At 42.4% G+C, this 144179-nt stretch overlaps 1 protein-coding gene across 4 annotated transcripts; it reads left to right on the top strand.

Annotated features, from left to right (window-relative positions):
- Positions 1-28098: 28098 nt before the first annotated feature.
- Positions 28099-125253, top strand: BCL11B (BCL11 transcription factor B). 4 transcript variants are annotated; one of them, XM_066321873.1, is made up of 4 exons: positions 28099-28957; positions 42461-42826; positions 71040-71255; positions 117930-125253. In XM_066321873.1, exons 1-4 carry the CDS (start codon positions 28900-28902, stop codon positions 119939-119941), a joined length of 2652 nt encoding a protein of 883 aa, XP_066177970.1. In that variant the 5' UTR covers positions 28099-28899; the 3' UTR covers positions 119942-125253. The 4 variants fall into 4 exon arrangements, with proteins under 4 accessions (XP_066177970.1, XP_066177969.1, XP_066177972.1 ...); XM_066321872.1 differs by having other exon boundaries at positions 42458-42826; XM_066321875.1 differs by lacking the exon at positions 71040-71255.
- Positions 125254-144179: the final 18926 nt, after the last annotated feature.

The raw sequence follows: 144179 nt of genomic DNA, 5'->3' as shown, positions 1-144179 counted from the left end.
CTTATATTTTTTCTGTTTTGCAAATATTGTATTACAGAAAATAGAAATAAGATGATTTTCTATTTCCAAATAATGAGATGGGAAGAGGAATTGTTGTTTTCCCCTGCTTTTACAGTTGAATGTTTTTCTCACTCTGTGCTAATCTACATACCTCATCATTTTCTCACTGCCAGCAGTGGGATCTCTTCTCTCCAAAGATTTAATAGCGTTAATGTTGCAGTAATGACCTATATTACAAATTTTTCTCTACCTTGAGAAAATATATCATAGCACATTTAAAGTATGGCACAAAGGGTTAGCATAAATAATTAAACTAAATTACAGCAATCAAAAAAACAAGGCAGGCCAGATCCAAGCCGTCTCGGAAGAAATCTAGTGTAACTCCATTGCTGTCAGTGGGATTATTCCCAAATGGCATTGGCTTAAGGGATGCGGAATCTGGCATCCTAGCTTTTGTAGCACAGCCTCCTTGTCACTGTGTGTTCACTTATTCACTTAATTCATAAAATTCAATCAATCACAATGGGCCACCCAGCCACTGGAGTGAAGAAAAGAAAATCTATTGTATATGATATTTCTTTGATCAACTATGTCTGAAAGTGCATTTCCCCCTCCCGCCCCCAGCAAAAATGCATCAGAGACCAGGGCTGACACTGGGGTGCAGGGAGCTGATATTTCCCTCCAGCCTCATTTGTATTGCTTTATTGACATGTTAATGACAAAATACATCCTCAGGACCTATGAAGGACAGAACAAGTCAGAGAAATTAGAATAATACCTAGACCTAATTAGAAGCCAGGTATCTGCCTGACATGCTCTTGTTGTATTTAGCTTCAGATAGTTGTAGGTTGATTGATTGCCTGGTTGTTTGATTGATTGATAGAGAGGCTTCACTGAGCTCCTAGACACACACATGAAGGAAGCTTTTGATGTCAATATGAACAAAGGTAATGATAGACTTACAAACAATGCCAAATGCTGAGTCTATGTATTAGGCTTAATGCAAACAGAAAATGTGCCTACCAGTGTTCTAAGAGCAGTGAGACTAGAAGGAAGACGTGTTGTGTATGATTTGACCTCATAGCTACAGGCAAAATTGTACTGTCAGGAAGATTTGCAGGTGATGTTTGATTGCCTGAAGATCTCTGCACATAAGCAGGGCAACAGAAATTAATCCAAATCTTTCCTTTGCAGCATCACAAACACTGTTTAGAAGTGGGCTTCTAGAGCTGGTCTGCTCTGGCAGGCAAGGGTTTCTGGAAAGGAATAAGATTAATGTTCTGCTATGAAGATCACAAATGTACTTCTATGTGGGTGCTAAGGCATTAATTGACAAGGCTCAGTGTGCTACATGCAGAAATGATCAGTAGCACACAGAACTAGAGGGCTGCAGAGTTCTCTCTGCATCTCCCCCCTCATATGCCCTCAAATAAAAATATTTAACAACAAATAGAAACCAGAAAAACTTTAAGGGACACCTTGATCCTTGAATGCTGCTGAGCCCATCTTTCTCTGATGCCTTTGATCCGTACTCCCCTCCTCTGTTCTGCACAGTGACAAATGCACTGCACACAGGGCACAGAGTGCAGCACAGCAGGACAGATCCTTTTAGCTAGAGCTGTGCAGAATGTTCATAGCAGAGCCCCAAATCACAAGAAACTTGCCTGGCTTCAGGTTTCATTGCAAGCTTGGAACTCAGACCACGTTTGTCAAAAGGTTGCTGAGATTTGCTAGGCCTTTTAGAAATTTCTCTCTCTCTTTCCGTTGTGTGCTCCTTTTCTCTCTTTCTCTCTCTAATCTGCCTGAATTTCTAAAACTATTTCCACACTGTTCAGGAGCTAGGGGGACTCATAGGTTCGGACTAAAAAACCTGCCAAAAATACTCTGTCATGGTGTCAATTTTAAACCAGGTGAAAGTAGACAATTCTTTCACTCCCCACCCCCCCCCAAATAAACCCCAGAAGCTCCTAAAACAACCAAACAATAACAACAACAACAACAAAAATCCCAACAGCAAACACACATTCTCTCCCTTCTTGCAAATTTGTGAGCCAAAGATGTGGTTCATCAAAGAGTTTGAGCTTCTCTGGAGGTGTCTCAGTAATCCTACTGATTGCCAGTATTAGGGCCAACACTGGATTTTTTTGAATCCCAAAAGTCAAACCAAAACACAGTTATGTAATTACTTTGCAGACCAAATTGAAATGAATCTTTGTGAAATGAAATTAGGTTTTCACAAAAGTCTTTTTTTTCTTCAGTCTATTGTTTAGCCACGCCAGAGATTAATGAAAGTGTGTATCACCTGGCTCTTACATGATCCCTCACTCAAAGGTCTCACATCACTTTACAAAGATTATCTGAGCAATTAATTGACCTGTGGTCAAACAGAAAATCAGTGCTGAGGGTTGAACTCAGGTCTCCTTAGAGCCTTAAACTCAAGCTCATCTGCCTTGCTGGCAGAGTGCTGTCTAATTCAGTTTGTGCCAATGACATTTCATGATTCCGCTTGCATATTTAAAGAATAGGTGAGTGATCTCTCTCTGGACATACCTTATGTGCTCTGGTGCACATAATATCAAGTGGCATATGATTCAGTACAGTGATATGCACTTTTTCAGTGCTTTTTGCATGGTATCTGAAGTATCTACCCTTTCAGTACCTAACAAACAGGCTGGAATTTCTGCACAGACTTAATGAACATCTTCAGTTCAACACAGACTTTTAAGCAATGTGTGAAGTTATCACACAGTGGTAGAGGATGATTTGGGTTTGATTGGCCAAAACCCATGAATTTCAGAAAACCTAACACTTCCACAGATGCTCCACGGACAAGATCACTATGAAGTTAACAACTCTTGTGTCCTGATACAGATGTCAAGGTGGCTTTATGATCTTGGAAGGAGATTTAAAACAAAAGAAGAAAAATAGGCTAGTGCAGGTTCAGTTGAGTCATTATGCTTTAATGCCCAACCTTTGTTTGTTTTCTATTTCTCTTTGGAGATCTTTTGCCATGGAAGGTTAAAGATTACTGAGATAACTGACAATAAATGTGTCTGGCGTTGTGACTTTTGACCAATAATTATAACTTGGCTTGACTGAAACAAATCTGTATCCAATTTTTTTACATCCTATTGCAACAAAATTGACTAGGGTGTGAATTAAACCCTTAACCTTGGTGATTAACATAAAAATGGGGATGGACACTTCTCTGAGCTGTGATAACCTGAGCCCTAGTCTTTTATCTGCAGTGTGGACTGCAGCGTGCAATAATTGCTTAACTGCTCCTTTGCCCGTTAGGACTCAAATTGGCTTTGGAGTGGACTTGAGAAATGACTCAGAGTTTCAACAGACACACCCAGTTACTGGCTTTGTACTACACTAAACGCTTTCCAATAGAACATATTTTTTAAAAGAAAGGCTGTATATTGCTCTCTGTAGACCTGAGGGCATGTATTCAGCCACAACCTTGGTGCAGGTTGAATTATCTGTGCAAACTGCTGTCTCGCACCCTGCCAGCCTGCTTCAGTCCTACTCTGAAAGGGTGCCAGCTATGGGGAGAAGCCCTGTGCAAACCCCACATGACTGCTGCAGCTACCAGAGTTAGCAGCAGGGGCAGCCTACAGAGCAGGCAGTGCCCTCGTGCCCTGTGTAGGGCAGAGGCTGGAGCTGCAGGTGGCCATCAGCACATTTCCTGGTGCAGAGACCAAGGTCAGGTGAGATTTGCGTAGGTGGTCAGTCATTAACAGTTGTGGCTTTGATGAAAAGAAGCACCTGACAGCCGTTCCAGTTTGGGAGCTTTAGCTAAGCCAAGGCCAGTGTTGGTCATGGCCCGTGTGATGATTTTTGGAGAATTAATTCGTGTTTATAGAAGTATGGTATAAAATCATTTTGAATTCAAGAAATAAAGTCGATTGGGAATTTGCAGCCTTTGCCGGGAACAGGGGAAGCAGTGCATTTGCAATAGAAAGAAGGGTGTCTCCACCAGGAGATGGGTCCTCTCCGAAGATGGGATTGCCAACGACCCAGTGATCAACACCTGATGGAAATCTTATCTGCATCGGCCTGGTTGCATCCCAATGCAGAGTTCCCATAAGCAATCAGATGTCCAGCCCTGCCCAGAAAACTGGCAGAAATATGGAACAATGACTGAGTGGACAAAAGGATGAGCAACCTTCTCTCTGGCCGAAACCTGTATATAAACCGGGCTGCAAAGGGAACTTTGTGAACGGGGGAGATCCGGCACGACAGAGGCGGGATCTGAGGGTCCCCAGCACCGACCCCGGCTCGGGGCTGACCTTTGCTTGGGCTTTTCGAATTTCTATTTGGCAATGTTTCTCAATAAAATGGTTTATTGATGAAATTGGCTGATCACTTATTACAGCCGAGGTAGAAACTGGTTTGCTGAGAGCAGCTGTCACAGGTGGTGGTTACAAACCAGGGCTATGCTGGAATCAGGCACTGAAGCAAAAACCACCAGAAAATACACCACAGCATTCAATCTTCGCTATCTAGCCTAGGAACCAACACTCTGGTCCTGGTCAGAGGCATACTGCAAAATAAACATAAATTCTTCTATATATGCTTCTCCACTCACAAATATTGAAGCAATAAAACTTGACAAAAATAAATGAACTTTTTTCCCCAAGTTCTTCTTGCCCTTTTTGTTTTAATACAAATTAGGATATTCTTCCACTAGAAAAGGTCTAGAAGCTCTGTCTTCCACAATCAACATGTTTATTAAACAGATTATTATCTTTCTTGCTTTAAGTAGTTTCTAGCATTTTGGTGCCAGAGGAAGAACAGCAGCAGGTTTAGTTATTAATAATATGTTGTCATGACAATTTTTCTTGCAATGTTGGAAAAATACTCTCAATAACATTGTAGGTACAGCCAACTTTCAAAGTAGTTGCAAAGGCTGATTTTTTGGGAAATTGTGGTAAGGGGTAGGACTTGCCCTCTGTCAAAGTTTGAAAGATTTTTTAGGAGACAAACTCTGGTCTTCCTGCTTAAATTTGTAATTATCCACTCATGTAAGTAGTCATGCAAGAATTTGAAAGATTATCGGATAGGGGAGATCAAAGAATTCATGATACAGTGAATTTTCTATTTATTTTCAGGATCACAAATGCCAAGCAATTTCAGAATCATCTTTGAGTACTTTTATTTTTTTTTCAGTCTGACTCAAGAATTCAGTGAGACAAATTCTCAAATAAAACCCTTTAATTCCCCACGAAGAGGTTTGTGTCAGAAAAAAAGACATCACCTAAGCCAAGAGAGATAAGGAGGTGGTTTTGGGTTTTCATTGTCCTTAAGGTCCCTGTCATTTTTATGGAAAAAAAATTGATATTAGACACTGTGACTTCAGTTCCACCAAGGGAGTAAACCTTACATTAAAGGAAGTCCTTTTGGAGTTACATTTGAAACTATAAGATGCCCACTGTATTTGGGTTAAGAAGGCTGCTGAAGCCATAGAGGTATCTTTTTTACCCCATGGCAACCACACACATTTAAAATGGAAAGCAGAGCCACCCTTCAAACTCTTTGCTTGCTTGCTGCACATCATTTCAGCACAGTGCACTGCCCCCAGGTAATCAGATACTCTGGTTTTCCAGTTAGTCTACTTTATATGAAAATAAATATCCATTGAAGTGAAGGAGAGCACCCGCACATGGTGAGGGGGAGAGAGACTTACTCTGCTGCCAGCGATTAGCACACTAATGTGAAATAAGGAAGAGAGGTCCAAATCTCTGGGCAAATAAATATTTTAAATCTACAACAAGTGGAAGGGTTTCTGCAGGAGAAGTCGTGCTGGTGGAAACTGAGTACGGTGGATTGTGCCTCTTCTCAGGGGAAACCTGGCCTTGAGCTCAGGCAGGATGGTAGAGAGGAAAGCAAGCCTCCACTTCTATGTTGCATCTCTATCCAGGGGATATGGGAGGAGACTTTTTTTCTTTCTGCATAGTTTTTATGAGAGAATGATGACCTGCTTTAGGCTTCTAAAGCAGCCCCTAATTTCAAATGGAGATAGATCCTTATCTGCTTTTGTGAGGCAGGACTTAGATCTATTTTCTCTTCCTAGCAGAAGTGCCTCTGATTTCAGCAAAAATAACCCACCACATGATAAATCACTTCTGGCAACCAAGAGCTGGGTGTGGATGTGACAATAAACTGTGGGGAAACCCTCCTGCAGCAAAATTGACCCCAACAGTCAGCTTGTGTCCCCACTACCCAGAGAGGGAGATGCAGAAATAGGAGCAGGATGAAGAGACACTTTTTGTGCTTGCTCAGTCACACTCCCATGACAAAACATCTCAAGGCTTGCTTGTCCCATCTATCAGCCCATCCAGCCTTGCTAGGGATGTAACAACAATAAGGTACCACAACAGGACACCCTGGGCACACTGAGTTGTTTCGTTGTTGTCCAGATTGGTACTGAATTTATTTCTAAGTTGAGCTGGTAGGCTTAATCTGATCTAAATGAACAGCTGATATTAAATGTACATTTCATTATAAAGTGTGTGCCACCTCCTTACATCTGAGGACCTTGGAAGATCCCTTAGGTTTCTTAATTTCTCTGTTTGCAGGGGTGGGTACTCTCAGGAGGGACAGTACTGGGCTGCAGCTTCCCTTGAGCCTGGGGGGAAACACAGGATCTCTAAGTAGGGGAGAAATACAGGGACAAACAGCAGCAAAGAGGTAACTGATTACCTGCCCAGGGAGGTTTAGTATGGGTTAACAGAGGCCTCCACTACATAGGCATGACCTGCAAACATTGGCAGAAAGGGGCCCTTAGCTTCTGATAATATCAAAGATGAAGCAGGGAAAGTTCATAGTATGGGACTTTGAAAAATGTTCTTTTGGAGAGATGAAAATTTTTTCTATCTTCAGGATGCTTGTGAGGAGAAGAAAACAGTCTCAGTATGAGGGGGTTTTTGTATTTTACATCAGGCCCCTGTGTTTGTCCTTTCTAGGTACATGGGAAGGGGAGACAGAGGTTTTGCTTCTGTCCTTCATACCAGGAGAACAATGATCTACTGTCTTGGCAGAAGGGAAGACTCTTGTTAAATCTGTGAGGGTAGGGTTTATGAGTACTGATAAAGTAGCTGAATTTAACCTGAGTAGCCCCAAGGTGCTTTATGTTAACACTCTTTCAGTTTTAGCTCTGAGCTGTAAATTTGCAGATGGCCATGAACATTCCTGGCACATCAGGATACCAGGCTCATTGTGGCAGCACTGCCCAGATATGCAGAGATGGCTAGACTGGCTTACAAAGTCCTTGGACTGGCCCTGAATCATGTTTTACAGGAATTTGAGTACCTCAGCACCCAGCTGTAGTCACAACCCAAGGCAGTAACAGTATTCATACCAGAATTGCTATGATTGCTTTGGGAATAGAAGGTGATGGCCTTTTTCTGCCAAAAAATTCTAAGCTGTGAAAAAATTGTAGATCATAGTTGTAGTCCTGGCACATGCCAGAAGGAAGAATTGATAGAAACTTCTCTGGCAAACATTGACTGAAATGTCTTCAGAAGGGCTAGGTCTCTCCATCTAGGAAAACCTTGACAAAGATATGCATCCCATGTTTTTGCCTCTCAAGAGCACCTACAGAGAGGATGCCTTCACATGCAGCTGGCAGATGCCTGAGTAAGGAAGGGATGGCTGAGAGCACACCTGGTGGATGGGTGCCATAACACAATGAAATCAGATGTAAGAGGCAGGTAAGGTGTGTTGAAGAGTCCTGGTCTGTGTAGCACACTGTGGTTCAGTCACTACAACATGGGGCACTGCAGCAGGGATGTGGTTGCAGGTTCCAGTAGTATCTGGAAACCCAAAATGCCCATGGTGAATGCAGCCCAGGGAGTCCTTCACCTGATTTTTCTGCAGTGATGGTTTCAGGATGGTGGAGGTCCTGGCTGCAGTACTGGCAGGCGTTTCTGTGGGGAGGATCAGGTTGCAGCACTGCAGCAGCTGACGCACACAGAAGATGGTTGAGGTCAGCCTGTGCTCCCATAACATATGGGCCATGACGGATTGCAAACACCATCTCTACTGCACAGAGCAACTGGAGGCATTTAAGCCATTGCTAAGCTTTTATGGCAGTGTGCTTTGACTGTTCTCTTGAGCCACCAAGTATGTTTGGGAATTAAAGGATACCTTGGCTACTTGAACAGTATCCACTGTCTTGTGGCTAGGGAGTGGAGAAATGTCCAGGACATACGGTTAATGTTACTCACAAATAACACTTAAGGCTTTAACACATACCTGTGTGGTGGCTAAGCATGCATCAGGTGACATGACCTTTGTAAGGATGAATCATGTTTTCACTAGAAATGTAATAAACTTGTATAGAAATGGACAACTTCTCAGGCACACAACTGCTTCCTCCAGGCTGAAATGAGAGCAACAAACAATAAACAAATTGCTCAAATCCCATCATTTCCTCTAATGAAAGAGTTTAGCTCTCTCTCCACAGCTTTATGTTCTTATATGTTTATCAGGGATACAAAACTACAAAATCCAGACTGGTGGTGCCATGGTGTAATGGGACTGCCTTGCAAACACACCAGTAACCCCAAGCAGAGGTGTTGGTATGTCCTCAAACACACCACTCCTGGTGTCCTCGTGAGCAGAGCTTTCTCACAGAGGCTGTCCATCGCTGAAAGAGTTAAGAACATCCTGTCAAGGATATGCAGTTATCTGGGACTTTTGTTTATACAGAGAGGCAATAAAACATTCAGCGCCTTAGACCAGTGTAAGAAGGGTCAATACAAGCTCCAGCAGTTGTATATAAATTAACCTTTTAAGTATGGCCTAATCCATAATGATTCATTGACAGGAATTATTCCAGGAGGCTGAGCTGCAACAAATTGTAGCAGTTGTAGCTGACTACAGTATCTCACAGCTGCTGGGCTGCCTCTTAAGATGAGGTATCTAAGGGAACATTTTAAAAGGCTCTGACAATGTATTTCCACAATACTTGTTAGAACTAGGATGTCTCCAATGATCTTATGTTCCTAAAGTGGAACAAAAGTACGAGGAATCTGAATATATACATGAAGGATGTTTTGAAAGATTTTTGCTTTTGCTCTAGTGCTGACAGAATATGAAAAGGATGCTTCACTCCTACACACTGGAGTGGTCACCCAAGAGAGCTCATTTCTTCTCCTCAGTAGGATTTAGCCAGGATAGTGCACTGAGCGTATGAGCTGAGAAGCCTGCAGCGTATTTGCAATTGTCAGAATTAAAAGTGAAGGAAGACAAAACAACCTCTCCCTCCCACCCTCTGTCAAACATGCCTAATGAATAGCTCTACATGCACTGTATCAGAAACCCCAAACGTTGACGGCGATGCGAGGCACTAATTTGTTAGTTATCATATCTGACAAATTGTCATCATGGTTCCACTCCTTCAGAGGGTGTTGTGCGTGTGACCCGGGGAAGGGCTCTCAGGCTTGAGCTAATGGGTGTGCGACTTGGAACAGGAGATGATGTGCCAAGATGGGAACCACAGAGTGGGCTGCCAAAAAGAACAGTATAATTATCTGTGCATAATTCACGGCCGGAGAATAAGCTTTCCTCCAAAGTTGTCTGCAGTGGAGCTGTACCAGATTCATGGCTTTTTCAGTGAGTATTCACAAAGTAGTGACAATCTGTGCAGAAATGTTCACTTCTCCAAACTTTTTTTTTTTTTTAATTGGACTAAAATAGACATTTCCATAGCACTCTGCTCTCAGGACTGGTCTGTTAAGATAAGTGATGACTCACAGATGTATATTCTTACTTTCTTGGATAGTTATCTCTCCCCTCACCCCACCTAATCTCTTCACCAATAGGCTTTGAAGGAGAAAAACCACTTCAAGTGAAGGCACTATAAATACAAACTATTACAAGAGTATTGGCTCATTGAATCTTCAGAGTTGCTGCTGTACTGTGAGAACAGTGGCCCTAGTTCTCAGATTCTCAGGACAAATAGTTGGACAACATGAGCCAAAGAAAAAATTCCTTTAATGTTTAGCACTTTTAAGCAAGACGGTTTGCCAGTTCAGGTTCTGTTCAGCAGATGGCAAGATATGAATGCATTGGTAAGATGTACGTGTATAGCTCACTGCTCTTTCAGTATTATTTGACTGGATGAGGGTTATTGCTTTCTTTTACCCTAATCAGAGCAACCACCACTTCATCTATACCACAGAAGATGGATATTTTTTCTCACCAATAAGTAAAACTCATTTTACAAAAATATTTGTTTTCTAGAAGGAGATTCATCTTCCCAAAGAGAAAGCTTGGGAAGTTCCTTAGCTAGTTAAGTCTGCCTGGAGGAGACAAGGGTAAAGGAGTGAAAGCCTATAAAGTGAATTTTGAATGAGAGGGGGAAGGTTCTTAGAGAAAGGCAAAGGAGATGGAAAATGTTCCCGTAATGCTGGCAAGGAAGGTGCAGATTTTGCTTGGGCACATTTCTCTTTGAAAGCTGATCCTGTTTTGTAAGGGCAGACAGGGAAGCGTTGCCAGATTAGTAGGACAACGAAGTTTGGAAAGCGCTGGGCAAAATATGTGGAATTGGATTAAATTTGACAAAATGTCATATTGCTTTAAGGCTCCTCAGGGTGTCCTGAAACAGTTTTGCTCCACGTACTGCAGATTCCTGTAAAAGCTTTGGCACCACCACCTCCATCCTGAGCTGCTCAAAAATGTTGCTGTGGCCATGCTGAAGCTGCAGGGATTCCTATCTCACAGGAATTTCCCCAAGGAATAGGTGCTGATCTCCCCCTGGTCTATGTGTAGGAAACACCTCAAGGAAAGTTTTGGTGTTGCAGGGAGATTGTGGGCACGTGCATAGGAGCTGTGCCATCCAGGGGGGCTTGGGCAAAGCTGGAGGCCAAGGGGGACAGTCCTAAGTGGACAGAAAAGTTGGAATCTGGAAGTAACATAAAACACAAATTGTGCTTTCCAGGCCCAAGCTACCGGTCTCTGGGGCTGGTTGTATGGAATGATGCTTGTGCACTTTTGTTGCAGTCTACCCTGTGTCACTGCCTTGTCTTAATTTAGTTTGATAATTTATAATCACAAACGAGAAGTCAAAACAGAGGAGAAAGATGTCCTGGTTCTGACAGACTGCTTCAGTCACAAGGATAGTTCATAATTTTAAGCACATGCTTAATTGCTTTGCTGGATCAGGGTCCAATTTTCTTGGTAGATACTCGCAAGACTTTCTGGGAACACTCTTGGAAGGAAGAAACACAAACATTCCTCTATAATGTTTGTGGAAAATGAATTAAAAATGTGTGAGTATGCAATGAAATGATTTCCCAATTCTTTATAGAGAAACCCAATGCAGCAAAGAGGATATAAACTTACATGAACAGTGAGGAATGAGCTCTGCAGCCTATTAAGCTGAGTGAGAAAACTTGGGGTACAGACATGTCCTGCAGTTTGCACTCCTGGTAAGTATCTTTGTCAGACTGAGCAGCTGTCCAGAGGGCACCAGACTGGTGCTACCTGGGGATGTCTCTTCAAAACACCTCAGGAATGGATGGATGCCACACCAGAGTGTGCTCTTCCAATAACCAGATGACTTCAATTTCCAGAGACCTCAACCTGAGAGCTGTCATCAGCATTGCCTTCACAGAATTGAAATAAAATAAAAAAATAATAATAAAGCACTGGAAAATCAGGTGTATACATGTAACCAGCCCCAGCATTGATCTAACACAAATGATGGCACTTAGGCAGATAATCCAGCTTCTCATTGATCTTGGCAGTACTAGTAGGGGGCAACATTTACATTGGTTGTATTGTTCTTGGACAAATTTTCTCCACAATACTAAATACAAAGAAGCCTTCCATTAACACCAGGAGAGCAGGGGTTTTCATTCATCTATTTTTTTCCACCTATTTTTTTAAAAAATACATGTTTTGGTTCTCTATTCTGTTGCTGGTCTTATACTGGGATAACTGCACTGAGTAAAAGAAAGCAACTACATCAAAGAATCCTGACATTTGCTGCAAACACCAAAGTTTTCTCCTTTTTCTAAGTACAAAAGAACAAGGAATTATTATCCTTCTCAAAAAACAAATCAATATTCTTCCCTGAGTTATTTCTCTGAGCTTCCTTCTTTCTAAACACACTCACCTCATGTTTTCTCCAGTTTGGAGACAGTCTGCTCTTTTGACCAAAAACCCCAAAAAACCCAAACAAACAAAAAAAACCCAAACAAAAACAACAACAACAACAACAACAAAACGGAGGGAACAAGCATTTAAAGCCTTTTTTTTTTTTTTTTTTTTTGAGTAATGTTTGCATGCACTTTAGGCTAGGCTGAATTGTGCCATGTCTGTTTTGTTCCATGTGTGATAGAGCTCAAGGCCTCCATAGGTGTGTGTGGGAGTTCACGAGTCCTGCCCAATGCACATAGACCATCCCACTCTGTCTGTCCACTTGCATCCTGGTGGCTGCACACCTTACTGTCCTCAAGAAGAGAGCAAAAGAGCAAATGTGTTGCTGTTACTGCATGTCCCATCCCACCTGGCAGCAGCTCAGGGTGCTGTGATGGATGATGGCTGGACAATTCTTGCCTACCCCTTGGAACAGGACAGGCAGACAAGAATTGCAGGACAGAAGCGTTTATCAGCACCAGGAAGCCCGTGTCTGTGGCATATCTGCATAAACAAAGAAATTGTCTTAATAGAGAGCCACACCTAGAAGTACTACAGTCCTCTCATGGGATCACACAGCAGGTGGCACATGAACCCAGGTAGTCGACCCAGAGCAAGCAAGGAAAAGCAGGTTTATAGAGCACAGGCAGAAATAGAGCAAACAAGTGATGTGAAGGTAGACCAAAAAACCCCAACCCTGTACGGTAACAGGGAAGCCAGAACCAAGTCTGTATGCAGAGCTGACCATGAGAGATAAAGATGAGAAAATGAAGGTAAAGATTTTTACTGTCTCATTGGGAATTAAAGGACAAGAAGCAAGTGAGAGGCTGTTGCCAGGAATAATGCCTGAAACACTGGAATAGCTGATAAAGGTGTTTGATTAGAATCATGACCCTGCAGACAGAATGAGACTCTGGAGAAATATTGTATCTTTACCCCACCTCAAGAAGCAGGGGCTGAGATAGACACTTGCCTTACAGAGCTGCAAAATCTATAACTCTGGAGATGTTAAACACTCCCTAAATGGAAGCAAGATCATCTGTAGGACATGAGTTCCTCTTATAGAAATGTATGAAAAGAGGAGATCTAGCCCTAGAGAAACACCTCCAGATATCAAGGGAACAGCTAGCTATCCAGGGAAAGGTCAAACCAACACAGCAAAGGAAGGCAGCAAGCAGGAGAGAACAGTCTACCAATAACACAGACAGCGGGGGCCAGTGTGGGAGCTCTGCCGTGGAACAACAAGACAGGCTGGAAGGAAAATGCCTGGCAAGGGCAAAGATGCAAGAGAGGTAAAGAAACAAAACATTTGCTTCAATCCTGCAGCTCCCTAAGGAATTAAAAAGCAGAATGCCTTTTAGATACCCACAGCATGGCTTCAGCAGAAGGAGGGACTTTGGGGGTCCACACTGCTGACAGAGCTTGGGCACCAGATTCAGGCCCCACATCTGTCCTTACACCCACAGGCAGGCCAGAGACAGCTGGGCCATGAGCTGTGATGTCGTTGAGCGAAGCGATAAGCAGCAATTCATTGTAACCCGGAGATATGTGACCACAGCATGGTGATGTACAATAAAACCACCTTGAGGTCAAGGGGCAACACAGGCTGTTGATAATAAATCTGTGAAACAAGAGAGGTTATTGCTCAGAGTTTATAACAGTTGACATTCGAGATCACCACCCAGGGCAGAGCACGGGGCAGTGCACAGCTTTCCTCCAGGCACAGTACAAACCCTCCGTACCCTCTGCTTGTTCAAGGAGACAGACAGTCTCTGTGGGCCACGTCCAGGACTCAAAGAGGACTAAAGGGCATAGCTCTGTTCCCTGTGCCATGTCAGAAGAGATAACATCGCCCGGAGAAGCTGGCCCAGGCACAGTCTGCATTGTGATCAGAGACCTCCTGACTGCATGTTCCTGCACGTTGTGTGTAAAGGGTAAACGGTGGATAAAATATTTTACCCTGATCTGGTAGCTTTGGGCACTCATTTTTGGACATGCCTGAATGCCCAGGTACCGGATGGACACGGATCAGGTCCAAAGCCTCTAAGTTCCTGTTTCAGAAAGTGCATTATATACTTTACAATAGATCTTACACTGCTAATTATATAATCATCAAAAATTATTTCTTCAGCCTTTATTTTTAAGAGCTAGCTAAATTTGTGGTTTGCCTACTGTGCCAAGATCTGGCATGTGGCCACATGCTTTCACACATCTCCTTGCAGACTATGGGCTTGAAATCTAAAACCACTGGTGCCATCCTACAGCTGAAGTACTTCCATCCACAGGAGCTCAAGTGCAATCACTGTGGGACCGACTGCCTCTTTGTTTGGCATCAGGATGTATAAATATCTGACACTTCCTATGCAGGTATCTATATATTTCAAAGTAACTGACATGCTAGAATTATCAATAAAAGAAAGATAACTTACAGAATAATCATTACTTGCTGACAGCTGAAATTTCAGAGGAAATCAGCTGTGCCCATCTTTTAATGAAAATAAGTAATGAAATCTTACCTACGTGAAGCTTGTCTCTCACTATAACTCAGCTGACCTGTGCTAAAGACTGTGTGAGAATTTTTGGGGAATAACAAGAGAGGACTAGGAGGAGATTTTAAGCTTGACATTGTATCCAGTAGATAAGACAGCACCGATGACCTAGCTTTAAAATATAGTCTCACTGAACATCTGCATTTTATTCCAATATATAGTAGGTAAAGCACAAAACATATTTTTAAACATGTATTTTTATTGTAAATATAATTTTTGAAGTACAACTTGAGATAAGACATTTGTGCAGCAACCGTTGCCTTAATTTTCTTTGAAAAGTTATGCTTCACAATACTGTGCAATGGGGAACTGCAGATTATTTGTGCTGGTAAGGTACAAGCAAGATCCGAGAAGAGAATCCTGTGCAGAAAGTGCTTAGCACAAATAATTTTCTTGTGTGCTAGAGGCATTACTGCATTCTGATCTGAGTAATATTTGAGCTAGAATATAAGGGGAGAAAAAAAAGGTAAGTTTGTTAAAATGAATACTGACATCGATAGTGGTTGTTACTAAGTGCATCTGCCTCTCATGAGTCCCAGCCTCATGCTCTGGCCAGCAGGATTTTGAAAGGTGTATGTGTCTCTTAAAAATGTAATTAATACCTCAGAGAAGCCTTCAAAGCACACAAGTTCCTGGTTGATATCTGTTTCGATGAAAACAGAAAAATACTGGGTTTCTCTGGTTTGAAACAGAGTGGAGATGATAACCAAAGGAGAGGGAGGACAAGGGTAAATATAGTGAAACCAAGAGGATGGGAGAGAGCAGTGCTAAGGATGTGAGGGCTCTGCAGAGATGTGGCAATTCCTTTAGCCCGTGGCAGGAATATCTCTCATGATTAGAGCTAATTAGGGAGGACGAGGTTGAGCCTTTTTATCCTCCTCAGTAAACCTGCCTTTGATGCAGACTGGTTATAGTATAGCTCTGGTTCTGCAGTGGATTTTGAATGCCTTTTCTTCACTGGTCCATTTAAATAAATACAACAAGCTCTCTAGATTTCTTATGCACAATAAATCTATTTTGGTTCCTGATGACTTATTTCTTTGGCTCTGCAAGTGAGGTGAGAATGCCAGCTTTGTTTCTTTTTAGCACTGTAAAGGAAGTCTTGTGTAATTTTGTGAGAGCTGGGAAAGGCTTAGAAAAGAGGTAAGGAGGGGATTTGGATTCTGAATTCTGCACCTTTTACTGAGTCACCACAACTGATTTGTATGACAAAGTTCAGGAATTTCATGACCAGAAATTGGGAATGATCAGCATTGGGAAAAGGATTCAGTTCTCTGTCCTAGCACAGATCAGTGGGTTGCAAGATGAAAGTGGACAAATTCAGGTTGGCAGTAAGATGCATTGGTTTTTAATATGAGAAGCAATACCTCATTGAAACCATTCACTTCAGGTTGTTTCGGACTAGTCCTAAAGTCAAGATGGGGTGGCTTTCTACATTTCAAATGGGAGCTGTGGGTTTGGTTGCCGGAAAGCCTGGGTGAGGTTCTGGTGCCTGAATTATGCAAGTGGCCTCTAGCCTTCAAACCAACTAATCCAGACTCTGAAGGGCAATGGGCAGAGTTGAAAGGTTTGAATTGCACATGTCCCAGAGACATGCAATTTGAATACTAAATGTCCCAAATGGCCACAAAATGAGCCTCTTGGGGAATCCAATCATTTCAACATATGCATCATAAAAATTAAGACCTCAAGCAGAGAGGAATATGCCTGTGGTGATGTGTGGTTACATCCAAGAAGCAGTCAGCAGCACACAAGCACGTGTACTCTGTATCAGGGAGCAGCTGACATTTTGCACAGCACCAGGCAGTGCAAGTGGCCAGGGAAACCAAAGCAAGGTCCCTGTCAGGCTGGGCCAGGCCAGCCTTGGGCCTCCCACCTGGTTTCCTGCACTGAACCTCACCCACTGACCTCTCAAAGGTGAGAGAAGTACGGCTGAAGCTTTACCTCTCACACAACCCATAAGGCTTTTGCTGTGCTTGGAGCTGCTGTGCCCGAGAAGATGAGGTTTTGGCCAGCCAGAGACTCCCAGCTCTGCAGATCTATGCCTTGGTGGGTGCTGGCCAGCTGGGAATGATTTCAGGGTTCATGCTCTCAAAAGCAGATGAAGCCCAGACCGATAGAGAAGAGCAAGATGGTGACCACAGGCACTCTGGATTCATGAGGTAAGACTGAGTGCTCTGCTTGTGACTGAAGAAGCATTTGCTGATTTAGCTCCTTTCATTGTGTTTAGGAAAGTGTCCTATTTTTTTTCCTCTGGAATGCTGAGCCTTTTGGTTGGTGCAGTTTGTTGTTTTGGCACACTTAAATTGTCTGGTTGTTTTTTTGTTTTTTTTTTTTTTTTTCCCCACTGCAGTTAGGAAAAGCTCTTTTTTTTCAACGTGAACTTTTTATCACAAAAAAAAAATCCAAATCTTAATAAAATCTGAAGGTGGCAGCAATGAAACAGTAGCAAGGCTGTGACTACAATTCTAGGGCAAGTTGACACCACACAATGAAGAGATTCTCAGCCCACTGCCACGCTGAGTCTGTGAGGTCTCATGTCTCAGCAGTTTGGGTCAAGGAAGGGTGTGTGGCTGAGCTGGCAAACCCTGCATCTCTGGCAGGACTGTCCAGCCTCGAGATGGGAAGAGCAATGCTTGGCTCCCATGGCTGCCAGCAGGCAGAAGCTCCTATGCAGAGCCCACAGACATGTCCAGCCCTCCTCAGTGGGTTTCAAAGCCCTTCTGCAAACACCAGAAGGCTGGTGGCACGAGAGGATCTGCAGGTTTTGTCTGTAGAAATCTGATGTACACAGAGGCTCTTAGGTCCAAATGATTTTGCAGTGTTCATATCCTTATAATTTCATCAGACTATTATGCTGGAACTGTAAATTGATTTGCATGGGTTGGTCACCTCAGAACAATCTCCAGCCTGCAGCAACAGATATGCTGTACTTTGGTTCAGAGATAAGGCTTGGTTTGCCAGTGGTAAAAGTATTGTCACGGGTGCTGCTGGCCTGTACCTATGGTCCAGAGCACCCCATCTCCCTTCCTGCCAGTCCCATGGCTCCTCCTCTGACCTTCCCTGTAGTCAAAAGGGAAGTGTGGAAAAGTTCAGCAACACCCACCACCATTAGGCGCTGCCTGAACTACGTGGCTCTGATAGAGAATGATAAAGCAACAGCCATGGCCATGAATGTCCAGCTCAGTGCTGACCACAGTGAAACCAAGCCTGAAAAGTCAGTCTGTGAGCTTTCAGCCTGAAAAAGGCACGGAACAGTTCAATATCCCAGTGGGCTGCTGCAAAGGACAGGAGATAGTAGGTCTGAGTGCCTCATGGAGGCTGTTTTGAGATTCTGGGTTTGCCTGGTGGGGGCTTTGAGTGAACAGAACACCTGTCAGGTGCCTGCCACTTGTGTCTTCAAGTGTAGGGGGTCCAGAAGGTGCCCGGGTGTCCTGGCTGGGTGGCAGTGCCGACTCCCCCCAGGTAGTTGTGTGATGTCGGGTGGGGCAGGAGGCCGAGGGGGTGAGCAGATCTTCCTGGAGGGCACGGTGGGGATGATTAGGCAGGGGACTGGCAGCGTGCTCCTGCTGCTGCCTCTGCTCCCATGCGGTGCTTCATGGAGGGGCTGCAGAGGCGTAGCAGGCAAGCAGCAGGAGAGTAGGATGCCACATGGCGAGGAGGAGGAAAAGAAAGAGGTGGAGGAGTAGGCAGAAGGGAGATTCAGTTTAACATGGCATGCCAGGCCTCCACTGCTGCTTCCCTCCCTCAGGCCTGCTCATCATGAATTTAATTTGCGCATGGGGTGAGGGGGATTTTGTTGGCATAGTTTATTCTTATTCGATGTGCTCCTTTGCATGGCAAGCGCCGGTAGTGTGCTCATCTCTGTGCATACAGGCAAACATGGCCTTGGGTGTACTTTAGTCTAAGGCCCTGGTTCTGCAAACACATGAATAATCTGAAAAGCAAGAGGACTTACTAATATGCTTAAAATGACACCTGCTTTTATCTTCATCTCTTTTCTTTCCCCTATCCATATACTTCTGTTTCTGGATAGCTGGTTTGAGCTCAGCGTCTCAACTAAAATTTTAATACAGAGAAAAGAGTGATTTTTTAAAAATAATCTCAGTTTAGAGGCTGATCTCATCCATATATATTCAGTAAATAAATAAAATCCACCTGTGCCCTGTCCCAACTAAGATTCAATATATGACGCCTTGTCTTTCAGGAAGGGCTCAGGAGAGGCCATGCTTCGAATGGCAGTTGATATGCAAGGGCATTCCCATTTGGAAAGATTTGTCTTAACCTGACTCACAAGAATTTAGATATGTACTTCAGTAGGTGATTGTTTGCTTTGCTTATAGGCACTAACATGTTCTCTTAAAAATATTCCTTGGGAAATTATCTATTGAATTCTTCAGCAATTTAGTGGAAGGCAGAGCAATTATTTAGGGGGATCGGAAAAATTCATAAAAGATAGAATGAGCAGATGTATATATATATATGTGTATATATATATCTACATATATATATATGTTTAAAAAATAGATTTCAAAAAACATTCTCAGGCTTTGGTGTGAAGGCTCTGAGCAGCAGTAGAGCTCCCTCTTCTCAGTAGCTGCAACATCATTACACAAAGATACAGAGACACGGGAGCCACTATTCAAATGCAGCCCCTCAACTTTGTGACCACAAGTGGGTTCTATTTTGGTCCTTGCTTTTGAGGCTGCTTTGATGAAGGGATCAGAGTTTTTTCGCTCCCTGCCACTACACGTTGCTGTTGACCTCTACCTGCTTCTAGCTTTTAGAACTTTGTTTCCATCTCCATTTCTTTAGTGTGAAGGTTGGGGATGGGATCTGTATTTTTAAACCTTGGTACCAACTGCTGTGTGCTGTTGTACTGTGGCTGACTTTACTTCCCTTACATTTCCTCTTGTGTTTCTAGATCTAAGTTGTCCAAAGTATCTGCTGGAGTATGGCCTCTGGACCCACATCTCCTGGTGACCTGGGACATAAAGTGTCGTATGAAAAATCTTGACTTGATCAAATTGGCAATAGAGTCTCAAGAATTATTTAGGTACCAAATGATCACTGGTTTTAGTATCAGGCAAGTCTCAAATTGAGAATTTGTGCATTGGTTTTCTGTGGCTTGATGTATCCCTTCAAAATCAGAATATTTTCTAGACTTTTCTAGCCTTTTTGCTTCCTCTCCTCTGAGCAGACAGTAGTTTTGGTTACCCAGCACTGCTGTTGTAAGATCTCCAGGCAATATTTCCAGTGGGCTGTCATAAACCTTCAGTCCTCTTGCATTCCATGTTATCTTCAGGCAGCCTTCAGGCAGGGTTACAGCACAGGCCATGGCTAAGGAGCACTCACCCAGCAAATTCAAGGTGCAAACCTTGAGTACCATCTCTGTATGACATTAGGGGAATTTACTCAAGCTGCCCCTTGTACAGCTCAAGAGTAATCACATGACATTTTCATATTGCTGTTGTTTAAAAAGTGAAGTAGAGGTACTGTTGGGAGGTGGGTTTCAGCAGTTAAGGGAACCATTTTTCAGCCTAGTAATCTTGCATTTTTGTTTCAGTCCTGCAGCTTGGCTGGGTGACCTTTCAAGGTTATAGGAACACCTTTTATGCCTCCTTTTTCTTATTATTAAGACAAGCATTTCAACCATTACCCACCTTTGTAAACTACCTGGAGATGCATAGGAGACATAAATGCAAAACATTATTAACATTAATGGTATCGTATTATTATTTTCCCTAAACAATTCACTGTTTTCTACAAATCAGAGCACGTGATTTCTTGTTTATTGTGTAATAATAGCCCTGTGTTGTGATGGTAAGTAGGACACAGATACAGCTTTTCAGTGATGTACAGCACTCTTTCTTATCTTTAATTAAATGCTATTCCCTTGTATTGGAACGCATTCTGTGATTACACATGTTTACAATCTCTAAGTAACTTACCATCAAATACTCTAATGAAAATCAGTGCCCCAAAGCAACTTGTGCTTTTTTGTCCTGTACCATACCACACCTCTCTCTTTCTTTAAAATGTTTATTTTATTATTACTTCCAGTTTCCATTTTAAAAATTAAGGGGTTGAATTAAGCACTTTTTTATGAATTTCCTCCAACCATCTCTGCTTTTGATCTAGGGACATGTATCTGTCTAACTCTCTGCCCTTCCCCAGAACAGTAACCCCTGGGGATACCATAGAGCATAGAGATGATACAATTTAATAAAGTCACAATAAAACATCCAAGGCCTTTCATACTTTTTCACTTTCTTTAACTCAATTTATTTTTCATTTCATGGACAGAGATTTAGTCCTGGTATTAGTTTATGATTTTGCTGAAAGAATTACTGAACACATACAAAAAGGGAATATTATTTTTATTATTTATTTTGTGCCATGTATACCATAGGAAAAAAAAAGAGTTGAAATCACTTCAGTACCGCTGTGTTTTTCATTACAAAGTTATTACATATAGAAATTACTCCAAATTATCTGAAATGAATGGAAATTATGAGGTTTAAATTCCCCCAGGTTACTGCAAGCACAGCACTGGAAATTTATTTTGTCATCTTGCTGAACATAATTGCTACAACAAAATTTCTTCCATTTTACAACCACAGCATAACTTATTTATACCAGTGTTGTTGTAATTTTACATCAATAAGTTGCATGGGAAGGAGTACACAGGTGGTAATTGAAAACAATAATTTGTAGTGGGGTCCAGGTGGAACAGTTGGCTCAGAGAAGACTTCATTTGCTGCTCTGTGCATGCTCTGCTTCTCAGTGGCCTTTGACTAGGGGACTATCAAGCCTCTGGTCCACCCAGCACTGAGGTGGCCTGAGCATCCTATATTACTTTCCAAAACAGCAGTGAAGGGGAGAGAAAGAGCTGATCTGTCCTTGAGGCACTGACCTGCAGCTCATGCTCAGGGGCCAGAGGTGAGGAGTGTGGGGAGAAAATGAAATCACAACTGGGAGAGTGGGAAGCATGATCCTGGAGTCAGCAGCAGCAGCCTTGAAGGAGCTGAGCTGGAAGAGAACACACTCCAGGGCTGGAGCATGTGTGTGTGTGTACATGGGTGTGTTCTCAGTGTCTTAGGGCCAAGCCCAGCTGTGGCCCCTGCCTTTCCTGCTCAACTGTCCTCAGCAAGCCTGGCAAGACATTGTCATTTGTTTGTGGAAGGGAATACTGTTATTTGATAATTTTCAATTAAGATGTGAGTAGTTGCCTGAGACACGAGCAATGACGCTAACATTCATACTTTGCTCCACTCTTTATGAACAGGAATGTGTAATTTGGGTGCAATATACAAGCACTCCCTGGCCAGGCATCCACATTTCTGCCATCCGCAATTGTCAACAGGAATAATGAAACTGCAGAGGCTGATGCTGAACCTAGAAACTGATGAATTTCCCTGTTTGAGTTCTGTTGCACTAGTTAAAATAGTAAAAATATTAATAACAATGCTAATTTGTTACTATGGATATGCTCTCTTTAAATAAAATAAGGTAGGACGAAGGTAGAGTGAAAAAGAACAAGAATGAATGGGTTGCCGCTCTCTTCTGATGTTGAGATTCAGATTTTCATGATTCACAAGAGACAGGCTGGAATGTTTCTGTCATTAGTTCAAGCTGAAGATCTCATTGCAACACTCAGAGCTTAGAGGTCTTTGTTATTTTAAACAATCTAAAGATTTCAAATCCTCTTAAAATCATCTGAGAAAGGAAAGAGGAGAAATGGGTTGAAACTTGCACTTGAAAAAAGAGGAGAGCTGAACCAAATTTCAGCTTGTGTAAGTTCTGAGGAATACCTGTTGAAGGAAGAGGGGTTCTTTGTCCCCACCACATGCCAGCCAGCTTGTGCATGAACCTCTCATGGAAGACTGTTATGCATTTCCATAATGGACCAAGTTTTTTAAAAAGCACTTCTTCAGACAAAAATAGCCCTCAAGTTCAATTGTTTTCAGGGAGTTTTCAGGGTGGGATTTTTATTTTTTTTGGATGAATTTAGTGCTGGTTCACAAAACTTAGCTTACTGCACCAAGCAATGATGGCATTTGTTTTCCAAGGCACAAACAATCCTTGGATTGAAGTCGTTAGAAAAAATGTGCCAGTTTGTTTTTTTTTAAAAAAGCCTCCCCAGCAACAGCGGGTTTTGCCCATCTTCCTTCAAATTTTTTTTTTTGCCCTAAAGCGGGTGCTGTGTGGATGCACAAATGGCATTCTTAGTGGAATGGAGCACTTATAGCAGATGGAATGCTTGACTCCTTTTTGTGTCGGATGCTTGTAAAGCATGTTTCCCTCTATCTCTGCCTGTCAGCATATGCACACAGGTGAAGGGAGTCCTTTGCAGGATGAGAGAAGGTGCTGGAATGAACTATCTTTTAGAAAGTCCCAGAAGTCACTAATGTAGGGGCAGGTTTAGATCTCCCTGAAGTCCTGAAGTCCCTGAGGTCCTGCAAGTGATTTCATTGGGGACACAACTGGGTATCTACTGTCAGAAAATCTGAAGCTTAAAAGAAGAAAAACATGGACTGAGGTTGCATTTATGTTATTTAAAAAAGCCTCAAATTAAAACAGTGTTTTCTTTTTTTCTTTTGTTCTGGCTTCGGTTCCTTTTTTTTTTTTTTTTTTTTTTTTTTTTTTTTTTTTTGGTGTGTGTGTGTTTGTGTGCAGGTGTGTGTTTTTCTTTAGGGAAAATAGGTCTGGGGTCTGGGGGAAACCTCAGCCCCAGCATTGGGACTGTTATCTAGTACATTTGGCACTTGGAAAGAGTTAGAAAAATTAGGGAGTCTGTGTGAACTGAAAAAAAACTCCAAAAAACCCAGAAAAAAGAACTCACAGACTACTGACTGAGGAAGGGACTCCAAGGAAGGTTTAGAATGTAAATGCTGAGAAAAATCTAATTTTCTGAATTCACTCCAGAAACATCAGCGAGTCACAGCCACCAAAAGTGAGAGGACACCTAATGTCTTGAAAACACAGCAAAATCTTCATCCCTTTTGCCTCACTCCAAAAAGTCTTGGGAATGGGGCAGGGGATAATACATTATCCTTTTAAGTCTTCATTTCACTGCACTCTCGAATACACCAGTGTCATGGAAAAGAAAATCAAGTGAATAAATGTTGCAATTTATATATATTTGAATAGATAACAAGAACAATTTTACTGTTTGCCATAAATGAAAACCTCACCAAATCATTCCTCTAATTGAGGTTCTGAAGCTCTGTTTATGGCTGCAAAGTGATTTGATACAAAAAATTTACACATTTTGAGTTATTATATCACCCAGAAATTTGATGCCACTTAACTATGTAATTTTCAGAAATGATATAAAACCATTGCAGAAAAATATTCAGGGAAGCCCAAAAGACCTCTTTTTATCTGTTTTTATGGGTCTAAAATGAGAACTCGCAGAGATCCTTGCTCTGTATGTGAAGGCTGAACTGCCACCTCGGGAGCTTTATTAATATGTATGTAAATATGATCTGGTTAGATCCTGTGTTTCTGTGCCGTTTCACAAGGTGGAGCGGCTAACTAAGCTGAACAGATCAACGCCCTGTGTTTCTTTTCTTTTTTTTTTTCCTCCCAATCAGCAACATTTGAAGATTTAAAGAGAATGAGGACAGCAGCCTCATTTAGGTCAAGATTGTCTCAAACCTCCTTCCTTCCTTCCTTCCTTCCTTCCTTCCTTCCTTCCTTCCTTCCTTCCTTCCTTCCTTCCTTCCTTCCTTCCTTCCTTCCTTCCTTCCTTCCTTCCTTCCTTCCTTCCTTCCTTCCTTCCTTCCTTCCTTCCTTCCTTCCTTCCTTCCTTCCTTCCTCCCTTCCTTCCCTCCTTCCTCTCTTCTCTCCCTGCCTCCCTCTCTTCTCTCCCCCCACCTCAACTCGCAGACCTGTATCAAAAACAATTTATTTCTAACTTAGCATAAGCTTTCATATAAAAGACTGAGCAGAAACCAAAATCACATCACACAGAATCTGCAGCTACAATTTTTCTTCCACTGAAAAGTTACTTGACCAAATGGGGAATAAGTGGAAATGCATTCGAAATATGTCCAAGTGGCCCATCAAGATTATCCTCCATGAGGATATTGGGCCTTCCTCTTTACACTGAAGCTGATGTTATTTATTCATCTATATGCATGCCAAATTTTAGCTAAAAAAAATTGCACAATTAAAAAAAAAAGAAAAAAAAAAAGAAAAAAAGAAAATAAAAAGAAAATAAAAAGAAATAAGAGAGAGAAACCCAGAAGCTGAGCCTATGTGCTGAGAGTTCTCAACTCAGCATGCCTTGCTGTATATAGGATAAAATGGAATATCTGACATCTGATGAGCTTGTTTTTCTGTATAAGGATGGTGTTTCTGTATGATAACTCCTCCAATCCCTTACATATTATGAAGACAGAAAAGATTATTATCTTAATACAAGACATCTAGTGCAAAAGAATACTTTCTCCCTCCTAATTTAAAACAAGGGATCATGGTACTTTTAAAGCTATCGAAAAGCATGTTTTCTTGTTTTCTTCTTGCAGATTATACTCCCATTTTGCTTGGCCTTTTTTTTTTTTTTTTTTTTTTTTTTTCTTTCCCATGATGATATTTTTGTGGGAGTTTTTGGATGTTTTGTTGTTGTCGTGGGGAGATGCCGCCCCAAGTTTGCGGGCCGGCGGCGGAGGCCGGAGCTGAGCCGCATCCCCAGGACAGCGGAGTGCGGGCTAACGGGGGCTCAGCCCCCTTTGCCGGCGGCGAGCGCCCAGCGCGGCCGCGCAGCTCGGGACAAAGCGGGGCGATGCCGGGGCAGCCGGCGCCCGGGCAGCCCCCGGGGACCCTGGGCCCTCGCAAGGGGCTGCGGCGGGTGGGGAAGAGACAGAAGCGCGGGGCCAGCTGCAGATGGAGGCAGGTCGAGGGATAGGTCAAGGTTAGAAAGAGCCTGCTATTGATCTGGCTTTGAACGCGAGACAGGGAGAGCAGAGAGACTAAAGGGGGAGCTGTGAGACAAGACATTAACAGCTTTCAGTGCTAATGATCACAAGTGCCAGACAGGGGAGGAAAGAGAAGACTGAGAAATCACTTTGGAATTTTTTTTCCCTCTATTGGGATGTATTTTCGGAGGTGGGGGAGGAGGAGGAGGCAGGCTGAGGGTTCAACCCCCGAAGCCTTGCCCGCAGCGGGAGACACGGGAGGGGACTCGCGGCGGCCTCGCTGCCCCGGGCAGCCGGGGAGTCCGCCTGGTCAATCATTGCCGGCCCTTATCTCCCGCTCTCGGTGCCCACTGGAAGACACTGGTTAATCAACAGATGATGCCCAGTAACTTCCCGATAAGCCGCGCTCCCAAGGGGTGCAGCTTCCTGCAGCTCGCTGAGGAGCGGCGGCGGCCGCCGGCGGCCGGACTTTGCCCCCCACAACGGCCCCGTGGCCGCAGCCCCGCGGCGTGGCCTGGGGACGGGCCGCGCTGAGCGCAGCAGCACAGCCGCACAAAGCCTCTCGGCCCCGGCAGCCGCCAGCAGAGAGGCATCAAAGCGGGGAGAGCAGTACGGGCAACTCCGTCCCCGCTGATCGGTGCTGGCCCCTTCCCGCGGGGGCGGAGGTCAGGGAGGTGAGGGAGCCTCTTCTCCCCCTCAGCTCCCCCGCGATGGTGCCGCGTCCTTTACCCCGACTCGGACACGACAGCCCCTCAGGGCAGGAGTGGGGGCTCCCACTCGGGGCCCCGCGGCCATGGACCAGTCCCTCCCCGCCAGCGGCGGGGCCCCTGCCACCACCACGGTCATTTTCCTTTGCAGGAGCCCGCAGAACAAACACACAGGGCGAACTATCGCAGCAGTTTAAGCGCCGTTAATGGTCTTGGACGTGTTTGTGGAGCGTTAGTAGAGGCGGAGGGCCGAGCGCGGTCACGGAGGGCAGTGCCAGGCTGGCCCGGTGCCCACCGGCTGGGGCCGCGCTGCCCGCCGCCCTCGGCGCTGGCCGGGCCGGGCTGCGGGGTCTGGCAGCGCCGGAACACGAGCTGTGAGCGGGCGGGCGGGCGTGGGGAGGGAGAGGCAGATTTGCTGGAGGAGGCGAGAGCGATGCTGTTTAGCCAAATACTTCTCAAAGCTGATTAAGGGCACCGAGATGAGTTCTGGTCCCCTCAAGACTCTCATACGATTTAATACGAAAACTGCTAATTTAACGTGGAAAGTAAATGACAGGAGTGCAGCGCGGGTCTCCAGGCGTGCTCCGGGTACAGGCTGGTTCCACGGTTTTCTGCTCCATCTGCCTCCGAGCCCCAGGCCTCCCCTCTCCCCGTTCCCCACGCCCTGGCCAGACCTGGTGCTGAAAAGCTGTTTGCACCGAACTGTTTGCTTATCGAGGGAGGAGGAAGAGAGAGAAACAATCTCAAGAGATGGGTCGGGAGAGCGGAGGTAGAGGGGAAAAAGTTGTTTTCCAAGAATGTTCCAAGTTAGAAGCGCACGCAGTTGTGGCCATTTACCTGCGTGTGAAATAGGAGGACAAGTGCACTGGGATGCAGTTCCTGAGAGCTCGGCGTCTCTCCGTTCGTGGCTGAGACTTAATTTCTCCAAGGAAAAATAGTCTCTGCCAGGATTTTAAGAAAAGGGGGGTTGGGGGGTGGGAGAAGGTCGGAGCGTGTATGCGTTGTGCGGATCGGGTGTGCGCGCGTGTCCCGCTACCATCGCACTTCGGGTAGGGAGAGAGGAGGGGGAAAAAAAATCCCTCTCCCCAGCCCACACAGATACTTGTGTTGTTGTAAAACTGTTTGAAAGAAACGCAGGGGGAACGCGCTCGCCGCCGAGATGCTGCGGCGGCGCCCGGAGGGAAGGAAGAGCAGCCCGCGACCCCTGGGGAGCCTCCGCTCCTGGGCACGGACGGCGGGAGCACGACCCAGCGCCGAGCCCGGGCGGCGGAGAGCGGCGGCCGCGATGAGCAGCGGCGAGGCGGCGGCACGGGCGGGCAGCGCGGCACCGGCGGGCAGTGCCACCGCCTCCCCCCGCGCCCCCGGCAGCCTCCCCCGGCCGAGCCGCCCCCGCTGCGGCCGGCGCCGGGCTCGGGGAAGTTTGGCCGTGCGTGAGGATGCGGATTTATTCCTTCCCCCCGCTCTCTTTCCCTGGCCGCCGGCGCTCCGCGTCCTGAAAGCGGCACTGCACAAAGCCCGGAGCGGCGGCGAGCCCTGCGTGTGCCGGAGCTGGTGTGTGTGCGGTGTGTGTGCGTGTGCGGTGTGTGCGGTGTGTGCGAGTGGCGTTTCTTGTTCTCTTGCAGGGTACAATGTTAAAAAGCCACCGCTAGTCGCCCCCAGTGCTCCTACTCTCTGGGTCTTTTTGTCTCTAGTGCAGATTAAACGTCACGTCCGCACTTGAACTTGAATTTTATCCCATTGTACAGAGGCAGCCCCAGCCATAGAGAGACAGAGCGCTCCCAGAGAACCAGGACTCCGCCATCTTCACATTGCAATATATAATAGTAATAGCCAGCACCAGCCCAGCTGCACTGGGGGCTTCCTTCCTTCCAGTCCCAGTGCCAGGCGAGGGGGGAAGAGTGCAAAGTGGTGCAGGAGCACTGGCAATCCAAAAGCACCAGGGCAAAGCAGTGCCACTTGAACTGGGAAAGAGGAGACACAGTTTCGGCTACCCCTTTTCAAAAAAATTCTCTCTATATATTTACCCAGCAAGGGTCAATCTCTGAGAAACATTTTTTGGCGATTTTTTTTTTTTTTGTGTGTGGGGGCTATCCCAATTCTAGTACTTTTCTTCTTTTTTTCTACATTTTTTAATTTTTTTTTTTTTTTTTTTCCTCCTGGTGGAAAAGCGCACTTGCCAATTTGCCAAGCACTCTGGAAAGAGGGAAAGAGAGAAGTGTCACTGGCGGTGCATATCCTCCTAAGTTCAAGAAGAGATCTGGAAGTCCAAGTGGCAGAAGCAGTGGAGAAAAGACAGTGTGTGAAAGAGAAAAAGAGCGAGAAAGAGCTTTTCCTGATGATGATGATGATTTTTAATTGAGAGGGAATCCCATCCAGTGCACCACAGCAGCAACAAAAAGGAGGCTTTTTTTTTTTTTTCGTTTTTGATTTTTTTTTAAGAAGAACTCGATAAAGAAGAGGAAGAATAAAGAGGAAAAAAAAAAAAGAGGAGGAGGATCGACCCCCCAACACATCCCCCCAGACCAGTGCAGCTCTCCAGGCGATGCCAGTGTAAATGCCAGGGCAATGTCCCGTCGCAAGCAGGGAAACCCGCAGCACTTGTCACAAAGAGAGATTATCACACGTAAGTTTGAACTTGGAACCAAACCGAGCCGAAATCGAGAAGCAAAATTAGGGAAGGGGAGGAAGCGGTTGGGGGGGGGGGGGATGGGGGGGGAACTCCAGGAGCAACCAAAGCTGGTAAATGACTTCAGAGAGAGGGAGAGGAGAAGGGAATTAAAGAGGGGAGGGGGGTGTGTGGCTGGGGGGATGGGCTGGGGGTGGAGGGGGGGAGAAGCCCGAAGTTTTCTGTGCGTTTTTGCAGCGGTGCGGAGGTGAGGCGGGCAGGCAGGCGGGAGGGCAGGCGGCGTGGAGCGGGGAAGGAGCTGCCGGCGGGCAGAGCGCGGCGTGGGGCGGCGCGGGGCTCTCCCGGGGAGCGGCTGCGTGTGCGGGGGGCGGCGGAGCGGGGAGCGCTGCTCCAGGCCGGGCAGGGCCATCCCGGGCCCGGCAGGGCCACCTCGCCGGGGCTCTGCCGCTCGCCCGCGGCCCCGCGCCTCGTTCCTTGCTTCGGGGGCAGTACGGAGCGGTGGGAAAAGTTGGCCGAGAGCCTTGCCTCGGCGTGACAGCCGGGCCGCGGAGTGGGGGAGGAGGATCAAGGTGGGCAGCGAGGGAGGGAGACGCGGCACGGCCGGGGGGACTTAGCGGGAAGCACATGGAGACGGTGGGCCGGCGGCGGCGGGGCCGAGCCCCCCGGCGCTGGAGCGCAGGGCAGGTAGACGGCCAGCTGCGCTCTGCCCGCCCCAGGTGCATCGCCGGCGGGGGAAAAGAACTCTCCTCCGAAGCGCGGGGCAAGGCAGAACCAGCTCGGCTGGGGCTAGAGGCAGGGCAGGGGCTGCCGAGAGGCCGGGTGCGGGCGGGAGTGTCTGTCGGTGGCGGGGGGCGCCAGGAAAGCCGAGGCGGGGACGGGGGATGGAGTGCTCGAAATGCGGGCCGGGCAGCGGCACCGGCTCGCCTGCGGGGCAGGAGTGGAGGCTGCACTTTGTTGAAGCTCCCATTGTAAGTGAAAATACACACATATCCTCCCCCCATCCCCCCCCCCCCCAAAAAAAAAAAAAAAAAAAAAAAAGAAATAGGGAAGGAAAAAATAAAAGAGGGGGGGGGGGAGGGAAGGAGGCATCCCCCTCCCCCCAGCACCAGAGTCCCCCTCCTCCCCGTTCCCACCCCTAAAGCTGAGGAAGAGGGGCGAGTGCCTGCAGGCAGAGTGAGGGGCAGGTCCCCGAGCGGGCGCCCCACTCCGCCGCTCCCGTCCCCGGGGGCTGGTGCAGCGAGGCGGAGGGGAAATGTGGGGGCGCCTCCCGGGGCGTGTGGCCCTCCGCGCTCCGCGCTGCTCCGCCGCCCCCGGGGCACGGGGAAGGGGCAGTTCAGGAGGGTCCTCATTTCCCTCCTATAGCGTAGGACAAGTTTGGGGGGTGGTAAGAAAATGCCCGGCACGCACCCGCTCGGACCTCTGCGCCCCCCCCGCCCCGCAAGACGAGTCCGCAAGTTGTTGTGCTGCGGGGGGCGGCGGCTCGCACGGAGCCAGCCCGGGGCTGAGCCTGAGCCGCGGCGGATCCGAATATTTATGTTGAGATTTTAAAAAATTTAAATAAATAAATAAAATATTTCCCCGGCTTCTCTCCCCTCCCCTGAAAGCCAAGAATAGGAGCCATCTGCCAGGAGCATTTGGTGCTTGCGAGCTCCTCTCTTTCTTTGTTACCGGTGATAAATTTCTGTTTGTAAGATTTCCTTGGGAATCGAGATATATATGTGTATATAATTTTTTCACCTCCATTGGGATTTTCTTTTCATAGCGGATGGCTATTGGGAGACCGTTTGAGTTCTGAAATATAAATTTCTTTCGCTGTTTCTGTATTCCTTTCCCCCCTATATATATATATATATATATATATATGCATATTTTTTAAATGTGCGTCTTAATTTTTTAAAAAGTACCCCTCACCCCACCCCCAGCCCATCAGCTGGTGGAACATTGATGAAGATGCATCTGGTATTCAGCTTTTTCTAGGGGGTTTGTTTTTAATTCATTGTTATTTTGGAGTCAGATTTGCATCACCATAAAAGGTGGATTCCCCCCTTCCTCAACTCCCTCCCCGTCGTTAATTGCATTTTTGATTTTAACCATCCGGTTTGGAAAATGTCTTACCCTTTTTGTTGGTGGCTTCTTATCCCCCCCCTCTCCCCCCCACCCCTTTCTGTTTTTAAATTTTCTTTTTAAAAGAAAAAGAATGAACAGCCACCTATACCAGCGTAATTTCTCCCACTTGTTTTCTGTCTCACTTGCGAGGAGATGTGGGGTGTTGAAAGGGGGTGTGCGGAAAATCTGTTTGGTTGCGCACGTCTGAATTTGTTTCAATGGGTGAAACATTTCTTTTTTAGCTGCTGTTGCTGCTTGGGGTGGCGGGGGGGAAGGGGGGTGGAGAAGAGAGCCAGGTAGGTTTGTTATTCCAATTTGATCTCCTTTTCTGATCGCTGTACTTGAAGGTAAATAATGAGGCAGGAGAGTATTCAAAGGTGCCGAGGAGCTGCGTGTACAATGGGGTTTAGCGGGAAGGCTGGGGGAGGCATGGAGAGCAGAGCAGTACGAGCTTCCCTCCCTCCCCTCTTGTATTTATCTATCTCTCCATCCTGAGGAAGCTGGCGGAGAAATCAGGCTGCATACTGAACAGTGGCAGAAAAAAAATGAAGGTATCCAGGGGAGGAGGTGGTGGGAGGCGGGGGAGCGGGGGGGAGCTGCGTCGGGCTGGGGTTGGGGCTGGGGAGCAGGAGCGCAGGCATTGCAGCGCACAGGTCTGAGCCCCAGCTGCAGGCTTGCCGGGAGAGGGGGTCGCAGTCGCTGCACTCCTTGGGAAGTGTCATTCATGGGGGAAAAGCAGGCAGGCAGTGTCCTCTCTGAAGGGGAGTTTGGAAAGTAGTGGGCAAACAGAATAGGATACCAAAGCACTTGCAACAAAATAGAGTCAATTCCAAAGCAAGCCCCCAAAGCCAGGATGAATTGATACTGTTTTCAGAAATCTTGCTTTTATGTCGTGTTTAGCTTGGGCTTTTTTCCCCGTCTCCCTTTTTGGCATCTGTCAGGAGGGCTGCATTTCAGGATGGATTGGAGGTCTCTGCCAGGCAAGGGAAGAGATGGGGAGAGAGATGGGGTGAGAGACAGAGAGAGACAAGGGTTTTCTGACACTGTTCAGCTGGAGTTTATTTGGTTTCAAGCACTTGGTGTTTGGAGAAACGGTTAGATCCTGAGTGTAAGACAAACAAACTCAAAAAGGAGAGAAAGTGCAATGTAGTTCTGCTTCAGAGTTGCAGCATCTCTTTAGCACAGTGGTCTTTAAGACTGCAAAACGGAGTGGCCTGCCTGTCCTTGTCAGGCTCACTCAGGCAGCCTTGTAACGGTGTATAGTGCAGGACAAAAAAGAGGTGAAAGACACGGAGAGAAAGGAGCAACTCTGGACCTTTCTTCACTGATGGTGCACAGAGCAAACTTGGTAGCCAAGCTCATTTAAATGGGTGGACAATGCAAAAGAGCTGATTATGTATAGAAGAGGAGGCTGAAGTGTTGAGCTGCTCTGTGCAAAGAAATGTTATTTTGGTTTTGTTCAAATTGCTGATTTTCCAGCTTAAGATCTTCCATTTTTAACTTAAGAAATCTGTTTTGAAACTCGCCCTGCATTTTGCATTTGAAGGAAATGTGAAAGGCAAGAGCATGTGAAAAGCTCGCTGGTAGCAGTTTTGCAGAAGGCGGCAAAGCAAGAACACTTCTGTAGAGCAGCAGCAAAGATTGAAAGGGAAAGGTACAGGCAAATCATATAATTCGAGGCAAAGAACCAGGTTTCCCAAGGCAGGTCTTCAGTACCTGGTCAACAGGTTTCCTAGGAAGAGCAATAATTTCCTGTATCGCTTTGTTTTGTACGTAGTCATTAAAAATCATAACAAAAACCCCTATGATTTTTTGCATGTCAAAGTTTTGCAAATTGCTCCAAGGAGCTTCTCTTAAAATGCATTTAGATTTAGTGCAATTAACGCACTTTCCCTGCAGAACAAACCCCATACCAATGTAATCAACTTTAATATAAAGAGAATGTAAGCTGTGACTGAAGAATTAGAGAGGAAATTACTATTATTTTAAGGATGGATGACTTTTTCATAATACCTGCATGGCTGTGCACAGAAAAGCTTAACGTGCTTTTAAAAGGCACTACATATGTTTACTTTAAATAGAACAGGGGAAAAAAAGGTTGTATGCTGTCGACTTCCAGGTTGTCTTTAATTTGAATATATTTGTACTGGACTTACAAGATAAATAAAAAAATACTGGCACATTTTCATTGTTTCTGCTCTTTAAAAATATTTTTAGAACTGACGCAGAGTAACTAGGTTGTGGCTGTGGGTTGTTCTGACCTTTTTGGTTGATGTGTCTGGTGGCTTAAATAGATATACAGTGGGTGAGAAACCATTTTGCAGTTTTTTTCTGGCCGGCAGATGCAGAGCGTATTTTGTCAGGCTTATTTAAATACTGAGAAATAAAACTCTTCAAGATTTTTACAAACTGGCTGCCTTTAATAGGAATGGTGGGAGCCTTTGTTTTACACAAAATGCGTGTTTCGCTGCAGAACAAAGAGTTGTCTTGTGGTATATTTGGCAATAATTATGACCTAGAGAAGTGTGCGCTCGAAGAAGTAGTACAAATTTTTGATATCCTTTTTAGACTCTGGTTGACTTCAGCTACTCCTCCAAGGGCTGAGCTGGCTGCGAGCAAACCCCTCCGCTTCAAAAATGCCTCGCGCACGATGTTAGCTTGTCTCCCAGCATTTCCCACCTGGATGTCTTCGCTCTTTGTGTTGTTTGTTGACGGAAAATACTTCCCAAAATAAACTTCGGCGGCTGCCGGAGCCTGCCGTGTGCCCCGGCCGCCAGTGGCGGGGATTGGCGACTAGGGGGAGCTCCCATCCCGTGCGATGGCCGCGCCGGCCCCGCCGCGGGACGCGCGGGATGCGCCGCCGGAGCCCGCACCGCCGCGCCCGGCGCGCCCCGTGCTGCGAAATGTGCTCGCCGTAAAGTTGTAGTATTGATTTTCATGCGAAGATCTATATAGAGCTAGCCGGGAGAGGCTGACAGCGAGACAAATCTATTTTTAACTAAATCGCCGCTGATTAATTGACTCGGGAGGACAGGAGTTTTTAATTAAAATTAGTTTTAAACGGTGTTTTCTATCGTCAACAGACAATGTTTAAATTCTCAATTTGTTGTTGTCAGATAGTGATCGGGGTAATGATACCTGCACATGAGTGAGCTCCTGCGTGGCGGGAAGCAGGGGGAACCCACGGAGATCCATATGTTTGTTCCAGTGGATGTGAAAACACAGAGTGAAGAACCTGGAGCTGTAGGACAAGATGTGTGCAGCAACAAAGCAGACATACGTGTACAGAAATTTGCTTCGATTACATATCAGAAAGCGACATGTACTCCTGCTGAGAGGATCTGATGTGAGATGGTTTACTGTACTTTGATCCTCAGGTCCTTAGAGCAAACTATCTGTAGTGCCTGCAAATGAAAATAAGTATCCTCTTCCTTTTCTAGAGAAATAAACACAAAATCACATCTGTCATGTAGAAGTTGCTGCTGAGCAGCTCACAGGCTTCTCCAAGGGGCTTGTGCTGTTCTCTGCTGCAGTCGGCTTGCGTGTTGTGGACGGACTTTAGCAGGACGCTTTCCTCCCCAAACATATAATTTAGTGGTGTGCACATGGGGAGATTTGGATATCTGTTTCACCCACTCTGAGAAGTCCATCAAGTTACAGCACTATTAACATAGCAGAAGCTTCTTATTTTTAGGGTGCAATATGTGCATGGAGGTTATCCTGTGACAGGAAAGAGCGCTTTATTCTAACCTCCAAGAGAAGTAAATTAGGTCAGACAAAGGATCAGGGCTGTCATCAGCTGTACAAAAACCCTTCACTCTTGGGTGGAGAGGACCAGTAATTTATCTGATGATTTCTCTACTTCATTTAATGTTTGAATTGTGCTAGTTGGAAGCATATAGACAGCAGCCAGCTCATTTGACAGACTGGTAAGCTGAAGTGCACAGTGCCTGGGCCGTTGCTGATGCTAGTGTTGCACAGCCATGGGGAAAACCTTCCCTTCTGCCCTCCCAAAACCTCAGACTTCACTTACTGTGGCTTTCCTTCCATTGCATGGCTTTTAACTTTTATCAAGAGAAACAGCTATCCCTCTCTTCTCCTCCCCTTCCTCTGCCCACCAAGTGCACGAACAACCACACTCCCCTTCCTCTCACTCCCTCCTCTGCCTCCCACCCTTCCCACTCCCTCAGGTCAAAGCCTGGTGAAAAAACTTCTCTGCAGAGACCTGTTACCCCAAAATGGCTCTCAGCCTCCTTTCCAGAGCATTTCCTCCTCTTTGGCGGCAGGTCAGTTTTCTCTAGGGTTGCAGTGCAGTTGTTGGTTGAATTTAGTCTCCCTTCGGTACCGTCCAGAGAAAGCATGTGGAAAAATAAAGAGTGGCTGGGGTTTACCCACATGCTTTAAAGTTAGCAGTGCCAGTAAAGCACTTAGTGAAGCAGCAGCATCGTCTGTAGACGGCTTTATATGTATGTATCTTTTTAATGAGGGAGGGAAAAGGCATCAATAACTGCATGCATTGATAAATGCGTGATTCATACAGCTGCTCGTACTATAGCACCTTCCTCCTCAGTGTTTATTTACTTTTTTAAAGTGTATCTGGGCGGGCTGCACACCATTTCTCGGCACTCAGTTGCAGCCTCAGAGGCTCCTGAACATCAGTTAAATTTTCTCGCTGTCTGCCTTCCTTCTCAAAAAGCTGTTGCTTGCTCAGTACTCTAGACCGTTGCTGGAGCTTTAAGTAGCAGCTTATTTCTTTGCCTTTTTTTTCCCCCCCCCCCCTTTTTTTTTTTTTTTTTTTTTTTTTTTTAAGATATATAAAAAATGCCTAAAGCAGGCTATTTGAAAACAAATTAAAGTAGAGGGACACACTTCATGCATTGCAGGCACACGCCAGTAGAAGGGGGTTAGAAGAATATAATCATTTTACTGGCAAAAGTGACACCAGATCGGGGATTTGATTAATGGTGCAGCATTCACAGGGACTTAGTTCTGTATTTTTGACATATGCAAGTCTTTTGTGCAGTCGCCTCAGTGCAAGAAATTCCGTTTTGTTTTTTTCTTGGAGCAGCTGATAATTTGTGTGTGTGCTGGATATGCCCAAGGTACTTTCCAAAGACTAAGCACTAGACAGCACTGTACAAAAAAGGAATCCGAAGTTAAGGGAGAGGAAAAAACATACTGGTTTACTTAACTTTTTTATGACCCCTTTTACTAAGCCACTGGAAGAAGCCATAAATTCGCTGAATGTTATAATGAGTATGCTTCTATGAAAGTAAAAAAAAACAAACCCTCAAGAAAATCGTACATGAGCAACAGTGTGCCATAAACAATTGAAAAATGCAGACTCTTTTGAGTCTGATATTTAAGAAAAGAACAGAGCTGCTGTGTGTTTAATACATGCTCAGAACTAATCACTTAATTTTGATCATGCTTTTTAAATCCTTGGTAAGAATCTCTGCTTCCAGTATTCTTTTCTATGCCAGTTGAAAGCCTGTACCCAAATACCGCTCCTTCTCCTTTTGTGGCACCGAGCACTCCTTTCTCTCCTTGGTTGTCGTTTAGTTTTAAATAAAACAAATGTATTCACTGGGGAACAAAGAATGCTTTTATATCACATCATCACATCCCATTTTATCTGCAGAGATTTACAGCTTCTGCAGTCTATAGAAAAGACTATACATTTTCTGCTTTCAAAAGCAGTAAATATTTTTTTTATGAATGTATAGTTTACTTAAGAGACACACTACTCCCTTCCGTAACACTGTACATAGTTTCTGAAGAAATAACATCTGACAAGTGTTGGAGATTTGTGCGGGTTCTTGGATATTCTCGTCTTTTGTCCTGTTTGGAGCCGGCATGGTAATTGAGTCATTTTCCTTCTTCTTTTCCCTAAATCCTTCTGTGTTGACCGGCTCTTTGTGGCAGTGCTTGGGCTTGTTCCGTCTCAGGTGTGTACAGAGGGTTAAACTGCTTTCTGAGGGACTCGGTCTGCCGCAAAAGGCGTCTGAGGTACCAGCGCTGCAGCGCAGCCCTTCACCCCGCAGCCCTCCGCGGGCACCGGAGTTGGAGTGGCCGGGTCATTCCGCGCACCGTCTCCGCACGGTCCCGGTGTCCCTGCGGTGCCGCCGTGCGCGGCGGGGCCCGGCACCTGCCGCGCTGTGCCGCCGGCACGTGGCGGCGGGGGCCTGGACGGCGGCGGCTCTGCGGCCGCACCGGGGCACAGCCTCGCCCGCCGCTGCTCCGGCTGCTGCCTTTGTGCGCTTCGCACACGCCGGAGAGTGGCTGGGAAAGTGAGGCACAGTGCGGTCCCCTGTGTTTCGAGGGCTGCTCCATCAAGCTGCGCCTTTTGGCGAACTCAGCCTTACGTTTAGGAAAGGATTGAATACCACAAATAGTTGTTTTGCAGTCTTCAGAAAAATTAAGAACTGGTGGCAGATAAGCGGTGCCGAGCACCGCTGAGTGTGGTGCTGATGCAATATGTAGGCACAATCTCCACCCTGCACCTTGCGGCTGCAGGGAGCTGCTGGGATGCTCTGGAAGCAGGTTATTGATAAACTTCGACGGCAAGGAGCCGTGCTGCCCGCCTTGAGCAGCGTTAGTCTCTTTGTGCAGCAAGGATCCTGACACCGATCTCGGTGATAACCCAGCCAGAGAGCGTGTGATTTGAGCTATTTCCGTTAAGCATGTTGATGTTACAGTAAATGTGACATGTGGGTGTTGATTGAAGGGACATAATTTTCAGGCCTGCTTTGGGGCCAACACCCTGAAGAGCAAGTCAGTCCTTTGTGCTTGCTCCCCGACTAGGCTGAGCTCTCTCTGGCTGTGCCTTCAAGACAGCAGTGGCAGTGTAACAGGGCACTTGACATGCTGCAGCACATTTCTAGGCAGTATCCCGTACCTGGCCACCAGGAACTGTGTCCCCATTGTGGACTCTGGGCATCCCCAGCTTGTCCCAGAAAAGGGTGGCCCCTGGGGTAGCCTGTGCCTTGTCCCTCAGGTGGGCACAAGGGTGGGGCAGTGGCTGTGGCAGGGTGCTGGGGCAGGCAGGCGCCCAGCAGCACCTTTGCGGTGAGGGCACTGGCAGTGCTCCCTTCACCACCTCGCTATTGATTTCTGCAGAAACCAGCCACGGGGGGAAGGTTCACATGCAACACTTTGGCCCAACAACAAAACATTTCCTCTGAACTCTTTGCTTCATTTTGATACTGTAGAACAAGAAAATAAGGAAGAGAATAGGTTGGCAACTTCTAGATCCCTTCTAACCCTGGCAATAAAAAGACAAGAAAATAAATGATTGCTGTCTGGACCCAGCCTCACCCAAACTCTGTGAACAAGCATCCGTGGTTTTGTCCTTTAAAGTCTTGGAAATGTTTTTAGCAAAACAGTTCTTTTCCACTATTAATGGGTAAGATTTTGAGGCAACTGACAGGCAGAAAGTAGTTAGCATGTGCATCCACTTTTTTACTGGCCATGAGAGCATTGTTTGCATGGGGCACATATGCTGTAATGATGTCACCATGCTGGAGTAGGAGCGCTAGTGGCTTTGTGACAGTGTAGTTATGGAATTAAGGGGTTTGTCCACTATTTTGGTGTGGTAGGCAGCCAGAGACCTCAGAGATGCTGCTTAGAGTCCAGTCAGCAAGTGTAATGCTTTTTAAAATAAAGCAAATGATTTAGACTGTCCGGTTGCATTAATTTCACAAAGCCATCGTATAACAACAGTGTCACTCATGTCCCCAAAGATTGCCTGTCGCAAACTCACTGTGCTCCCTAGGCAGGCAATGCCAAGGCAATCCTCTGAGTAGGAATCTCTGGATGTAGAGAAAATACTGGGCACACCTTTACATGCCTGAAAGAACCAGGGCATGAGTCCTGGCTGGAAATAACTCATTCATTTTTTTTTTTTACTTTTCCCATGCAAGCGACATAAGATGTTTTTTCTTCTCCTATTTTGTGTGGCCTAATTTCTTCTTCTTAAAAAATATAAATTAATTTGATATAAATACTTGTGAAGAAACACCCTCCTACCTCTAAACTCATCTACCAACAACAGCAATAAAACCACAGAGTTAAATTCAAATAATGTGAAGCGACTCATTTTAAACCCACAGACACAAGCAGAGTCAGAACTTTAGATTGAGACTAGCCTAAATTACCCCACTGGTATTAAAGGGTTCCTTAAACACCCTAAGATCTTGGCTGTTGTATTAACCAGGCATGACCCGATGCGTTATGGGCTGGACTTGCAGGCTTTTTTCTCTTTCCCTTTGTGGGTTTTAAATCTCTCCTGTAATGTTACTTGAATGTAGGTTTTTAATGGCTTAATTGAGTTGTCAATAGGAAGCCTTTTCTTTCTTGTTTTTTTTTTTTAATTCCGAGTAAAAAAATAAATGCAAATTGACATGGATAAAAATGCATTTGAAGATCTATTCAGTATTTTGTTTTTCATTCTTTTATGTCTGTTTTCCATGTTGTGAATAAGGGGATGTAATATAGCTTCTGCATTGTTGGGTGAATAGCTGGTCTCATGACTGATGATTTATTAAGCTCAAATCAGAAATAGAATTGAGTAAAAAAAAAATCTTTTGATAGTTTGAAACCCAATTACTACTGATCACGAGGTCTTGGCGTACCAAGAAAACGAAAAGCTGATTTTTGGTGATGTGACGACTGCCAAAATATGAAGGAATACCAGATGTTATTTTAAAAAAGTGCCATTGCAGAGTCCTTGGAAAGAGAGAGTGAGCGAGTGCAAGCGAATAGGCATATGTGGATTTAACTAATATTCAAATGAAGTGTAGAATTGAAAAGAAAGAATTCGTAGCAGTTTAGCAGTTCAAACCTCCTTCATGTCTCCACAGACGCCTGGTCAGGACTCGTATCAATTGCAGCAATTTTGCTATGTTTTCTGAAGAGCACAATCTAAATCACAGGCAAAAAAACCCCTCAAGAACCTCACATCAGAAAGATAATAAAGTTGAGATTCGTGCTTTTCTTTTTATCTGTTACATGTATATAAATGCCAAAATTCAACCTTTGTAATTTAAGACACAGACTTTAATCAAAAGGCTTTACAGGAATGTTAGTGAAACTAGTAAAAGCATTTTTTGTCCCTGTCATCTTTTATTCTTACGACTCTTGATTCAGTTCCTGTTTTCATGTTGTCTTTTCCAGCTCTTTGTCCCATCTCTTGCTTGTGTATCTTCATGCCTGTGTGTGCCTTTCTGTACAGTTTTTTTAAATATTTTGACACACTGTTCCCCCTTAATAGGAATTCTGGCTACAAATTGCGTGCACATTTCTAAAAGACCCTTTTCACAGTCCTTTTCTTTTGGCTCTAAAATGATGTATATATAATTGGTAATTAAAGGTGCAAGCTCTCTTCAATATAAACAATATTGCTCAATGTTAGATCATTAAAGGGAACTGCAGCACTAAATAATTACCTTTTGCATTGTGACACACTGTTTGCAGGTATCCGCTCCCTTCCCAGCAGTGCCTTTTCAGCACAGGGTTATAGTCACATTTTCACTTAGGCAAGGAGACATCTTTTCATGATATAAATTGGTGAATTAATTGCTTAGTATTGTCTTCAAACTCCTTTTAAATTTAGATTAAGGGGAGAAAGGTAATTAATGATTTTCAGAATGGGTGAGTTGGGAAACATAAGCCTTCTTGTGCCCATCGTTGGCTCCAGCAGGATGGTCCATGCTTGGGCACCTCTCTGGGGTCTCTGTCCTTTTCTGCTGTTGCTGCGCTGCTGCTGCTGCTGCTTTCTGCTTTGCTGTTAGACAGTTCTGATGCAACTTGTAATACAGCTGGTAGATATGCTGATCAGTTATTTATTCTGGAAGGCAGAAATGAGAGCGATTCTTTTTCTTTCTTAACTACCTTTTTTCAGGGCTTTGTGTTGCCAGGCAATGCATTCCACCTTCTACCTCTTACCCCTTTTCTATGTGTTTCTTGTTTTCCTTTTTTTTTTTTTTTTTTTTTTTTTTGGTGGGGTATTTTTTTTTCCCCAATTGCTGAAGAGTGAGACAAAAATCCTTTTGTTTTCAGAATGGAGAAGAGTCCAGGTCTGAATTATAACATCTGTCTATCACAGTCTTACTTCTTTGAGATATTTGTGTTACTTTCCCCAGGAAATCCATGAGAAAACTGCTTGGGCTAATAGAGAACATTTTTCCTCCCATTCCTTTAATCCTGATTCGATTAGAGGTCTCAGTCACTGATTTACATACTGTTAGTTCCTCTGTTTTGTTCAGCCCAAATCCTATAGTCCTTGCAGAGGCAAACCAGCCTTAGGCAAAAGTCAGTGGAAATTTTGCCTGAGTAAAGTCCAAGGTTTGTATGATTTGGCAGTTACATGGCAGAACAAGAGAAAACAAACCAAAAAAAGCCATTTTGCCCCAGAAATGGATTGTGATCTGCAATTATTTTATAGTGTAAAAAATATCTTCTAAATACTGATTTAAAAATTACTGGGTTTTATTAACTGTGAAATGACAAGTTACATATTTCCTAGAAACTGATTCAGATCACTCAGAAATTCTTTCCCAGTCTTTGGGGGTAAAGGTAGGAAATTCAACAGGTCTGTGGACAAGATTTAAACAAAAAAACCTTTTATTGGCCTACATAGCAATGGCAGGGTTTTTTGACCTTGGAAAAATAGAGTGGAATATTTCAGGCTCAGCCAATATTCCAGTATGTTAAATAAGTGCCTCGTTCCCTTTCCCACTGTACACAGTTTTGAAACCCCTTAAACTGCTCATGAGACCACTCCCTGCTTACGTTAGTCTTGTGAGTAGTTTTTTGTAATTTCTTCTAATGGGCGGCCATTTAATCTTGCCAGTAACTCTGTAATGGGACAAGGTGGTACTAATTTTGTATGTCACAGAGTCCTGCTAGTTTGGTGCATAAAAGCTTTCACTCTCTCTCTGAAAAAGAAGGAAAGACTTGGGTGCACAAGCTTTGCTGGATGGGGCCTTGGCCAGATGGCTGGGAGATGCGGAGGGAATGAGAAGGTGGGATAAAAAGAGAGGAACTATTTCAGAATGTGACTCGGGGCTCGAACGCTTGCAAAATGGCTCTTTGCTGATATCCTTGCAGTGCTGGCAGCAGTGGGAAGGAGCTGTCAAGAAAGCTATGCCAGGTCAGCCTTTCCATTTTGTTTCAGGCAGGCTTGGTTGCAAAATATATTGAAATCATTCTGGGAGAGCGGAAAAGCTGAAAAATAAAAGAAAGATCTAATCAAGCTTGGCTCCTTTGAGAGGGGTGGGGGGAGGCTGGGCCTCTGGTGATGCATCCTTCAGAGTCTGTGAACACTCAAAGCAATCTCTTTCTCTTTTCCCCTCGCCCCTTTCCTCCCTCTTTCTCCTTGTCCACGCAAAGCAGAGGCTGACCATGTGGAACCGGCACTGGCCGACGAGGACGAGAGCCTGGCAATAGCAGACCCAGGCGGCATCGGCATCGCCGCAGGCGGGACAGACCCCGACTTGTTAACCTGTGGACAGTGTCAGATGAACTTCCCGCTGGGAGACATCTTGGTTTTTATAGAGCACAAGAGAAAACAGTGCAATGGCACTGGTGGTGTCTGCTATGAAAAGAGCATGGATAAGAGCAGCCCTCCCCCCTCCTCACGCGCCGAGCTCAGGAAAGTGTCAGAGCCAGTGGAAATCGGGATCCAAGTCACACCCGATGAAGAAGACCGTCTTCTCACGCCTACAAAAGGAATTTGCCCCAAGCAGGAGAACATTGCAGGTACAGCACGTTTTACACTCAATCAACTTGCCTAGGTAATCTTTTAACTAGAGTCCTCTAGAAAGTGCCATGAAACAGGCTTCAGCAACACGTCTTTATAGGAGCCGTCCATCTGGAGGATCCTCATGGCTCTGCAGGGCTGTCCATCCCCTGTTCTATTCATTGTAGCTCTCTGTGCAGGGCCAGCTGCTGGAGAAAAGGGCCCCTCAGGCAGCCAGGAGAGCTAAGGGGCAGCCTGTTCATCTGGGAAAAAGCAGAAAGTTTGGGTCAGAAAATATTTCAGGAGCATCCTCAAGCAAGTAGCAATGGCAGAAGGATAGGGGACTTTGGTGAGGGGCTCAGTTCAGTCTTGTTCCAGATACCCTTTGTCACATGCAGTCTCATTGGGAAAGACTGCATCCTGACACTAGTGATGTCAGTGGAAAAATCCTCTTCCCACTGACTGGTAGCAGTAAGAAGATTTTTTTTTTTTTTTTGTGAGGGCTAAAGCAGGGTTTCATTAAGTCCTCCACTTTTCCTTCCCTGGGGTAGATGTCAGCTTCCTGGCCTGCACTGCTGCCTGTGCTGCCTGTCCTGGGTCTCCTTAGATGCCTTGGGCAACGCCTCCACTCTCATGCACACCCCAAAAAGGTCTTCTGAATGAGGATAAAAGAGCACAGGCTGGCCTGGTGAGGAAATTTCAGGCACTTCTTTTTCTAAAACTCTCATATGTGTTGAAATTAACATTCATTCAGTGGACCTCCCCCGCTCAGACGTGGGCAGGCAGGTGATTATCCTCCTAGGTGAGGTGGTATGCAGTGGTTCCTGCAGAGTGCCTGGCATGGGGTTGCTTCCATCAAGCAGGGTGTTTTTCCCCTCTGCAGTGGTGAAAGGATGACTCTCCTCCCTGCTAGTGAGTGGGGGTTTTATGTTACACAGCAGGATCTCCCCTCAAACGGGCCTTTTTTGTTCAAACTGACTGCATCCCATACAGAAGACCAGTGACAATTTGTCTTTGCTGCCACTATCCCGATTTCTCTAGGAATTGTCCTATGGGATTAGATCTGACAGTCCAGGATCCCGCCTGTGGTAGAGATGCTCCCATGAGGGGATCCCAGAAGACTGGTGAGAGGCTCTTATCTTTACAATCGGAGCTTAAGAGATTTCCGCTTTTAGTGCTGGCGGTCTCTGAGCTGGTCCCCAGCACCTCGGACAGGCTTGGGCATCACATCAGTGAGGGTGCGGGCTTTAAAATCCTTTTGTCTTCAGACTGCCTGTCTTTTAGGACAGGTATACAATGCCCATTGGCTACACTGTTTTCTTCTAGGAATATTTTTTGGATGCTGCCACCACCTTGGCATGGGGCAGCTGGTAGTTTTGGGAGCATTAGCTGTGGCAGGCCTGTACTGTAGCACTGTAAGCAAACCTACTGTTAAGAGCTGACCTCGTCTTTTCCTCATCCTTCTTCAGCTTTCTTCATCCTTTTGCAGTTGTGAATACATTTCTTGGTAGACATGACTACATCATGGCGTAGCGGATTTGAGGGCTAGATTCCCTTTCCATTTGGTAGGAGCAGAAGAGAAGCATTCAGGACTTTCTCCAGTCTGCTGAAGGCTGCTTGAGTGGTGCTGAGCACTCCCAATAGCTGTTGATCTCTGTGCAAGCTGACGGTGCTCAGCCCCTTGCAGAGGGTGTGCAGTGCTTAGTAAGGTTGGTTTAGGAGGGCTCTGCTGCAGCTGCAGTCCAGAGCTCATCTCTTACTAAACTCTGCCCAAGTTCAGTCCACAGTACCTCAACAGCTACAACTGGAGCAGAGGGTGCTGTCCCATCCCGGCTTCTGGAGGTCAGCAAGAACATAACCAAAGCCTTTGCATGCAGAAAATCTGCTGGGGTAGGAGGTCATGAAGGAGATGTTCACATGTGGAAAAGGCATAAAAAAATTAAAAGCCAGTCTGGAGCACCTAATCTCTTTCAGACTAAACTGAATATCAAATGAAAAATATGTAGGAAAGATTTTGAACTGAGAAAAATAAAAGGGTTTATCATTTGATTGGCATTTTTTCAGCAGTGCATGGAGATAGGGACATCCACTAAACAGTGCCGTAATAATACTTTCTCAATTAGGAGCCCAGCTCCGAGATAAAAAGGTGCAGTGTCCTTCCATATTTTTTTTAATAGCAGCGGATAGTTTTCAATAGTAGGATAAAAAAAGCCTCACATTACAGCCATGGAGGGTAGCCATGAAAAACCCACAGAAGTCATTCACTGGAAAGGCTTTAGTGGGATATACCAAACCCCTTATTTATATTTCAATAGAAAGGCTTTCTGCATTAGCCAAGAAAATCAGAATCTGCATTTAACATTAAAGGTATTTCCCAGTGAGCGGCTGTAGAGCATTGTTGTTAGATTTGTTAAAAAAAGAGACTAAATACGATTTCATAAAAGGGAAACTTAATCTCTAAGGCAGCTTTCTCCTACCCTGCCACCCCCTTCCTTTATTTTTTTATTTTTTTTGTAATAATGCAACAGCCTACAGTATTTTTACTTTATATGTGACGAAAGATATTCTTAGCCTTTCTGTACTGCGACAGGAAGAATGAATTTCTTTATTCCACCAAGAAATATGTAAAATAATCCCTTAGAAGTATGGGGAGATATGTTTGTTCAAAGCATTTAAAATGTTATTTTAATCAAAGGCACAAAACACTCTACATGCTGTGTCAGCTAAAGGAGACCATTACATTTTAACAGCAAATCATGTTCTTTTTCCCCCTCCTAGCCAGCCCCCCCCTTTGAAACTAACTTTTTTTTATTAAATAAAAAGGCGAAAAAGATTAAAGAATTAAAAAAAAAAAAACTTCAGTGGCTCAAATGTATAAAGTAATTTAATATGGTGGAAGCATTAATTATTTTAGCTTAATTGAATTCTGAGGACTGCAGTAGTTGCATTTTTGTAGACAAGCTCTGTTTATTATTTCTTTGTGTAGATTAACAGTAAAGGAAACATAGATAACTTTCAGTTATTTATTGTAAAATAAACGTGTCAATTCATGTGTAAAGCAAGCTGTTCATAGATAATTGAGTCTTTATATTTGAAGAGGGAAACCAGAAATCACCCACTCGCCACTCCGGGCTCCCTGAAATATGCTGCCACCACTGCTGTCCTCAAAGAGGTTTCAGCTCCTCTCCTTGATCTTGTGTTATTTTTGTAGACCTTCTTATTTGGTCACAATGATTTGTACAGCCTTCTGTGGTGTGACCAAGCCACCAAACCTTACAGCTTCCCATGGCTGAATGCTCTGAGGGTATGTCAAGAGCTGAGTTTGGCTCTGCTGTTGTACCTCTTGTAGCTGTGGGTGCCAGGATACTGAGACGCAGAAACTGCGCTGAGTATTCATCCTAGCACAGGGTGCTCCTGAGGTTTATCCTCTTCTCTTTCTTTTTGTCTTTTTTTTCACTGTCTTGGTAGCTCTTCTTGCCCCAGTCACTGAATGCCTCTTGACTGCACAACAGACCTTGTGCTGCTTTGAGGGACACTTTGAGGCAGAGCTTAGGAGTCCATGAGAATTTTTATGTATGCAACACAAACCTCCGACAGACATTTCCGTATTCCAGTGGAGACAAAGGCAACTTTGTCTCTACAATCAGCTTTCAAAGATCTTCTGATATGAAATTTGTCATCTTTCCCTGACTGATAGCTTGCAACTCCAAGTTTTGAAGGTGTTTTCATTTAGTTACCACTGTCTGTAAGGTATATGGTAGCATGTTAGCTGGCACTGGGAGGATGTGACTTCCTTAGGAGCAGTCTGCCCTGTAAAGGTTTTTTTTTCTTTTTTTCAAATTGGCTGACCTGTTTGAAAATCAGTTCTGCCTCTTGTACAGAGGGTGTGATAGTATCAAAGAGATGTACCAGATTGTTGCGCAGCAAAACATAACCAGGCCAATGAGCTGGCGAGCAGCTATTGGTCACTGCTTCTTTTATTTCACTGACGGCAGGTGTTTTGGAAAAAAACAGACCACTGTTGTATTTTATACTCCTTTTTATCTTTCATATTTATCAGATCTTGGGCATAACCAGGTGACCTGTCCTGGCTGAAGAATGACCTGGGAAGGTGCTCCTACTGTCATTATACTGATGATATCTCGTCTCCTCCCCATGGCCCTGTGGTCTGTGTGTTTCTTAGCAGGATTCTCTGAAACTACTCAGGTTAAAAAAAAAAAGTACCAGTCAGCTTGATTTTAAAGCTGGGTAGTTTCAAAGAACCCCAGCAAAGAGGAGGGAGCCTCTGTGGGGAAGGCACGACTTAGACCAGACCTTATCCAAATTCACTGGCAGGTCTGCACCTTCAGGCCAACAGGCCCTCACAAATATATAACTACAGCAGCAGCAGAAGTTCATTAAGATGGTGAGCTAATTTTTGCAAAGATAATGATAGGAAAGGGGGTTGATTGGAATTCCTCATTCATCCTGTCCCGGCCACCAGCGCTGGGCTCCATACATTGTACGAGATGTACATCACGAAAAAAAGGCTCCCTGTCAGAGGCAGGATTTAACTGCAACCCCTGCTCCATGAATGTTCATTTCAGGCTTTTGAATGGTAAAACTGCCAGTGAGAGAAACTAAATAACTCGCATGTGCTGGAAGCCAGAGATAAACACCGCTGCAGGTTGCCATGAAATGGGCTATTTGATATATTTAGAATTGTTATTTTTCTCCAAATTAAGATTAGTTAAATCCATGTGTGTTGTGTGAGTGACTGTTAACTCAATGGCATGGATTATCCTTTTTTCAAATCATGACAGCTAATTATTATTGCTGTCTACCCTGAGACATTCACTTACAATGTACCATTATGGACCCGTGCACCCATATTAACTGCAGGGCTCAGACAGCCGTCGTGGTGCCGTCACACGTGAGGGGAGGGAAGCGCCAGCTGAGACAACCCAAGGACTGCGACATCGGGAGGTTGGGAAGGGGTGTTCTGAAGCTGAGGTGGCACAGGGTTTGGTGGCTGCTCCGTTCCCAAGGCTGTCATGGCACCAGGTGCTGCTACCAGAACCTCCCTGGGGTAATGGGTCTTGCAGGAGTGACTTGTATAAGTGAGGCCAGGAGAAAACAGTATGTGAAGAAAAAGAGGCTTCTAGAAGTGTGTGGCGACATTGCCTGAGAAGCTCAGCTGCTATCCTTTTCATAAGGCTTTTCCAGGCTTGTTTCTTCCCTCGAATCTGCTAGGGTTTTCCTGAGTGCAGAGGAGTTACCTGGTCACCTCCTCCTACTCCTTTGCTGCTTCAGCAGGTATTTAGCAACACATTTTGCTAATTGGTGTTGCTGAACAGTAAGGGGAGGACACATGACACAAGGAAGGTGTCAACTGACAGTGCCCTGAGAGTGGGTTAACGAGCAAGCTTCCTGCCCCTGGGACCTTGTTGAGGTTCTTGCTGGGGTGTGGAGAGAAAAACAAGCAGGGTGATCTCACCCAGAGCCCTGCTTGCACCCAGGGATGGGGGTGGAGGGCATGCTTGGGGAGCTTGGCTCTCCTCTGGGGACAGGGCACCCCCCAGCCCACAGGAGCGGCCTGCAGTGGCAGCTGCTCTGCCCTGGTTTGCTGAGGCTTCAAGCTCCAACAAGGGCTGCTGAAATGTTGATGGCTTAAAGTTTTAAGGCTGCTGGTGGAGGCCGGCACAGGGCTCTCCAAGGAGCATGACTGTGGCCCTGTGGGAGATCCCAAGAGAGAGCAGGCGGTGTGGAGGATGCTGTCAGCATGCCACCGCCGGGGCTGCGGCCCCAGGGCAACAACGGATCCAGTGTCTCACCGAGGCGGCAGCACGGACCCTGCTAACCCCAGCAAGAGTTAAAGGTGAGAAACCTGCCAGTTACAAAACCCTTCCTTCCCCTTGTTTGAACTTCACCACACCCTGGGGCCCCACTCCAACACCCTGTGCTCAGACCCAGCCTGAGGCCACCAACCACCCTCTCTGCTGCTACCTCAGCTTGTCCCAGTTGAGTCCTGCCCAGGGTCCAGCCCTGCCAGGCACCAAGGCTTTCCCAGCATCTGTCAATAAAAGTGAAATTAATCACACAGAGTTTTAAAAGCAGATTTAAAAAAATGCTAAGCATATTATGTCCTTCATTCTCCCTGCTGGTCTTAGATTTTTGTTTTGTTCTTCTCGCCATCCTGTTTTTCAAAGTTATTTTCCGTGCCCTATATGTGGTTAGCAGGATTCCCACAAGGTTGCAGGAGTGGTGGGGGTCCAAAAACACCGCTGTGCCCCTGTTTCACGTGGGGTAATTCCCCTGAAACCAGCAGGACCATACTGGATTGACCTGTTGGCACAAGTGGGGACCTGCCCCTGAGTGCGTGGTGTGCCGTACTGAGAAACAGGAGCTTGCTGCTGTTATTTTCTCCCTCTCTAATCTCTCCTAGTTATAGTCATCTTCAGTTTTATGAGTGACAATGCTGGGTAAAACCTTTTCGACAGAAGTGCCATTTTGCAGGCTGATGAGAGGGGATTTAAGAAGGTCATTCAGTACACACGGCCAGAGTCTTCTTGCTCTGGGGTGAATGCGTGTGAGGAGTCACTCTTTAAGAGCAAAACTTGCACGTTCGTACCGCATTGGCACTGCTGTTAGCCTCTTTTAATTCAGTGAAAGGACTCTGGACCTACCCAGGGTTAGAACCCTCTAAAAATGTCACCCAGAGAAGTGGCTTTTTGCCTTTATTTAATTCCTTCTGTGAAATTACTTGGGCCATGTGTCCAGAAACCGTATGCATATCTGCTTATTATTAACCATGGGAAGATTGGTAGATTTTTATAGGCAACAGTAACGGTGAATGGTAAAAAGGCACTGTTCAGCCACTTTTCTTGACAACTTTGTGAGCAACTTTTAACGGCAAAGTAAAAGTAGTGCCCAGCCAGCTTATGGATTGCTTTGTCATTTGTGTGGATGTGACAAATAGCAATACGCTTGTGCTTGGTGGAGTGTTGACTCCAAGAAAGAATTTGTATGTGTTTGCAGGGGAATTTTAGATTGGGATGTAGCTAAAGGAAAGCTGTGTGTATGGCAGTACTATGAAAGAGAAAAGCTGTCTTCAACGATATTCTTCTCCAACAGTGGATAAATACATAAAGGCACAGAAATGATTCCTTTGCTTGAGCAGGACAGAAGTGTTGCTATAACATGAGGTTGCCTCCCTTCATGTGTTTTCCATAGATTGTTTTTCTTTCTCAGCCAGTGTTTGAACTGTGCTGCCTATACACACAGTGACCAAATCAGCTGTGACATAAAGGTTGAACCTTTCTAGGTTTTTCCTGAGATTGGAACATTTTTCTATCATAACTGGAGAAAAAAAAAAAACCCTGTGAAGTAATCATACTTTTTGTACAAGAAAGGCTTGGATTTCTATGTCATGTCACATAACTTCAAAGGGCACAGATTTGGGGCTGACTTTCAGCATTGGCTTCGGTGGCCGAGTGGGAAGATGGGAGCCCGGAGGGTAAGAAATAGAAGAGAGAGGGCAGGTATAGAAATAAAACCATGTTTCTCAGCAGAAAATCCTAGAAGCCAGGTGAAACTGGGTAACTCTTGTTCTGGGAGATGCGTGTGCTCTCTCCAATGAGAACATCCTTTTCTGCATGGTTTCTTTTCTCCATTCCCTCCCACCCTCCAAATGGTAATTGGTGGGCTGTGCAGTAGAAATGTTATTTAAAAAAAAAAAAAAAAAAAAAAAAAATAAAGAAACACTGGGTGGGTGGGGTATCTAGGGATTTGGTGTCTAAGCTCAGGAGTTAAGCCGGAAATCCCAGAGATGTAATGAAAACAAAACGGACTTTTCACTCGCGCTGTGGCATTCTGGCAGTGAGAACGCTTTCGTGAGCCAATGTTTTCATTGTAGGTTTTCTCGAGAGAAGTAGTGGAAATGAATCGTTAACCCCTTAACAGGAATGAAAGTGGTTGCCGCAGTGAGGAGAGGAGAGCTGTCTTGGCTCCTAGTTGCTGTGTTGCAGAGCTCGGGGGTGTGTGTATGTTTGTGTGTAGTGGGGAAGGTGGGGTAGATACTGCTTGTAAGGAGTTTAATAATGTTAATGGCAGATGTGAAGTGGTTACTTAGCGGTTGTTGTTTTTTTTTTCTCTTTGCATGTATGCCTTTGCAGAAAGATTCGAGGGTGATCAGCACAAACCACCGTTAAGCCCAACAGCTCTTAAACTCTCTGCTTCTTCTGGCATTTGGTAGCATATTTCTTGAGCGAGAAAAGGGGGACACTGCTCACTGGTCCCTCGGCAGAGTCATAAATGCTGCAGATGGAAAAGACCTACCAAGTAGCAGATCCCAGTTTTCTTGGAAAGTGGAAGTACAGGATGCGTGTCTGTAGCAGGCATGCTACGTATATAGCTTTAAATGTCCAGCAGTCTTGGATGGTGTGCAGCCTCACAGGAGTCAGCCCCTTCTTTTAAATAAAGTGAATTTGGAGAGGAAGAGAACTGGGAGTGATTAATCTAATTTACCTTAACAGCCACTTCTGGTGACAAGATTTTGTATACTTGTCCTCCATGCTGTGATTAGGCTGCATCTTATTTCACTGTTTTATTTCACCTTTTGATCACTGCTGGCACTTACCCTATTTCTTTCTCCATTCTCTTGTTAGGGTATTTTATCTGCATGTATTCTTGCAAGTGGTACAGAGCATCAGCCCCTCTGCTGTAGCTAAAGAGCATCTCAGCTACCCTTTAGCATTTTGGAAGAGCAATTAAAATCGTTATAGACCTTCTTCCAACTGCCCTAGATCCCCCAGTCCAGCGCTTGCATGCCAGGTTGTAGGACTCGGGTGCTGTGCAGACTTTGGATGTAATTGCATAGCTGCTGCAAAGGGCTGTGTGTCTGCAGCTGACCTTGCTCAGCGCATCTGGCCTCTGAATAGATGTTTGCCTTCTTTCTTCCCACTTTGACAGCTCCCCCCCTCTGCACTCCAGCCCCTCACTCTGCTCCAGCCCCGCTCCTTGTCTGCTCATGCTGGGAAAGCACGGTGGCAGCAAGGTATTTGTGACTGAAACTGCCTTGGCAGGGAGGAGAGCTTGAGGAAAGCATCAGTTCTCCCTAATGCCCCTGTCTGAAGAGGGAAAAAATAAGAAAGAAAAGAGATGCTGTTGAATAAATGATGGTTCTACTTGTTTTTTATACCACATTGGTCATTTAAATAAGGTGGAGTGGTGGGGGAGGAGAGAACAAGACGAGACTGCAGACAAGAATTAAACAGCCCTCTTCCTCTTTTAAGACATTTATTATTTTCAGAGTCAAACCTGTAGTCAGCTAATGTAACTGTAAAAGTCTCCTTTGAATTATTGCGGAGGTGCTCTTAAGTCTTCTATTAGAGCTGATGTACTTGTGTGCAGGCAAAATCCAGACTTGAATTTAGAATCTACTTGTTTTATTTTCCTTATTAAACCAAATTCTGGTTCATTTTTTCTTTTCAAGACCCACTTTTTGTTTCCCGTTTTCTAGACTGCCCTATTACTAGCTCATAAAAAGAGTTAGAAACTGAAGGGAAGTTTCCTGAGCAAGAAGGAATTTTTTTTTTTTTCCTTCCCCCTATGTCTTGGCCTGAAGCCAACCTGTCTTTCAACAAGTAGAGAGCCATTCCAAGTTGAAATTTATAGAGCAGAGACCAGGTTCAAGGGCTGAAGCCCGCCAACAGCTCCAGTCTCTTTGTTACTGATTAATTCTGCAAGCGGTTCAGCTGGTTTGCTCACTTCTGCCCGCTCTTCACAGCACCGAAGCGCTTCCGAGCAGGCTGCTGCTGCTTCGCCCTCCCCTGCTTTTCAGCAGGGCTTTATCCCCTCATTGTATAGCATCCCCCTCAAATGCATTTTAACCCCATGCAGTTCAAGCCCGCATTGAGCTGACTTTATGCAAAAATTGCAAAACATCCTTTCCTTCTTTCGTCCACTTCTTTCCCTCCTTTTTAAATTTCTTTTTTTTTTTCTTACAGCTGATTTTAAATGTCTGGAGCTTCCCATTTCTCTTCAGCTCATATTAATGATTGCTTTTTGGCATTGGTTGGAACCCAAGTTCCCAGGTTTTAATTAGTTTACTCAAATGCACACAGTGGAGCAAAATACTTTCTTTCAGCTTTACCTGCAAAGGTTGTTTCCTGTCTCAGTGAGGGGGTTTTCCTCGTGGAGGGCTTTGAAAGGCAGAAGTTTTCAAGTGGTCTCAATATGAGGCCCCACAAGGGTGAGTGTGGGAGGTGAGGGGGAGAAAGAGCACAAAGAGAGAAAGAGAAAGAGAAAAAAAAAAAAAACAAACCAAACCTAAAACAAAAAACCTAAACCAAAATAGATTTTGGGAAAGTACCTTGAAATGAGGATGGTCCCAATCCTGCAACAAGCGGGATGTCAAAGCACACACAACCTTACTGACGTCAATGGGGGTTTTGCCATTGGCTTCGGCGCAGGCCGGATTCCATCCTTAGCTGTAGGTACGCCAACGGCCCTCTGCAGTCAGCGGGATTACTGATGTGCAGAAAGTTAAGCATGTCTGTAAGCGTTGGCAGGATTAAGATCTGTGCTGGTATTTTCAGACCAAGTGAAATGCATGTGGGAGTTTTTTAAAGAAGAAAGTGCATGGGAGTTTTTTAAAAAAGGGAGAATATAGCCGAGCCTGCCATTCTTAAGTGCCTTGGGGAAAAACCTGGGTTGCTATTAAAAATATCGGAGGACTAATGTGTTACTAATTGTGACACAATTAACTTCTTATAAGTATTTGATTGTGAGTCCCAAGAAAATAAAAAGATGGAGATGAACAGCTAGAAATTCAAGCCTGTGTTTCAGTTAAAACATTTCATTTCTATTAGCTAGAAATAAAACAAGCCTAGAGGTTTGTTTTACCATGCATCTTGGTTACTTTGTTCCTAGAAGTCTACTTTTTAGTGGGTTATTTAAAGAATTAAAAAAACAACAACAACAAGGAAAAGGAGCTCAAACCCAGTAGCTGTCTGAGACCCCTGTATGTGGGTTTACCACACAGCTCTTAAACTCTTGTTTAAATATTTCTCAAGAGCTGTTTCTCGGGAAGTAAAAATGTGTGCTGTTTGTCTCCAGCAGATTAAAAGTTTACCTTTAATGTGACAGCTTCTCAAATCTAGTGTCGGAAGCATGCCTCTATTTTATGGTATTATGAAACAGGTCTGGAGCAGAAACAACATATTTAACTAAGAGAGAACGAGATAGAATTTGTGGGTTTCTTTCTTTAATGGTGTATAACCAGAAACTTTTTCTCTGTCTGTCTATGAAACTTTTGTTCATACAAGTGGCCAGCACATGTAAACCACACTTTGAAATTTAACAGTTAACCTTAAAATATATTAAGTTCAGCAGATTTTTTTTTTGTTTTGTTTGTTTGGTTTTTTTTTGTTTTATTTTTTGTAATCTACAGACAGCTCTTTATAACGATCTGGCAGAGGCATGTAAAGTAGATTGGGTTTTTTTTTCTCCAAAACATTCGTAATTTCAGCAGTAGAAAACTGGAGCACACCCGAGCTCTGAGAAGGCTCTTTCACATCTGCCTCCGCCTGTGTGCCGATTCCCTGGGGTCCCATTTATAACAATCTAACAAGATAGAATCTGCCTTTGAGTATCAGTAAATATGGCTAAAGATCACAAAACTGTACTCATAATTGTTCAAGACTAAAAGGCAGAATATAGTGTTTGATTAATGTTTATGGTACAGGGCCTTTTTGCAAGAAGGAAGCTAAAACAGTAAGCTCCAAAACTCCCCCCAAAAAAACCCCTGACCCCAAACTCCAGCTCCCAGACTCCACTGAAGGATGTTACCCTCGTTGTGCCAAGTTCATAATTTAAGATGATGTACGTTATTTTTGATTTTAAAGCTGATTGAGGATTCCTGGTTGGAGCTGATTCTCCTAAGGTCTGCACAAGACAATTTTCTGTTACCAGTGCTAGGGCACAGGAGCAAAAGACATCTTTTCTGGCCACCAGAAGCACCCATCCCTTCAAGGGGCCTTTTGATAATGCATTGTCTTGGACTGGCTACAGCCTTACCGCTTCTGCTCTGTGGGTAAGGAAAAGCACTCTTAATCCTCACTGCTCCCTGTCTGACAATTAACATCATTAGAAATAATTTGGCAAGGGGAGGTTATGGATGCAGTGGTGGTTGGACACCCCTAACAAAGGCACCTGCTTGTTTTGGAAAGACTGACGAGCTGGGTTGATGAACTCTGTGGGTTGGGGCCTTGAGGCTGCTTGGGCAAGGGCTTTTTCCCCAGCAGCCAGCAGCTTGCAACAGACTTACCTGGGTGGGGCAATTCACTGGTTGTCCTCACTCCCTCTGCAGGAAGCTTGGGAGTGTTTTCACTTTTGGGAGACTTCCTTGCTATCTGGAAACGTTTACTTCTTTGAAAGATAGTGGAGAATACAATACAGATATATCTGTTTCTCTTTCATTAGCTCTTTTAAGATGCTTGTTTAAATGTATTTTCTTTGCTTTTCAAACGGTAAATGTGTTTCAAGTATCACTGCTAACAAAATATAACTTAAAAATAGATATTTGTAAATTCCAGGCCAGGACTTTGTTAAAATGCTGGTCTAGAAATGGCAGAGATCACTCTGGAGATGCACAAAGAGATGATGTGGGAAGAGTCAGTGCTAGCCTGCATTCAGAGCTGGTCCCTCTCAGAGGCTCCTGCCAGAGCAGGTCCTGGAAGGAGCCAGTGGTGAGGCTGGATGCTGGCCAGGGTGCCTGGGGAACATGCTGAGACAGTGGTTGTGACTTTTGCAGTGAAAACTCTATGAATTGGGGAAAGGATACAAAGACAAAACCTGGAAGGGCAGATGTGTGTATGCTCCAGTGGAATTTGTTTCTCACTGAGGAAGCTGTGGCCTTGAGGGTCAGACAGTAACTGGGGTGTGAGAGAACTGTGCTAGGAGAAATACCACCTCACTGTGCCATGACGGGAGAACCCTGGCACTTCTAGAATCATGCTTAAATACTTCTGTTTCCCACCCTCCTGTCCCTATGCTTCTCCCAGCCCTAGCTGTGTGATGACAGTGCAGAGAAGAGCCTAAACCCTGTCCCCTGTAACCCTTCTGTAGGACAGGTTGGTGTGGTTTGATGGGTGAAGCACAGGGGACCATCAACCCTTTCTCCCACCCTGCAGCCCCAGCTTTGTTCCTGAGAGGGGAGCAAGTCCAGGAATTTTAAGTGCTAGTTGCTGTTGGTTTTAACTCTCCCATCTTTTTGCCAGCACCAGCTTTAAGACGCCCACAGGAGATATGCACTCTCATTTCTCAGATGAAGCAGAAAAGATGTGAATGGGTTTATTTTCCAAAGTGCCCAGCTGCATCCGGCAAGGACTTGGGGCAGCCTGCAGTGCTCAACACCCTTCTGGATGAGGCCACAGGTGCTACTGTCCAAAATTCCAGCAGGGAGCAGGGAAGGGCAGCTGGGATGTGGCTAGGAGAGCTGCCCTCTGGTTCACTGCTCACAGCCCTACCCATCTGTGTGTGCAAGGGTATTTTTGAACAAGCCCTAACCCCTTTGAGCTTCTGTGCTGTTAGCATGCACCCTCCATCCACAAACTCCTTGGCAAAGAGTTTGGATTAAAAATGAAATCATGGGCCAGGCACTGGGGAAGGCAGTGGTGTCTCCTGTCCGCTATCACAGCCTGCACTGGTTGGTGAGGATGGATGGAGGATGGGAGGCTTCAGGGCACTTCCTGGAGCTTCAGTAGCATTGCCACCATGGGCACAGTGCCAGGAGGTGGCCTCTCCCTCATAAATAAAGGATCTAAGAAAATTTCACTTGTAAACATGTGATAGGGCCCTTCCCCATGTGAGTAGCATGAACCCCAGAGCTGGGTGGCTCAGGTGAGACCTTGTCTGAGTTTGGCTGGTTTGGCAAGTGCCCTTGCCTCCACTCTGGGTCGTTGTTCCAAGAGGAGCTGGGACTCCTCTGTGTTGCATCCCTGCAACTGGGTGCTGAGGAGGAGGATGAGGCAGGGAGGAAAGTTGAGGGTGGGGGGAAGGGGAAAAGAGAAAAGATCTGTTACAAAATCATGCGACACCCACGTAAATATTGTTTGTATGAATTGGGTCCTTCATCTTTTGTTAGCAGCAGCTTGTTAATTAACAGAAGATTAGTGCTGCTTTCTTCTGACACATGAATATATTTTGGGCTAGAAAATACTTGTACTTCATAAAACTGTGTGACTGAACAATTCAGAAAGTACCAGCGGAGCGCCGTAATGGATTCCCTTTTCATCCCCTCCCCCCTTATTCCTCCTCCTCTTGCTCTAAATGCAAGCAGATTTCTGCAGTCTAGTGCAGAAGAGACATGTTAAACACAGCTAAATAAATCATGTTTACTCTTGGCGTTCTTGGTAGTGAAAAATCTGTTGGCTGTTTTTACTTCCTTATTTCTCAGCATTTGCTTCCTACCTGTTTTTGAGCCTGTGCCCAGAAATAGTAGTTTTGTCAAACGAGTGGATTATGCCAACCAGCAGTTCTCTCTGCCAAGGAAGCTGCTGGATCGCAAAACCCGGTGACTTCTTTCTTAGAGTGACACTGAGATTCCCACTTTTCCTCCCCCCACTCCCCATTAGAATATATAATAAAAGTATTAAAATTTGGAGAAGGAGAAAATGTAACCAGATCCTGGCAGTTAAAAGCCCAGATTAAGCAAAGTCGAACTTCTGTTCTGCAAGCCCTTTTTTAAGCTGTTTGTGGAGGTGAAAGTGCTGGAGATAGTAATAATAGGAACCAGATATTTTCCCTTTCCCGTTATCATTCCATGTCCCATTCCACCACCACCACCCCTGCCCCCCCCCCCCCCCCCCCCCCCCCCGCCCCCAAATAGTAGTGGGTTTTCTTTCAAAGTTTTTCTGGTGGTTTTTTTTTTTTTTCCCTTCCCTCTACAGAGAGCTTTATGGATGGGAAGGTGAGGTAACTAAGCCTTTGTTTAACCAAATTGGCTCTGCTGTTGCAGGTCAGGCAGAGGGGGAGCTCGGGTTTTTGGTTTCAATCTTGCTCCTGACCCTGTATTGTTGGATGGCCCTATAAACCTCTTGCTTGAGTGAGGGGTTAAGCTTCCTTTGCAAGATGGGGTAAATGCAAATGTGACAAAGCAATGCACAGTGCATGTGTATATCTATATCTATTTACCTATATAAAACAAATATATATAGTGTGTCACATTTGCTGTGATCGGCAGAGTTGTGTCGAGTGGAGGGGAGTGTAGCCCAAAAGATAAATAACTCCATGTTCACAGAATCCAGGGTATTAAGTGCTCCTCTTTGACCCCAGGTGGCAACTTTTTAGTCTGGACCCATCTTCCTCACTGCTGTTATCCCAGATGTCAGTGATCCCAGATGTAACTGTAACATGGATTATGAGCCTGGTGGACTCTCCCTGTTTAGTTTTAAAATTAGAAAAAAGATCCTTTTTCCCATCAGAGCTTTGCATGTATTTACTCTTTGATCACATTGGAAGGGCCTTATCCTGTCTCCAGAGAAGCTTTAGTTCTGCTTTCAGTGGTAACAGGGATCTGGCCCATGCTGAATATTAGCATTTTAATGGCTTACTTAAAACCCCATTGCTGGTACACTCACAGGGCTCCCGGCAGGAGAAGAGTCCAGCTCTGGGGTTTTGCAGGGCAATGTTGCAGGCTGCAACGTCTGCTGAAAGAGAGGAAGCCCATTTGTCATAGATTATTAGAATTGTCAATAATAACATGTCTACAGAAGCCAAATTAATTCCTTCTTCCTCTTAGTACTAAGTCCAAGAAATGCCAGATCAGTTTCGGAACAGGGGAAAAAATAAACAGAATCAAAGTTTGTATGTTATGATCCCTCTGAATTTCTGTTGGGAATACTGTGTGATAGAAATGATATTTCCATAGAGGCACTGGCTGCCAGTTTGCTTAATTACATTAAATAGTGGTATAAACCTCTGCAGAACATAAACCTCTGTTACAGCCAGTCATTAGAATATTGAATCATAAGGAATAATGATACCAGTGCTAACGAGTTACAACAATCTTTATTATATTAGGGATTGAAGTGTTATTTAAAAAATAAGGTTTGTTGTAGCGGTTTAGGTGTGCATGCATATTTTCTCTGATCACCTATTAAGAGACTGAAGACTGGATTTGAATTTATTACGGGCAAATAAAGGGCTTGCTTCGAGGAAGAACTACTAGATTGCTGCTTATGATTTTACAATTTGATTCCACTTGTCCTTAAGGAAGGTTCATAATGCTTACTATGGAAATACCATCTACATCTAAAAAATTAGGGTTAAAAGGATGACTTTGTTGAAACTAATTACAGGCTGGTTCCGTTTTCTAGTTGGTGACATTTTAGAGATTTTGTTCGTAATGCAGGAGGTTATAGAAAGATTTGGTTAGACTGTGACATAAAGCAATAAGCTGTCATTTGAGTATATTGACATTTTCATCAGAAACAAAACAAAAGTCTACTCAGCTTTATTTTACTGAGGTGAAAGGTATGAATTTAATATTGCTTCTTCTTCCTAACCATGGATTTTTGAAGGAATTTTCTTTCCTCACCTTGTTTGTACAGTATGTCTGATTTTTTATCATTTTGGGTGTTTCTTTGAATACACTTTCCTAGCTAAGTGTGTTCAGTTTCTGTATCAAGCAGACTTGATAATAAAAAGCCTTTTTGTGTCTTATGCTTTTATGTTCTGGAGAAAGATGCTATTCCATACAAATAATGGGTAAATTGAGAGCTACGGGGAAATCTGGTCCAGAAAATATACACCTCAGAAAATAATTCTTTATGTAGAATGGTTCTTGGTTTCTTCTACTTAGCTCTTAGTTTTGTGTCACAGTGAAAGGATTACAGGGCTCTTATTACACTGCACTTGTGTTTTACCTCTCCTGGTGCAGGATTCAGTTATCCTGTCTAATTAGTGCTTGTGACTGGCCAAATTCTGTTTGGATCCAAGTCTTTGGGTAAAACTTCATTGTTCTATTTAGCAGAGGGATTGGGCACAAGTTTCCAGCATGCTTCCTTGTGCAAATGAAACGCTGGTTCACTATTTCCTTTTTTTGGCTTACATTGTAGCCTGAACTAAGTTCCTGGTTGCTGGTTTATTTATCCGCTTTCTTTCATTATTTAAAAGCTAGTTAATTTTCTAGCCGCTTTTTTATTCAGAGAGCATTATTTGCTTAGTTATGCTGGTGTCCAGTGAATTGAAGACTGAATCTTTAGATCCTCAGTGTTCTTCTCGTTTGGTGGATTGTTTTAGCATCTTCAGGTGATTGCTCTGCTCATTTAATTTGAGAGATTCAGTTATCAGACTTGGGTCTACTTGTGCACATAGCTGGAGTAGATTTCCCCTGAGAGATACAAAATATAATGGGAACCCTCAGTTTAAAAATTCCTGCTGCTCCCTCCCTCCCCAGTCGCTCACTCTGTTTTGCTTTTTCAAGTTTGCTTGGTGTTAGTGAATTGCTCTTCTAAGTGTGAAAGTGCTCCATGCACAAGGAAAAATTTGAAAATCGTAAAGGTGCCTGTTAATGTCCCTCCTTTCTCCCATTTATTTTAAAGTTATATTACTTTCAGTCTGGGATGTGTATTCACACTAGGCAGGTACACTATTTTTCACATTGAAATTCAGCACTTACGAAGTGTCTGCACTTACATTGCTTTTGGCAAGGTGTGAGCCAAAAAAAACAGAAGCTGTGATTCTCCCCCAAAGCTAATTGTTTCTGTATATTAAGTTTGTCCATCTGTGCTGCGCAGGGCCATGACATCACCTGATGGTTCTCCTTTGCATTTCCAGCAGTGAAGCAGTTAACAGTGCTGCTGCTTAATATATTGCTGTTACAGAGTCTTCTTAGTTTCCAGGACATTTAACTAAATCAGGTGGATGTCATTAGCCGATTTTCACAGATGGGGAGACTGAGGCACAGAGGGGCAGAGTGACTTCATCTGCTTCTTTTTCCCCAAGTTCCCTCCCATTCCAGGAATTGATTTTGCTGCCAAACAGCTGAAGAGCTGCTAAAGCCTCATTTTGCCTAATTCCATCAAGTTTTTAAAAATTATTATTTATTGTGAGAGATAGGGACAAAATTTAAGGAAAAAAACTAACGCTACTACTAGAAGGCAAACTTCAGAGCGAGGCAGAGATACTTACTAAGCAGCAGATCCTGCTGTTCTCTTTTCCAGAGGCCATATTCACCCTGAGGATACATGTTTGCAATGCAGCATCTGCCAGTGTGTGACTGGAACTCGGCTCTGAATGGCCAAGGCAGGGAAGTCTGGCTGGTGTTAATGACTCCTGCTTATCTGTGGCTCTTCCCTGGCCACTTCAATTCCTTAACTTTAACCACTTGACCATCCATCCTCTTGTGGTCAAGCCCTCTGATTATTTGTAGTGGCATTTCTTGCTCTAGCTGCATATATATATATTATTTTGCCCTTTGGAAGCAGCTCTTTCCATCCCCTGAGTTCCTTTATTAATTTCAGGGCCTGTTAAATCGCTACAGTTGTCTGTTGGGGTAGTTATATGTTTCAATTACTTCAGAAATATTTGCTGGTAGATAGAAATTATCATGATATAATCAGGTCTAAAATTTTTAGTACCCACAAGGATTTTTACAACCATTGAAAACTCCCCGGGACTTAATTACAAGAGTTGCGGAGAAACATTGGGAACATAGATGAACCGCTTATTGTCTACCCTTCATGCCTTTTGGGAAGAAAAATAAAAGAACAAGCCCTCCAGAAATCAGGGTGATTATTATTATTTGTTGGTTTATTGTGGTAGCTTCGGGACATGGCAGCTCACATCAGGCCACCCTTGTGTTGGACATTCCCAGAGTGAGAGCTGGGCTCTGCTGGAGAGTGTGTTGGGGCTGAACAGACCAGACAGGTGGTCAGTGGGAAGGGGAAAGCTGGGCTCCAGGACAGCATGTGCCATAGCCTGTGTGGCTCGTGCCCTGGGGTGTGCACCCGAGTGGTGAGCAAGACCACCCTGCCGAGATGAGGAAACTCCTGGTTTCATGTGTTATACTTTTAGCATATCTATTGATAGGCTTTATGATATTTTTAGACCAAATCCTGCCCTATTTTTCTGTTGCTCTTGCACCCGGTTGCTCTCATTGCCAAGGGATATAGTCCTCCTGGGGCAAAGTCTTGTGTTGGTGGGGAGGGCGCAGGGCACAGCAGGGGGAGGTGATGAATGCAGCCTTGAGTATGCCAGAGTCCTTTTCATTGTTTGTTTAACTGGGGTGAGCTAAGATGTTTCAGTTTTTCTGTTTTCGTGTTCATAGCACAGACAAGGGGTGAGGAACAAGTTTAGATAAGCATCAGGTGGGAGGAGGGTACAGGTGGTCCTGCAGGAGCCCGTGTGGAGACCTGGCTCAGAGGGATGCTGCTGTGTGGTGCCTGGATATCCCTGGGGACCGCTCACCCTGGCCTCTTAGTGGGGCCAGTAACAATCCCTACCCGTTTTCTAAAATAGGGGGTTTGGAACTTTAAAAACAGTCCTGCAGACAAGAGTGTGGGCTACTTCTGTGAATTAACATTGTCTCAAGGTAAGTAAAATTCTCCCCAGCCTGACCTTGGTGTCCAAGCCTCCAAAATGTCATATGCAAGTATGTGGATGACATAATGTAGATTTTTACACAGTGAGAGGAATTGCATGCCCTGTAGATATATTGAGATATTTATTAACCACACGGGGTATTCCAAACTCAGTTTATTTATCTTTGTAAAGTACTTCCAGATCTTTGCGTGGAAGGCACTAGAGAAATGAAAAGATTATTATTATTATTATTGTTATTATTGTTGTTGTTGTTATTACAGCATCTAACTACTGACAGGCAACCACAGCTGCATGCTCAATTCAAACCACTTAAATTTAGGGGCTGATTTTTACAATATGGACTCTTAATGCTTTTTCCCCATTGACTCCATATGCAGAAACGTGTGTTCACCTGCCCTGCAGAAGTATCATAATTCTCCAGAAAGATGAAAGTGGGGTACTTTTAAAGAAAGAATGAAAATATGGAATAAATACTAAGTATTCACATTTGCATGGTAGAATTTAATGGCCATTTAAGAAGGGGCTTCAAAGCAACCAACTGTAGGAGCTGGTAGTTGCTCCTCTGTCATTAAAAAAGAAAATGCACTGATTAAAACAAAGCCAAGGAATCTTGTAGACAAAGGATAACATTTTTGGTGTTCAAGGGTCTGACACGAGCTACAAACAGTGCAGGAAATGGAGATCTGAGTTTCACAGTCAAGCGTTTTAATCAGTAGGGTTGTGCACAGCCACTGCCGCGTGTGAGTTATGTAATATCACACTTCACCCGCCCACACGCACCCAGAGACAACAGACATCTTCGAAAGGTCTTGGCATTATTCAGAGGAAAGACTCCCAGCAATACCCTGGCATGGTGTTTAACCTTATCTTTACTTACATTTAGGCATTTCTTTGTTTGGTTTTTTTCTCTCCGTACCACCTTCTTCTTTTTTTTTTTTTTTTTTTTTTTTTTTTTTTCTTTTCTCCCTCATTCTTTTCAATGGTGCATCAATTGTGAATATTTTTGTGTTTCCAAAAATGGAGCAGATACAGGGGGAGAAATCCCATTAGCTATGTAATGTGTTTTCATGACAGCTCTGAAGGTTCTGATTGTGGCCATTTTTTGAATTTTGTAGCGTTGTCCTCATGCTGTTACTGTTATTATTTTTATTTTTGTATGGTTGAAATTTTACATTCTGAAGACACCAGTTAATTATTAAATGGTACCTAGACTGTGCTTTCTTTAGATTTTTAAATAAAAAATAATTAACCAGAGTTTTTAAAGGTCTGCAGAAAAGGCAAACAGGCCTGTGAGACCCCAGGATCTAATAACAGAAAGGTGAGTTGGTTTTCCAGTGCCCTAAGAGTTTGAAGATGTCCTTACTCTGGCTTTTGAGTAACAGAAAGAGCTCAACCACGTTTCTTTCTGGTATAATGTAGCCCTGAAGTTAACTGTTTTTCAAAGAAAGACAAAAAAAAATTAGCTGGCTGCTAATTAGATGTATTTTAACTGCAAAGTCATTTTAGCAGCTAATATTGTTACTATGTGCTTCAGTGTGAATCCTTAGTGAAGCTATTAAACTGTGAGAGCCTGAACTTATCAGACATTTTATAATGTGACTGAATTTCTGTATCCTTGTTCAGAAATCTGTGGGGAGTGGAGGACCTTTCTGGCTCAGACATGGAAAATACATTTTTTACCAACTGATTACCAGGGTGGGCAGCTGAGACCTCCTTGCATCCTCCTTTTCAGTTTTTTTTTCCTTGCTTTCTTTTCTCTGGCAATAATATTTCTTCCTTCTGTTGCACTCCCTCCTCTCCCAGACAGCAGTCAAGCCCTGCAGTGTGCCCTTTATCCAAGGAAAGGGATTTAACAGCAGGAATTGGTCTTGGTGATTTCAGGATACTTTTGACTCCTGCCTGTTGTATACAACAAGTTGGCGATTCTCAGTAGCCAGGAGGCTCTCAGCATCAGGCAGGGTCCTGCTTTTGAAAAGCAATAGCCCACAGCAGAAGGTGAACTTAGCCATCATTTTCCTACCGGTTTCTCACCCAGGATTCTTACTTTGTAATTGCTGGGTTGTGTTTCTCAGGGTTTGGATATTTCCCCCCATCTTATTGCATCGGTTGATTTTATTCTCCTTTGCACTCTAAAACAAAGTGACTGATACAATATCCAAACTGATGAAAAAGGTGATTTCCCCCCCGCTTTATTTGCTCAGATTTGAATTAGGTTATCTGCCTATCTTGTTTATGAAATTTTGTGCTGTCTTTTCTGCACAGACTGTGACTCCCAAATCTTCCACAGCTCCATTTCCATATTCCTGCGTGCTTGTTCTTTGTTAATCACTTGGCAAGCGCTTATTTGAATATTAAAAATTTCTTTAATCATCAAAGGCAGGAGCACAGCTTCATGAATATTCATATTTTTTCCCTCCTCAGACTGGATTCTAGTTCATTACCCTGCAGTAAAGCCAAACAGTCATCAATCGCGCTCATTACAGCCGCTGGCGTTTTGATTGGCTGCCTGCTGCTGGTAGCCCGCGTCCCCCATCCTCCCGCTCTCCTCCATGAGCTGTCGTGTACCTGCCAACAACAACAACAAAAAAAAATATATCAACAATGCAAGAATAAAATTTCTCCGGTTGAAAAACAACTTTGCAAACTTGTCAAGCAGTTCTCATCACTTTTTTTTTTTTCTTTTTTGGTTTTACACCAAAAATTAAAAAAAAAAAAATAGAAGAGAGAAACTTGAGCTTTAGAAATGAATATTTGTCAAGAGAGTTGACGTAAGTTTCATTTGCATAATGACTTTGTACTTCTGCATTAATAAAATTTGCATATGAAGCCATGTTAATTACTCCTGATCATGCTTTTTGCATTCATGCATAGTAATTTTCTCCGACTTGTGAGAATTAATGTCTTGGCATGGGGGGAGGAAGGGGGGGAGTTGGGGTGCTGTCAAATTTCTGTGCCAGTGCCCCTCACTCACACTCTTTCTCCTCCTTGCTCACCATGTCGTCGTTCTTGATCTATGACTCATTTATGCATTATCATACAAAATTCTTGGGAGAAAGAAATGTATCAATTCAAAGGGAATCCTTGTCTGCCAAAATGAAAAAATCCTGAGCAAAATACAACAAGAAATCTCTTCCCTTCTCTCCTTCTTCTCTACCTGGTGCAACTTTTTCATTTACATCTTGAACAAAGTTTTAGTCTAAGCATCACAATCAGTGTGGGGAAACTGCTCCCAAACCACGGTGCGTGTGCTGGGGGGAGAGGTGAAAGCTGGTGTGCAGGTGTGTCTGGCTGAGTGCTGGACTCTGGGTGTGTACAGTTGTGTGTCTGCCCACATCAGGGAGTCCTTCTGCTTTTCCTGGGGGATGCTGTGTGTGCCTACCCCTCTCAATCCGTGTGGGCATTGCTCTGCTGGTCGCTGTTGGAAGTTTTTGTGCATGTGTGTATTTGGAAGTGTGTTTCTGTGTGTGCATGTGTGTGTGCTTGTGCGTGTTTGCTTCCCAACCCTGTTGGTGTCTGCAAAAGGAGGCATGGCAGAGAGACAATACTATCAGGTGGGAACAGTCCAAGGGTAGGATACACATAAAGACAACTTGTTTTAGAAAAAGCTTGGAAAAAAAAATCTGTTGGAGAGATTAGTGGATAGATTTGTCTATCATTTTTGGAAACCTGCTGCAATGGTTCATGTAAAACCCCTCTCAAAACATCTGCAGTATTTTCCCTGAACATGATGGGCACAGGGCAGGGATGATGCCTCAGCCTGCACTCCAAATTTGTAGCCATACACTGTTGGAACAGATGTTTTTCTTTTTATTGAAATAGAGTTTTTAATAATGGAACTGAGCTTTATTCTCTAAGCAGCTATTGATAGGATTTTCTATCCCCAAACAGGCACGGAGAAACATGTATAAAAACTTGGTTCGTGCCCTGTCAAGCAGCTCACGTGTTCACCTCCCTGTCTGTCTGTACACAGATACACACCCAGGCACCCACCCAGCCAAGCACATAGCCCCCCTGGGACACAACAGCTATAAGTGGCTGCAGTCACATGTGACATGAGATGTAAAGCCAGGTCTCTTAATTTAATATTGCTTACCCTGCTCTAAGCCACGATGAGGTGGGACATTTTGAATGCTGCTTTGGCTCCTTCTTTCTATTTTGTTCAGGGACTTTTCTGCAGATGTGCCAGAGGAACGTGGTGTTTTAAGTACACCTTATCTTATGCCCAGTCATGCCTAGGCTCTGGGAGAGGGGCAACAAAAAGATGCAATTTACGCCTTGATTGTGGCTTTTGTCAGGTTCATCTAGGCTTTTCCATTTTCCATCTAGGGTCATGTCCAATTTACCTTATTTTCTTCTTTGCAAGTTTAAAAATAGCAGAAAGAGAAAAAAAATTTCCTCTTAGTGGTGCATTGGAGTCAACATCATCTGTAAGCTACTGCCATGTACAGGTCCTGAGGATATGCTGAGCTTGTTTAAAGCACAGGAACAAAATCTTCCTTTACCATCAGCAATGCAGATGTTTTATTTACACGGTGACAGTCCCTGTGTGTGTTTCACACTCATGCTATGTGCAAAACTCTCCTTTGAATCCGTGCAGAATGAATGCAGAATATATAATTGAGATCTGCAGTGCAGGTGAGTGATTTCCCAGTGCTGACCCAAGAGGAAAATCGAGCCTCACGCATTGTGTCAGGGATGTCCGAGGGACACATTGCTGCATGTGTGTGCCTGCTCTCCCCATCCAGATGGGATATTTGCCTCTAAGATTGCACTGCAGTTCTTGCGGTTTGCTTTCCCTTTAGTGCTGATTGTGGCTGTGCCCTTTGTGGCAGTCAGGGGCTCACAGGTGTGTTTTCTCTTTGAAACCTCTATGCAATGGGATGTGGTTGATTGGACGTAGAATTCCAGAGACCAGTTCCTCTCCCTTGCCTTTTGCTGTGTGCGGCTGAACAAAAAACTCTCAGCACCACCTTAAGATTCTATCTATCTATCTATCTATCTATCTATCTATCTATCTATCTATCTATCTATCTATCTATCTATCTATCTCTCTTTATTTATGTTCATTTTGTGTTTGTCTGTCATCTGTAACAGTTAAGTTGAAGAACCTCCATCTTAATTTTCAACTTTAAATAGATCCCTTATGGACTAAAAATCACACATAGGATCCCACGGAGAGGAACTGAAGAGATAAAATGGGAATATGTTCCTAGCAAATACAAGCTGAGTATTTTTGAACACAAGTGTTATTTTTTCTATAGCTATGAAGAGATATCATGCACCTAAAGGTGAACCCCTCCTTTTTTCCTTGCCTTTTCTTGAGGCCACTGGATATGATTTCCATCTTCGTCATTTTCCACTTGATCTGATTCTGTAGGACTGTCCTGATTAGAAACAAAGAAGTAAACCTTGAAGTGGTAGCAAAGAGGAGGAGGAATCTTCTGATTTGGCTTTGCTTGTAGGGACAGACTTAAGTCTCGTGGTCTGGCAACTGCATGATATTTGTCTTAGTGCTGGACTTGTGAATGCTGGTGGTAATCCCTGATCATCTACCAGAGTCTCTCTTGGTCCACTCTTTTTCTCCCTTACCAATCCTTTATTTTGTGATGCTAGGTTAGCAGTTTTTAGATTTCCTCAAATTTGCATCAAATCATAGAATCATAGAGTGGTTTGGGTTGGAACAGATGCCCCTGCCATGGTCAGGGACACCTCAAAGACCATCCAACCTGGTCTCAGTACAGTTCTTTGGGCAACTTGTTCCAGTCTCTCACCACCCTTACAGTAAAGAATTTATTTCTAAAACCTAATCTACACCTATCTCTGTCAGTTTAATTCCATTGTCTCTTATCCTACCATCACATATCCTGTAACAAGTCCCATATTGACTCCCTTGTCAGCCCCCTTCAGGTACTGGAAGGCTGCTATAAGATTTTCCCAGACCCTCACTTCTCCAGGGTGAGGTAAAAAAAAAAAAAAGAATTTCTGAATGACAGTTTCAGTTCCATCTATTCACTGGCATCTGGTTCATACAGCTCTTCTGGTAAAATTGTTAGGTACTTTTTAAAACAGATTGCTGTTTTGCCCCCTCTGGCACTGTTGGGAGGCTCTTGCAGGATCCCTCTGACCAGATGGTGAGAAACCTCCTATTTGAGACCTTTATTCCCTTTCCACACCAGGGACGTGCTGAGTAAGATCTGGGAGGGCCTTCCTTGATGAGACCTTTTGCGTCTTCTTGCATACCTCGGGGCTGTGCAAAATGCATTAAATTCATTGTTGATGGACGTGTGGGACACACAAGAGCTAAAGAGAAGGCTGTTACTCTCAGGATAGTGTTGTGTGGCAGGGCCCCTGGACTTCCACATTAAAGTCCCATGCAGTGGAGTCAGATGATGCATTTGGTGGGCTTTATATAGTTTCTCTGTATGATTAGCTCCTTCAAAACCCATAGTAAGGCATCATGATATGTAGAGGGCCAAGTGATTTCAAGACCTGTGCCCTTACTCATGGTGAGATCACAGACACATCTCAGTGTAACTTGAGATGTAGCTGCCCTGTAGTTCTGGTCTAAATCCCCATTTCAAGTTCATGAATTTCCAAGCTAGGAAAAGTATCCGGGCAGCTCAACACAGCCTGGTAATTTTTATTAGATTAGGAGTATAAGTTACAATTGTTAAGTCATTCGACAGAATCTGTATTTTTTCCTTATTCCATGAAAAAAGCAAACATTATTCGTATCTGTTACAATGGCAGTAGAGTGGTGCCTACACACATAGAATCCATGTCCAACATCAGTTTCCACATGCACAGCACACGGTCTTGCCAGAAATGCAATATAGGTATGATCTGGATAGTGGTTATCATACCTGCTTGTATAGTAGTTCCAGAGAGATCAAAGAGTTACAAAAGTCAAGCAACAGAGCTCCCAAAAAAAAAAAAAAAAAAAAAAAAAAATCCTTCCTTGTCCCACAAGCCACAGACATGGCTTCTATTTAAAACCAGTCCTCACAAAACAGCACAAATTTTATCCTCAATGCTTGAAGCTCAAGTATTTACACAGGGAATTTAGACTCTTCACTTGTGGTTTTGGCAAAAGCTTCACACAAATGTTTTGCACTGGTGGTCTCTTAGCCATTTAAGATAAACGCCAAAATCAAATGCAGTCCTTGCAGACTGGAGCGCTGGATGCTGTGCCAAGGATGAAGTATCCCCATTTGCCTCACATGTGTAGCTGTCAGATCAACATGCAGGCCTGGTTTCCAAACACATACTCTCAAGGTGGAGAGACTCCCTTGGAAAATGTTGCATGGTTAGGGTCAAAAGGAGCATGGATAAGTATTATTCCTTGCTGCCACAGTGTAGGTTCCTTTAGGAAATGTTTTTTCTAGGGTTGGAGGGAACACAGATAAATATTTCTGCTTGCTGCCACGGTGTTTGCATCTATCCTCAAGGTGCATGCTCACACACAGCCAGAGATGCTACTGTTTAGAAAGAAAGCATTCGCCAGAAGGTACCCCACAATTAGCACACATATTTCCTGATCTAAATACAGGGGGAAACTGTGGTTTCTGATCTACCACTGTGCGGTAACTGTTGGCAAATGCCAACTTTTTAATGGCGACTACTCCACCATGTATCTTCATTTAGAAATTTGCCTTAATTAGTAGCTACCCTTTAGTTAATAACTAAGTGGCAGGAATAGTTTGAAATGGAGGGATTGGGATTCCCAATGGATGGAAAGTGGTGCTGTTCACTCAGCTTCCCTTTAAACTCTGCCAATTCATGCCAGCCAAAAATGTGACTCCTACACGATTCTGTGTGTGTGTGTCTGTATTTGTGCAGGTGTATGTCGATATTTAAGACTTGTATCTTAGTTTTTCAAAGCCACAGAGTTCAGTTTGGACTAGTGCCAGGAGGAGCGAGCATTTCCAGTGGAGCAGGAGAAAACTCTTAAATACAGCTTTTAATGGCAGGTGATTCCTAGAGGGGTTAAAATAAATAATAAGGTTGGAGGTTACAATATAATCTTTTAGCTACCAGGAAAAAGGTTGTTCCCTTCCTCGCAGGCTCAGTAGGGAATCAGCCTGCATAATCGGGGCATGCAAAATGCACAACTGGCTGCAGCTCAAGCGGGAAGGCAGCACATGGCCGCCAAGGCTTCCTTCTGGGAGCTCGGCTCCTGGCACCTTGCTGAAGCCATTTGAGCTCTAAGTCACCGCACTTTGTCCAGGCTGGTGTGTAGAGCCCCCTTCAGCGGTGGCTCGGCAGAAAGCCTGCCCAGTTTGTGTCGGCTCAGTGCATTAACACAGCCATAAACAATTATCCCCCTTTTGAGCTGGTCCCTGAGCAAGTGCTGGTGGCGACGCCCGCCGCCTCTGGCTCTGCTCCGTGCCAAGGCTGGCCATCCCCCACCTTCACCACGCTCCATGCCCACGCAGGCTCTCAGCCTGGGTTCGCAGGTCCTCCAGGTCTCTTCTTATTCTTCTCCCACCCAGCATGAGCCCGCCAGCCTCAGCCGGGCCCAGAGAGGGGTTCAGACCAAGCGTGTTGTGCGTTAGGCAGCCAGCCCCCACTTCGCTTGTTTGATGCCTCCTCTGTCCCTTCAAACTTAGATCCGACTGACAGTTTTTTCTATTGTTTTTTCTCCAGGGCCGTCCAGGCCTGCAAACCTGCCGGGGGCTCCCATAGCTGCCTCCTCCCACCCTCACACATCCGTGATCACGTCACCTCTCCGCGCACTGGCCTCCCTCCCGCCCTGCCTTAGCCTGCCCTGCTGTGGTGCACGTGCAGTCTCAGTTGGCGGGACTCAGACTGAGATTCAGACTGAGACGTCAGGCACATTTGGATGTCATTGTCAGTTGTCAGGTAATAGAAATACTTTTTTTTTGTTGCTATCTGAAGGTCAGTAGTGCTGCCAAGTGATGTCGTCTTTGCTGTGGGAGAGCTGCCTTTGCTGGGTCGCATGGGGAAGGCAGAGAAAATGCCATAAACCCCTCCCTCAACACTTCCCGTCCTCCTTCCCTCTCCACCCTGGAAGAGGATGGGGAGTGGGAAAGGGCATGCGACTCCCTTCATTTCCTCATCCCTCCCCTCCTGCCTGCCCACCCTCAGTTGTCACCTGCGGCCACTGCTTGGCCGTTTGTGCCATGTTGTGAACAAATGTCTGAGACTCCCTGCAGAATGTGATACCCCAGTATCAAGATTTCATCTCTCTAGGCTGTTTATTTTAAGCTTAATTGGATAACATTTAACATCTGAGGTATTTTTATTTCCTTCTTTTTTGCCCTTCCTCCTCAATCATCCATATTGAAGGCTCTCCTCCGCATCCATGTGTACACAGGATGTATGTGCTCCATGCTGTGTTCTCCCTTGCTTTGAGAAAATGCTCCTTGGTAATTCACCATGCATCCCTGGTCTCTTACCCCATCAGTTTTTCTTTTCCTTTATTCCTTTTGGATCCCTGACTTTTTATCACCACGAGGAGGGGAAAGTGGTGTGAAAATGAAGGCACACCAAGCTAGCCAGAGAGAATACGGACATATTGTCACCAGACCCCATCATTTCAGACTCAGTGATCTCTTTGAAATCAGTGGGTGTTTCTGAGCATGGTTCAGTTGCAAGGCTCGGTCTATGCTGAACTGTGGGCTGGTGAGGTGAAAATGGGAAGGGTTTAAAAGAAAATACAGATGTGGAAAAATCCACAAATGTTTATGGACTCTCACTGTGGTGGGCCAAACCCCACAGCTCTCATTCATGATTATGTGTATGTAGTTTTAATAAAGAGTTCCCTAAATGATACTGGATAAGTAAAGCATGAGGACCAAAGGATTCAGAGAGACAGCAATGACCCTCCGGAGTGAAGCCTTTGGGAAATGGCTCATTTCTCCCCTGAAGCTGGCAAGACTTTGTTGTGCTAGCTTTTTGCTTCCACAAGCACTGGTACCGCTTAGCTACAGTATGGTGCTCCTGTACCTCTCTCATTGATGTAATAAAGTGAGAAAAAAAGTTTTGCAAGACATTAAAAATTTGTGTCTTGGAAACCCTGGGTCTTGAAAGATAAAATATTTTCAGGAGGAGTCTAAGAGCACTCTGCAGGGTGCTGTGTAGATCTTGGGTGAAGCTCAGGGCACACAGAGAAGGCTCCCATGCTGCCTGGAAGGTGCTCATTCTGCACCAATCCGCCTCCACTGGCACACAGGCTCTGGGCTTGTAGCAATGTGCTGTGTGGTGAGATGCTATCAGTAAACCCAGAGTCTGGTTAAATCTTCTGTCCAGGCTGCTGTGTGGCGGGGGATGCTGTTTTAATCAAATTCTACTTCATCAGCCTCAGCAGACTAACCAACTGGCCTGAGATGGATGTTGAGACAGGCTCTTGCAAATGGTTTGCATTGGATCAGGAAGTCAGAAAGCTTCCCTGCTTTCTCTCCTCTCAGGGACCAGTAAACCAAACTGAAACTGGTCTCATGTTTTGCTGTCCTCTGTCTTCACTGTATGTGTAGTATGCACGTGCATGCCTTCAGGAGGCACGTAGTTGTAACACTGAACTGGATACCCTGGTTCCCTCTTGCTTCTCATGCCAGCAGCTAGTGGGAATGGAAGCAAGTACACCTAAAAATAGAAAAGGAAGGAAGGAATAACTTATTAAAGAATGTGGGAAAGGTGAGGCTTTTGTACTTTGCGTACTTGGAGTTCTCACTTTGGAGTTCTGTGCTGTGAGTTTTCAGAATTGCCTGTTTGCTGGGAGAGTGATGCCAGGTCTGTGGAGAGGGAGACCTGTTATCCTGGCTTCCTGTAATTACTGCTGCAGTCTGCAACACTTAGAGAATAGGTTTTACCAAAGTGCATTCTACATGTTTATGACAGTAGCTGGTCAAGGTCTGCTTGAAAGAAACATTTTCTTCCCTTGAAAAAGGAGATTATGTTCTACTTAACCCTTTCTTAGCTCCCATAGTATTCACTGTACGTGAGCCTAGGCATAGCCATAGCTTAAACCCCCCAGCAAGGGTTATGGGATCTTTCTGTCACCCAAAATGTTTTGTGGAAATGATAGAAAAGTGAGTTCTTTGTGTTGATTAATAATCTAGTGACAATCCCTGCATTGTGCCCTCTTTTTTTAATATAGACATTTACAACAGTCACTTGCTCCAGCTTTAGAGATCAGCTTGTCTCTCTGACTTGATTAGCCTTTTATTCTGTCAGCCCTGTTCTTGCTTCTGAGGAATTGGTTACTTCTTTGAACAAAAGCCATCAGCAGTTCCTGCCTCCCCTCATCCTTCATCATTTCTTACCTTTCCTGTTTTTCAGCATTTATTTAATTCAGGACCTGGAGATTTTCCATGCAGTTCTCAAGCAGACTGCGACTCTGATGGCTTGAAGTTGCAGGTACTACAAAATCTTTGCCGGGCGCCCACAAACTGGGCCCTCAAGAGTCCCTCACAGCAGTTTGTGGTGGAGAATCCAAAAGTCTGGCTGCTGGTGGGATTTGGGGTACACGCGTGAAAACTGCATTTGGAAATCTCTGACCTAGATAAGATTGTCTGGGATGCCGAGTAGTGTTCAGTCATGCACAGAGGAAGTTGTGCTGCCTCATCCAGAGCTGTTAGTGATCTTTAGAAAATGTGCTGCTGATAGTTTCAATTACAGCAAATGGTGCTGGGAGGTCTGCTTGGATGTCCACTGTGCTGCTCAGCCGGTGCTGATCGTGGTCCTCTATGTCTTTGTTCAATTCTTCATGTTCAAGGCACCCCAGCGTGAGGAATTTGCAAGTAAACGTCCATGTTTTTTCATGTGATTTTAAAAAAATCTCTTATCACCAGTTCGATCTCTCTCAGTCTATTTATTTATTTATATATTTTGGCCCAGAAGCTTTTGTCAGTTGAATTGGGGTCTCCCGTTCAAATGTTTTTAGTGCCTATTTAATTAGAAGTTGGAATAGAGTAATGAAATTCACAGGGTTGTGTAGCTTGGATCTAAAATATAAATGGGCAAAGCATTCATTTTGCTTTACCCTTTGCCAGATTAGGGTGCTTTTTTGAGCCTGCTTTTTATTTCATTTCAATGAATTGCAACTGCTCAGAGTAACTGTAAAACACACACTTTTTTTTTTTTTTTGCATAACAGAGACATGCAAATGATTGTTGAGAGACATAATTATGTAAAGAAAAGTATATGTCTTTGTGCATGCACACATACACTGCAATGCTTTGTGTGGGGCTATTTTTTCACAATACATCTTCATAAGGCTCTTTTTATGATGCTGATTTATTAATATTGTACATTAAGGCTTAAATTGTCAAAGCTGCCTAAGAGATTTGGATGCCCATTTCCCATTAAAGTTAACGAGAAATGAGCATTGAAAATCTCAGCACAGAAGTGCACGGCACTTTACAGTGTGTTCTCCAAAGAAAAAAGTCCCTGCCTTGAAGATACTATGGTGCAAAAGCCCCAAGAAGAGGATCGAAATCAGCATAAGACAAAGGGGATTGTAATGCCACAGAGAATAATTTATCCCCTGTGCCTGCATTCAGATATATACCTGGTCCAAATTCTTTGGACCTGAGCCTGAGAGTGAGGGTTTTATATACCCTGTAAAGATAATTAAATCTGTCCAATACACATATATTCATCTAACCAGTGAAACTGCTTCCTTCCCACATGTAGGCTGATGGAAGGAGGTGGAAAGCAATTATGATACTTAGTTGCATGTATAAAAACAGCAAGTGGGCATGGACAGCAGTGATTAATAGACAGGGCTGTTAAATTTAAGGTCTAAAACAGAGGAAGGCATGGGGCCGTATCTCAGAAGAGAGGAACAAGCTCCTGCTAATTCAAGGAATCAGCTGTGTTAGTCATTAGGACATTCTGAAAATCACAGTCATCTTGTAAAGTTAATATTCATTTACTTGGCTACTGAAATTCTACTTACTGCTTCATTTAACTAGTCTGGTGTTTTCTTGGCAGAGGTTAAAGTGACAGTAAAGATAAAAGCAGTCCCTGTAACTAAATCATAGATTTTAAAAGAATACTTTTTCATCCATCTGTTGTATCACCGTATTCATTTTATGTTGGTTTTATAACTGAAGTCAGCCAATGAGAAGAGCTAGATTAGACCACCCTGCTGTAAAAAGCTTGATGCAATTAATACAGTCTGTCTAGAAAGAAGTATTATTTCAAAAACTTTTATGTTAATGATATGGTATGCACTCGGCACATTTCTTACTTGAACAAGAAGCAAGCTTTTGTTCACTCCAGACTGGGTTTTATTAACACAGGAGGATCAATGGAAAACAAAACAGTAATCAGAGCAGAGAATACAAACTCATCCAGAAAAAACCTCCTAACTCATCATATCCCAGGACAATGGCTGATACTCTACTCTTCATTTTTTGCTGAGTGGAGTCTCAAAAAAAAAAAAAAAAAAAAAAAAAAAAGAAAGGTGCAAAAAAAATTTATTTCTCTTTTTTTGGTGGTTTTTTTTGAAAGGAGAAAGAAGAATTTGGTATTAAGTGTCAGAGGACAGACAAAGGTCTATAGTTTCCCTGAGAGCCTTTATAAATGTATCTTTTAATTCTGCTGCAGAAAGAAGAGGTTTGCTTGAAATACTGGCTAACATTCAGAAAAGATGTTCCTATGAGTCATGGTTACATGTATTTATTTATTTTAGTGAAATATTTAATGCATTCTATAGTGGAATTGACTTTGTGGACAGTACTTACAGAGTGCAGGGATGTGTGAAAGATGTATACACTGAAAAGAGTAATGCATCAGTCTGAGTGCACGCATCCATCTTTACACCTATCTATCAATCTCTGTGTTCATTCGTCTACCCAAGTATTAAAATCATATGTGACCTGCTGTCTAGGCAGCTCCCTGTCTCACTAGATATTAAAATCAGATCCAAACTCAAAATAGGTGATCTAACACAGACTGGGTTTTTTGACTGAATGGTGTGTTTGTCAAGAGGCAGCGAAGAGACCTTAAAATTGCAAAGAGGTGACTAAAATGAGGGTGCTGCTAAAATGAGGGGCAGGGTCGCTGGCAATGTGAGCATGGCTGTGGCTTTGTTCTAGACAGATGGCTGATCACTATAACTTTGTAAATCCTAATTATGTCAAGTTAAGAACCAGCAGGAGCAATACTGATATTTAAAGGTGCTTTAAAGCGGATGCTTGCTATTTCCAGACAACCTAGGAAAAAAAGAAAAGCCCTTAATTGTGATATTAATGGGTGGAACTGAATCTGGTAATCTTGGAACCAAAAGGTTCAAGGCAGCGTTGCCTGCAGTAAGGACAATGGTTCCAACATTGAGAGAGTTAACTCAATCGCATACCACTACACTGAGCCCGAGAGTCTGAACTCTTCAAACGCTCCAAATGGAGAGCTAAATCAAAGAATCCTGTTTCAAATCCATCCAAGATGTTGCTGTTTTTCTCCTCTGACAGGAGAAGCATTTGGAAGTGCAGTTTCTTTCTTTTTTTATAGCTGTCTTAAAAAGGAGTTTGGATGTTTAGCACAGCTGGTGCTCATTACATTATGCACTATCAATAAAATAGCATGTGTAATTAATTTTTAATGCAGTGCTGTATGCAGCGCTTTAAAGCAGTTACTGTATGGGGAGAGCCGACACCGGTCACTGACATCAGAAATATTGAAATAGAGGGCTAGATTTTGCATTTTTAAAGGATATATGTGAGAGTGGGGGAAGGGTAGTTCCCAGCCAGCAATTCTCTGGCCACAATCAAATTTAAAAATAAAGGAACAAGATGGATGAAGGTGATTTTATAATTTTTTTATTGGAATTAATGAATTTTTGTCCTTTTGGAGTTTGCTGAGTTATGGCTGGATTAGGAGAGGTGACTTTAGGGTATAGGTAAGGACCAGGAGAGCGCACAGCAGGAGATCCATATTTGTTAAAGCACAAAGAGGCTTTGGTGGTATCAGGTGGAAGATAAGGCAAAAAAGGAGCTTATGGGAAAGCAAAGGAAGGACATTTCTGTTCTATCTCATTGAACAGGATCTTTTTTTCATTGCAGGGCTTCTTTTTTGTGCCTTATTGCTCCCATTAGTAATAACCCAAATTTTTTCCCCTTGATTCATTGAACATTTGGGAGTACTGGTAGTTTGGAAGGGAAAGAGTACAAAGAGGCACCACTGATAACATGGTTTGTGCTCCTCTGACAGAAGACTGAAATTAGGGTCTTCTTTTTGCATGGCAGTACTTTCCACAAGACCACCATCGTGAGTGAAGATTGATTTAATTAGGCACAGTAGGAAAGTTTTGGGCACCATCATGATTCTCAGCAGCCATTATGTCCAGAAACACCTTGGTTGACTTAAGAAGGAGCAGACCTCTTTTTGGAGTTGTAGCGTGGTGTGTGTCCATGCTCAGCAAAGGGACAGGAATGGTGTTCATGCTTCTGCAGCAGAGCAACTGCCAGGGATGGTTTGCAGGATGGGACCAGCCTTTTCCCTGCAGTTTTGCCATCCATTTTCAGACAGTTGAATGCCTCTTGGTGAACACTTCCTAAAAAGACAAGAAATCAACTGCAGGAAGAGAAGGAAGGAAGCAATCACCTAAAAAGCGACAAAATTAGGGCTAGTGCTTGTCAGGTGCCTTGCCTTTTGGTTGGGCAATGCACCAGCTTCCTAAAAGCTGATTTATTTTTTTTTATTCACGTGCACAAGGCATAAATGTTTGTAATTATTCTTTCTTTCTCTCAGCAAATTGCCATTCATTTGTACATAACATATGCTAAACAGTTCAGTTGTACAACCTCACCTGGCATATTCAGGATGGAGTTTCCTCCTGCCCCTTTAGCAGTAGCTTTTTGTCATCACTTTTCTTCTCGCTTTCTGTCAGGCTCATGCGGATGTGTTTGTGTGTCTGAGCCAGGAAGTGAATTGGCCTGTTCAGTTTGTGAGAACAGAGATAAATCTCTCGTGCACAAATATAATGCTCAGTGTCAAAGGAAGTAGGGCAAGCTATGGTGTATGGCATAGGTAGTCGTGATGAGGGCTGCTCTTTAGTTCAGAAGCCAGAGTGGGAAAGGTGGAGGGAACAATGAGGTGTTATACATTTTGTAGTGAAATCACTTAATTTTATTTATTTTGTTTTAGAGGAATTTCATCATTTATTCCTGGAGTGGCTCAGGTTTAGGGCAGAGAACTGCAAAAAAAAAAAAAAATTACCATGTGTCCCTCCAGAGCTAATTCAGAGGACCTCTACTCTTCTGTTTTCTGAGTGCTTCATCAAAATAGATGAAAGGAAGGATTCTATCCTCAGATGGGATGCTTTATGTTCCGAACGGGATTTGAGTCAAAGAAGCCATGCTGATGCATCTCGTGTGTGCCCCACTGGGTTCCTGTGTTCTGCATGTTGGTCCTTCTTTCTGCTGAGCAGTAAACAGCTGAGCAACTGTTACCAACATACCTTTTTATGCTGTTTGCCTTCTTTTGGACAGGCTTTTTCCAAGCATTTTTGCAGTACATGCAGAAATCTGGTAGGCTAGTGTGTGGTACATGCCTTTGGTATCTTTATTTTCCTCTTGTTTTTGTCTTTAATCAAGCCATTTCTCTGGGCTCTTGTTGCAGCTAATGTAACTTGCCATAGCCCAGGCTGGGTAAGCCAGCTTCAATGAGACACTAAAACATGCACTTGGAAAGAAGCAGGCAAAAATCCCACATAGCAAAGGCTTGCATTTTTTATGAATTCAGCTGTATGAGTCAGAGGTCCTGGGACTTCAGGAATGAGGTTAATGCAGGCACTAAGCAAGGAGATGGGGAGACAGTCATTGGAACTGTGCTGTGAAATGGTGCTTTCTAAATTACTCTCTTTGCTATTAATATAAAGGGCCTCTGGTTAGAGAAGAACTGTTTTTCACAACTTACCTGCAGCTTTAATTCCTGTTTAAACATCACTTGGGTATTTGAAGCCAACTCTAAATATATTATTTTCAGTACATCCCCTTGGCAATGTGAGAGGAGCATCCCATCCTTCCTGTGTGCCAGGCTGTCTCCTTACATGTCCTATATTGACCTAGATTACTTCACATGAGACATGGATCTAAACCTGATCCTTACCTCTCTTCCATGGCTGCGTGACAAACGTGGAGCTCCCAGGGTGTGCTGTACCATGCCAACAGTCCACTGAGAGATGGGTTAGGGGCTGCCTAGGGATGCTTGGCTGAGCATCTTCCTGTGAGGTGTTTTCTGAGTTCAGCGGTGTTTAACTGTTCTGCCAGCTGTGAACATGGTCTGTGGAATTCCAGGATGTACAGAGGTTTAAGTGAGTCTGTGTTGTTAGGAAATACATATAATTTAAAACTGTTCATGATGATGAGAGTAAAACCCAAAAATTCATGGAATCTTGTAAGGCCTCAGTATAGCATCAGCGCCTTCTGCCTGCAGGGGAATTATTTTTTTCAGTTTGCATCTTCTAACAGAGTTTTGGGTTATTTTTTCATCCCTTCTGGTTGAATAGGGAGAGAGTAAGTTAATTTAATATGGCACAGACAAGCTTATAATGTAAATTATGTCCAAAAATTAGATCTGAGTGTTTATGGATTGATTAATCCAAATCCTTTATAGAAATGTGTGAACTGTTGATTAAACTGGGAACACAGGACCATTGTGGACATACAGTGAGTGCAAGGCTGCTCTACCTTCCTGTAAAACCTAATTCAAAACACATCAGTCTTTCTCTATTTTTATTGTTTTCTCTTAAATGGAACTAATTTCTCCACTGTAAATTTGAGGTAGAATCTTAAAAGCTCCACAGTATATTGAAGCCAAACACTTCACTAATATTATCGATAGATACACAGAATAGTTGTAAAATTATCCTGTGAGATTGCTGTAAACTCCTTCTCCAATTTCCTTCACACTTTCTCTGCCCATTTTCCATGAAGAGTGCTGTGAAAGCTGCATCCATGCTGCCCCTGCCTCTATCACCACTGTCACTGTTCATTAATGCAGTTGAGCACACTCATAAATGTCTGAGCTCTTCTCATATTTAGAGCTCTCTAGCCAGCAAACCTTCCCTTCTGCTCTTCCTTTTTGAGAAAAAACTCAGTGGTCAGGGTTTGAGGTGGGTGCTTGAGATATAATTTTAATTCAGTGACCTGGTATCATCCAGAGGTGTAAGGGAGAGCAAGAGTGTGGGAGATAGTACCATCACTGCTTAAATAATTTGCTCCTTGCCCTTTCTGTCTAAGTTTGTCAGGCTGTATCTTGTGATTATAAACTGAGATTTCTTAAATTTGTATTCTCCTTAATAGGTAAAGATGAGCGAAAGCTGTTTTTCACTTTCTCCTCACTCTCTCTTCACAGATGTCTTTGCTCTCTGGGACTGGCTGGCACTGCTGGGGAGGTATTTCCCAGGGGATTTCATTGCCCCAGGGTTAGATTTCTCCATCTACACAGCAGCATGGAGCTGTGTTGCATATAGCTCCCTCCCAGCAAGTCTCAGTGAGTCACCATCCTGCTTGCTGGCTGTCTGATGAGAACAGGATGCTCTGTCCCAGGCCACCCTGTCCATGGAGCTTCTGCCCATCTGCACCTTTCCCTTCCCCTGCTCTGCCCTAGACATTAATATTTCTTTCTTATTTTATATATAACATTTCAATTTTTATATCAGGTAGGTCCTTCATTCATTGCTGTCACTGCCAGTGGTCCCTGAAGTATTACGGTATTTTTTTTTTCTAAAACACAAGTCCAAAGTGAAATTGTTCTTTTTAGTAGTCTTTTTTTTTTTAAACTTCACATTTTTTAAAATGGAAATGACTGCTGAAAATAAACACAGTTTTCAATGTACAGACTTACTGAGCCAGCATGAATTTCCTTAATAAGCTGGGGTATGTGTGTGTGCGTGCACGTGTGTGTTTTTCCCCCTTAAACCTTGGAATAAGAGTGCTGTCTCTTTAAATCCTAACTCAAACTTTACTGGCGATTTTACAGAGCCTGGTTTCATTTATAGTGGAGCCAGACTTGCTGTGTGAGAGCCGTCCGCATGCTGGAATTAGTCTTAAGCTCGCTTCTGTGGCGTTGCCAAATTCCATGTTTGTGTTTTATTTAGAATTCTTTTCACGGCCAGTCGAATCTGTTCAGGCACACATAGGCAGTGTTGCGCCCCATGGAGAAAATAAGCAAGTTTGCGTTTTCTTTGGCATAGGCCATGGCCACAAAAGACTGCGGTCTAAAGAAACATTTTTTAAAAGCTATTTTAACCCATAACAGATGTATAAAGTAGGCACACACATGCCAGCTTCCTTAGTTTTAATTAAAAAATAATTATGGCTTTAATGGGATGCTAGTGACAAATTTGGATGAATGGTGGGTGACATTATCTCAAGGCTTGCTTCAACTTATAAATTAGTGCGTTTCTCTTGGCCAGTGGTACAGATGAAATTAAATGAAGGAGCAGATGAATATTTCTTAAAGTTACATTGAACCAAATGAAAAATCCAATCAAATAATAAAACATGGTCCCTTCCTCCCTCTCTTCCTAAGATCTCCATTTGTATGAGATAATAGAACACGGAGGAAAAGTTATTTTCTGTGGCTGATAATTGATCTGGCCAATGATAAACTGGACTTAGGTTTTCAAGATGCCCATCCCTTTCTTAATTTTGCATTGGTAGCCATATTGCCAAATTACTGTAATTAATGTCCGCAGGTGCTTCCATTTATAACCACATCTAACCAGCTAACACGGTACCTTCGAGCCAGGAAGTCTTAAATATAAACCCAACCCTACATGTTGCATGTTGCAATGGTTCTCTCTCCATACCTTGGCTAACTGGTGGTGATGCTGGCTGTGATTTCTCCCATCTCTAGGCTATTTTCAATTTGGGGCTTTTAAGGCTCACCAGAACTGGGCTAGATGCACAGGCTTGCACAGGTAGCAACAGTTTATATTTATGAAGAAATAAACAAAGGAGTAATAAACATGTAATGAGCTAACCCCAGATGGTATCTCTGCTGTTATTAGTCAGGTGTATGTAGAGTTGAGGAAGGGAGATTGAAAGATCAGCATGAGTAGCTCTGGATATTGAAGGAGAGGTTGGATGGGCTCACTGGAAAAAGTGTCTTCCTCCTTCCCATGCATCCCACCCATGGATACCCTGAACAGATGCTGAGAACAAAGGCGATAAAGCAGCACAGCTTTTCAAGGCATGCAGCAGAATCACATTTCCTCCAGACCTGCTTGTCCCACTCTAGTGCTCTCCAGCAGCAAAGGCAGCCCAGCGTGGGATGGGGCTTTCTGGAGGAGAGCAGATGATCTGCTTTACGATCTATGGCACCAGCAGATGAGGATCGTTTTGGTTTTGGATGGCAAAACCCTGTTTCCTGTTCTCCAACATATTCTTTCATGAAACTTCTCATCTGCTTAACATTTAACGCCCATTGTAAAAGACAACCCTGGAATGCTGCTGATATATGTAATCTAGATGGTGGGAACTCTTCTTCACTTGGGCAGTGCTAGTTTTTCTCTAATGAACATGTTGAAATTTTTCCTTAGTAAAAAATAAAAGCAGCTTTTGGAAAAAAAGCAGATTAAGGAAAGAGGGACAGAGTATCAGGTGCTTGGTGGACAGCTGTGCACCTTCCTCATGATCAGTCCATTCATCTTGTGGCTTACAAATGTTTTGCGACTGATTTCCATGCAAATGTGGCAGGGTCCCCCCCCTTGCCTGCTTAAAGCTATCTGCTGTGTTAAGCTGGGGAAATCCAGCAAGAGGAAGCTGCTCTGCTTGGTTTGAGCCAAATCTGTAGAATTTGAGCTCTTCAGGGCAATCCATTTGATCCCTCAGGGACGACAGTGTCTTTTCTTGGTGTGCAGGATGTCCATTGCCTGAAGCTGAACCAGTCTCTCTAAAGATGCAATTCTCCTAGGCTTTGTTTAACTGTAGCAAAAGAAAGATTTTCCTTTGTCAATTGAATGAGAATTTCTGTGGTAACATTTCCCTGAGCTTGAATTCCTCATGAGCGAAAATGAAGCTCCAGCATTAAAAACATGAGTCATGCAGTGCACATGAGACTAATTTTTGCATTCCTGGAATTTTTGGAAGGGAAACATTACATTCATGATAATCCTTTCAATTATACCTTATTGCTAAAATAATCCATAAGGCATTCTGCAGTAAAGCCCTCTGCTATTTGGTTACAGTTGAGGCTTTGAAAATAGCACCTGAAAGCTTTTAGACTCCTGTGTGTCAGTATCTTAATTTTCTTTTTATGTTGATGCGCACAGGACGGTCTGCCATCCTTTTTATTTACTCTTTAGGATTTTTTTTTGTTTAATAAATAAGGCTAATTTCATTTGTTCTGATCTGTCTCAAGTATCTAATTGCTGCTGTAGAGAATGATTAATGTCCAGTTGAAAGGATTTCATATCTATAAATGAGAACTGAAAGCAGATGTTAATTTGATGAACGTGTGCTGCCCATTCCTTGCCTGCACTGGCTCAGAGAGCAAGCTGCTGAGAGACTGCTATCTATCAAAAGAGAGATGTTAGATGCCAAACACAGTTCAGAGTCATATACCTATCATGAGCAGAGTCAACAGTTAGCAAATAAAATATCCCGGCTAGGTTTTTCTCTGCTTGTGAAATATCTATACACAAGACAAATACGTGACAAACTCCAGTTCAGGGAGATGCACTGTGAATTGATGACAAGAAGGACTTTGTCTCTGAGTTTTCACTCAGGGAGTAGTGCTGGTATATTGTCCAAGGGCCGGTAAGTTCAGTTTCCAGTGCATTGTGTGCACAATGCAGATTCTGAAGTTAACTCAAGCCCTGAAAAACCACCTGACAAAACCAAACCAAAGCTGACACTGGTGTCTTTGCTATTGGTGGTCTGAGTAGGTGCTGAGGCATTTCTGGCAAGCCAGGCCAAATGCTTTTCAGAGTTTGCTAGCTTGAGCTCATGCAGATCTGTGGAGAGCAGACAGCAAAAGACTAAAAATACCTGGGCACAAGATCAGGTTTTGTATCATCCAGGCAACTTTGACGTGCACTGCACACAATAAGTGCAACAGCTTTTTAGATAAAAGCAGGTACAGACGGGTTCTTTTTGCATGGGCCCTTGAGTTTAGTAAAGATGCTTTACAGCCCTTTCACAAGCAGTGCTCTTTTGTGTTCCCTGGGCTGCTGGAGTTCACCTTCCCAGCCTCTGTGTAACAGCAGGTTAGTGGCCAGTGCACAGAGGAGGAGACATTTTGGCCAAGGGCAGGAAATTCTGATAATGGCAGTAGGATTGTGAGTGCTTCCAAAAAAAAAACAACAGACAGTGCTTTCTTTGTAAAGCCTCTTTTAAAAATATTCCCAGTAGTTTTAAAATGCTCACCAGTACTACTGTGAGCTAGAGAGAAAACGTAACAGATTAGTTACTTTGATTTGTGTGTGTGTGTGTGTGTGTGTGTGTGTGTGTGTGTGTGAAATAGCTTTGGCATTTTTACTGTTTGTTAAATTGCTATTCAGGTAATGTCTGTGACAAGAAAACTATTTCACAGATGGACAGACGGAGATGTAAAGACCAACATAACTCTTCCTTGATGTCGATAAATCAGGCTGACCTGGGATGTGTGTACGGCAGGAAAGAGAGAGAGGAGGGGAGATGGAGGATACAAGGGACAGAGAAAGGATATGGAGTCATGGAGAAGGACAGGTACAGACATCCCAGAGCTCTGTCTCTGTCAGCTTTTGTACTGTAGCCATGTGAAAATTACAGCAAAGAAGAGTACTTCCAGTATGACCTCCTGTTCCCCTGGGACCTCAAAGGGGCTCTACATACAACAGCCAGGTGATAACGGAGAAGAAGAGACTGTTTTTCAAGCTGTTTTTTTTCATTTGGGGTGTAACTATAAAAACAGTAATTCCAAATATAACTATTTGTCCTCTTTTAAGACAGTACTGATCTGAGCAGTGAGACTTTCTCAATTAAAGTAATTATACCTAACTGGTGTAAAACTTGGCCATTCAGATTGTTCTTGATGATTTTCCCTGACCTATATCTATCTGACAGCTCTATGATGTCAACAATTCCCAGCTGATCTATCTTAGAAAATGACTGAAAATCAGAAAGTGAACCAAAATAAGGTAAATGGTAACTCTCTCCTTATTAGGACATACTTTCAAGTTACTAAAAACCAAAATCTGCTTTTTGTCTTCCTTTACTTCTCTTACTTTCTCCACTCTCTTCTTAGCTTTTATTTTCTTATAGGGAGGAAATGGAATTGGTGCAAATATGACTATCCTAAATCAAGCTGGTATTACTCATGTTGCTGATATCATTATTGGTCACCCTGTAGTACAAACTTCATTTCTTTGGACAAGAGTCAGGACTGAAGTCAAAAAATGGAGCACAGCTGACCATGCAATCAGCAATATATGTTGCAATTTCTTTTTATCTAGTCTCCTGTCTGGTTGCTCCTACATCTTTATGTGTAGTACAAGAAAATATCTTTAAGAAAAGGTAGATGTCTTCTATAACTTGGTGACTTTCCTCATTGCAATGAACTCAGCCTGCAGAATGAGCTGTGAGTGTGTAATTTTTGCGGGACAGGGCTTGTCTGCAGTATTTTATTGTTTCTGGAAGTGGTCACTTGAGCAAGTACATATGTGCTATGAGTAAGTATTGGTTTTCTCTGGCTGCTTCTTAGCAGGTTTTCCTCTGAATAAAGGTGTGCCTGGCCCTGGGCAAATTGTGGAACTCCCTCATGTTGACAGTAAGAAGGTGTAATGGGGTTGGGAACTTCACATGTGCTCATAGCTCAGTGCACACCTCAGGCTTAGCATCAGGAATCTCATGTTTGCTCTGCATGGACAAATACTCTGTTGGCCTTACACAACTGCAGGCATGGCTGTAAGGTTTAATCATGCATCTAAAATCAAAGGAAAACACTGCACAGGGAGTGTTCCTTGGAAAAAGCAGCTTTAGGACACCAACAGCAGGCTGTCTTTACATGTGGGAGAAAATAAAACATTCTTGTCTAGGCATCCCCAGCAATCCCAATATAAGGACCCTGTATCTAGTTAAAATAGGAAAATCCAACTGAAAAATATTGTGAGAGAATTAAAAAATTTACTGTATGCTTTTATTGTTATCCATTGAAAAGCATTAATAAGAGAAGAAGATTCTTGCATTTTCTGTCCTATTCCCTATAGTTTGGGAAATCTAAATCCAAAGCTTTGTTGAATTTTCCCTGTGACCTTGGAAAAGTTCTTTAATTTCTCCATGGGAAGCCTCTCACTTCACTAAGGAATTCCAGCTCTTCACTCTTGGATGGGAATATTATGGGGATAAAGATGTGGAAGTTTCTGAGGTGCTCAAATACTAAAATAATAAAAAGCTACCTAAGTATATAAAATGAATGCAAATAATTTAGGCCAATTTTTGATGAATTGGTCATCCAGGGTTTTACTGGATGTGATGTAAATGAGTCTGAGGGCCATTGATAGTGATTGATGTTTAGCCAACTGTTACTGTGTTTAAAATACTCACAAATATATAAGAGGTACTGCTGTTACTCCTCTCTGTGGAAACAGTGGATGAAATTGTGCTCTCAGGTACAGCAGCTCAAGACCATTGCAAATTAAGCCACTGGAAATCAATGGGGTTGCACATTTGTAACTGAGATCAGAATTTGCCTTGGCCATGCGAGGTGTTCTGCGTGCTAATTCTTGCATCTGAAACTGGAAGAAATGGCTTTTTTATTACAGCAGTGCTTGAAGAGACCCCAGGAAAGCAAGATGTATATATTAGAGGCTGCCAACAGCTAGTGGCAGTTTCAGCCTAATAAACTGGAAGTAAATAACTTGGTGATTAGCTGGAATTGGCAGGCCACTTAAACACAGCACTGACTAGTTACATGGTTTTCCCTGTTCACACCTTAATACTATATAGCAGCATGGATAGATGCCTGGAAGATAGGCGGCCCTCAGAAGAACTTGTTCTAAATTTTGACACTTCTGTTTGTGGATAATCTTAATGATAACAACAACAACAAGTGCTTAGCTAGAACTTTTCATTCCAAGGAGCCCAGAGCACTTCTAATTTGAAGAGTGAGTAAACAATAAACAATGAAATACAAGTCATTACAGCAGGGGTAGTTTTGTAGTTCAAGGGATGAACTAAGAAGACAGTGGAAACTGGGTTTTCTTGCTTCTGCCCCCACCACATCATCTCTCTATGAACTGTGGTTGCAGTGGGGATGTGTGAGGCTTAATCTCAGGCAAACTGTTTTGTGGATAAAGCAAGCAGTGCAAGAACCTTAACAGGATTATTGTGAATAGACTTGTATGTTCAGAGAAATTGAACCCATGGAGATCCACTCTAAGAAGAAATATGATCAAATAGTGAGGGAATAAATGAACTCTTTGAGGGCAGGACATAGATAAAGTCCATGGAAGTTATCTGGAGAATCAGTTGCTATTGATTCAGGAAGCTTTAGGTCAGGTTGCATGCTCCCTGACTGCCGTTAAGTTGTATTTCAGGAGACAACAGGGCATTTTGGCAAGGGCAGTAAGAAAAAGTCTGGCACAGTCCATTCATTTTTGCAATTGCCATGCTTTTGTCTCACTTCTCTCACTTACATCTTTTGTACCATAAATAGCAAGAGAAGATTCTGTTGCTGTTGTCATTTGCCACCTTTCTGAGTCCTACTTTATGTTCTAATGCACAGGCTTGCTTTAACACTTTTTTTTTTTCTGTACTGGATTACTTTACTTTTTCCTTTGTAGTCCTGAAGTTCCTGCTGCAAGGAGGAATTTCCCTCCTCTGTGCAATAAAATGATCAGGCTGGGTTAGCACTGTGTTCCCAAAGAGAAAGGATAAAAAATACACAAACAGTGCCAGTTTCCCTTACAAAATTAATACTTCACAATATTGTGTCATTCCTGCAGCCTCTTTTTTTTCAGTTACCCATCCCTCTTAGTCATTTCATTAGTCATTATTTTTGGAAAGGGGTGTAGCAATCTGGTTTGATTGAAAAGCACCAGGGTAAAGTGTCCAGCTTTGTTACTTATACTGGTCATCACATTGACATGTAGATTTCTAAGGATTTAGGCTATGGGTCAAAAAGTATAGTGCTTCTTGATTGCCCTGCTCTCTGGAGTATAGAATTTTGGTGGTTTAGAAGTGGAGTGATAATCCTTAAAAATGCTGCAACTTGCCTGAGATTGTGTAGCATAGTTCATCTTTGTGGTTTCTCCTAATCAGCCCTCACAGGTGTGTATGACCATTTTACAGGCAGGAAAAAAAACAGAGGGCTTGGGCACAAGCTTGGTTAATAAGTTCCCAGCCTCTAGAAATCTGGTCTGGTCACGTTGCTACATGAACAAAAGGCATAAAATGAATTTACTGTTGAAAGTGGTTTGCTTTGGGTTTGGATTAGGCCCATAATCCAGGTCAGCAGTCATCAAATTATCTTGCAGAAGGGTAAGAGTATTTTGGCCCAAGGTAGTCAGATTTGAAATGCATGACAGATGTACATCTACAATTCTTGCTTAGGCATGGAGATAACTGGAGCATTTTGGATCAAATCATGGGCTTTAACTTTTACTGTAATTGAGAACATGAGAAAAAAAAACAAAAACAAAAAACCCGAAAAAAAGGGGGGGCGGGGAACCTTAAAGATTTAAATGCACTTAATTTTATTTTGTTGAGATTAAGTATTTCATACCTGGAGCCTGCTAAGAAGGCAAACCGGGGTTGGCTCTGGAGTGTGAGTCTCGAGGTTTTGAAGAAGCCAAGAATCCATAATGGCTGCTTTATGTGAGTTTTCTTCATTTCTTCACCCTCCTGGGCGAGAGGCAGGTCTGTGTGAAGGTAGGTGTGTGCAGTATTTTGCAAGCAGACATGAGCTTGCTCTGCCCATGCTTCAGGCCAACTGGAGCCCAGCCAACCCCCAGCGGAAGCTGTACAGCTGCCTGAGCGAGGATGTCGAGCCCCAGCCCCGTTCCTCTGCAGGGCTGCAGCTCAGGTTTGGGGTTGTACTAACCACAGCTACAGGTCCTCTGCATTGGTGCTGCCTTGTGCCTGGCCAGGCTGGAGTGCAGGCAGGGGGAGCCTTTGTCAGCCTGGCGGGTACCATGCAGACATACCCTTCCTCACCCTAGGTAGCAATTTCTCAGGCACTTAATTTTCGTTGAAGTCAGCATGAGCAAACGTTAGTCATCTTGAGTAGTGGTTGCCAAAGGAGGTCCTTTGTGTAACACATGGATTTAGCAATGTAGGCACTGACTTTGCATTACTAATGTTTGGTCTGCTTTCTCCCAGGCCTTTCCACTTTCTTGGTCACTGTCAACCCCCTTTCCTGCCGGCTGCTCCAGCTCTGTAATTGCATGTGACTGCAGTGATACAGTTGTCAGCCCTGAAGAAGCCTCCAGATTTTATTGCTACCCTCCCTCAGGCGATGCAGTTTACCACCAGCCCTGAGAGGCTGGTTTGGAGTCGCTTGAAGTTGTTGAGATCTCGATAGTGCTTTATGGTGATATTGCCCTCTCTCCTCACCTTAAAGAAGGGAGTGGTGATTTAGCCAGAAGCGAACAAGTGACTTCAGCAAGCTGGTGCTTCTTCCCTAGGGAGTATAATAAAAGTTTCACCCTATAGGGTACAAACTATGCTTTGCCAAGTAAAAACAAAGAGTAAAAAAGAAATTGGTGTTGGCTCATGTTTCCTAGTTGTCTGAGCTTTGATTGGTCTCTGTAATTGAAGGAATTGAAGATGTATATTTTATGTTTCCTATCTGTTACTATCTCATTAATATTCCTTCCTTGGCTTCTAGCTGTAGAAACCTGAACTTCATAGAGATATTAAAGCTTGAAATTGCCCAGAAAAATTAATCTTCTTTCACTTTTTCAGGTAATAGCAGTAGTGTCCTGAAAAACCCCCACATGATCTACCTATGAAACTGTGGTCTGTTAAACCCACCAGAAACTTCATGGTGACTCCTCTAAATTTTTCATAAGGATTTGCATCATAAGAATTGAAAATAGCAAATGTTCACTTCGCAAAATTATTAAAGTCTGAAACTGGTGGGTTTTTCCTACTGGAATGAAATCCAAATGTAGAAATTTCTGAGAAATTAAGCTTTGTTCTCAGTTTGTTAGGCAAACACATGGTATTTTATATCTGATGACTTCTGGTAAGTACCAATAGTATTTCAGCATTTTTCTCACATGATTTTTAGTCTGACCAGAGGAGTTGAACATGAAGCTCAGGACCACTTAGCTGTTCTCTCTCTGAGTCTTTCTGATGAAACTTCACTGAAACTCAGCTCTTAACACAGTTCATATTAGCTCTCAAGAATCTTTGGTAAAAATGTTCTGAGCAGCTCTAGTTCGTTGTCTTCTAACTTGTTTTAACTTTAACCACGTCATATCTGTAAGAGGATCTGAGGTGTAGGATCTGAGAAGAAATGGGCTTTACATGTTGACTAAATTGCTTGGCTTGGCTAGTACAGTTATCATCAAAGAGCTTTTTTTTATGTGATAGACATAAGAAAAGCCTTCCAATTGTCTCTTCCATGTCCTGGGTATCCCAGCTAGATTACAAATAGGATATGAAAGTCCAGAGATGGGTCACTCAGCCCTAGGGTGTTATGGATGCCCTCTTGGATCTGTGTGGAAAGCAGTGGAAACATACCTTGTAGGGTGGATGCACTTCACAGTTGGAGAGAGGTAACCTAGTTTGTCAGCTATCACGAAACACTCATTTCATTTCCATTGCTACAGTTTTGTCTAGAACTGTTCAAGCCCTGCAGGGTCCAGTTCACAAGGCTGTATGTGAACTGAACCTTGCTCTCAGGTTCAGGAAGGGTGGGTGGAGAACAAACCTTTCAAGATTGCTTAGAGGGATGAATCTGAGAAATTCACACCTTCAGAACTCCTCATCATCTTCCTCTACTCACATGAGCACTGAGCCCTTTTGTGTTCTACTCAGGACTTTGAAGTGATCCTGGTAATATTTTCCCTCTACTTGTGTTTCTGTCTTTCTTTGCTGAGTCACTCACACACTGTACAGTGCTTTCCTTCGGGGCCCTGGGTGCTGCCACTAATTAGCTCTTGCTTTGCTATAATGTGCATTTAAGATCTCCCCCATGCTGTAGGTTACCTTGCTGGTGATTTGATCTTCTCTTGGTAATTCACACGTGGAATCTGTCTCTCTACCCAAATCCATGAGGAGTGTGGGTTATATTTTGTAAAAGATACAGTAGAACACAGTTCTGCTCAAGCTACTAAGAATACTGACCGTGGTAATATTGTGGCTCATTAGGGTTAATTGCAGAAAGATCCATGGGCAAAAAAAAGCCCAGCCTAAAATCCAGTAGGCAAAATAATATTAATGTTGCATACCCTTGATGTGGCACATGCAAGGACTCAGTAGCATTTTTAATTTACACCTGTGCCCCTGTCAGTGTCCCCTTCTTTAACATTCATAATAATTTCCAAATTCATTTCAGTGTTTTGGCTGTTTTCTGTTCCTGCTTATATCCAGTTGATTACCAGGAATTAAATTCTTGTAATGGCAAAACATCTCAAAGATGAGATAATAAAATAACAGGATTTTGTGTATGCTTCTAATTACCTTAATGAGTTTATATATTTTTACTTTGGCTGTAGAGATGTTTTAATGTGGCTCCTCAACTTGGCACAAAGTAACTCCCTTTCTTCCTACTTCCTGTAGGTATCCTAAGAAGAAATAATCCAAACCTGTAGAGGGTTTTACCTGCATGGTCCAGCTCACTTTTCTCACAGTGACAGTATAATTTCTCTGTTTAAATGCAGTACAGAACATGTGGCTTAGAACATGTGGATTTTTGTGAAAGACAAAGAAATCCCCTCTCCCTTGATGCTAAAAATAGCAATAGCACTAGGCAGTCAAAATATTTCAGTCTCTCGTTCTAACTGTATTTGAGAGTGCCTGTGTTTCATGTCCTGTTATCATTGCAGCAAAGAATCCCCCATGCCTGATAGCTTTTTTTGGTGCTTTTTGCAAAGATGAGAGTGAAGAAGTAAGGGGGAGCTCTTCCACAACAAATATCGCTGCATGTGCTGGGATCTTTTGGAAAGAAACCTTTTTTATTTTTTAAATTTATATTCCAACAGTCCTTATTATTAAGATATTCATTCTTATAAAGGGATGTTAAATAATTAAGCCTGTGGAAGGGGCAACATCAACAAATGCTGGAATATATTTAAATAATGAAGAACATCTTTAATTTGTACATGTAAAATAATTGTGGGCCGATGGCAGGTTAAGCATTCGTATTTATTAAAATGTACTTGCCTCTGCTTTAGAGGAAGGAGGTTGTCATTTCATATACTCTCCTTCAGCCTGAGCCACTTCAAGACTTCCTTCTCTTCAGTCAAAAAGAATCAATTATGCATTGTGGTTACTTTCCCCCAAAATACTTTGATTGCTTCATTTTTTTTTTAGCTGAGAGCACTCAAGTCATTCCTCTTTATCCAGGAGGGAAGGGGGGTGTGGAAATCACCCAGTCTGTAGCCAAATAACCTGGCCTTTAGTGAGGATTCCTAGTGATTCAGAATATTGACAGCAATCAGGAGTCTCAGGCTGTTGAAACTTCCCCTCTAATTGAACTGGGAAAGGTAAACCAGTTTCAGTGCTCCGCACACTGTAATTGCAATAATTTAATTTAGCTATTTAACCTGTAATTCAGTGGTATTTATTAAAGAGCATAGGAGAAAATGAGGCCATTAGGAGCCAGAGATGAATACATTGAAATGAAAATGAACACTTCTAACTGCTAGTTGACCTTCGTTTTGTAGCAGTTTTTATTAGGCTGGTCACGGTAATTACTGGGACGTGAATCACGAAGAAAAGTGAATAATTCTGTAATGAACATTTTTATTCATTATCTCACATTTTCAGGAATCAGAAAAGTATCATGTAAAAGTATCTTCAGTGTTCTCCTTTTGCTTGTTTTTCGACAAATAATGGTTTGTGGACAATAGCCCGGTGCAAAGCGTCACTCCAGAGAGAGAATTTGAGTCAGGCTGAATGGATGGGCCTGCAGTGCTCCGAATGCAGCATGCACGACTGCAGAACATGCTCATGGAGACTGAGAGTTTGTAAATCAAGCAGGAATCCTATTAGTGAACACAGGATACGCTGGTCGCCGCTGTTAATGCTTAGGAGACCACATTTTGGGTCAAAACCTGAGGTATTGAAACTTCCCAGTGTTTTGTGCTGGCCTCTCTGGGCTTGAGTTCTTTTACCCTGGCTCCTGCCATGGGGCAGTCCTTTTAAGAAGGGGTCTTTCTGACCATCAGCAGCCTGTTTTTGGGGAGCACAGTCAGTATCTGCGGAGGTTTCCAACTGGTTTGTGTAAGACAGGAGTGAGGCACCTCCCAACACCACTGTGTGAACAACAAAGCATCCTCCATTCCTCTTCTGCTTTAGCCCACTCCAGCATTTCCCATACCAGGCTAGCTCTGGACCACCAAGCTGCCTTCCCAGGGTTTGCTCAGAGGGGAAAGGGTAGCAGAGAGCAGGAGTGGGTGGCTGTGCTGCTTGCATGGCTGCTCTAGGCCTGGCATCTTGCTGTGGGAGGTGGGAGTGCTCGTGCTGCCCGGCACAGGTATCTGTGTGCCATGTCACACGGTCTGCCAGGCCTCCTGCCACCGCAGCCCTGCCAGCCCTCTGAGTTCATTCAATCTGCTTCTTTGCTGCAGCAAATTGTTCTGAGTTAGTGCCTAAGCAAGGAAGAGAATGGGCAGTGCTTTGGTAGTTGTGCTGTGGTTGGTTCTATGTTCTCTGCTCTTGAACACTCTCCTGTAGTGCTCTTTTTATCCCTCTTGGTTTCTTACTAGTTCTGTTCAAGTCAGCCTCTATAGGGATCTGGCTTCCTTCACTCCTGTAGTTCCTCAGGGAGTTTTAGTTTGGTTTTGTGTTTTTATTTTTTTTTTTTAAACAATTATAAAAAAAAATCTCTGGTTTTGTAAATTACTGCCTGATACCATGAGATGTAAGTTCAGAAAGACCAGCGTGGTGAGCAGGGTTACTACACAAATCCCTGCACCTTATTTACACTATTCACAGCCACAGTAATTCTAACATGGATGAAGAGGGTGAATTTATTGATTGTAATTATTCACCCTGAAGAGGCTGTTAATTGTTCCAGGTTTGAAGCTCTTCGTGCTGGAGATGATTTCTGCTAAGCATCCTTTTCTCTACTTAAAAGTGGTCAATAAACCTACACTAAGAAGCAGTGATTAAAAACTCTCTCTGCACTGACCTCTTGATTTCCCGAAGTGTATGTTTTCTTACTTGAAACTCTGTTTTTTAGCCTGACTTTGAAAAGAAAAAGAGGTCTCATTTAGCTTTAAAGTGTCCCTGTGATGCACATTCTCAAGATAATTTTTCTAATTTCTTTTGCTGTCTTCACTTTAAGGCAGATCTCAGTCCCTCTGGCAAATCTCTCACTGGGACTGACATTGTCTTGAGGTTTGGTATTCAAATGGCTGAGGCTATATTGTGTGGGTTTAAGGTGGTAAAAACAATAGAGTTGTAAGTGGTAAAACGTGAATACTTTCAACATTCACCTGGGGTCAGAAATTGAACGTCACTTAAAACCTGAGGTTGGAACCCGAATGTGCTTGCTTATGGAGAGGCACCAAGGAGCTGGGCTGAAGAAAAGGAATTTGATGTTTTTCAGCTGACTGATTTTCCTGCCATATCCCCTTATCTGTAAGCTGTCTTTTATTGTTCAGCCTAGAATCCCAAACTGGTAAAGATGTCACTGTTTGCACCAATTTTCTCTACCTGATACTGATTGAAACTCTGTGTCACCAGTCTCTAGCCTCTTTACTTGCTGAGGATTGGAAAGCACTCACTCCCTTGGAATTTGGCAGTGTGATCTTAGGGTGGCTTGCCAAGCCTTTTGTGGGGGGTTTAGTTACCTATGACTAGTTTTCTTTAGAATACTGCTACATTCTTTTGGGCCTCTGTGGCTAAATGGAGATGTACAGACGCATGTTTGACCACCCCTATTCAGTGATCAGCCAGAAAACTTAATCTTGGTTCAATGTAATAGAGTTAAGTTTTATTACTAATAGTTTTCAACTGTGGTGGCTAGTTGGTAATTATGGATGATATGCAAATGTAACTCAGCATTATTAGGACAGTCCAGGATTTGAGAAGGCTTAATAAAGCTCAGAGTTTAAAAACAATTAGCAGAATCTGGGCTGCATTTCATTAAAGATATTTACCTTGTTTCCTCAAATGACTGGAGCAGAATTTCCTTACTAGAGGCACTCTCTTTGCAAGGCAAGAGTTAAAAATCCTTGTTGTATTTTTCTATGTCTACATCAAAGATGCTGTAGTGGTGAGAGTTACAGACGTATGTGTACAAATAGATATACATTCAACATATTCATTTAATATTCAACATATATTTCATATACATACATCTATCTGCATGTATATGGGGACCAGCAATAAACAATTTTACCAATACATTTTTCTTTGGAAACAAATGCCAGCCAGTGATAATGGTATACTTTTTCTAGCATAGGATCTTTTTAAGCCATACACTTTGCCACTGGGGATTGTACTATGAGATAATTGACCCACGTGAGTTATGTGTCCTGAGTCTAAAGCAAGGGCACACGTGGTGGCATCAAAATCAATTATCTCACAATACATTCCCCAGTGGAAAGGACTACTGCAGTTAGAATAGACCCATGAAAAAGATTTAGGTATTTTAAAATGTTTTCAGTGACTTAATTCTTATAAATAATGTTACCTTATGCAAAAAAAAACCAAAAAAAAACCAAAAAACCAATAACGGGTGGATTAAACTGCGCTAAGTGTAACTACTGCTCATACTCTGTATGAGCACTTGCTCACTGGGGGTGAAGTCTCATTGGGGTGTCACTGATGGAGTATCACAATGGCTGTATTAACTGGGCTGCCTCCATTGCTGCTATGCAGGTGACTGTCAAGTAGATGCATCTTCATTTCCTCTGTGGTCGTCATCCTCTTGCGTGTGTCAGGGAGCAGCAGAAGTAATGAACAGAGCTGCCAAGCTCTGAGGACAAAATTCTACCTCTGCCAATCCTTGCAAACCCTTGCCAGAGTAAAACTATTTGGAGAGAGCAGAGATATTTAACTCAGGGATGGTGTCTCCAGTCAGAGCCCGATCACCCAAATGATCATAGCTAAATTATCATGTACTGGAACTTTGAAACTCTTCAATTGCCCCGTTGCTTGGTTACAGGATCATTAGTCATCTATTCTAGTAGCAGGGTGAGAGGTGGGGGAACTGGAGGGAAGGGGGGAGAATATTACTTGTGCTGTTGAAAATGCAATGAGCACATTCTATCATATCTAATTCCCATTTATATTGCTGTGGACATCCCTACTGCCCAGCTGCCCTCTCAAAGACTCAGAGCTATGGGATTTTTTGATGCATGAATGAAGACTGGGAAGAGGGCCAGCATGCTGGTCATAGGCTTCTTCATCATTTATTACCTTCTAGTTTTAATTGTTTTCCTGCTTCTCCTGAGATATTTATCTAGGAGGAATTGTACTATGCAATGCACACACACGAGGTGGCAACTGAAGATTGTCTGTTAGCTCAGTGCACTGTACAGTAGGTGGATCTTAATAAAATGGGGAAGACTATTTGCATGAGTAGAAGAGGCCCATTTGTAAACCCTTTATTACTGATGTACACAAGTTTGACTCCTGTTTGTCCATTACAGAAGTGTGGATTATATAATAATCACCACATATCTGCACTGTCTATCCTTCTAGTAATGAAAATCAGATCTTCCCATATACCATGCTGTTGCATCCTATTATGTCGGCAGAGATACATTTATCTCTGGTAAAAGGCTTTGGTAGATTTAAAACAAGGCAAAAATTTGGTCTGCTTAGTTTGTGACTGGTAGTCAGTGGTGGAAAAATGAAACAGAAGCTCCCATAAGAGACCTTGATAATAGGAGGTAAAACAAAGGGGAAGTTGGCAAAGGAGGGATGGATAATTAATAGGAAAGATATGAATGGGCTGTGCATTTCACAGAGTGAGATTTGGAGGGAAGAATGCAGATCTCTCATTCCCTCTATCTTCAGTGGAACTCCCCCGTGTTTTCCTTTCGGCAGCTTTCTGATGTCACCCTTGCCACCATTTGCTTTCCCTCATCAGAGCCTGGTGGCTTTGTCACAGGCAGTACCTCTGTAGCAGTTACCTTTTGCTGTCCTCAGGCTGCTTCCAAGCCCTGCCCTGTCCTGCTGGAACAGTGCATGCCACGGCCACAGCCTTTCCTCAGCAAACAGCCAAGGTGTACAGAGCAGCCTGGTCTGCCTCTGCCTCCAAAGCCTTGCACAACCACACCGGTGTACCCAAGAGAGGGAGAGCTGGCAGTGTAGAGCTGTGTGGAATATGGCTCCAGCCTCCACTGGTTGTTGCTTTGTGTTTTCACAGAACCCCACTCTGTGCAGGGGATGTGACAAAGTGCTCCCTGTCTCTGAGGAAGGTCAGACCTTGCTGAAGCAGAAGTGACCACTTTGATTTAGGTCCTCTTTAATTTGAGGAGTAAAAAGGTGCAAGTCCCTTTCCATGCTTTGAGGGCTAGAGAATTAGGGGTGCTTTCATGCCTCTGTTCCATTTTAGTCTTCAGTAAGGCAAGGGTTGTGCATTACTCCAATTTCTTTTTTTTTAAAAAAAAGCATAAGAGTGCAAATGAGAGCAACTGTGTGTGCACTGGAGCTTGGAAGAATTGAAGGCTACTGTTTGTCAGGCATCTTAGGTGAAGAAAGTGGCTTTAGAAACAGATATCTTTGGATTGACATCCCCAAAATTATTTTTTTATTTTTCCCAACACTTCAATTACCTTGAGTGTTTATCTCACCTCTTGGAGGAGTCAATTTTGTCTTCATGAAAGTTCATATTATTTGCTACAGAAGTCAGGAGTTCTTTGTTTGCCTCATACCTAGAATTCCCTGTTATTTAATTGGGAGAGTATTTGTTGAGGCTTAGATAGGTCTGCTGAGCAGAGTCCATGTTGCCAGGTTCAGTAGACAAAGCATATACACCATATTTATCCATCTTGACAAAGGGATAAATATTGACTCAAATGTTCAACCTTGTTTCCCTCCCATCTCCCTTCCCAGCAAAACCCAAAGTACATGTTTTATGGATAGAGCCAATTGACCAAGCTTAGATAAAAACACGTCGTGCTTGTAGTTATGAAATGGCATCAATTAGTCTGAGTAACAGGTCATCTTGCCTGAGACAGCACACATCATTAGGTCTAAAAAGATGATAATATGTAATTTATAAATATATGTCATATGTTTTTCCTAATGAGTTAGGAAAAAACCTTTTACCACCATATATTTTTAATTTTGTAATGAATGTTACAGTATGTGAATTAGCTTGACTTAAAAATACAAAAGAGTTGAAGTACCCTAATAATAAATCTGTAGGTGTGTGTTGGAAATGAGATGCATTTCGCGTGACTGATGAGATATTAACAGTTTTGACCTGATCTCTCAGTGACTGATATTGATAACACTCATTTCTAGAGCACACTGAGGCTCCCATACAGCACAGCCTCTGTTGAGGTTGGAGGGGGTGTGTGCAGCTCATGCTGAGTCCGGTGTTTCTAAATGAGGTGCTTGGATCAACCTAATTCGTTTTTGTGAATCACAACTGTAAATTTAGAAAACAGAAAATGCCTGTTTCATAATGCTGCCTGACTTTGGCAGTGGGACACTATCGTGTACTCTGAAGTGCTCCTCCTTGTCTGAGATGTCACTGTCTTGGGGCTCCTGGCAAGGATTTGCCAGTCTCAGAGTTAGGAAGTGTTTTTCTGATAATAAGCCTATACTGTCAGTAGCCAAAGCAAATCATTACTTCTTCTTATACCCCGATGGGATCTGCAAACAATTCCATGCTATCCTCACTATCTGTCCCCTGTCGGACACTCCTGGATGATTATCTGGAGTCTCCAACCAAATTCTGGCTATAAGTCAGCCTGATTGCTGTCTGCTTTGTGTGTGTCCAGGACCCTTCTTCCTGCTTTGCATCCCATATCCCTCAACTGCATTTTTCTGTAAATCTGGTGTGCCATAAAGTTTTGATTAGAAAATAGCTTCTGTGTAGAGTTAAACATCTGCCTGAGTGATAAAGGCAAAACAGTCCAGACTGAACACTGTCAATCAACCCCTCTGTCACCCAGCTCTGTCTTCTGGTCTCAGGGATAGAGGAGGGAAGGCTCTTCATCCAGGGACCTTGACACAGAACTGTGGAAAATAATCTTACTTCTCAGTTAAATACATGAGTGAAATTCCATCCTTAGTTTCACCATCCCAGAGTGTTCTTGAAGTCAGAATGTGATCCACAGCAAGACTAAATGGGAAACTATTTTTTCCACAGAACAAAGACCCAAGAGGGCCTATGATTTTGTGCACCTTGCTAATTGGAGGGTGTTGTCAAATCGGAGGTAATTCAGAGAAGAACAACAAAAGTGATTAAAATGTTGACAGGATTTTTTCAAAAGGAAAGATGAAAAGAACTAAAAATATATGAGCGAGTTAAATAAAGAGCAGGTAGAGGAATTATGATTGAAGTGTCAAAGAACATTGGGGATTCAGTAATGTGACAGCCCTTCCAGGCCCCATTTTCAGAAGGTTTGGAGTGAGGTTTCAAAGTCTGTGAAGCCAAAGAGACTTCAGTACCAGCCTGATGGTACACATAGGTGTATTTTCAGAATGTATAGCCACGAATAATAGGTAACAGAACTATGTGTGAAATGAGTATTAGAAAAAAATTCCAGACCATGACTCATTTTCAGGTCATAGAGTGTTCTTAAGGGGTGGAAAACTGCCAAGTTTCAGCAAAGTACTTACAAACCCATCTCCCAGAATTTGGTGCATATGTCTCCTTTGTTTAAGCTTCAACAAAGCTAGGAACAGGACAAGAAACTCTTTAGTCAATCAGAAGTCAAGAACTAACAAACTAAGGGAAGGATGATCTGGAAAGGAGCTACCAGATCTGACTTGTGCCCGGTCCTGAACTTTTTCATTTGGTGTTAGCTACAATTCAGTCTCCTGTGGGATCAATAAGGATTTTTTAAAGTAAGAATTGTATAAAAGCAGGCAGTGTGATTTTTCTGCCCATATCTCTAGAGAGTACCTTGCAATGGTCTGATGCTGTGACCTGCTCAAGTTGCACTTGACAGTGCAAGTGTCCCTGTTTAATACCCCGTGAATCAGGCAGCAGATCTAAAACTGATGTAGTTTTTTGTTCACAACAGACAGAGGTGTGGAACTCATTGATGCAGGTTGCCCTGGGGGCTAAAAATAATGAGCAGGCTCAGAAAAGGGATAGGCAAAATTAGGAGAATTTGGTGGGTGGTTTATAAAAATGCTGGTCTGGATCAAGTCCTGGCACTGAAAAACTCTGAATCACTGATTGCTCAGAGCTGGGAGGTCTGGACAGGGTCTAGTTGTGAACTTTTTTCTACCTTGATTCACAAGCTTTCTCCCTAAGCTTCAGGTGGTGGCCATGATTGAAAATGGGTTCCTGCCTGTGTGCATGACCCGGAGGGTTTAGGTTCTTATGTGAACAAGAGCAGCAGTATCTGGCTGATAGTACCTCACTGATCGCACTCTGTCCAGAAAGAGACCTTGAGCTTCAGCCCAGCAGGCCATCATCTCTCTCTTCTATGTGAAACACCATTTGGGTCTGCCCTGAACACCTCCTTCCACCAGTTTAGCTAAAAGGGTTACCTGGACAGATAATCCAGAATACTTCAGGGTATAGATTGTTTAAACTGATTGCCACTCCAGGGTAGCTGACCTGTTTTAGCATACCTATATAGATGTACAGTGAGAAATTTCCTGATACAGCCAGTTTTAAGCTGACAGAAATAGCAGCTACACTGGGGTTTGCACTAGTTAAACTGAGTCCTTTTGATTAAACTGGTGCCAAATTCTGTGTGGACAAATCCTCATATTGTAACAAACCCACACATCCTCCCTTTCCTCTGACAATCATATCAGGCTGGTGAGTCCTATGGACCCAATCTAATAGAAATGGAATTTTTACCATGCAAATCTTATTACCTAAAGTGCCAATGAAACTAATGGGATTTTGGGTAGTAAAAAATACTCTGTATGCAATACATAGTTTGGAATATAAATTCATGGGGTGGGGGGGAGGAATATAAGGAATAGGAGCTGTTATTGCGTGTAGTCCTTTGTGACTTTGGAGGACCTATTCCTCCCAACACCTCTCAGCTCCCACTTGATTTCAGTGGGACCAAAGTGATGTTTAATGCCTTGCTGAAAATACTGAGCTCCTTGCAGAATTTGGTTTTGAAATTACACAACTAAGTGTCTTGTTTGCTTTAGAACTCATATAAGGGAAGGGAACAGAGATAAAAAATATCCCAAACACTCTACTCCAAGGACAGACATATAGAGGAATACATATTTTTCCGAAGGGAACCATTTTTACTGTGGAGGTTGACTGAATGCATAAAGAACACAGGGAACATTTGGACATATTTTGACAATCCCTGGATTAAAAAAAAAAAATAAATAAAAAAAATAAAAAAAAAGGCAAACTGAATCTATTTAGATAACACTTTCATTTAAGCCCCCTCCCCAATATACACACACAAATATATAGTGTGTGTCCTCAGGCTTCCAACCTGTGTGTCAGCTCTCAGCCTGAGGACAGTGTCAACAGACAGATCTAAAGTTAATAACTGAAGTGTTGCAAACACTACATCCTTTAAAACTGTTTCCTGTAGTTCCTATGTGTTGTAATAACACAGCACATCTTGAGAAGGGTTCAACACCCCTTGTCATTACTTGGGCATAATTCCTACTGATTTTTCTGGGTGCTTAGTTTATGTGTACATTCAGGCCTAAAATATTTTGAAGTAAAATCTTTTTAATAAACTACAGCGTTGTGCTATTTTGATAGTGATAGTGATTACTTGGTGTCACTGAGTTTAATCCCAGTTGGCAGCTAAGCACCACACAGCCACTTGCTCACTCCTTTCCAGTGGGATGGAAGAGGGAATCAGGAGGGTAAAAAAGAAAACTTGTGGATTGAGATAAGAACAGTTTACTAATTGAAATTAAATAAAAGAATAATGAAAAACTGTAATCCAAAGGAAAATAACAAAAACAGGGAGAAGTAAAACTGTAGAAAGACAAATTATTTGAATAAAAACCCACTGCTTACTGTGAAGAGAATGATGCCCAGAATATAGACAAGCAGCAGTTCCCACCCAGCCAGCTTTCCCCATAATTGATATACTGAACCTGAGGGTACATGGCATGGAGTATCCCTCTGGTCAGCTGGGGTCAGCTGTCCCAGCTGTTTCCTCTTCCAGCTTTTTGTGCATACCCATCCCACTCTCTGGCGGGGCAGCACGGGAAGAAGAAAAGTCCTTGACTTCGGGTAAGCAAAAGCTAAAACATCAGTGTGTTATCTACATTATTCTCATTCTAAATCCAAAACACAGCTCTGTATTGGCTACTAGGAACAAAAATAACTCAATCTCAATTGAAAACAAGACACTTGGTTTCCTGTCACTTCGGAAGCAAAAATGCAATAAAAGATGCCTTTATTTTTGTATTTATTTTAATGAAATAGGCAGAAAAGGCACTTCAGAAAAGTGTAGGGAAGAGGAGGACATCAGATATAAACAACTGCAATGTGATGTACGTTTTTGTGGCATTGATAGTTATTATTCCCAAAGAAAATAATGCCCTTTTTTATTTGCTTTTAACATTTTGCCCTTGGCATCTGTTCCATCCATTGTGGACTAACCTACACTCTGTTCTCTGACGATGGGTTAAAGCAAGCACTTACTGAAAAGCATTCTCTACTTAATTACTTTTCCTTCTTCTGGAAGCTATTTTTTATAGTCTCATGTTAATTGTGTATTAGTAGGCCTTCCTGATTAGTTGAAAACATAATGAAACCTTTGTAAACAACAGGGAGAAAGAGGGAAAGAGGAAGGGAGGGAGCGGGAACAGGAGAGAAAGGGACCCGGAGAGAGAGGTGTGAAGTGGGGGCTGGATCGGTGGGGAGGAGGTCGGCCAATTTTGAAAGACAGAAATTATGCAAGTGGAAATTTCTGGGGTTTTTTTTTTTTTTTTTTTGAATGACAACTTCCCTCGCCCAAATTAATCAACTTACTTAAGGAGAAATGAGATGCATGGAGATGCAAATTGCTGTTGATCTCCAAAAGCAGGGTGGCAAAGGCAGCAAGTTGGAATGGCGTGGAGGGGGGCTGAGCCGCAGCTGTCCACTAACAAGTCAGTCCTATTTGTAAAGGGCACGGAGCTGAATAACGGTTTTGTTATTGGCTTTCTCTCTTTCTCAGCCGTAGGTAGAAATGCTGCATTTGTTTCCTGGTACTATTTCAGCGAGATAGATGTTCTCTTTTTTCATCTCTCCTGCCAGTTTGGTTTTCACAGTGGAGCCCTGTGTTCTCCATGCACCCCAGCCTGTCCACGATGAGGCAAAAAATGGGGAACACACAAGGAGCACAGGCTCAGGTGCAGGGTCTCAAATGTGCAAGGTAATCCCGCGAATTATTAAGTTATCTGCACACCCCTCAGAAGGACAGGAAAAATTAAAAAAAAAAAAAAAAAAAAAAAAAGGCATGTAAACAGTACTTAGGACCCACTCAGTGATGCTCAGAGCCCAGGCTGTGCAGATCAGATTCGGTGAATCAGCTGAATCTTCTCGGAGATGTTTTTTCTTTCCCTGGAAAGCCGCTTCTTAAACACAATTCACATTGGTTGTTTTTAAAAGGACTATCCTCTGTTTGCAGCGCTGGATTTTGAACGGGCAGAGCCTCCCCCACTCCGGTCCTCCGCCCCCACCCCCTTCTGTTGCTGCTTTAAAGAGCTGTGCTTATAGGGATTTTGCAGCTCTCCGTGTGTTATTAGAAAACGTGTGGCTGGGACGGTTAAAATGGGAGTGCTACTGTATGCAAGAGCAATGTTCACTGTAAGCAATCCAAGGAAATCCTGCCAAGGCAGTATATGAACAGCAGCCAAACAAAACACAGGCGCCTTTCCAGTGAAAACCAGCACACTTCTGCAAATAGAGGAAAAATTGACTTTCTGATTTGGAGTGTTTCTACAACTAAGAAGAATTACTACAGTGATTGTTCTAAAAATATTTTTCAGCAGCACATGCTCCAAGGGGTTGAGATTCTTAGCATTGTTTAATTATGCTTCTCTTAGGTGATCAGTCTGGATTGTATGGAAATAAAATAGGAAGTTTTTAGGATCTTCTTTTTAGCCAAGATTGGCATTATTTTTCTACAGTGTTATAGTGACATAAAACATCACCTATTTAAGGAGCAGAAGTGGTATTTTTATCTTTGCACTTCAAGAAGTATGATTGGAGATTCATCTTTTTCAACTTCATAGTCATAGATTGCAATTTAACTGCTTTATCTAGAGCAACCCTCAAGATCCCTACCTCTGTAACTAATGGGTTTTATTTTTCGTCTGAGTATTTTATATCTTCTTCCTTTCCTTGTCCCCCCTTGTGCCCCCTCCCCATTTAGGCTTTTAAAGCTTCTGTTCATTTTGTTTCTTTGTTCACTCACGCTGGATTTTCCTTTGCAGGACTTCTGAGTCCTGTAGGAACCCTTTAGTGTAGATGTGTCTGCAAATATTCTGGCATTCAAAAATTTCCATAATGATGGAAATTGAATGGGATTCCACAAATTTGTGTATTGTCAAGAATAAATATGTTATGAAAATTGTTTTGCTAGGCTCAACAAAAGAATTCTTTAAAATGGAGTTTAAGAATGCAGCCAGTTTATCTAAAGTGGGCTAAAGAAATAGAACAGACCTAGGGACAACTGCTATCGTCCTTTCTTTATTTCCAGTACCCAACATAATATCAGCAGAAGAAAAAGCAACAGAATTGTCAAGAATATGGCAATGTCATAAATTGTCAATTTATGTATTTCTTATATTTCAACTGTTTTTCTACTTTACTATCTGTGTCTCCGTTTATTCCCCTAAAATATTTACAGCCAAATTCTTTAGGCTTGTAGCTGCTGTGAAATCAGTTATCTTCTTTTAACTACACTACCACAACCAGATTTATCCCTGCATTGAAGAGAGTGTCTTGAGACTAACAAATCCCAGTGTAGAAGAACGCTTGCTTCCAGAGCCCATTGAAGCCAGTGGAAACATTCATATTGACTTTGGTGGGTTTTGCATTGGGATATTAAACATTCAAACATTCATTTCATCATCATCTTCTTTAATTTAACTACTCATTCTCAGAGTGACAGACCTCAGTTTAAACAAATCTTAAAGTTGCCCTAATTTACTAAATTTACTTGTACTGTGTTTACGATTCATACAAAACTTCCAGTGAGGAGAAACTTGCATGTACTTCTCCCATGGTAAGATAATATGTTTGAAGGTCTAGTTTAATTAGCTATGGAAGGACAGACTGTCCTGTCCAGAGCCCACCTTCTCCTTTGTGCATAATGCTGTACATATAACCAGTCTAACAGAGACCAAATAATATATTTATACCTATATAAACATGCATATATGCATACACGCACACACACTTTTATGTATGCATATAAAAATAAAAGAAGGCTTGAAAATGTAATCATTTCTGCCTAGACTGTGAAGAATATCACCCTCTGTGCTCAAATTAGGACAGGGAAGTCATGGCATATGTCGCGTCACACAGTACAGTTCTGTATCTTTAAATGTTGATGCATAGCAGTGAAACCAGGTGAGATCTGGCCCCAGGTGCTGGCTGCTGCATGCATTGTTGAACAATTTTTAAAGGATGCAGATTGGGTGGCTGGAGGAGGAAAAAGGCTGTATTTTTCTAAATGCCCTTTTTTCAGTAAAATATGTTTTAGGTTTAATTAAATGATTTAAAAAATTATCGACCTAAGCTTCATACATTCCTCTAATAACAGCTCTGTATAATCTAGGCCTGACCTAGCTCTCCATGATGAGCAGTGGTGGTTGTCATGAAGCCTCAGTTTGCCAAACAGAGGGAAGATTTTGTTGAGACCATGCAACTCATTTCACTGATGGTTGTACATACATGCTGAATTAAGGATCCTTCCCAGAATTATTCAGAAGGGAAAGCTTGGATGCTGAAGAGGCGCTCCAAGGACTTCTTCTGCTTTCCCTGTCTGTGTATCGAGAGCCTGCATGGCTTGAAAGACTGCTCCACAGCAAAGTGTTTTCCTTCATTCCTTTCAATGTAAATCCAGTTTTAATCATTTTACATTCATGATTCATATTCTGTGGTCACCAGAGAAGGGGCATCAAGGTAAATTTGCAGATAATTTGAGTAGTGGCCCATATTGAAGGTGTGTGGCTTTTAAAACCTAATTAGAGGTGTAGTTTGTTGCAGGCAAAAATTATTGATACACAAGGAAGGTTTTATTCAGAGACATCTGTAGGTTGGCAGCTGTGCCAGCCATGTCTGTTCTTCTAAGTAACGGAAGCCACACAGCCGGGAATAGCAACGTTTTAGTGACAAGTGTTGAGAGTATTGGTTGAATTGCACTATGAAAATATTTTCATTATTTTTATTATTACTGTTCTACAAGCGGATTTGAGATATACGCCTGCCTATGTCTGCATGCGTGAGCAGATGAGCTGGAGAGGGAGGGCTGTTATTTTTATTTTTTTTTTTTCAATCACACCTCCTTAGCATTTTGTACATATCAGCATTCTAGCCTAGCGATTTGCTAATTGCACTGGAAGACCCACTTTAAATTCAGGAATACTGAAACTTTGAAACTGTAACATTTTGACTGGCGAGAATGACCAGTCTTCTTTTCTCTTTCACTGTGAGCTAGTTGAAGGAAGCTGGCATTGTCGCAGAGTGAAAGCTCTGCAGAAGTGCCGCAGGTTTTTCATATGGAAATGTGAAATAATGGGGTGATTAAATAGAGCTGTATATTAAAGTACATCTGACATTAGAATTAGCATAATGTGCTCTAGCCCTAGGCTGAGTACTTTATTTGCCATCTGCGTCGGACCAAAATCCCCTGGGGAAGCGCTAAAATATTCTGAATAAACTCAGCCCGAGTTCTTATTGAGAGTAAAATACCATTTGTGGCACGTCGTATTGATTCGTCTTAATTGCGGTGCAGAAAAGAACATTCAGTTGCTGATGACTTTTGTACTCTGTGACAAGTCGGCTGGAGTTATTCTAACACTGCAGTTGGTTAACCTGAACAGACTGTCGTGCTCAGAGAAGGAGAAAACCTTATCTTCAGTAGCATAAACTATAGTATCATCTCTCAGCTTTACTCTTTTCTATCTTGACAGAGCGTTCTTTTTTATTGTTATTATTATTTTATTTATTTATTATTATTATTATTCCCTGAAAACAGCAGCCAACGAACTGCAGGGGAAATGGAGCTTCATTGAATCAGTCCAAGAAAATTCACATTCTTACCTAGTTATTCTCTGCAGTCTCCCTCTCTACACTTCCACCCCCATATCGTTTTAAAAAAAAATCCAGGAACATCTGACCAGCTTTCATCTAAGGGAGTGAAAATCAGTGGAACTTGTCCTTGAGGATCCATCTCCGGAACCATTAGTTCAAGAGATTTATTATGTATATTCTGTAAAAAGCTGTGGCTTCTCCTGTGCATAAGCCCACAGTCTTAGTTGGCTGTAATGGTTTGATTTTTGTCAACTCTCTGCTCAAATAGGTTGCTGAATACCTTTGAAAAAGTGCTTATAACATGCATAAAAGATAAATATTTCATCTGAAGGAAAATACTTTGATGCTCCATGCAATTCTGTAACATTCATAAGGTCCAGTTTTTACCCTATAATTGCCTATCATTATACACAATTTACATATTCAAACATTCTCTACAAACCTTAGTCTAGCATGTTTTTATTACAAATTCAGATCAAGGGAATAACCTTTAACTTCAGAGACAAATGAGACAAATTTACAAGTGCATGTCTGCTGTTTTCTTGTGTTTTATAAATCCCTGCAGACCTGAACACTTTTGCTATAACGCCACTCAGAACAATATACATATATTACTACTTGTTTGTAGTGCTTCGGTAATGAGTCCCCTTTGTATTAGATAACCTATATAATTCAGCATCTAGGCCCTCCATAACGTCAATTATCTCCTCATAGCTAAATGTACATTCCATTAAAACAAGATTTACAGCCTTTACAATACTTCTTAGGCTTGAATGTGGAGATTTTGTGGATTTAAAGAAGCAGAGATGGGAGTTAGCATTTGTTAAAGAAGCAATGAATTAAAACAAAAATGCTATTTCATTTACTAACTATGAATAGGCATCTAATGCCCTTAAGAAATAGTTGTAGTAAAACAGACAGAAGTACTCCTGGGGAAAAAAACAAAATCAGGAAAATTTGTTTTAACCCTTTGGCTTTTTTTATTGTTCCGTAATTTACTCTTTGTTTTTCCATTATATGACAATTTCCTTCATGTACCCTCTGTTTAGTTCCTATTCAGATTACTGAGAATTCTTGACTGTAAGATGAGAAAATGGCACCTTAGAAAAGTCTGGGGGAAAAAAAAAATCCCAGCACTTGCCAGTTTTCAAACAAAACTGCTTACAGGAAACCGATTTAAAGGGAAGCTGCTGGCATATTTCATATGTTGTAGAAAAGACTGACATTATTTCAAATGCATTTGAATACCTTATGCAAAGAAAAGGCCTAAAAGTGTCCTTGAGCAGTACAAGGGTTTTTCATGAGTGCTGTAAATGAGATCTTATATATTAAACCACCAGCCACGGGTAGTCCTATGGTCTTTTAATCTCACGTGGGTATGGTACCCCTCTGTATTGGCTTCCCCATTTGAGCTAATAGTTTTCACTATTTTATGCAGCAGGTTTGTAAAACATCCGTTCAGTCTGCTAGTTGATGCCTTAGGTTCAAAGAAACTATCTAAAAGACACAAAGCTGTTTAGATGCTAAAGGTGGAGTTAGTTGAAACTGTTGTATCACAAAGGGCTAATTTAAAAGTTAACTCATTCACTATTGATCTTTTAATATTGATTTTCCTGTTTGCTCCTCACTTTTCACACTTCTCCCTTCCTCTGCTTTATAAATTGCCTTTGCATTTTAGATTTAACACCAATTAGGAGAAGGTGTTCAGAGATGACAAACATGTTTTTTATCTTCCATTTAAATAGCGCTTCTGGGTAAAAATCCCTGTGTCACAAGTTCCAATTTCTGCAACACATTTTTCTTTCCTTTTCTGCACTAAGTAAAAGCATTTCTTATACTTCTGCAGGCTGAACATTAACTTCCAGTAAGCCAGAAGCTCTTTTAAGGAATGAGAAATTGGACATCTACAAGGAAGTTGCCCAATATGCCTATTGACATTTTATACCTAAAAATATAGTATTACCATTTTGTAATGCACTAGAAATTAAACTGAGCTGTGCATTTGGTTCATTTATGTGGATCTGGCAGTACAGATCTGAGGTACGATTAGGCCTCACAGAAAATGGGACCATTGAACACAAGCTGCTTCAGCCAAAGGTCGCCCGTGTCCATTAAGTAGCAGGAAGCATCTGTTTGTGTTATGCATTACTGTAGTCTGCCTGCAGCCTCCTCCTTTTTTGTAAGCATAAATGCCAGAGAGGACATATAATATGCTTCTGGGAAAAAATCAATGAAAAAAACCCAAATTAATTGCAACTTGGTATATTCATGTAAATCTAGTTAAGATCCTTGTTAATGACAGCCTGGTATAGTTTATCTGGAAAAATTTAAAAAAGTCTGCATTGGTGATCATCACAGCTACTTTGAATTCGTAGCAGGGTAAGTCAAATCAGAGTTTGGTGAGGAGTATCAGCCTAAGGCTGATATCACTAAGGCTTTCAAGGATTCATGCTCTTTGTTGTTGGAATTCTGAAAAGCTGGCTGTAGATAGCATGACAGTCTGACTTCTCAGCTCTGTCATTGGTAATTAATCCATTTGGTTTTCCCCTCATTTAATAAAATAGTTAATTTGACAAAATAGATATTTGTTATTACAAGAGTGATATACAGATTATTTGCAGTTCTGCTGAATAGGAAAAGCTACTGCTGAAATGGCTTCAGAAAATAAAATAGTCTCCCAAAAGTGTGGCAGCACTTAATCCACCAAAACTGGAGTTTGACAGTTGGCTTTAGCATAGGAGGAATTAATAGTGCGTTGCTAACAGTAGCGTAATATTAATATTTCTTAATATTTGTGTCAACCACTACTACTGTAGATATTTTCCAACAGGTAGAAAATGCTCTCGAGAATATTTGCATCACTAATCATAACCAGTGCAGGGATTGATAGGGTCTTGTGGGGTATGTAGGTTCTCTTGGCATAAAGGTTCTTGCATAATTTCTGTTTAAAACTTGCAGTCTCACTAGTCAAGGTAGAAAGAGGATGGGGATAGCTGTAAAACATACAGGCAGTGTGTGGGAGAAGAATATTGCATGAAGTCGTGATTTTTCTTCTGTTGAAGATGGCAGTGGAGGAGATAGGCTATCAAGAGGCAAGGTAGGAAAAGAGAACAGGGCCTTGTATGGGAGGAAATAGGATTCTGTAACTGAGAAGTAACACCTCACGATTACTTCTTTCTTCAGACACCCCTGATTTTCCATCCACCTCTTAAAAACATTTCATTTTTGTTTCCCTGTCACATTGTTTCCTTTCACTGACCTCATCCTGAGATTTCCCATCTCCAGATGATGACAGGCTCTGTGGCCCCTCATGCTTGGGCCTTTACACCTAAACCTTCATCTGCTCTTCTTGACTGAGATGCACTTCAGGTTGGCTGAGCTTTACAGGAGACAAGGGCTGTTTATCTGAGTGTGGAATTGGAGGTGCGTGGGTTGTGAGACCGCAGGCGACTTGTTAAGTCATAAAATACCAACTTTAGCTTCCAATTGACGCTAACTTTATGAACTGTTGGTGATAGTCCCCGTAACCCTCAGCAGGATGTGCTGCAAGACTCTCTTGAGCCCTTTCTTTAGATGAGGCAGTATAGGGATGTATGAACTGTGTTAGCTCCAGGGATAGATAGAGAAGTTGTGCTTGTTTTTCATCCTTAGTTCTTGCTGCCATCAAAACAGAATTAATATGAAGAGAGGTGTAAAGAGATATGAGACCTTTGTGTTTGCTGTTTAAAGCTGGTGACTTGCATTGGACTGGCAGTGGTGATTCACACCCAGACTTGGACCCTACTTTACATTTCTTTTTTATTGAGACTGTCAGTCCTTCTGAAATGGAGGTAACAACACTTCCAAACAGCTCAATGAATGCAGGGAGAGAGGGTAGAACTCTCAATATTGTGTGTGCTCAGAAAATGCTTATTCTATTATAAACATAGATGAGAAAAAGTTCTTGCTAGCTTAGAAAATTTAAAGCTATGATACAGCTTATAAAACCCCTTCAGCATAAATGCCTATATTAGAGATATTTTGCAGACCCAATCAAGCACCAGGCATGAACTGGTATAGGTCACACAGCAGATTCACACTGCAGACACCTGAAATGCATTTGGCCCTTATCTGGGTGATTTGTCAAACCTCTTATGAAAATATATTTTTTTCACCATGCAACATTGAATCTTTCTAGTATTTAATGCCCTTCTCTTTAATGTCAGTTGGTCTTATAAGGAGACTTGTTAAACGTGTGTTCTCAATTGTGGCATTTTAATTTAATAATAATTCAATTAAAGGTGTGTTTTTTATGGAGCATCCATGCTACTTTTATTGGTATTATTAGAGTAACCATCATAATAACAAGTAATAATTATTTAAATGTTCATTAAAAATCAAGTGGTGGAGAAGAGAGTAATATTGGAGGAAAGATTGTAGGAACCTGATACATGTTATTTCCTGAGTGCTACAATAAAAGGTGTCCTTTCTGTAAAAGCTTGCAAGTTTCTACTTTTCCTGAACTTCTAAAGGTGCAGTAAACCAGCATTAAAATTCCTTAACGTTTTTATAGCTGCTGTTGTAACTTTGTAAAATGGAACCAGAAACATTATCTGGAAAGTACTGCTAGAGGTAGAGAATGGCAGTGGTTATATGGACCTGACTGCAAGTCCTCAGCACAGTCCTGGCAGGGGTTATGGGTGGGTGATTAAAATTAAGGTGAGTTCGTTCCTTGTTACAGCTAATGGAATTATTCAGGCATGCTGAGAGGAGGATTCATAAGGCACTGGATGTCACTGTAGCTCAGCAGAAAATAATGTTCTTATCTCACACTGTTCAACAGTTCTTATCTCACACTGATTATTGTTTGATGGTATCCAGAATAACTGAGAATATTTTGAGGGAAATTTTTATCTCCAGGGTAAAGGCGCTCGGCATTCAGGGTATATAGAAAGTTATGTACCAACTGGGCAAGGAAGATCTGCATATCACTAAATGATACAAGTCAGACTGCAGGGAACAGATAAGTCAGGGATTCAGGCTGAGTGGTGCAGTGGGGTGGATGCCTGCAGACCCAGCCTAGTCTCGTTATGACCTGTATTTTCTCACTGTCCCCTGTAAGGGAAGAATTTGGAAGGCAGGGTCTGAATTCAGCTTTGTTTAGAGCTGTTCATGAAAAAGAAGAAGCCTCATTATTGTTTTGACATTTTGAATGGAACATAATCTGTCATGCACTAATTGAGGGAACACATTTTAATATTTCTGGAAAAGATCATCTTTTGTCATAATATGCAGAAAAGGCAAGAGTGTTCAATAAGTTCATAGTTTATAATTACCTGCTTTGAGCATACAGCAAGATCTAATGGTTGGGAGTTGAACTCAGCAATTCGAATCAGAAAGAAGACAGCATATTTTTTTGTACTGGAAATAGTCAGCATGGCCACAGATTACTCCAATACAAAGTGAGTTCTCTCTCAACATTTCCAAATCAAATTGGGAGAAGGGGGTGCTAAAAGACATGAAGTGGTTCATCTGCAAATCCTTGGGTTGGATGATAACTGTGAGGTGCAGACTAACTTGTTTCCTGTGTTTAGCATGTACATCTGGGTAGGACAATATATTAAGATCTTAGATTGCAGGAAGAAAGATTTAGATTAGGCACTTGGGGAATCTTAATGATGGTAAAGGAGAGAAGGAACGAGGTAGACTTTAAAAAGATTGTAGGCTCTCCGTTTGCTGGCCTTTGAAGCAGGATATTGGAGCAGCTGGCATAGATATTAATAGATCCATAGATATGGACATGTAGTGACAGAACAAAGAGGGAACTAAAAGAGAGTAGGTTTAGAGCAGATATTAGGAAAAAAACTCTTTACTACAAGATTGGCAAGGCACAGGAACAGGTTACCCAGAGAAGTTAGAGATGTCCCATCCCTGGAAGTGTTCAAGGTCAGGCTGGATGGAAGTCTGAGCAGCCTGGTCTAGAGAAAGATGTCCCTGCCCATGACCAGGGGGCTGGAACTGGATGAACTTTGAGGTCCCTTCCAATCCAAACCATTCCATGACTGTATTATTGTTTGGGTCAGGAATTGGATGAGGTCAAACCTTAGGGTTTATCCTAATCCTCTCATTCTTTTAATTTGACAATCCCTCCCAGCCTTTAAATGGTACTTCTGAATACCTGAAATACCATTTCAGTAGGTCTTAGTAGTATTCAGCCCTACAAATCTCTATCATGTCTGAACTGGCAGTATTTGTTTGACTTTACTGAAAACTGGAAGCTACAATTGATTGCTCAGGAGTTGTGACCTGGATATCTCATCTCTGTACATACATCATATCTACCAACTACTGTAAAAATAAAGAATTACACTTCAGCTCTCAGCCCCAAAATTCATGCCTAGTTACAGACTGTAAGATTGAAACCATGTGCAATTCATCGAACAGAATTAGTGAAGTCTTGGCTTGTGTTTGACTCTAAGCACATGAATAATTTCATCACTATCCAACAGAGCACTTCAGCCTATGCTTAAGTTTCACTGATGTTGATTACTCACATGCTGAAAGTCAAGCACATGCTAAAGTGATAAAGACTGCATATGGCAAAGACTATATAGCTAGTTGTCATAAAGTGGGTATTTAGACAGACTTCAGTGCAGGTGGCAAGGGATTAAGATAGCCTTATATCAAAAGTAGCCTTATAAAAAAGACTTTTTTAGTGTAGGTGCATTATTAAATATAAGGCTCATACTTGAGCAATACATGGCTGTTTCTGGGCATGTTTAAAATATTTAGCAAGTTTTTGAACACAAAAATGTTTGGAGTGGATCTTCAAAGACTTTTTGACATTGTTCTGTTCTTAAAAGTAAGCATCTACACTGCTCAGGACAACTTTTAGGCAAGATAACCATGAAGTGATAATATGGTAATTGACAATTTTTTATTTTCCTTTTTTTTTTCTTTTTTTAAACAGAGCATCTGGGGAGAGTCTTTGAAAGTTGTGAAAATTTATATGTATAGGTATGCCCATATGAACATTCATGAATCAGTCAAAGATTTGGTAGCCAGGTAGCCTACAGTCAATTTTGCTGTTGTGTTGAGGTCTCCTGAAGAGGAGGGTTAAGGAACATAAAAGCTAAGCAAAACAAACAAGGGAGAGAAGACCTATAACTGTGAGTTTATAAATCTTTGATCACTAGTAGTATTAATTTTGTCTTTCTGAAAGAAAACTAAAAAGGTAGGGACTTGCCTTCCTCTCTTGAATTTCATGGAGGTGAAGTTTTGGGGAACAAAGCAACCCAAAATTTTAGTTTCATGTAAAATGTAGTAGCAAGCATCCAGCCAGCTGCCATTTTGAGGGTAATTTTTTTAATCAGCCATTTCAGTTTTAGGTTGGCCTTGATCCTCAGCCTGCTCAGGAATTTTTCTACTTACATATGTGCCTTTTCTGAAGTAAACATACTGCTGTTGTTGTTGCCTAATACACAGCTGCTTTCTTCCTCCTGTCAGTTCTTGAGCTAAGCAAAGAGAATGCATGCACATACACAGACACTCAGTCACTTTATTTTTTTAAAGAAAAAAAAAAAACCCACAACAAAAACGAATGCATGCTGTGACTTTAAAAATGAAGGAATTGAACAGCTGTGAGTAATAAATCGATTAATTAGAGTGGATAAAGTGAAGGTGAAGGGTGCAGAGCACTCTTTAATTTGAAGATATATGACCTTGTAAGATGCTGCACTTCATTTGCTATTAGATCACACTTCGTAAGGGGCTTTATTAAAATCTATTCTAGGGTGAGCTGAGGTAAAACATATTGTTTAAAAATCTTTTGACAGAGTATGTTATATACTTTAGTCTGCTTCAGTGATTTCTGTCACTTTTTATACTACACATGTTGCTGTGCAAGAAAAGTTAAAGGTCTAGACATTTTCATCATATTTCTGTAAGAAAGAGAAATTTAAATATTTGAAGTAATAATGGGAGCATTTACTGTTGCTTTGGCTGCAAAGCTGACATAAAACTTCCTAACTGCCTCAGTGCTGAGTAGATTTTTAAGGGATAATGTATCAGTTCCTTTCCATGTTTGTATGTGGCTTTCATTAATGTCAATGGCAGTTACAGGCACTTTTTTCCAAGCCACCGGCAGTTCCCAAACTTGTTTTTTTTTTCCAATAGTGATTGTTAGAAATTAATCAAAGCAACTGTGTCTAGTCTATACAGACACAGAGTGTGGGGCCAGAGACACAGAATGTGGAGCCAGGACATGGTGGCCATGCCAGCCGAGCAGAAATGCCCACTGTATTGTGTACATTTTTTTATTGGCTGTGAAGAGACAGCTTCACTGAAATCAAGGCTCAAAGCTGCTATCCACAGCAATAACCCTATTAAGTCAGTAAGTGCATGAAGAGTTGCACCACATTTATCACCTACCTTTGTAAATAAGTCTCAATCTGATCCATACTTTTTCCTTTATGCTGTTATGGATGTATATTGGTTGATAAGATTGAATAAACTGACAGGCTGATAGGTAGGCAGATAAACTTATAGCCTTCTTGTCTAAGATTTTGTAGGTTTTGTTAGCAGCAGTCATTCCTGCAACAGCCAGAAGAGGGAAATTCAATCATTGTCTCTCAATGTACCCAAGATTAATTTTTTTTTTTTTTTTGGTCTGTTATGAGTCATTCCTCATTACAAGGTAGTTTCGATAATATGGTTCTGTTCACTTTATAAATTCTTTCATTTTCAAGCTCATTCAACAGGCTTTTGGGAATGGCAGCCCCCCATCTAGAAAGGGTCTCTTAGTTCAGCTTTGGATTTGGGTCCTTGGTCCATCATGGGTCAGGCAGGAAGCTTTGTTCAAGTATTGAACTTTCAGTAGGTTTACTGACTCTAGATTCAGTGGGGCCGTTGCTAGACAAAACATGTTCTCTCACAAACAAACAAGCAAGCAAGGAATTAATTTTAGATTTTCCAAAATGGGCAGTTTTTTTTTTTCAGGAAACCTCCCACTCATTTAAAAACAAACAACAAAACAAATACTGGGTCATGATTTTCAAGTTGACACATATTTATAAATTTATCAGAGTCTTGCAGAGGCATTGAAAAAAGGAGGGAGGAGAAGGAGGGAAATGCTTTTTGCAGATACCACCACATAGTTTATATTGTACCCAGGACCGGAATTTTCTAGCTAGCAAAATTATGACTGTGATGCAGACTTGTCCACACCTGTCCTTTATGTAAAGCTGAATCAAGGTTAAAGGAATGCTTTCCACCTTTATGCAGTTGTTCCAAGAGGCTAGAAAAGCAAACAGAACAGTGTTTTTGGCTCTGGTGAGCATTTCTGCATTGGAGGGCAGGCTCAGGCTCAGAAATTCTTGGGACCCAGTTCAAGCACGGCCCGACATTTGTTACTGTTAATTGCAACTGTGCTGTCGGCTTTGATTACCGGATGTTTCATTTGAGTGGCTTCTTGGTGTTTTGGCAAAAAGAACGTCAAAGTGGTTTATGCAAGGGTATGTTTTCCAAGCTCCTGTTGATTTGAATAGGACTTTTGTGGCTAAATATCTACATGGTATTTTAAAAATGGAAGTGCTGGCATGACTTAAGCATGTATAAATTAAATTCAGCAAGATCTCAGGGGACTGCTGCATGAAGTATATAAAACGAGAGAGTGAAAATGCCACTGAAGGTCCTAACAGGTGCCTTGTAAAACCTACCACACTGCATTTTTCTTGGTTTTTGTCCGTAGTCATAAATCCCTTGAAATAAATTCCTTTTTGTGGAATAAACACATGAAAGGATTTGGATCCTTACACGTCATAAAAGAAGGTTTTATTTGCAAATTAGAGGATGTAAATGTATATAGCACAAATGCGTATGTGTGATATTTGTCATACATATTAAGTGAATAAGTGCAGTGAGTAAATGTGCTGTTCAACAATTTATATCAGTCAATACGTTGCAATTAAATCCTTCTTTCAGAAATGCCAAGGAGGAAGTGTGTTAACAAAATAAAGTGAATGCCAACTGTATTTAAATGTTCTCCACTGTATTATTTTTTAAGTGTTCTTTCTGTTTTTTCTTTTATAGGTAAAGATGAGCCTTCAAGCTATATTTGCACAACATGCAAGCAGCCTTTTAATAGCGCTTGGTTCTTGCTTCAGCATGCCCAGAACACACATGGATTCCGCATCTACCTGGAAACAAGCCCTTCAAACAGTTCCCTTACTCCACGCATCACCATCCCTCCTCCTCTGGGACCGGAGACTGTTGCACAGTCCCCGCTGATGAATTTTCTTGGAGACAACAACCCTTTCAACCTTTTGCGCATGACAGGACCCATCTTGCGTGAACACCCTGGCTTTGGTGAGGGTCGGCTCCCAAACACGCCCCCGCTGTTCAGCCCACCGCCTCGTCATCATCTGGATCCACATCGCCTTAGTGCCGAAGAAATGGGGTTAGTTGCCCAGCATCCCAGTGCCTTTGACAGAGTTATGCGTTTAAACCCCATGGCAATTGAGTCCCCAGCGATGGATTTCTCCAGAAGGCTTCGAGAGCTGGCAGGAAACAGTTCCACCCCTCCGCCAGTCTCACCCAGTCGCACCAACCCTATGCATCGTCTGTTGAATCCCTTCCAGCCGAGTCCTAAATCACCTTTTTTGAGCACCCCGCCACTGCCCCCCATGCCCCCCAGCAGCACTACGCCTCCCCAGCCTCAGGCCAAGAGCAAGTCCTGTGAATTTTGTGGGAAAACATTCAAGTTCCAGAGTAACCTTATTGTGCACCGGCGCAGTCACACAGGAGAAAAGCCCTACAAGTGTCAGCTCTGTGACCATGCTTGCTCCCAGGCCAGCAAGCTAAAACGCCACATGAAAACACATATGCATAAAGCTGGCTCCATGACGGGCAGGTCAGATGATGGACTGTCCACCACTAGTTCCCCCGAGCCAGGCACAAGTGAGCTCACTGGAGAGGGACTGAAATCCAGTGAGGCAGATTTCAGGAATGAGAGCGATCCTTCCCTGGGCCATGACAATGAAGAAGAGGAAGAAGAGGAGGAGGAGGAAGAGGAGCTTGAAAATGAGAGCCGGCCAGAGTCGAGCTTTAGTATGGACTCAGAGCTGAGTCGTAACCGAGAAAACGGCTCCAAGTCGCTGCCAGATGAGAAGTCCCTCGTCCTGGGAAAAGTCATCGAGAATGTAAGTCTAGGTGCCATTCAGCAATATAACGACATGTTAGCTGAGAAACAGAAGAGGAGTGGCTTCATGAAGAGGTCCTCTGACCAGCGAGACTTGTGTCCTCGAGACCTATGTCAGAGAGATCCGGGTGACGAAGACTCAGTGGTAGGAGAGCTGGACCGCACTGAGGAAGGTACAGTCAACGGAAGAAACTTTGGCCCGGGTGAACCCTTCCCAAACTTGTTCCCCCGCAAGCCAACACCTATCACAAGCCCCAGTTTAAACAATTCCTCTAAAAGAATAAAGGTAGAGAAAGATTTGGACTTGCCACCAGCAACGATAATACCTTCCGAAAACGTTTACTCCCAGTGGCTGGTAGGGTATGCTGCATCGCGGCACTTCATGAAGGATCCATTCCTCGGATTCACAGACTCCCGACAATCCCCCTTCGCCACCTCTTCCGAGCACTCATCGGAGAACGGGAGCCTGCGTTTCTCCACTCCGCCGGGGGACATGCTGGATGGGGGGCTCTCAGGGCGCAGCGGCACGGCCAGCGGAGGCAGCACCCCCCACATCAGTGGACCCGGCCCCGGGCGACCCAGTTCGAAGGAAGGACGCAGGAGCGATACATGTGAGTACTGTGGCAAGGTCTTTAAGAACTGCAGCAATTTGACGGTACACCGTCGGAGCCACACTGGAGAGCGGCCTTACAAATGCGAGCTCTGCAACTATGCATGTGCCCAGAGCAGTAAGCTGACGCGCCATATGAAAACGCATGGCCAGATAGGGAAGGAGGTCTACCGCTGCGACATTTGCCAGATGCCCTTCAGTGTTTACAGCACCCTGGAGAAACACATGAAAAAGTGGCATGGAGAACATTTGCTGACAAATGACGTCAAAATTGAGCAGGCAGAAAGAAGCTAAGGCCCCCCCCCCCATCCCCCACCCCCCCCCCCCCTCCCCACCCCGCTCCCACCTCCACTAGGTTAAATTTCAGGGGTCTAGGTAACATTTTATTTGTACAGTTTAACTATTGCCAACTGAGAAAAGATGACCTAACTTGCCTCCGTAAACATAACTTAGCATAACTATGGTAAGGTGCCAGACTTTGGCACTTAAATATAACCTGTGTCTACAAAGTTCTATTAAACCCGAGGGTTGATTAAGGCAGTAAAAATTGTGGAGCCTTTTAACTGTGCAATAATTTCTGTATTTATTGGGTTTTTGTAATTTTTTGGCATGTGCAGGTACTTTTTTTTATTCTTTCTGTTTAAATTTCTTTTAAAATTTTGTTGGGTATCCCTTTTTAATTTTACCCAGTTGTAGCCTGAGATTACTTGCATTGTAGGAGAGAAACATATCTTTTAAAATTATAATTTTTGGGCCGCTGCTTTGTTGAAATTTAAGCTAAGTGAGTGTAATTTCTTGTGAAGAAGCCAGCATTTGAACTGAAATATTTTTTTCTTTCTTTTTTCTTTTCTTTTTCCTTATTTTTTCTTTTTTCTTTTTTATTTTTTTCTTTTTTATTTTTTTCTTTTTTCATCTCTTTCCATTCCTTCCTTCCTTCCTTCCTTCCTTCCTTCCTTCCTTCCTTCCTTCCTTTCTTCCTTCCTTCCTTCCTTTTTTTCTTTCCTCTTCTTAAATAACCTTGAAGATTAGGGAAAACAAAATTGTACAGCGGATAACAATCTTTAAAATTAGCACTTTCTTTTGAAATTGGATCAAATACATAGCACTGACAATGTCACTGAAGATAGAGGCCTTTTTTAGATGGATTTCAGCACTAAAGTTATAGCAACAAAAAAGACAGATGCAGAAGGTTGCTACACTCAAAATCTAGAAACATTCTTAATTGTGCATTACTATCAGATAGTTTCTTCTTGGTAATAGCTATGGCAACATAATGATGCCAGTTTGTCACTTTCTGGAGTGTTTTTCCCTCCCTCTTCCCCTCCTGTGACTCTTCCCCAGAGACAATAAAAGTATATCTTGAGCATTTTAATATTCTTTTCCAACCTCAGAGGAGCCAAATGCCATATTTTTTGTTTTGTTTTGTTTTAAAACCACAAAATCATATATTTGAATTAAGGACATCTACATTAGTCCATATTTGCTGTAGTTGATTACTAGAAGATAGGAAAGTGTGAATTTCTCAATGAAAAGCCTCAACTCATAGGCATTTGGTTTATGAATAGAAATCTTAGAACTATCTTAGATGCTGTACAGTGATGTTATTAGAAAGAAAGGAAAAATAAATTCTGGTTGATTTACCTGTCTTGGCAAGATTCTGCTCCAACTGAAGTCAGTAAGATTTTTTCCAACTTAATTAGGGACAGAACGGAATTGTATTCAGAGGAAAGCATACGAGAGAGAAAAATTAAAGCAAAAAAAAAAAATGCACCTGCTCTACTTTCAAATTCCAAATTTTTAAAAGCCTTTTTCAACTAATATTAGCAAACAGTAGACAATTATGGTTAGAGATTTTAATTATGTTGACCCGCACTTTAAATCTTTTGTTTGTGGTTAAAAGAAAAATGGCTTCTCAACAAGAAATTACATCATATTCTACTTGGCCCAAAGGTGGGTTAAACTGTAAGGGAACAGCTGAGATTAAGTGTCAGTATTGCTAAGCATGGCATTCACAATACTGGCACTATAAAGAAAAATAAATAAAAATAATTTATTGGACAGTTTTTCTACTGCCATTCAATTTGACGTGAGTGCCTTGAAAACTGATCTTCCTATTTGAGTCTCTTGAGACAAATGCAAAATGTTTTTGTGAAATGGAAAGACTTTAAAAAAAAAAAAAAGCAAAACAAGAAAAGTACATTCTTTAGTAAAAAAAGAGCCACATTTACTTTAAAAAAAAAAAAAATTACTGGTTGAAGATAGTGGACACGAAAATGCCATAAGACCCAATCAAATGAAGATGTATACCCAGCACAACTTCGGACATACATTAGCTGAATTATTCTCAGCCTTTTTTTTTTTTCAGGACAACGCTGCTTAGAAAATGGAATGGAAATGATTTACTGCTGAATTAAAACTCAAATGACACAAATTACAAGTTGCTATCATTGAATGAGAAAAAACAATTCAGGAACAACGGCTAATTTTTTTTAAAAGTTAAATTTAGTGCACTCTGTCTTAAAATACGTTTACAGTATTGAATACATACAAGGGTAAAAAAGAAATTGTGTGTATGTGTGTTTGAGCAATCTTTTTTTTTTTCAAAGTTTGCTTAATAGGTTATTAAAAAAATGCCATAATGGCCATGTGTATATTGTTTTCTTTTGGTGACGGGGTTTTAGTATATATTATATATATTAAAATTTCTTGATTACTGTAAAAGTGGACCAGTATTTGTAATAATGGAGAATGCCTGGGCATTTTACAAAACCAGAAAGAAAAAAAAAATTCTTTTTTCCTTGAAAATGTTGCAGTAAAATTTAAATGGTGGGTCTATAAATTTGTTCTTGTCACTGTAACTGTAAAGTCTTGAGTTTTAGTAAATTTTTTTCTGCCTTGGGTGTTGAATTTTTATTTCAAAAATGTATAGAATCTTGTATTCGGGGATTAAAAGGTGATTGCTACACCATGTAGAAAAAGTATGTAGAAAAAAGTGCTTAATATTGTTATTGCTTTGCAGAAAAAAAAAAAAAAAATCACGTTTCTGACCTGTACCTATTTTTCTCTTTTTTTCTCCCCTTCTCCCCTTCCTTTCCCCTTCTGGAATGGATATTGATATTGGTTGATTCATATGATGTAGGCACTTGCTGTATTTTTACTGAAGCTTGTAATTTTTTAACTGTACGCTTGTCCTTTTAAAGGGATTTAATGTACCTTTTTGTTAGTGAATTTGGAAATAAAAATAAAAACAAACAAACAGGCTGCCATAATATATTTTTTTAATTTGGCAGGATAAAATATTTCAAAAATAAAAAAAAATTTGTATGTGAAGTCCTTATTGTACAGGAAAAAAGGGGGTTGTTAGACGACCTTTGAGTAAAAGAAACAAAACAAAATAATTAAGTGCTTTTTTATTTTACTTTTTTTTTTCTTGTTGTTGTTCACAAATAATTTTAGTTGTGTATATATTTTTTTTGTCAGAAATGGCCTACAAAAAAGTGCTGTTCCCACAGGGCTCTAAATAACTTCAAAGTTGCCTGGACCCCTTGCATCAAGGTTTTACCAGGTATGGTTGAACCAGGCTGGATGGATATTGCCTGTTTGTGTGAAAAGAAATTCCGTTCCTGGAAAGGTGTCTGGGGTGACATTCCACAGCTTCCCTGCAGATTTGAGAGAGAGAGAGGAGATTTCTTCCCCTCCTTCCAAACAAGAAGATGTCCAATACATCTTCCCTCTCCTGGCCAACCCCCACTCATTGCTCCTCACACCCTGCCACCACCCTCTGAAAGAAAGTCTTTTTATAGCAAAAAGTGAGAGCTGCTGCATCCGCTTTGACATAAAATGGTGAAATGGCCTGCTGTTGGTACAGCTGTAATCGGATTGAAGTAAAATTAGTCCAGGCACAGCCCTCCTCTTCCCTGTCAGAACAGGACCAACTCCATGTACAGGTCTTGCCAGTCCGTGTTATTAGCTGCTTTGCTGCTGTTCACTTCTAATTGTACATTCCATAAATTTCTGAATGTTTGAGGACTGGGATGAAATCCTGTACCTTTTGATGTCTCTCTTCTTTGCAGTTCTTTTTCTCTCTCTCTCTCACACTTTCTCCCTTTTGGGTCAAGGGGAAGACGTGGCAGAAGAGGCACTAATGCTTTAGTGAAGGGGAAGAGAAAATGATCATGGCTCTTGCAGAAAATGATGGCAAAACTTAAAACAAAAACAAGGAAAAAAAAATTTTGCCATGCCAAATTATTCTGCTGTCATCAGTGCAGAACTGCTGGAGCAATTGGAGAGGCATGGGTGTGACATTAGGGAGAATTTGGTCCACCAACTTATCAGAAATATATATGCCTTCCTGGCTTGAACGTCACACCCTTAAATCTCCTGGACAAATTCTCTATCTCAATTAAACTGATATAAATCAGGAATTATTCATCACTCTTAGTCCTGGATAATCCCAGCATAACTGAGGTTGGAATGTGGTCCCTTAAAGGCACATTTTCCCTTTTTGGTGAAAATTCAGATCTCTGGCTTTTGTATAAATCCAGTCATGCCACAGAACTCAGAAGAATCTCTTGGACTTGCATCAGTGCAACGAAGATCAGAAGTTAACTGCACACTTTCAGTCCACAAATCATTGATTTAAGAAAGAATTTCACTTTCATTTTATTGTAAGTTGTTTAGGAGTTTCAGTCTCCCTGTAGTTTTTAATTATTCAGGATAGCTAACACCAGCAGTTGTCTACTTTTGTGACTTAGATCACTGAAACTAATAATAAGTCACCCAAAAGCACAAGGGTTGTGTTTCTGCAGACTGTAGTGATACTGAAATGGCCCTCCTTTTCTTCTTGCTTAGAAGAGCCGTAGTTTACTAGGCCATAAGCACAATATAACATGGACATAGCTAGAATGCTGTTGTAGTTAAATAGTTTTACATTTTTTTAAGGTTGAATTTATTGCTTTCATTGTGTCCTGCTGCCACTGAAGTCCAGAGCAATACTCCAGTTGACTCCCTGGCAACAGGACAGGTGCAGGAACCTGGTTTTGGAAAGAAAAATAGAAATTTTTAAGGAAAGGGTCAAAAAAGCAGCATTTCATCCCAGTCCTATGTAAAAGACAGTCCAAGGTTTTGTTTATCACAGGCAAACTCATTTTTATGGTGCTCTTTGTATTTTAGAACTGCAAAGCAAAGTAACATTGATTTAAGTTGTTTGCATTTGTACCGGCAAGGCAAAATATTTTTATTACCTTTTTCTATTACTTATTGTATGAGCTTTTGTTGTTTACTTGGAGGTTTTGTCTTTTACTACAAGTTTGGAACTATTTATTATTGCTTGGTATTTGTGCTCTGTTTAAAAAACGAGAGCACTTTTTTTTTTTTATTATGGATAAAATGTTGAGATGGCTGGAGGTCATTTCAATATGGCTTAGTGAAATATTTATTGTTCCTTTTATTCTCTGTACAAGATTTTTGGCCTCTTTTTTTCCCCTTATTGTCACAATGTTGAGTTCAGCATGTGTCTACCATTTCATTTGTACGCTCGTTCAAAACAACGTTTGTTCCAGTTTCAAGTTATAAAAATAAATTGGACATTTGACTTGATCTCCAAATCTTGTCTTTCCTGTGTTTTTAACATTGAGGGGTGGGAAGCAGAAAAAAGAAGGGAGCAAGGGGTTGAAGCCTTAGTACAGATGATAGAACTCCTGCCATTTCTTCTGTCAGTTTTCATGGGAGTCCATCAGGACACAAATCTTGTTTGAGACGGATATGTGAGAACCTGAATGATGCTAAGCAGATGATCAAGTCCTGCTTACATTTCTTGAACTTAAATAAAATGTAAGGTATTTCCTGAATCAGGGTCTTGAGAAAAAGTGGTACAATAATGCTTGAAACAGTCACATTTCTCATACGAAATTGTGTTATGGGGCCATTATCTCAGTTTTCTGAAGGTGCTGAGAAGTTCTTTGCTTGTGTTTTTTCCCATCCCTCCCCATAAATATAACCATGTGGTGTATGCACTCGGGTTTGTTACCGTGTTCTGCTTTTTGGATGCCAATGCAAATAGGGAGAACACTTACCAATTCAACCAGGACCTGAATTTGGGCCACAGACAGTATTATGTGAGAAGCACCAAAATGTATCTGCAGCTAAACATCTGATCCTCCTCCTCAGTTAGGGACAAAGACACGCACATTTAAAGGCAGAATTTTGCACAATTTGCAGTTTGAGAATAAGAGCTGACAGCTACAGGCAGTTCACTGTCCTGATACTCTTTATCAAGCCAACCTGTTAGCTAATGCATGGAAATCTTAAATAAGAGATTTTTCATTCAAACCATCCTTGGAAAGCATAGGAAAGATTTGGAGTGTTGGAGACCAGATTCTGGTTTCCTGGAGGCCCTGGTCCAACAAACCATGTAACAGGCTTTTGATTCAAAGCAGACGGGTAATTGAAATTCATTTCAAAGGAACTGGTCCTGGACTTTAAAGTATTTGGCTCAACTCAGAAGTCAGGAGGGGAAGCTAAGTGGTATGTGCTACAGAAGAGCTCCTACAGATGGTCCCTTCCTGATCTCAGGCTCCCTGAATCTACAGTCTAAATTTAGGTATGTGTATAAGCGCTTTGCTGGATCAAGGTTTCAGAGTGATATAAAAGTTACAGGCTTTGAAAAGTTGCACTCATGAAAAAACAGTGAAAATGAAATCGGAACCCGACGCTGACAATTATATTGGGCAATAGTTCACGCTATGATTTCCAAAATGCCATGTTCATTTTGGATGCCTTCTGAAGTGAGCTGTAAAGGCTGTTACATTTTACTTCTAAGTTTTTGTACAGTTTGCATTTGAATGGGGTGTTTTTGGCACCCCATAAACATGACTTCACTCCAGCCGAGCTTTACACTGCCATGTCATTTTGTCAGCCGTAAAGACGCTGCAGGCCTTGCAGATGTTGATGTGGTGTTAGAAGATTTAGTGGCAGCAGCCACTGCTGTGCATAGCAGCTTGTGGCTCGGATGGCTTGGAGGTACAAGGGGTCTCTGTCTACTGCCTCTGCTAGGGAAAGTGATATCTGCCTGGCAAGGAGAATTCTGGACCTCCTGGAAGTTGTAATGCCTTAGCTCATCACCATTGGATCTGCTAGAGCTAGTCTGTCAGAGCCTTGATTACCCCCACACATTGGCATGAGGGAAAAAGTAGAATTAGGCCCTTTTGACAAAGAAAATGTGAGAAATCACACAAACAGAGCTGCAAACAACTAAATCCAAATGAGTGTCTTTATGACATCCTTGGGTTGGATACTCCTGTTTCACATATCCTTGTGTAATCCAAGAACTACTGCATTATAATTGATAAAGGAAGAAGGCTTAGAAAACTCTTTGTGAAATCCAAGTAAAACCAATGGAATTCAAACTTTGGTATGAAAGGAGAGGTAATTAAACTCAGCATTGTAATTATAATGGAAAACTCTTATAAAGGAAATTTGATTTCTCAAGGTCCTTATCCTTCACACTGGTTTGTACACCATATTACTTTCTGGATTCAATACCTTTACTCCTGATTTGGATAAGTAGTCCATGGACTTGAATCTGGTTTAGTGGTTTTATGTACATAAAACTCATGTAAACCATAGGAACATATAACAGAACAGCAGTGGCCATTGAACTCCAAGACAATAACTGAGATTTTTCCATCAGAAAGTAGAGTCCAAGAGTTACATTTAGCCTACCAAAGGACACAAAGATGCCATGTGATCTGTGCACCCAATTAAAACAGCTTGAAAACCAAGCACCCAAAATGAAAGGCTTGTGAACAGACCAATAATTACACACAAAAATCATTCAGGAAATAATTCTGAATAATGAATATATTTGAGAAAATTGTGATCTATTTGCAGACAACTTGTAAGCAAAAAAGAAGCAACATTTGCCTAATAGTTGATTTGCTCTGAATTATTCTCCTAGCTCAGCTAAACACTGACCTTTAGCTACTCAATGACAACATGCATTTCATTGTCTGGCAGATGATAGACCATTCTCTGGGATCACACATGTTAGAGATGGAAAAGAACAGTTAACTCCATTTGCCAATGCTTTACCAATGCAAGACTCTCTTTCAGTACGTTTCCTAAACAAGATGTTATGCAGAACAGAACCAGACGTAATTGTACACTGAAAAAAAATGGCTGGTAAGGAAAGATTCTTCATCCAGTTTTGTCACTGTCCATTTCCCTAAGGCTTTAACCACAGGTGCTAAATTTACTGAGAGTGGGCACACACTTCAGGGCTTTGTTGGACTGTAGTTTGAGTGTGAGACTAGTATAAAAATTTGTTCTGATTCTTCCGCTTCCCAAACTAATGTCTGCATCACGCAGACAAGGTATTTATTCATAGATTACTTCCTCTGCACAAAAGTTACACACAGGTTTCCTTCTGTGTGTATCTTTTAAATTATTTCTTATTCTGACAGGATATTTGTGACAAACCTCTGGTGCAACTGAAGATCACTTGTATATTTTAGATAGGGTTGGCAAGTGGCTGTGCTGATTATGGTAGAAATCAGAGGTAACATCAGAGAACATACAATCTAATGAGAATGTGAAAGAAAACGATGGTTTAATTGTTCCTGAAAACTGACTAGAAAGTGCAATGGTGGAAAAAACCCCATTGATCTTCAAAAATGTTTTAAGAATAAAGAATAGATGTCCAATGAGCAGCATGTTAGATGTGTGTAAGTGTGAAAAAAACAATGTATACATCTCTCTATACCTAACTTAGATATTTGTGTACCTGTAGAAAGCTGGAGTATAATCACGGTTTTATTTGAATTTCTCCTAATTAACAGATCAGTGTAACAGCTCATTTTAGTCCACCACACTATGTTCTTAAGATTGGCAGTTACTTTAGCAAAGCTGATTTAAAATGGATATTACAATGATAAATGAAGACCCCTTGCTTCCCCTCTAGAAATCACAATCAGAGCACCTATTGCATGTGGACAATGTCCATATAACATTTTACTGGACAATATTAAAGTATCTAAAATGCTATTTTCCACTAGAAACCCATAGATTATAAAGCAAAGTTCAATGATTAGCCGAGATAATCTGGTACATTCTAAAATTCCACAGGAGCAAAGTACCACTAGGAGGTAAGTTGATAATTCTTTCTCCCTCTGTATTTATTAATTCATACATGAAGATGGATAAAACTGCATAAAACTACATAAAACTACATGTGGAACTTTACTCATCATTTTAATTAGATCTTCCCAGCAGGGTGAGATGTAGAGAGACAAAGAAACTAAGATAAATTAGGAAAGCCAAGTAGACGTGAAGCACAGGACAAAGAACCCAGGACAAACTCTCCTCATTTAACTCTACATGATGTGATGGTGAGAATTGTTGGAGTAAGGAGGCCAAAGGAGTAGAGTGTTCATATAATATATTTCCAATGTGAGCCAGAATCAAAACCAAAGAAAATTGATATTGATAGCAATAGTAGTTTCTATTCAGGATGTGGCTGAAGCAATCTAATCAGAATCCAGATACTTATTACAGAATACTTGGAATTCTTAGCAATGATGTAACATAATGCAGCTTCACAGAGAAAAACACCATTCCAGCAAAATACTCTTAAATGACTGACAGAATGAAATGACACAATTACAGAATTAGAAGAGGAGAGGTAAGGAGATGCTAAGAGATATAAACAAGGGAGAAAATCATGTTTCACACAGTAATCATGTTCAGATGAAAGGAATATGTTGGAGGATCATTGATGAATCAGGACTGCTAGACATTTCAAAATACCTAAGTGAAATGGGATTTCAAATCGCATTTTAAAGGTAACTTGAGTTCTAAGACCCACTGATTTTTAACAAGCTTTGCATTTCCAAATGAATATTGAAAATAAGGCAGTGGTCCAAAGCTATTTTAGAAAAAAATTCTTGTCATAGATATTATTCTGTTCATATTCCAATGGCTTAAATTATTGCTTTTAATGTCTGAACATTTTAGAGAAATTGAAATGTCAGATTTGTCCTGTTTCAGTTTGTGGCTTGACCTCATCTTTACTAGAGACACATAACTCCTATCTCCCCACGTTTCTGGTGGGGAAACCCATCACTGTACCCAACAGATAATGCAAATTCAGGGTAAGCAGCACATGGCCAAGACAGTGTTTTAACCATTTCACTATCTATGAAAGGCTGCAGAATTATCTTCAGACCAATGTGGCTTCTAAGTGTTCCAATAGTCCTATGAAACTCTTGGAATGACATCCTTGTGGATACCTCTCTCTACCTGCAAGAGGCTGAAATTTAGATGTGCAATTTGAATTACGGCAAAGATTTAAAGTAATAATATGAAACTGTAGCTATTTAAAATGCCCGATCTACAAGTGATAAAAAACATGAACTTTCCTGTTGAGGGAAACACATTTTTAGTAAAAAATTCATGTCTCTGCATGAAAAATATTCTCTGATGGAAATGTTGCTATGTATGCACTAGTTTTGGAGTTTGATGTGTGAAATATTTGCAGTTTATTCCTCTGCCATAGTATGTTCTTTCTATAAAAGAGTGGCAGTATAATATAGGTGCTCCTTGTCCCCTCTAGTTCAAAGTCAGGTAGATTAACCAATTCTCTGATGACAGATCAAGCTAATTTGAGACAAATAGAGGACTTCAGCAGTACAATTTCAATTGGCACCTTGTTCTACAATACATGTGTGATGATGGTGTAGAATGTCTTGTCCATCCATCACACTGGGATACTCCACAGCAGATGTGTCCAGAACAGTGGGCTGTGTCTATGGAGATGGATTGTCTTCCCAGATGTGGATTTAAAAAGCTGATTTTTTTTCCTTTTTCAGTAGTAAATTAGAGAGATGAATTTTCTAATTCTGCTTTGTGGGGAAGCAAACTAAAGTGGGATATGTGCTGATGAAAATCTGCATCGCTCTCTTGTGCCAAGGCAGAGATGCATATTTACTTAACAACTGAGTGATTTTCCAATTTGTGCTATCCAACTCAGTTTGGTAAATGGTTTTAATATTTTTCAAAATGGGTTCCATATTCTTCAGACTCTTCAGACCTGATTGCTTTGTGATACTGTCAGTTCCCAATAAGCCAATCCCCAAAAAGAGTAGTGGAAAGCAGTAACTCTTGGCAAAGTAAGTCTACTGTGCATGTCAGTAGGTACTTCTGTGAGGTATGTGAATGATCAGCCAGCAGAATGAAGTAACTTTTTTGTCATTTCAGTCTGATGTAATCTCTCGAGCAATTTTTCCCAGAAGTATATACTTGTCTTGATATGCAAAAGCCTTGGCCAGAGAGTTCACATGATTTTCCATACTCAAACTTCTTCTTTTGTTAGCTGCTATTCCAATGTGATTTCATGTTACCTCTTTAACCTGGTGATGAATGATTTTTCAATGTAAAACCAGCATATTTCTCTTCACCATGCTGTTTTCCCACAGTTGAAGTTTCAGTCCTTCTTTCTCTGGCCCAGCAAGACTGGACATTGATTTCTCCCTAAACTGCTAATGTGAGGTAATTTGTACAGGTAATTGCGCCTCAAGTGAAGCTTCTTGATCTGTGAAACAGTTCTGGCCCAGGGGTCTGGTGATCTGCTTCTGCAGTTGTCCCACATAATAGCTGCTTAAGTGAAATAGGAGCTTAAAGAAAAATTAATTCAGATCCTCTGAGCACAAAGGACACAAGAACAACCTGCATACCTACAAGTAAAGTGTTGTTCAGCTTGCCTCTGTGTCTACCAGCCAAATATCATATCTCAATTATGCTTGTATTACTACATGCTCCCAATTTTCTTTTTGAGGCACCTTTTCTGTTCAGGAAGAGAGACATATACAGCTTGAAGGGAACAAAGTCATCTTGGAGAAGCTGCTCTCAAAATAGAGCAGATTTTAAGGGGTCAGTACTAGGGCCAGTTCTGTGCAATTAAATTTAATTTCATGACTTCCTTAGGTGAAAGACTGAAGACAATTTATTATATTTGCATGCCAAGCCAGGTTGTGAAAAGATCGACACTGTGTGAAGGCTAATAGTGGTGTTCAAAGTGATCTTAATATTTGACTAATTTGCTAAACAGCCATTGGTCAGAGAAGAAAAAAAGAGTATGAAGGATGATAAGTGACAGGGAGACAGCAGTATGCTCTTGCAAAAAAGACAGATACCACCATGGTATGCATCAACGAGAGTAGCCTGTAAATGGTGTGATGTGCACTCTGCCCAGCATTGGTGAGGGCTTTGGACATCCAGCTATAGGTTCAGCGTTTATGAATCAAGACAAATGCAGTCTAGCTGGAAGGCTGGCCTAAAGGGAGCAAAGGAAACTATGTACGTTTGATGAGAAAATTTTTAAATAATTTAGATTGTCTGTCCAAATATGAGCAGAAGGAGCCAAAGTAAGGAGGAAGATAGCTCTTGTCAAGTAGGGAAGAGAATGTTGTAAAGGTGTTCTCACCTTCTGTGGTTACATTTTATTCCATGGTATCTGGAAGAAGAAACAAATCCACTGGATCCTCACAAGGAATTTCACCTTAAGCCACTCTGAGAACCTTTCCTTGGCAAACCTTTCCTTTTTTCACCAATCTGTGATCATGGCTCCCTTGAATGGCATCTTAAAAGAGCAAGGGTTTGCTTTTTTTTTTAATGTTTACTAATCAAGAAAGTTCAGTGTCAACCTTGCCTTCACCCAGGCTTCATCAAACATAAGACCAGATTCAGACCTGGACTAAACTAATGCAACATAACCTTTGAAAGAATTCTCCCTTCTTTCACTAGACCTGACTTAGCCCTTAAACTGACTCAGAGAAAAATGCAAATTAGCCTAATTAAACATACAGTTCAAGCAATCAAGATACTGGTTTTATCTATATTGATCTATTTTAAAATATCAACATAGGACAGTTAAAAGCAAAGGGGGCAATTAATGTCTTTCCTTGGAAAGGTGTGAAAGGTACCTGTCAGGTTTCATTAAGTGTATTTATTCTTTTCTTTCAAATTGTCTCTGCTTTGAGCAGACCACTCTTCTGGGTTAATGGTGACAGAAGACAGCAGCACTGCTGTGAGGATTCTATGCAGCAAATGTAGCCTATTAGTGAAAGATGGGAAATCTTGAAAATTAGTTACTTTATAGCTGATGCCTCTGAAATGCCCCATATGGTTATAACTGTCCCAGAAAAGCAGTGCTGGAGCTTGCTACCTCTGCTTCTGTGAGAGACTTAATATTTTTGGGCAGCATGTATAAACAGTAAGAGAAAAACCTATTATAATAGCTTTATAAATGGCGATCTGAAGCACAGAAAGATTAACTTATTTGTTGAAGGTCATACAAAAAATTCTATGAAGTAACCAGAAATTTTGTGCAGATCGTCTGAGTTCAGCTCTTTGATGTTATTCCTTTGGGACATCCTTTGGGAGACATGTTTTTATGGCATGGTTTTTATGTCTCAAGGTGTAAGAAATCAGGTTTTTCCACCAAGGAAGCTTCACCCAGGGTTTGCCTAAATCTGTGAAACAGGACCCGTTGGTTTCAGTGAGCCAGCTAAAAACTTCAGGGGGCAAGGTCATTCTCCACTTTTGGTGTGAGCACAGAGTGCCTGCGTTAGACCACAGGGGATCAGCCTGACCTTGGCCAACCACGGCACCAGCCCATAATCAGGAGAAGCTGACTTGCTGTGGAGAGGGAGAAGGAGACGGGGGGGAGTTTTCTAACTGGACATACTGCAGTGGAAGATATGGGGCTAGCTAAAAAGGAAAGGAGAAGAGGCAATGGGCAAAGAGGAAGGTCTTTGTGTACTTCCCAGTGAAACCTGTGCTGTGTCTTGTGTGTGTTTCTGTCCGTTCCTCTGGAGCTGCAGGGCTGTGATCACAACCATACAGTTTGCAAATAACCAACAAATGTGAGCAGCCATAGGTCTCTGAGTTGTGACCTTTGATGGTGAAATAGATTTCCCTTGTGATGCTGAGATTCTTTGACAGCTGAGCCTGACTCTGAGTTTACATGTTTTGTCAGGCCAGCATCTCTCAGGGTTTGTGGTTAGGGTGGCCTTGGTGACAGTTACTGTTTTCAGTTCAAGATGTGAAAGGGATGCTGGGCTATAGCAGTAATTCTTTGGATATTTCTCCAGCTGAAAATCTGCACATCTCTGAGAATGACATTTCCTTCTCAGTAGCTTTTAACGTTATACGGATTTTTAAGAAGTATAATTTATGTCAGTGCCATTTAATGATGCACCTTTAACCAAAGATAAAACACTACCCACGTTGCTTCTGATTTAGCCTTTTTGGCCTGGCTGCTGCAGATCATTTTAGCAAGGGAAAGGTTGTCTGCAGTATGAATCCCCCAACCAGTGAAACTACTTTGTCTTAATTACCTCAGGACGAGAGAGTGCCCCTGAAGCAATCATCTTTGTTTGTTAACACACCCTATCTGCTGCGCTACTTCCCATAAATAAAACATGACCAAGATTACAATGTCATGTTCCTGTGGACTCTAGACCCTGGTAACTGCTCAAGTAGAATGCACAAAAACATCCCACAGCAACCCTGTGCATATTGGAGGGCATAGCAAAAGGATGTTTCTCATTCCTAAGCAACCACATGCATACCGGCTTCTAATATTAAACATGATGTTAGCTCGAATGCTTACAGGATGCATAAGACAGATTATTTCTCGCGTTTGTCGCGGGAAAACGGCAGATCTCAGGCCAGATCTGTAGGTGGTAAAAATCGGCAGAAGCTCCGAGATCCACCCCAAGTGTTTACCCCTCGCACTTGCCTAACTGGAGCCCATACCTACCGTGTTAGCAATCACCTTGGAGCTGGTGGCAGAGGGTTGTAGGTCATGTTGAAGAAGATTTAAGGATTTGCAAATGTTTTGTCTTGGTTTTCTCTCATTTTTCTTTGTAAGGGTTTGTCCATTAGTGCTCTGCCACTGTTAGTGTTCTCCCCAGGCAGGATAGCACTTGACTGCTTAGGCTGGGATAAATGAATACTATAAACAAATAGATTGGACTCTTAAGTATCCGTGAAGGGGTGGTAACAGGTACCAGCTGTTAAATACCTGTGAAATACTTCCCAGGCTTTGATTCTTAGAGGCAAAAGTGGAGAGTAGCGTCACTTCTGCACTGAATAGTGTCTTAATCTGTGGTTGATCTTACTAAAATTAAGGGGCACTGTGGAGTTGAAGATGGTTTAATGGAGGTTAAGATAAGGGCAGTGCGAAATCACCTCTTCCAAGATAGAGTGAGAAGGGAATGAAGCTACCCAAGCAGCTCAGAGGAAGGCAGATCTTGCTGCTATCCCCTAAGGGGCTTTGACCTTTGGTGCAGTGGCAACCTGTGCCGGTGTGATAAGAGAGTTGGGAAGATGGGTTGGTCGGAGGTGTGGCATCTTCTACCTGTTCTGCTGGGCTGCTTCAGCATGATGGGGCTTCATAAGAGTCGAGGGGACGTCTTCTGATCTCCTCTTTGTGCAGAACATTTCTATTACAGAAGTGCTATTACACCTGCATTGCATTTCTACACCTATGTCAGGCCCAAATAAGTTAATTTCGGTGTACTCTCAAATCTCTCCTGCCTTCTTTTTCCGAAAGAAATGTTTTCCATTTTGTTTCTCTCTGTCACTAAACACTCCTCCCCCCATTAACACGGAGACAAAACTGCCTTCCACTGGTCCTCAGATACAAGGACCATTGGTGGCATCTGCTTTTTCAAGAGGTTCATCATGGTTCTCATTCAGAGAAGGTCTACAGGGAAGATGTAACATATGGAAAGAGAATAATGAAGAAAAAAATCCCTGCAGACCATGAAAAAGATATTTGAGGTTTGTTGATAGGGATGGATGAAGTGATAATGGCTGGAGAAGGTCAGAAGTAATTTTTCACCCTACTGTAGGTAAATCGAAGCACTCCTTGGTTCATCCCTTTATAAAGGTTTGCATGCCTTAATGGGAAGGCTTTGCTAGCTTGCAGAAAGGAGACCTGAGGATTCCTGAATACATAGAAGCCATCTTTGGCCTAGGAGTTTGCTGAGGCACAAAGGGCTGGGGACTGGACTACTACAGAGATGTTGTACATGCTGCCTTGATCTTAGATGAGTCACATGCTCCTGTATTTGGGCACTGCTGGAGAAAAAAGGTGCAGACTTTTTTTCTGATCCCACAAATGGCTCCTATGGTCATATCTGGGGGCTGACAATCAAATGTGGAAGGCTGGTATTGAAGATTGGCGTATGGCCCTCATGGCAGCTTCCTAAAATTTTCTGAAACAGTCTCCAATGGCCTTCCTAGTGGCACTCATGCTGTATGTTTGTAACTGTGATGCTGTATTTGTTAATTCAAAATATCTCTATGTCTGTGGCCCATATTATTAAAACAAACAAACAAACAACAAAAAATCTCTTTGCCCAGTCATCTCTCAGCATCTTTGCCCAGAGAATCAGTTGTGCCAACTACCCTGGTATCCTTTGTAAGAGAGACAAGTATCTCCTGCAAGGGGAACCAACAGCTCTTTTTTATACAGGACACTAAACAGACATCAGAAGGATCACACTGCTGTCTGACAGGCTGTTGCATGGATTATCAAAGGCAACTGCCTGCCAGTGCCTTGACCTACTGTACGCTTTGGTCAGGCCACGTATTTCATTCATTTGTGAATTCAGAGGTGCTTTTTGAAGGCAAAAACTCTTTTCTTGGCTAGTTGCTATAAACGCAGGACTCCAAGTCTCTGTAGAATACTTCAGTTCTTTTAATGATTTGTGCCCTGTCACTTACAGAGTTCTGTCTTTTCCCCAGCACTGCAATAAAATGTTATTTCCCTCTCTTGTGCTTTCTTTCTACTACCATACTTTCAAGTTTTGTTTTGTTTGTTCAGTGTTGTCTTGATAAATTCCATATTGTTCTTCCTGGATTTTTTCTCTCATCTTTGTCTTTATATCTTTGTCCTGATTTACAAAAATCTGTTTTATTTCTTGAACTTAAATCTCTATATCTGCCTTCTTATCTCTTGCAGTTGCCTTGTTTCCTCAGATACATCCCTGGCTTTTATCTGGCATCTCACAGCCTCTCTTGGCAACTTTCTGCTAAGTGTCTTCTTCATTTGTAGCACCATTGTTCATGCGGGTTTTACTTTGAGATTTGCTGGCTTTCATTAGTGAGGATGGCACAGTCAGGAAGTTATGTAAGGAATGAATTTTTTAAAAATTCAAAATCGATCAGGTTAAAATGTGTAAAAAAAAAAAAAAAAAAAGGAAGGATGGCCAAAGCAACGGAATAATCTCCAGTCAACGTTTGCTGCCAGAAGACAACAGCTTTGTTTCGTGGGGAAATACAGGGGGAAAAGCTTCCCAAAACCAAACAAACCCCCACATCTCAATATTGCATGAAATCAGCGTGGCTCCAAATCTCCCCAGCTGAGGGTTTGGCCCTGGCTCTTAACTCATTCATCTTGCTCAGAGACCTATCATCGGCGAACATTTCAGTCATTCTGCAGCTGGAGAGGGACGTGCCGGGGCAGGTCGGTGTGTCCGTGCGGAGGAGCGCGGATGCTGCGGGCTCCGGTGCCCAGGTGCGCGGGCGGAGCGCTCGGCGCTCCCGCTCCCACGGCAGCGGCTCGGGGGGAGCGGGGCTGCCACGGGGAGGGCTGGAGAAAGCTACACCGAGCTTTCTGCCCCGAGGAAAGGGCAGCAGCGGGGCCTCTGTGCTGCCGGGGCTGTCTCCGAGCCGCTCAGCCTCCTGCCCTCATCACCTGCTGCTGTCCCAGGGCTGCGCCCGTGGCACGATCAGAGCCGTCATTTGCTGATGAAAGGATCTCTTAATGTGGAAAGTCTGAGCTAGTGACCTCCGAGTCCTGTTAATTAAAGTTTGGTAATCCAGGAGGGAGGAGAACCTGGAAAATCGCACTTTGTCCTGCGTAAATGTTCGGTTGTAGGAGGCCACCGCTGTTACATGTTACGCTAAGAGAGACTCCAAAGTGAACAACGGAGCCAGCAGACAGAAACCGGCCTTGTAAATCGGACTTGCCAGGTTTTGTGACAATGAACAAAAATGTATTTTTTAAACCAAATGTATGTGTCATAACTCGGTGACCTCAGTGAATACGCTTTAATTAAGTCCTTTTGTTGCTTTTTACCCTTTTCCCGCAAGCAATTCCAAGTTTTTGAGAACAGCCAAACAAAGTCTGTTGTGATTATTATGTATCTGACAGAGCTGTGAATGACCTACAACTACAAAAACATAATACACCAGCTCCTGTCTTTGGCCTTTGGGCAGAGCTAGCCATAGCCATTAGTGGGGCAATGAGAATTTAGTGTGATGTGGTGCAGTCATCCCCTTGGGCAAAGCTGCCTGTGAGCTGCTCAGCTGCTTGGAGCCTGCAGCCTTCCCCTGAAATCAGGAGAGCCAAGCTGATGCATATCAGATTCGGATTTGGCCCAAAGACATCTGCTTTTGTCTTGGGAAAGGGATAATCTGTAACTGTACCATTCAAGTTGGAAACCTGACCTAAAGGCATGTAGCAGAGGAGACTGTGGGAGCTGCAGGTGGGATGGAGATATGGAAGCCCTTCAAACGGGTTTGAAGAAGAACTTCAGAAAGCCCGGGTGATGTGGAGGATGCAAAATAGGGGATAGGCCAAAAGAAGCAAGGAAAGAACAAGGAATGCATGGGAATGAAATCCAGGCCAGCGAAATGATGGGAAGGCAATGAGAAAGAGCAGGGCTTTGTAGGAGGTGAGGGTCAGCAGAATGGTTAGGGAGGTCTCACTGCTGAGCACCTGATCAGGAAGTGAGAAAAGGGGGAAAGATTTGGAAATTGGAAGCACTCATTTTCATTTGAGATAATAAGGCATGAGAGCAGTGGGAGGAACCAGCAAGGCAGGAACTGATGTGATCTCAGGCACAGGGCTATGACTGGGTCTGGTGAAGTGTGTTTGAGTTTACCGTGCAGAAGCAGAGAGAGAAAGGAGCTTGACCGAACAGGCAATTATTCTGTTTTTGCAGACCTATGGAAAATTTTCTAAACACAAAAGAGGTCCACAGAGGCACAGACCATTGAAAATAACTAAGTGGATGATCTCATTCCATTATTTTTAACTCCATATACCATTGATAATTAATTTGTGTGTAACCATATTGATTTTCTGTCTCATGTTTTATTGTCAGTGTTTTGTTTGCAATATATAACTAGTAAAGTTACAATTAACTTGTATTGCCCTGTCAAACACACCTTGGCATGTTTAGAAGCATAACAGGAATATGAAGGCTTGGACTGGTGCTTGCAATCTATAGTAAAATGATCAATCCTGTATTTAAAAATACAGGATTTAAATACAGGTGTGCTTTGGTGGATGAAAGTCAAGTTAGGACTGAGCCCTATTTAGGGAACATAGGGTAGAATACATCTCATAATAAAATTATTCCTGTTTCACTCATTTCCAGGACAAAAGGTCTGTGCAAAATAGTCTTCTGTGGATTTTGACCTAACTGGTTAGTGTTTGTAAGGGAATACTTATGCTCAAGCCAAATCAGGATACTTTACATTTCTTGAAAGAACTTCCCCTCTGATAGCATTAAAAACCTTGATATGCATGTGCTTAACATGTGATTCTCCCTGCTATTCTTGATGGTCTGACATTGTAAAGCTTAAATGTAAGCTTTCTTTCTTCTAGAACAATTAACTTTGTTTTGAATCTCCAGAATAACTAATATGTGTATTTACACACACACACACTCTTCATTTGCTTTGACTTATTTTTCAGTTGCACACCGTGAACCTCAGCAACCAGGTACAGCAGTTCCTTTGGGCAATTTGCAACAGATTCACTGAAATGCCGAACCGAAACAAGCAGCAATGCCCTCCCATGTGCCTTGGGTCTGCACTCTCAGTTCTGCATGTCAGAATGGCTTTGCTTTGCCATCAAATTCACAGGATCATCCAGAGACTCTAAGAGAAGCCTCTACCAACCATGATGAGATTATTCACAGACTGCTTGTCCTCTCAGCTGCTCAAACTCCTGCAACTGAGATACCTGGACCTTCCAAAATGTTTAATCCACCTGTAATTTCCCCGACTGCCCAAAACTGTCCTTCCCAGCTGCCAACACTCTTATTACATGGACAAGTTGACTTAACATTCTCCTTCTTCCCATGATCTATGTCAGCAATCATGGCCATTCAGTGTTGTCACACTTTGCAACTGCTTTTCCTGAATTTCACATAATATTATGGTCACTAAGTCCTTAAATTCATTCTTATTTGTATGTAGGTCTGTGGTTAGTGTTGGTGTGATTTGTGTTCATGCCGGCATGAGGACACTGGCATAAGAGCCTGGACATCTGGGGGGATGAGTAGGCTCCTAGCTCTGAATCCTCAGCCTATAAACACATGGGAGTTTGGTCTTAGTCAGCAGAGCTCTCTCCTGAAGCTAAATAGTGTGAACATTTGTGGCAGAATTTGGTTTGGGTGTTAAATGAAAGCTACAGTATCTTTTGCTGTCATGATTGATAGTATGAGGATCATTAGACTTAGTAATTTCTAATCAGAAATGGGACCAAACCAACACGTGGGGTTTATTCACTGCAATTTCTAGAAAGCTACATAAATGGCATTCTAGTGGTGGACACTGATTGTTTTGCTCCTCTGGCTCAAGAGACCACTCTTCCATTTAGATAAGACTTGTCTAGGAGGAAAATAAAGCCTTAGGGGAGTCCTTCATCAGTTAAAATAAAAGCCTAAGAAAATAAGGACTATCACAAGCATCACAGTCTTCCACTCCAAATGTGAGACATGCTTTGTGACCTTGCTTTATCCAGTACACAGAAACATGTGCAGACAAAACCAGAAAAAACCCAACAATCACTAGGAAAACAAGAGGCTTGGCACAACATACTGCTCCTCCATGGGGAGATGATGAGAGAACAAAGAGCATGTGATGGATGTGAGACACATCCCATATTATGATGTCCTCAGATAGTCAGATGAACAAGTATCTAAGCTGCAGAAAGACAGAAAGACCTGAATTTCTGCAGCAGATTTTAATAGAAAGTGAAGATATTGGGGTGAGTGGTTCAGTGCCATGGTGCTCTTCTTGCAGCAAAGTTTCATGAATTTCATGAAATTTAGTGGTTCGTATAGACATGTTTTCTTCTGGACATTTCATGGCATTCCTGACTTTATTAAAATCATGTGTTGTACTGCTGGTGTTTTTTTTTTTTTAATTTTTAAATTTTTTTTTATATATATTTTTTTCTTCCTTGTATGTAGAATGTCCTAGTTTGACTGCTGGTCCCGTGGCTATTTTCCAGGAAAACTGTTTTGTAACAGCTGGCGCACGTTCCTCAACTTTAGCTCATAGACTATCAGAGTTGAAAGTCTGCCTGTAATCATGTAATGGAGACAGGGCATGTTTTTAACTTACATAGTGAGGCTGAAGCTGTGACAGCAAATATCACTTTTCTTACAGAGGAAGCTACAGTGAAGCAGAGAGAGCGAAAAAAAAAAAATGTGACCAAAGGAAGAAAAAGTTCTGCTCCCACACTGAGTAACTAGAAGTCTGTAGGTGCATATTGTTGGTACCTGCTGTGTTTGCTTGCCTGTGGAAGATAATTTTCACACAGAAGGTTTAATAATAAACAATTCCAATATTTCCCATAATCAGGAGCAGTTTTCAGTGGGAAAAACAATTTCTTGGTTGCTTTTTGGAAGTTGAGCTTTACTTCCAAAGTATGGCAATACTTTTGGAAATTGAACTTCAGGCAACCAACAGCCATCCTTTAACAACAGTCTCATGTAAACTATGCATGGAGAATTAAAATGATAAAGGAATTTGCTGCCCACAATCATCAGACATATTAGATTCAATCTTCAACCATAGTTACATTGTAGAGACAGTTGAATGTGATGCTTTTGAAGGTCTGATCTCAGAATCATAAAAGGTGAAAGGAACGAGAGATTCACTGGACAAGAGATGTGTGTGAGTTATTCAGGGGAAAACAATTAACGGATTTCTTTGTCCCTCTGAGTGTTGTCTCACTTGGTGGGAATTTGTGTAATGGATTTATTGGCTGTCAGAGTCTTTCCGTCTTGTTCACTTCCTCAGCTGGTCTTTCTACATGATTTGTATCTTTCTAAAAGGACAACTCAAAATTTCAGGATATTTTCAGCAGCTTCCATACCTGTTGTTCCGAATTTGAGCTGACAGGGCAAATTCTGGCTTCAGAAGGCTGAGCTGGCTCTAGTCACCCTCCCATTCCAAGCTGTCCTTGCTGAGTGGAGCTGAGAATGAGAGGCTTACCTCACCCATGGCAATTTGCTGCTCTGCAGGCACAACGTGCATATCCAAATCTGCTCACCTTATTTGCATGCACTGAGGTCCTCAGCCCCTCAGCTTTTTCTCTTGCATTTCATCCTTCCCTGCAGAAGGCAGCTTTCTGGGCGCCTCTCTCACCAGATACCTGCTGAAATGAGACATGCTGTTCTAGCCTGCCTAGAGTAGAGATTCAATCTGGAAAGCAGGCTCCAAGGCACATAATTAAAAAGGAAGTTGAAAATTATTTAAACATGAGTCTTAGCAGGGGGAAGCAGTAACCTGAATATGTGTTTTCACTCACTGCAAATATTTAGTGGCTGTAGATACAAGGAATGAATCCAATGGCTTGGCTTCCTCTTGCAGGTGGGTGTATTGATAAGGCGTGTGTGCTGCACACTCATTTGACATGTAGGAGGACATAATCCTGCTGAGCTGCAAAAAATGGAACATCAGAAACGGTGGGACAGTTGCCTGCCTTCTTGATGTCAGCATATTTGGGTTCATTACCAGCTGGACTTAGATTTAATACTTTGTTAACTGTAGTTGAGTGGAGTGTGGTTGGCTGAAGACACTGAAACATTCATTTCTGCACACATTATAGCATAGAGACAGGGTATGATTGTTCCTATCCTCAGTGGAAGTTGGTCTCAAAGGAAAAGTTATTTCAAAATATTGGCATTTTCTGATATAGAAAGTAAGAAATGAAGTGTTAAATTTTGGGTCACGGTGTATAAAAACACTATTGGAAAAACAGCATGCATCATTCCTGCAGATAAAAACCCAACAAACAACAAAGGAAAGGCCCACGGAAGCCGAAGGATCTGCTAGAGACAAATGTGAAGTCCCATTTAAGAGAAAAGAAGCAAAAAGTCTGCACAACACTAACAGGTAACACAGAAGGTAACAAGTAGCATGTCTCTTCAGAACCTTAGACAATGTATTCTCTTTTACAGCTGTTGTCATTTCATTTGAAGGACATTAGCAGCTTCATCGTTACTGCACTCTTGGGAAGAAAGGAGAAGAGACAGCAACTAGAAGTTATACTTCTCTGAAAGGATGTGTTAAGTGTTACTTGGTAAACTTAAAAAGGGGAGCTAAAAGTGAACTGATGTCCTTGGTGTTTGATGTTCAAGCACAAAAAGAAAGAAGAGCCAAAGTGGTGCATAGTTCAGTTTTAGTCTTTCCTACACATATAGTTAGTGTCCTCGATCACTTCTTGAAAGAAGAGATATTTTTTATATATATATATATATATATATATAATTAAAGATATTCTATATATATATATCTACACACACACACATATATAAATAAAAGATGCACAAACCTATCACATAAGCAGCCTATCAAAACACAATATCCCTTCTTGGGAAGCCACCTTTCCTAATGTGATTCTCACTGTACTTAAATTAGCAACATTAAATGTGGTTAGCAGAACTTTCTTATACACTTAAAATTCTCCTCAATTATATAACTTAACACTGTTTCACACCAAGTTCTTCCTTTGATAGCTTTTGTGAGCTTCCAGTTTGCTTGGAGAACTGACGTGTTTTCTTCTGGGTTTAAGAGAGTTACTTTCTCATGCCAGTATTGTACAAAGCCTTGTGTTTACCTTGCAGGCATCTTGATGTTGGTGCCAATGCAATTTATTCTTGTGATGATAAGAGGCTGGCTTGTACTTGGTTCTTCTGTTAGCAGGGTGTTTTGAAAGTCTGTTCTGATGTTTACTGGATGTTTTTCTGCTATGCTCCTTTCCACATCCTGCAGATTGAGTCTCAGTACCACCTTCATGTTAATGTCCTGAGTTTGTAATAAGTGTGTATCTGTGATTTTTGTGAATAATGTACCCAGCCACTGCTGTGTGACATGATTGAAGCTTTATCTGTTCAACACACGGATCTTCCTCACAAATATATTATTTCTCATGAGGTTGCATTTGATCCCAACAGGGGCTCCTGATGGTAGTTTTGAGATGTTTCTGGTTCATCACCTATTGTATGCTTTGGAATCAGGAAGTCTCAATTTTTGTCTTACCTATCATTTCATTGTTGGCCCTAATAAAGCTTTAACAACACAGAGACTGTTGGCACACATTTGTGTATCAGCCTAGTAAGATCATGTTTGAGAGAGATCCTCTGTTTTGTTCCTTGTTTAACTTTTCTGTAATAGGCTGGAAATATTTTCCTTTCTCTACTTGACCAGCTTTCAC

The sequence above is a fragment of the Sylvia atricapilla genome, chromosome 6 (genome assembly GCF_009819655.1).
Source record: "Sylvia atricapilla isolate bSylAtr1 chromosome 6, bSylAtr1.pri, whole genome shotgun sequence".
In the NCBI taxonomy this organism is placed as follows: domain Eukaryota; kingdom Metazoa; phylum Chordata; class Aves; order Passeriformes; family Sylviidae; genus Sylvia; species Sylvia atricapilla.
Note: the sequence above shows the minus strand (reverse complement) of the source record. Positions and strands in the feature narration are given on the sequence as shown.

Coding starts and splice junctions, on each gene's coding strand:
- BCL11B (XM_066321872.1), top strand. CDS start 28,900: ATGTCCCGTCGCAAGCAGGGAAACCCGCAGCACTTGTCACAAAGAGAG. Junction 28,958..42,457: donor ACAAAGAGAGATTATCACAC/GTAAGTTTGAAC, acceptor GTCCACGCAAAG/CAGAGGCTGACCATGTGGAA. Junction 42,827..71,039: donor CAAGCAGGAGAACATTGCAG/GTACAGCACGTT, acceptor TTTTTTCTCCAG/GGCCGTCCAGGCCTGCAAAC.